The sequence below is a fragment of the Peromyscus eremicus genome, chromosome 3 (genome assembly GCF_949786415.1).
Source record: "Peromyscus eremicus chromosome 3, PerEre_H2_v1, whole genome shotgun sequence".
In the NCBI taxonomy this organism is placed as follows: Eukaryota; Metazoa; Chordata; class Mammalia; order Rodentia; family Cricetidae; genus Peromyscus; species Peromyscus eremicus.
The window spans coordinates 28328565-28472743 of NC_081418.1; the positions used below are offsets into that span (position 1 = coordinate 28328565).

At 39.1% G+C, this 144179-nt stretch overlaps 1 protein-coding gene across 1 annotated transcript; it reads left to right on the forward strand.

Annotated features, from left to right (window-relative positions):
• Nucleotides 1-13051: 13051 nt before the first annotated feature.
• On the forward strand, nucleotides 13052-96336 carry Mdfic (MyoD family inhibitor domain containing; the record flags this gene model as incomplete). The annotated part of the gene is made up of 6 exons (XM_059256461.1): nucleotides 13052-13361; nucleotides 13435-13472; nucleotides 13587-13809; nucleotides 33459-33581; nucleotides 65243-65521; nucleotides 93796-96336. Coding segments are annotated over 6 exons (1221 nt in total), but the record flags the coding sequence as incomplete, so codon positions are not given.
• Nucleotides 96337-144179: the final 47843 nt, after the last annotated feature.

Genomic DNA, 144179 nt, shown 5'->3' on the forward strand with positions numbered 1-144179 from the left:
CGAGGCCATATTTGTGTGATACTGATGGTACAGCACATGTGGTATTTATGAGAGTGGCCTAAGCTGCTTCCCTTCCACTTCTTTTCCTTCTTTTCTCCCTTCTTTTTTTCAAGTCAGGGATAAGATAGGCTTTTCCTGACATCAAATGGCTACTAGAATCTTTGGGCATATTTCAAATGGGTTGTTATCCTGGTAAAACTGAATAAAAGATCATATTGTTAGAGTGAGGAAAAATTGGTACAGGAAGTCCACTAATAGTTCTGAGATAACTGAAGCATTTGAAATGTATCAATGAGGCATACATGTTGTGAGACACACCATGGAATGGGCCTGGAGTTTGGAGTTTCCTTGTAGCTGGGGTTATCTCTTTGTCCTGCCTGGCTGACGGTCAGGACAAATCTCTCTCACTTGCCAGTCCCACAGCCAAGTAAACACACAGAGACACTTATATTATTTAAACTGTTTGGCCTAATGGCTCAGGCTTTTTGCTATCTAGCTCTTTTTTGTTATTTTGTCTTTTTTTTTTTTTTTTTTTTTTTCAGAGCTGAGGACCGAACCTAGGGCCTTGTACTTGATAGGCAAGCATTCTACCACTGAGCTAAATCCCCAACCCCTGCTATCTAGTTCTTATATCTTAAATCAACCCATTTCTATTAATCTATACCTTGCCACATGGCTCATGGCTTACCGGTACTTTACATCCTGATCCTCATGGCAGCAGCTGGTAGCATCTCCTGACTCAGCCTTCTTCCACCCAGCATTCTCCTCTCTCCTTGTCCTGCCTACAGTATCCTTCCTGCCTGGCTACTGGCCAATCAGTGTTTATTTATCAATCAATCATAGCAACATATATTCACAGCATACAGGACATCCCACAGCATTTCCCAATGAGCTTTCTCCCACTGTCACCTGAGCCTGGCACTAGTTGATCACTTTGTCCTTTCTCTCCTTGTCCCCATGGTTAACTACCTCTTATCCAGGACATTGATTTTCTCAAATTGATTTCCATGCTTCATCTTCTATCCTGCCATAGGGCTTAACTCCTATTTCCTTGGATAGATCCTATTACATTTCAATTGTCTATTCATTGGCCTTTTCCTATACTTTATTTCAAAGATCTTTTAGAGTGGTGACTTTGTCTATGATTATACGCTTACACTACACACTCACATCATTATATCATTTTTCATCATGAATTATTATTTATACTTACATATGCTTATGTGTGTTTATTTTCTTATTGTTTATTTGTGTAAACACTAAATGTTACAAGGACAATACTCATTTTCTTAGTTTTTCATTTTATTTCAGTGTTTACCAAATCACCTGACATCTTATACTTGAAACATAAATTCTATATTTCCGGGAACTTACATGAGTTCTTGCTGTGGAATAATGCTTTTGTACACTGACTTAATAAAACAGTGATTGACCAGTAGCCAGGCAGGAAGTATAAGTGGGAAAAGCAGACAAAGAGAATTCTGGGAAGAGGAAGGCTGAGTCAGGAGATGCCAGCCCGTTGTCCAGGGAGCAGCATGTAATGGCACACAGGTAAAGCCATGGAACACATGGCGACATATAGGTTAACAGAATGGGCTGAGTTTAAGTGTAAGAGCTAGTCAGTAGTTAGCCTGAGATAAAGTTTTAATTAATATAAGCCTCTGTGTATTTACTTAGGGGATGCAAGAGGGAGAGATTTTTCCTGACTGCTGGTTGGCCAGTGGGACACAGAAAAACTTGTGACTACAAGTTCTGATGTTTCGCATATTCTCAATAAGTATCTGAAGAATAATTAAGTACTAATTTTATATAAAACCCAAGTTTTTGAACTTCTAGAATATGTATAACAATAAATTAATACCTACTATACAGTGATCTCAGTGGTAAAACTGAAATGTGAGTAGAACAAAACATGTGTATTTTAAAGTACTTTGTGCATATCATTATAACTAATGTTCAGAGCTCCCAAGTTGGTTCATGGCAGGCTGGGAAAAGGGTCGTCCTGGAAAAGTTTGAGTCCCTTCATAAATTTAGTTTATTGTTTTCATTTTTAATGATAAGAGAATAGCAAATTTTAAATAATTCAATTCAAATAATTAAAATACACCAGCCCCAAATAGCCTCAATTTCATATTCTAAAGCAATTTTTATTCATTTCTTTGGCTACTAAAACAAATAATCCTCAAATTGGTTGATTAAAATAACGATGCTTTACTTATCGATTTTCAGGGCCAGAAGTCTAAAATGAAAGTATTGATAGGGCCACACTCCATCTAGGGATCTAGGGAAATCTGCCTCTGCCTCATCTAGCTTCTGATGGTGACCAGATTCCTTGGCTTGTATCCATTTAGTTTCATTCTGAATATCCATCTTCCCCATTTTCTCCTCTATGACCATCTTGTCCATGTGTCTATTACAAAGATCCTTGCCAATGGAAGTGTCTTTGCACATGTCTTATTTAGGGTTACTATGACTTTGCTGGAACACCATGACCAGAAGCAACTGTGGCGGAAAGGGCTTATTTGGCTAACACTTCACCTCACTGTTCATCATTGAAGAAAGTCAAGGCAGGAACTAAAACAGGGTGGGAATGTGGAGGCAGGAGCTGATGCAGAAGACATGGAGGATTGCTCCTTATGAAATGCTCAGACTGCTTTCTTTTTTTTTTTAATTTAATTTTATTTCATTTTACAATACAATTCAGTTCTACATATCAGCCATGGATTCCTTTGTTCTCCCCCTTTCCACTCCCCTCACCTTCCCGCCAGCCCACCCCCCATTCCCACCACCTCCAGGCCTCCCCAGAGGACTGAGATCAACCTGGTAGACTCAGTCCAGGCAGGTCCAGTCCCCTCCTCCCAGGCCAAGCCAAGCGACGCTGTATAAGCCCCAGGTTTCAAACAGCCAACTCATGCACTGAGCACAGGACCCGGTCCCACTGCCTGGATGCCTCCCAAACAGATCAAACCAATCGACTATCTCTCCCATTCAGAGGGCCTGATCCAGTTGGGGACCCCTCAGCCATTAGTTCATAGTTCATGTGTTTCCATTTGTTTGGCTATTTGTCCCTGTGCTTTATCCAATCTTGATCTCAACAATTCTTGCTCATATAAACCCTCCTCTTTCTCACTAATTGGACTCCTGGAGCTCTGCTTTCTTATAGCAAGGGCAGCACCACTCATAATGGGTTGGGCCCTCCCAACTTCATCACTAAGAAATGTTCTGCAGGCCAATGTTGGAAGCATTTTCTGAATTTAGGTTTCCTCCTCTCATGTGACTCTTCCTTGTATCAAGTTGACATAAAACTAGCCAGCACAATGTGGATAATAGAGGATGTTCTTTATATCTCAACATTTTTGACTTAGCTACACTTGCAAGGACTCTTCCTAAGTAAGATAACATTCACAGCTTTTAGCTATTAGGAGGCTGACATATCTTTCAAGGGGTAGCCATTCAGCTAACTACAATGTTCTGTATGGCTTGGATAAGGGGAAATATGCCCTTTTTATAGATTGGACAGTTCAGTTAGGATGCTGTCTGAGGGTTTCCTATTGCTGCGAAAAGATACCATGACCATGGCAACTCTTATAAGGGAAGACATTTAATTGAGGTTGGCTTACTGTTGGCAGTTTTAGTCCAGTACTGTCATGGTGAGTGGCACAGCAGCATGCAGGCAGACATGGTGCTTGGAGAAGGAGCTGAGAGTTCTACATCTTGACCTACAGTCAGCAGAAGCAACTGTGTACCACACTGAGTGTAGCTTGAGCATAGGAGACCTCAAAGCCCATCCAAGCAGTGACACACTTCCTCCAACGAGGCCATACCTACTCCAACAAAGCTACACCTTCTAATGGTGGCACTCCCTATGGGGGGCATTTTCTTCCAAACCATCACAGGTCTGCTATTTCTGGTATAAGAAGAAGAAAATTGTTGTGCTCATCTCCCTGACAATTATTGGGATGTATGTAAGGTACCTCCTCCTGTACTTATTCACAACATCTTCTTTCCTTTAGATAATTTTATTGGACTGCCTGAAGTTGAAGAAATGTTTTATTGTGGTTATTGTTATTAACAGTAGTATTAATATTAACATTGCAGTAAGTAACCTTATATGCCCCATTGGGAGCCCAAATACATTTTGGAGGGGCTCTGAGTACATGGGTAGAATTGTGTCCCCTGGGGTAAAGAGGACTGCAATTGCTTATACTTGCAATGAATGTGTGAAGTCAAATTCATTCTCTGTAAAGCTTGGCACATAATTGCTTAGGGTTTAGGGTTGAGACTATAGAGTAAGGAGCCTTTGTGTCAATCAGTTCTCTCTGTCTCTGTCTCTGTCTCTGTCTCTCTCTCTCTCTCTCTTTCATTTTCTATTAAACTTTAAGTTATTTTTCTCTCATATATCACATCACAACTGCAGTTTCTCCCCTCTCCTCTCCTCCTCCCCATTTCTGTTCAATCCTTCCTCCCCACCTCTCCTCTGCCTCCCCACCCAACCCACCATCCACTCTTCCTCCATTTCCCTTCAGAAAAGATCAGGCCTCCAGAGATTTCAATTAAACATGGCATATCAAGTTGCAATAAGACTAAGCACCTACCTTTGTATTAAGGTTGGATGAGGCAACCCAGTAGGGGGAATAGGTTCCCCAAAACAGGAAAGAGTCAGAGATAGCCCCATTCCCACCATTAGGAGTCCCACAAGAACACCAAGCTAATAAACTATAACTTCTCTTTTGTTGTAATAAAATGTCATAGCAAAATAATTTTAAAAGAAAAAAAGATTTGGCTCCTGGTTTCAGAGGCGTCAATCCAGTGTTTCCTGACACCTTAAATTTGAGGCATGAGATAATGCCTCATAGGGTAAGAAAGCATGGCAGAGCAACACTGTTCTCCTCATCATGGTCAGGAAGCAGAGAGAAAGGAATTTTCTTGGTTACTTTTACATTATCGTAATAAATCACCATGATAGAGGCAATTTATGAAAGTAAGTGTTTAATTTAGCTTTGATTTCAGAGTGCTAGAGGGAAGTGTGGAAAGAAGGTGTTGCAATGTGGTCCAAGAATGCTGTCCTGTAAGAAGAATTCTGAGTGCTTGTGCGAAAACTCCAAGAAAACAAGACTAGAGTCTTGTGACCTCAGTTTCTTCAAAAACACAGAATCATTCTTGGATTATGCTTTTGTGCCCCTCAGATGTCTCAGATAGAAGCGAATTTACTTCAGATCATTCATTACGGCTGGCCATTGTTATTTGTTTACATGCCTCTATGGGAAACCATGTGTTGCCATGTGCAGTTTGCCTGACAAGTGAGTCCTGCCCTTGTGACTGTACACTTGACTCAGGTGACTCCCCCTAACCCTCAGTGTCTAAATTGTTCAGTATTCTGAATAAAATCAGTGATTGCATGGGACTTTAGCCAGCCTCATGTATCTGTTCTGTTGTCCCAAGTCCCACTGCCTCTAGAGTAGTAAAGAGGAAGGAACAGCTGAGGGCTCACTTCTTTATCTGCAAACATTAGTCAGAAAGTGAGTGAGCACTGGGAATCACACAAATCTTAGGAAACTTCAAACCCCACCCCCAATGACACACCTCCTCCACCAAGGCCATACTTCCTAATCCTTTCCAAACTACTCCCTCAACTGGGGACCAAGTATTCAAACATATGAAACTATGGGGCCATTCTCATTCAAATCACCACAGAGATCAAAGCCAAGGGCATGTCTCCAAAGATCTACTTCCTCCAATATGCTTCATTTCCTACTTTCTACTTCTTCCTAAGAATGCCACCACATCACACATCTATCAACCAAGTCACCCACTGATCATTTAGCTCCCTCTTGATCCACTCACTTTCCCAAAGTCCTACTCCTGAACATTGTACCTGGGCCCAAACTTCCAACATATGAGCCTTTGGAGGAGATTTCCTGCCTATAAATAGGCTCCAAGCATCTGGGCCATAAGCAAAACCAGTCTCAGAAGAAGGTGAACCATATAGTTTAGCTACAATCCTATGAATTTTATTTACTGTCTATTTCTTAATTTAGAATTTTGAGAAATATTAGCAGGAGTTTAAACGTCAAGTATGAAATGTTTTCTCTTTCCCCAAGAATCTAAGTAAGTTCCGGGGTCTCCTTCTCCTGTGTCATTTACAATATGTTGTCATGAACGTCATGCTAAGGTTATCACAGTCGACTTAGCAGGCTAGCTGCCCCGCTGTTATTTTCCGGGATTCTCAGCTTGCCCACATACCCACCAGTCTCCCCCTGGGATCTCTGGCTCACTTTCTATGTGTGAATCAAAGATCTGTGTACTGTTCACTGCCTCGACGAAGCCCTTTGTCATTTGATCTTCAGTCACGCTGTCCTTATGTGACAAGTACCGCCATAGGCTTCCTGTCTCTCCACGGAGAACACAAGTGGGAATGTGAAGCAAGGAAAGACCATGGAGGCCAGTGCCCCAGGCCAGAGAAGTCAGCCAGCCAAAGGAGACTCTACCTGAGAGCTTCGAGGTGAAGGACAAGTCCAGCTAACTAAAGTACAGAAGATTTTATACATAGTCTCTGTCCGCATATTCTCAACAACAACAACAACAACAAAACCTTTGGAACTCCTCACTAAAACATCGATGAGTCCTTGCTTCACTATCATTTGGAAATGGTGGATTCATTTGCCTGTATTTTATGAGAACTGGAGGGAGCCCACATGGAGAGAAACTGGACCTCTAGTACTAGTTCTGATGTCAAAATGCCTCTGCTAAGTCATTTAACTTCTCTGGGGTTTCCACATGTCTGTGCTTTTGCAGCTGACTTCTCTCTGGAATTCCCTGACCTCTTCGATGGGCTCATTTTACTCATCAGAAGCACCAGGTTTGGTGTCTTTTCCCCTCAGAAACATCGCCTGAGTCCTCCACACCCACGTATGGGCATTTACATGCCACTCTCTGTGTCTTCCTGCAGTACCTTAGTGACATGAATGTACTCTCCTGCTCTGTTGTCTTTCTGTGCCCCTCCTCTGCCTAGAGGTTGCCAGAAACATTTTTTAAAATGTATTTCCTCTACACATTTGCATCTGCCATGTGCTTTGCTTGTTGAACTGAAAGGAGAAAGTGTACTTCTTTTATTTCTCCACATGGGAGGAGAAGGAATTATCAGCATTGGTGGTTTCAATCTTTTAAAATCTGGGAAAGCTGGTTTAAAAAAAAAAAATCACCTTGTCGTGTGTGTGAGTGTGTGTGTGTGTGTGTGTGTGTGTGTGTGTGTGTGTGACCATACAGAGACCAAGGGTCGTCTCTTGCTCTTCACTCTAATTTTTGAGAGAGAGTCTCTCAATGAACCTAGGGCTTACATTTCAGTTAGATCTGTTGGCCAGCTGTTCCGCATGATTAGCATGTCTCTGCCTGCTTCCTGCAATCTTGCAGTTACAAAAATGCCTGGGCCTGCCTTCTCATGGGATCTGAACACAGGTCCTCAGGATGGTGCGCCAAACACTTTTTCCACTGAGCTATCTTTCTAGTCCCATGAGGTAAAAACCTAGAACCCAACGCATTACAGAGAGTAGGAATACAGGACTTTATTTGCAGAATGGAATGCCATACACCTGTTCATTGACCTTTCCTTCTGAGATCAGGACACTGCCAGTCACAGCAACAGAGAGAAAACACTGTGGCCCCAAACCAAGGTGGTTAATTTCCCTTGCAGCTACAAAATCATTACTGAATGGATTTCACAGCTGTCAGTAAAAATACTTTTTTTTTCATTTAAACTTTTTTTTTAAATTTTTTAATGGAATATTTCCTCAAATGTAAAAACACTGACCTGCTTCCCTGAAAACCAGAAGAGAGCACTCCCATCAGCGGCTTCCTTCTTAATGACTCTGGCCCTCATTAGGAGCACTGCCTCCACTGTGCTGAATCCACAAAGGCGTTGTTATGACATGTTTATTTCCCCGTCTTTCCTGTCAGTCAGCTGCCATTCCTTCTGCTGTCATTTCACTGACCTAATAGCTCCCTTAGCTTCTCCTTCCTCCTCCTCAAAGCCCCCTGTACCCGGCCTCCCTCCTCCAAGACACCAGGAGTGAGGAAGGCAGAAAACAGTGTGTTCAGTTCGTCTGTCCTCACCAAAGAACAAGTACAACTTGAGAATGTATGTGGCTCGGGCTGGTATTTTGTGAAGGAAGTGTAAAGTATTAGTATCATTTCTAGTTCCTTGGGATTGGAGGTGTCTCAAGTCATGTCTCTACATAAACCTGATATATATGTTCTCTAGGAAAGCCACACAGTTTAATCTGGAAATAACCCACTGAATGCTCCTGAAAACGTATCTATAATAATAATAATAATATATTATTATTATTATTATTATTATTATTATTATTATAAAAAAGAGCAGGCTCCACACACATGCCAGGTAGAGGTAAGATACAACTTTCAGGAGTCAATTCTCTCCCTCCACTTTGAATCCTAGACTCAAGTCATTAGTGCTACCTGGTAGATGTTTTGACCTGCTGAGCCATCTTACTGGCCCAAATCCACTTGCTTTTAAAAAGCAACTGATGAAATATTTGGGTATGAACCTTCAGTGTATCTTCATTTATAAATTATACACAAGTGCTTATAGTATGTTTTGTATCCTATAATACTAAATACATAATGATGTGAAAACAAGCATACACGCTCATTTTAATATTTTCTGCTTGTATTGCACTCCCTTGGCATACATACACAAGTAAAATACCCTATTTATAGAACTCTGGTTTAGATAGCTTTGTGTGGGAGTTAACTTTGATGTTAGGTGGGCAGACAAAAACTCTGCACAGGCAAAAGATGATTTTCAAACATCAAATTTATTTTCAAAGACTAACATATAACCTAGGTGCTTGAGAAATGTCTCATGAATACGTAATGAATAAATGATGAGGATTAAGTAGTCCACAGGATGTTTCATAATGTCATTGTCCTAACCCAAGAATGCCTTTTCACCTGTGTACTTATATCATTATAATTTTTGCATCACACATGAAGAATGGTTACAGGGCACACTGGGATGTCCATGGCAGGGGGCTTTGAACTAGGATTAAGGTGTTCTTTTCTACTGGAAGGCTGGCCTCCCCAGAATGTTTCTACCCATTTAGCTTACTGTGTGGTACAACATGGAAGACTCAGGCCTGAGGATCAACCAGAGATATTTAGAGTAGCAGGTGGGGCACTGTACTGGTGGTGCCAGCTGCTTGTGATTTTCTAAGCCAGGAAATAGGAAGGGAGTGGTGAAACAGACAAGCCAGCAGGGACATATCTGAATTGAGAGCATAGCTAAGTAGGCCCTCTGGCATGAGTCTGCATACTAACCGTGAGCACTCTTGTAACCACCCAGCCAGTAAAGCACCAGCAGTGTGCTAGTATTCCAGATGCACATCCAGCAGCCTGGTGCAAGGTTCTCCCTGAATGCCTGGTAGGGCCAATGTCATTCACATGGTTAACAAAGTCTGTTTCTCTGGATGGTTTTATCACTGTAGGTGTTGTGTTGCTTACAACCCCTTAGACACAGAAACGTTTATTCCTCTGGTCTTCATCTTCACCTCCAATTCTTTGGCTCCATTCTTATTGCCGATATTATTTCTGATCTCATAATTGAGCATGCCAGTGCTTCCAAATTATTTTATACAGCACACCTGGGTGGTTTTTAAAAACAATTTAAGGCCAGTGAGATGGCTCAGGAGCTAAAAGGTGTTGCCACTGAGCCTGACACCTGAATGTCATTCTGTGATCCCACTGGGTGGAAGGAGGTCTGTGACCTCCACCTTGCTTTTCTGGCATGTGAATGCACACCCCCTACATCCCCACATACACATACGTATTAAAATCATAATTTCCATAGTGCAAGCCCATGGTGTGGTCTGAATGTCTGTGTTCTCCCCAGTTTCTTCTGCTGAATACTAATCATCTAGGCACTAGAAAGGGAGGCTCTGGATGTGCTTATGTACTGCTATGAGAAAACAAACTACTAATGCCATGACCTAATTACTTCTGCTAATACCGTCACACTAGGAATTAGGATGTCAACATATGTATTGGGAGGGAGACAAACACCCTGTGACATGGAATGAGAGACTGAGACATGGGCACTGGCTTGCTCACCAGGAGCCAAGCAAAGTGGTCCGAATCAGCTAATGCAGCAAGAAGAGAGGAGAGGGAAACTTGGGGAATGGTCAGGAACACACACTTAATTCCCGAGACAGCAGACACTGGGTTCATGGCATGAGGCCCAGAGAGAAGCCAGGTGTTCACAAACCTGAGCTTGGACCCCAGCAAGGCTAGTGTAAGAATTCATTGATATAACATGTGTAAAGTACATGACTTAATTGCATTGAGTGTGTAGGTGTATGGAAAACAGAGTTCAGAGGCCACATCTGCTATTTTTACCCCTGGTTTTGAGCCAGGGTCGCTCCCTGGCCTGGATCTCCTGTAATTAGGCCCTGTACCCTTTCCATAGCACTGGGATTATAAGTGCATGCTGTCACGCCTGGCTTTTTAACTTGAATTCTGGTGATTGAACTCACCAACTGAGCCTCAGACTATCACCCATTATTTTAATGTGGCCCTGGTGATAGTCAATACCTCACGCTCCATTTTTTTTCAGGAAAATGAATGCTTTTGCTGCACCACAGAGGTGCATTAATATTGAAACTGTTTGTTTTTAATTAATGCATAGTAGTTGTGCATTTATCATTCCTTTATTTTGTAAAATCCTCTGTATGTGTTATTTTAAGTATAAAAGTAATTGTTGTCAACTCTATTTAGTGTGATATATAGTTTTTAAAATTATTACCCCTGTATAGACATATTCCTATACCCACTAGCTACCCTTTCTCCATTTCCTTCCTCACTCACCCTCTGCTACTGATTATTCTACTCTCTTCTATGATAACAATAGTTAATCATTTTAACCATTTGCCATATACCAGGCATTTTCCCAACTGGGATAGGGATATAATACACCTTACTGAGTCTTCATGAAGAAACTTAAAATACTTTTTTATTTTCTCCCTTTATGAGGCAACCAGAGCATAGAGTGTATGACTTGACACACTCAAAGTCACACAAGACCAAGATGCAGTCTTTGCCCAACTTGGTGACACTAAAACATTTGTCCATTTGTTCCTAATATTTTTATTTGAACTTTATTTCTTCTCCACAAGAGTTAAGCTGCTTATATTTAGTTCAAGGAGTGGTGAAGGGTGATCAAGATTTCAAATGCTCATCTTACTAGTTAGCTATTGTATGCCCTGTGTAAAAAATGAAATATGGTGTGCAATTCAATAAAGAAATATGTGTTGCAGAGATGGTTCTGTGGGAGAATGGCTTGTGTGCAAGTGGGAAGGGCTGAGGATGGTGACTGAGATGTGTAGCCTGCAATTCTGGCGTTCCTGCAGGAAGAAGGTCGTTAAAGATGTTAAAATAGCTGGGAGTTTAAGGGTCAGCTAGCCTGGTGTATGTATGCAGCCAGTTTCATACAAGGTGGAAGAAAAGATCAGAAACCCTGGGCCATCCTCTGACCTCCACAGGGGCACCATGGCACACATGATTGCTCAACCAAAGACAAAAGAAAGAAAGAAAGGAAGGAAGGAAGGAAGGAAGGAAGGAAGGAAGGAAGGAAGGAAGGAAGAAATAAATCATAACTTTGTATAAGCAAGCTTTAACTTCTCCAAAACTGAACAAGGAGATAAACAGTAAGAGGATAAAGAAGAACTTTCTAGAACTTTCTCACTAACTCTAGTAATTAAAGATTATACTGTGGAGAGTTCAAGTTCCCCATATGTTCTTTAATGCTGATGTTTGCTTGCTCCCAACTGACCTGCTCCCAACAAATAGATTCCACATAGTCTAGACCCTTGATACACTCTCAAGAGAGTTAAGGCACCTTTTACAGTACCATCTATGAATCTCCAAACTGAATTAAAGGGGGGGGGGGCATTCCTGTTAGCTATAGGTCATTGAGTAAAATGCCGTTTATCTTTCTGGGAGCATAATCCAAATATGTGTCTTCAGAACCTCTGAAGGCTGATTTCTCAGGGTAATTGAATGCAACTTTGAACACACTGGTTCTTTGCAGGTGAGAAACAGATCTTTTCAGTCCATTGAAAAGTCCTTAAGTTGTCATTTTTTTTAAGACAACATTCCTGGTGTCTTAGTAATGACAGGGCTAGAGAGAAGGTGAAGTGCCTTCAGTTTTGGTAACACTGAGGACTCCTCTTGCCCTAGCCAGGCCATCCATAGGTGTGCTCTTTTGAGAGTTGCTCAACTGAATTCTGCATTTCACTCAAGGAAAAAAACAAACATTAGCCAGGTTTATTAAAGTGCTTTAATTACCCTTCTTGTTGGCCCTTTAGAGTGTGCTACAATCAGAACATTTCATTTCTACACCCACAGCTGATGAGCTCCTTACTGGTGACCACAGTCTAACTTTTCACAGAGGACGCAGGTTCAAGGAAGCATTCCGCCAGGAGTAGGCCAGGCAGTCCTCAGGTATGTTAACCTTGCACACCTGAGTGCTGTCAGTGGCTATGCATAACCGAAACTGGTTTTACCAGATCAGGAATCCTGTTTGACGAAGCAAAGAAGCCTTGTTCCCTGGGAACAAGGTTTTAAATACATATGTTTTCATATTATTAGGAATGTCAGAACATGTGTGCAAGCACACACACATACACACGCACGCACACTCTCTCTCACACACACACACACCCTCCCTTGGTTTTAAAGGTTGTTTCCCTGGGGCATTCCTTTAGATTTAATAGTTCTTTGGTGGGCAGGGTTGAAAATGGGGGAACTTTCCCCCACATTGTCTGGGGACTTCAGAACTGCCAAGGCCAGCTCCCTCCCTGTTTTCCCAAACCACTTTGGGCCTGGAGTGGAGAGCCTGCCTCAGGCCTGTCCAGCTTTGGCCTCCTGACCCAGACAGCTCCCTCCACAAGGGAGAGCAGGGCCAAACCCAGGTCGAGCCGCCCCCAGCCGCGGGGCTGTCTGCCAAGAGTTCGAGGCCACCCCAATCCGGATATGATGAAAGGGAGCCACAGAGAGAGAAGTGTTTGAAGATTGTAGGAGTGGCAGCTTGAGGGTGAAAGAGAGGCACAAGTGGATCCTGAAGTCCTCCCAGAGTGGGGCTGGCCCGAGTGAGCTGGCTGGAGGGAGGGGGCGGAGTGCGCAGTCAGCGCCGGCGGCTGCCACTGTCGCGGCCACTGGGACGTCTGGCTTGAGCCCGGGGCGGCGGGAAGTCGTCAGGCCGCCCGGACGCGATGGGGCCGCTGCCCTAGGCTCGCTGACGGCTGGCGGCGGGAGGAAGGGGCTCAGATCGGCCTGGACGGGGGGGCGATGCTGAGGTAGGTGGGGGTTGCGCGTCGGGGGAGGGGGTTCGGGTCCCCTCCCTCGGGTCGCTCTGCCTCCAAGGTCCCCGCGCGTCCCCTCCCGCCCCGCGCGTCCCGCTCGCACCTTCCCCTTAGCTGCTTTCAAATCCTAACTTCCCCGGGGTGGAGTTGGAGGAGGGACACGGAGGGGGAGGGAATGGCCCGGCGCGGCAGCGTGCTGCTCTCTAAAAACAGTTCGTCCGGCTGTCCCTTTTGCTTTTCCCGCCAGAAGCAGTCGGTTTTCTGCACCCAACACCTAAGCAGCCGGGGTCCGTGCGCCCCGCGGGCGGCTGCAGACGGCGGCGCGGCGCGGGCTCGGAGCCCATGTCCGGGGCGGGCGAAGCCCTCGCTCCCGGGCCCGCGGGGCAGCAGTGCGCGGCCGAGGCGGGCGGCGGCCGGCTGGGCTCCCCGGCCCTCGGTGAGTGAGCGCTCGCAAATTGCGAGCTTCTGGGCTGTGTGGTTGCACACCTAGGGACGGGGTGGTGGCGGTAGTGGTGGTGCTCTGAAGATGGGGTCCAGCCTCGTAGTTGTGAACTTTTGCACACTCCATGTTACTTAAACGAGTTTGCCCAAGGATCCCTGCCCCAGATCAACAACCGGATAGGAGGGCGGGGTCCCTGGGCCCTCCACTCCCCCTTCCTCGTGAGAAACAAGATGACTAGATGACTTCTACCTTCTGTCTCTGTATTTCTTAGGCTGATTCTTGGGGTGGGGGTAGGGAGGTGGGAGTAGGGGTGAGGTCTCGAACCCTTGTTTAGTTCTTTTAAGTTCTTATGTCATTTTCTCATGCAGGGTTGTGTCTGCTCTCTGAACAAGCATGAGTTCTTCTGATCTTTCTGGTTCTTGTGGGGTATACTCTGCCACCAGATTAACCATCCAGGTTTCTGGGACCACTTTGCTTTTGGAATGGCTCCTGCATATGTTTTCAATAACTTTTGTTTTGAAATAAACATGTTTTAGAAGAATCGTGTTCCAGGGATGAATTAGCTCTTCTGTGTTCTTGCAAAGGGAAAACAATATTTTTGCTCCTGGGGAACTTCCACAACATTTTAAAACTCTGTGTCTTCTTTGAAGGTTATAGACTTCAGTTGCTCACTGGTGGCAGAACCAGACTCATTTCTCTTACCTCTTCCTGTAAGGACAATTCAAATGAGGAGAGCTCTGGCTGGCATGCACCAGCTAACGTCCCAGGTCTCCAAAACTGTATCCTCTGGATTTTAAGCATATCTAAAATCTGCCCCTCCCCCCAGGACTCCAATATATATTGTCTTAAGTTTTCTGTTGTTTTGTTTTTCAGAAAATTAAAAGAATGGAAAAGAAGTTGCTGTTCTAACCATAGTAGATAAAAGCAGAAAACCTCCATGCTTAAATTGAAATGTTCTGGCACCCGGGGCTGTTAAATTGAGTTATGTTTATCATTTTGTTTTAGAAGAATGACTCATTTCTTTTCCTAAACAGAGAGAATTCAAATGATTAGCTGCAGAAAAGCAAGGAACTAAAAATGATAAACATATGTTTTCTCAGAAGCAGCCCATTTTACACACATTGTATTGTCAACACAGTCATTTTGCTGTCGTTAGGCATGCCCTCAGTAGTCACAGGGACTCACTGATAGGCCATTTATACTCCCACTTGAGCCGTTAATCACTATTGTTAAACAATGCTCATACCAAAAGTCAACATGAAACACCCAAAAGAAAACAATTTCATTTGGAAATAGTTAATATGCACAGTTTTCAGTGTTAGTGCTACGGATTTCTTAAATCAGTTAGAAGAACTTGCCATGATAACCTAGTATACCTGTGCAGTACAAAGCCGCTCAGCATCACGTGATCTGAGTACAAGAAGCAAGGCATCTAAAAGGGCCTGAGGTTAAATGCTGATTATATACAGCATGCACATTCTCTCTATGGAAAATCAGTGTCCTGTTGTATCTGAAAATGAACCTTCTCCCAATTTTCCTACCTTCTTCCCCATCATTGGGTTCTTCGTTATCCTTTCTAAAGAACAAAACATGGCGTCTAAGCATAGTAGGACGTTGTTTAGTTAATTGAAACTTTGTCTTCAAATTCTGTACATTGAATTTAGTGAGAAAAATATAATACTTTAGGGACATACACAGAAGATAATTTTGTAAAAAAGAAAATACTAACATGTCTTCTGCAGAGTTAAGCATACATATTATATGCACTGTGGTCATATATGGAACACCAGTGTGTTGCAATGAACTATCCATTAAGTTAATTCAAGGAATAACTCTTAAAAGTTGGAAGTAATTTTAGGGCTTTTTATCTGGCTTAAACCCCCAATCATATTTTGGAATCAGTTTTATGTCCTTTAAGATGGTGTTTGGAAATTTAACAGAGTAACCCACTGTACTTTTCAACATAGAGCTAGAAAGGTTGTCTTTACTGAGAGAACAGACCCTAACTTTTACTTTTCTGCTGTGCTTCTGAGAACTTTTCTATTGCTTTGAAAGCGTTATAGATATCAGAACTCTTCCTGGTATGTGCTAAAAGGTGGTACAGAGTAAGGGACGTGCATGCTGTAAGTGGGAACCAGGACAGGTGGCAGACCAGGTGGCAGTGGGATTCAGGGACTAGGAGAGCTCGTGGGCTTGGGGATAACCTTGTTTAGTTCCAACTAAGGACTGCTATGTGGGTTCCTATCTTCTGATGTCCCCAGGGCTACTGGAAATCTAGATGCTCATGTGTATTGTTTCATTATTTTACAGGAACTAATTGAGTGGTTTCGTTTATTTGGTTGTGATAAAGTAACAACTGTACCTGGAGACTGGATATGGCCTCTGATTTTGAAAACAGAAAGTTAATGTGTTTTAAAATGATTTTCCTGTTTATGGCTAGCTTTTGAAATCTTGAGTTGTGTTCCCATGCAAAATTCCTGTATAAACGCCTTAGTAGGTGAAAGGCAATTTGGGCCAGACTTGTTCGTGTTTTAAGAGAAAATGGGTTTGTATGTATGATTCCACTCACTGCTGTTTCGTTTTCTTTTTGATTAAGCATCTAGATGCTTTCTGTTATCATGCAGTATTGTAACTGAAAGAACCTTTTAATTTAAAGTGCTTCATTCATAAGTTTGTGATTTATACCTAACAGAATCTTTAGGAATAATTTATTCCAGTCTGTTTATTTATAGGTGAGGGAAAGGTCTTCCAAAGCATCTAAGGGGCTTGCTCCGTACAGCAGTTGTCCCACATACAGAGTTGAACAAGAAATCAGATGGAGCACAAATTGTAAAATGTATGCCATTGTGATAAATGTGGTTGAAGTTGAGAATCAATACAACCTTTTCACATGGGGCAGATGCACAGAAGTTAATAGGCTCTGGATATTGTGAATCACTTGAGTCTGCTTCCACCCCAGCCCCCACCCCACTGCACTTGCCAAGACGTAGACCATTGGACTCAATGCTGGTATATACTTTAATGTGATAATGTGTGATTTAATGTACTCTCCTCTCTAGGGAGAGTCCTCTGAGACTATTAGGCGGACTTTTCATAGCAGGATGCAAAATGCCAGTGAAGTTAATTAAAAATAATCTAAAATAGAAGCGAGGGAGAGGCTCTTCAAGTTGAAACTGCGTAAGGAGAGCTCCGACTTAGAAGCTTAGCTGAGTTGTCAGGAGTTTATAAAGCTAATCAGATTTCCTTTGGAGGAAGCCTGTTTATTTCAATTTATATAATGGAAGCTTGTACATATCTGAATTTCTCTACTTCTTTCGTGTTGTTTTATCTCTTACAAATGGCATTTCTCAAAATGTGTTATCTTTGGACAGCTTCTGTCACTGCTCTCAACCAGGGAGATGATTTTGCCCCCAGGGAGACATTTGACTATATCTGGAGACATGTTAGGTGGTCCTAATGTGGCAGTGGATGTTACCAACATCTGGTGCGCAGAGAGAGGCCAGGGGTAGGATCCTGCTCAGCATCCTACAGGGCACTGGAAATCACATTCCCACGATAATGAATGACCTGGCTCCAGGTCAGTAATGGCTTAGACAGAAAATCTTCTGTCCTTGTTCCTTGGGCGCCAGCAGGAATTTTGTCTTGACTCTGGTGCATAATCAGATTCTGTGGGCAGAAAACCAATGGACCTGCACCTACGCACGTTCTAGGTGCTACTTGATTCTGTCTAAGGCTAAGGCTTATTAATTTAGAGCCTTTACCTACAAAAGGACACATTAAAATGACTTTTAAGAAGTCTTTTCTTAAGCCGGGTGGTGGTAGCACACACCTTTAATCCCAGCACTCGGGAAGCAGAGGCAGGCGGATCTCTGTGAGTTCGAGGCCAGCCTGGGCTACAGAGTGAGTTCCAGGAAAGGCTCCAAAGCTACACAGAGAAACTCTGTCTCAAAAAACAAACAAACAAAAACAACAACAACAAAAAAAACAAAAAACAAAACAAAAAACCAAAAGAAGATGAAGAAGAAGTCTTTTCTTTTATAATCAGGGGTGAAGGGGGTGGGGGAGGGGGAGGTAGAACAGAGACTCTTCTAAAAGCTATAAAACCAAGTCCAAAATTTAAATTTTGTTACTCTATGCAAACTCTCTACTGATATTCTCGCAAATTTTGGTTCACTTTCAAGGTACTTCTGAGCTTCAAAATCATATATTCTAAAATAAAGGAAGTCTTAAGTATTATCAAAAGAGATAGAAGAGGAAAATTAAAAGCATTCCACAGTGAACAGGATCCTGACGCTCCCTTTGCCACCTAGGTAGATATCTCTATCCTGCATCCTTTCATAGCTTCTCGGAGAAACTACTCCATAACAAGACACAGAAGACAGCCCTCAGCTTTCACATGAGTTCTGTTCGTTTGTATGCTGGACCCTTGGAACCTGGATTATGTTTTTTCCTAGAAATAGTGGTAAATTATAATTAGCTCCCTAATAAATCTCCAAAAATTGTTGGCAATAAATTTTATTAAAACTTTCGTGCTTTTTATGATAAATCCCAGACAGCATAGTATGACAACATTAGCAACCACAGACAAATAGTGAATAATAAAAGTAAACCCATTATCTCTTACAACACTTCTCATGTATATGCTTGAAGAAGGACAGAGAAAAGGAGGGATATAGATGGGGACTTGTCTGGATTTAAAGGGGGATGTGGAGACATTTTTAAGCACCTTGAAACCCAAAGTCCTAATTCTTTCATATGTATGAAGGGAGTAATGTTCATTTTATAACTTTAGCTCTAGGAGGGCAAGGCATGTCAGCATTTCATTGTCTTCCCTTTGCTAAATGAGCCAAAGAATGCAAAGTGGAAAAAATTCCAAGAACAAAGGGACGGAGGAAAGGGAAGGAAGGAAAGAAGAAGGAAGGAGTGAATTTACAGTGATAGACCTATGTGTCGACTAAAGTATTTGGAGAGTTTGCATTGCCTGAATTGAACAGTAGGAAAACAACATATTTTATGATTTAGGCTGGTATGAACTGGGCAAATGGCTAGCGGAAAAAAAAAAATAGGTACCATTATAGAGGCACAAAGAATGTTTAGCGATAGAAATTGGAAGACACAAAGCATCTCTAATTGGGGATTTGGCAAACTCTTTGAGAAAGTTTAATGTAACTTGGGCTTGGAAGCATGGTGATAGGACTCAGTGCTGAGATGGTAGGACTCATGCCTCACTTGGGAAACGCTGGAGGCTCCAGACAGATAATTACATGGGCTTTGTGAAGGAACAGAAAATGACAGTACAAACAGCAATACAGACTGGGTACAGTCTCTGTCAGGAGACTTGATTGTTCTGATGAGGAACATGTATATTTTTCTTGTTAGTATTAGTGAGCCATTGAAGGTTCTTTAGAAGAGGAAAGCAGAAGACATAACTCGTGTTTTTAGGAGAACAAGCCTGATGACAGTTGAAAGGGTGATTTTGGAGATGGGGCAGGAGCAGAGGTGGCAACTGTCTAGAAGGTCACTGTGATAGCCTGGAAAAGAGTAGAAGATCTAGGACAGCACCAGTGAGGGAGCCACTGCAGAAACAGATTTAAGCACACTAGTGGAAACAGGATGACACTTGCCTACCTTCCAGAGCTCCTTGGCTTTTACTTACCTTTGATTACTTTGCATTCAAGTGCATTTTTCACACATGTTAATGAAATAAATGGGGATTATTGTGTTTATGTTACATGTAGTATGGAAGCTGTTGAAAAGGTAGAAATTTAAGGCAGTCTTTAGATTTGCTCTGTCACTAGCATGGCAGCATGTAGGAGCCCTGAAGTCTTGTTTTGATTCTGTTGGGTTCAGGGAACTTAGCATTAGTCATAGTCACCAATAAGTAGCTGGAAACTAGCTTTGTAACTAGCTGGAGGTGACTGTCAGAGTCATAGATGAAGAATTCCCTATCAGGGAGGTAGTGGATGGCATGACACCTTACTGGGAAGAAAGCTCAGGACAGAGGGATCAACATGGGTTGGTTTTGGTATGTGTTGTGGTGAGCACTTGGAGCTGAAAGAGTCAAATTCTGGAAAGGCTTTAGAGAGTTGGAAATGTTTTCCTTTGAAATGTGTGGGAAAAAAGGATTAAGCTATAATCAGGAGAAAATTTGATATAAAGAGACTATGGAAGGCCTAGGTCTTCTCATTAAAGTAGACGATACCATTTGTAAAGAGCAAGGGCGAGGATGATGAGTCAAGACATTTGAGATTTGTGGGAAATTTTGAAGGAGGAAAGTATTCAAGAGGGAATCAGCCTGATGCAAAGCCCAGGCTGCTCTGTTAGGCTGAGGGCTTAGCTAAGAATGATTGGCATGAGTTCTCCTGGACGTGGATCAGCATGGTTGGTTGCCCTTCTCGGAAAGAAACATGTGGGGCCTTGGGAACAGAAGCCTAGAGAATGGATTTGGGAATTGGCATAGGGTCAGACGTCGTCAAGGTTTCATAAGCAATGGGAGAAAGAGGGACAAAGGACAAATATCTCGAAAATAAATGTGTGAGGAGTGGGTTTGTGCTCATTGATCTCCATTCCAGGCTGGTAGAGGAGAAACACAGAGAGGGAGGAGAGAATGACAGCCACAGAGAGCTCCAGAGCTAGCAAAAATCGCCACAGGCAGGTGGAGATGCCAGCCGAGGGACGGCTGCTTTGTTTGGTCCGTCTGCATTCAAGGATTTGATATATATGATCCAGTGACCTTTACAGAGATGTGAGGGAAGCTGTGGAATTTTGGGGCGTGTTAGGACTTTTCCTGTTTCTTTCAACCTTATTTCCTGGATCTGGTTGAGATGATTTCATGGAAAGAAAGCCAAATAACAGTGCACTTTACCAGTATTATATTTTTATAGTAATAAAAGGCTAGGTTAAAAAAAATAAGGAAACATAAATTGACATAGTCTAAAGTTATGTCATTTGAAAATGGAAAATTGTTTAGTACAATAACAAACAACAGGGGAAAAATTCCATCTAACTGCATGAGATAATGTCACTATCCTCTTGTATGAAGGCAGAAGCTAAGTCAAGTGAGTTCTGTTTCAGTCCCCAAATATTTTTGTGTTCAGCTTTTGTTAAAAGACCACTGTTTGTGGACTGCCTGGTTCTAGACTTTGGGACATTTTTAAAAGTTGGTGATTCATTGGGGACAGACTGAAGAGGTTGTAGCCCTGCTATTCCAGTCAGATACTGGATATGTGAAGCAGAATTTTAGATCTGTCTCACTCCTTTTTCCTTCCCTCTCCCTTCCCACTCTGTCCCTCTTGCCAGTAACAGGTAACAGTAGCTCCTTAGGAAGGGATTTAAAGGGCCAGCTCTTCTTTTCACCTTAGCATGTACATCCTGAAGGAGAAAAGCTCTTCAACCTTAAGCTTCTGAAGTAGTTATGAGTTCTAGTTTATAGATTCTGTTTCTAACTACTCAACATCCAGTAGGCAGGAACTACTACGAAAAGAGTTATTTTAACTCTACTTTAATTTTACTTGTGGTTTCTACTTGCAATCTACTTCTGTTTTTCAGATTCATGTCCACATGATCTGAAGAAAGATGATTCATGTACATGTGCCTTTCTGCTCAGTCTTTTTGTAGTCTCAGGAATGAAGCTGTAAATGAGTTTTGTGCTAGCACTTATATTTTAGTATTGACATTTGAAAGGGAAACCCCTGTCCCCAAGTGTCTTATATGCCTGCTATGTACAAGGTCCCACAAAAATTAAGAATGCTTATGTGCATGGCTGTACCCATAAGGCATATGTAAACTGGGGAAGGAGTGTGATATATCTGCTGAAAGGAACTGCAGTCCTCATTTACATATCATTTAAAAATTACAACAAGAACACATGACAGATTAGTTGTCACATGAGTGGTCTAATTTTGGAAGTTATCTTTTTGCAATTGGGAGAGACTCTCAGGATAACAAGAAGGGTTTGTTTGGTTTTATTGTGGTAGTGTTGCTAGTGACCTCAGCTGGAGAATGTGCAACAGAGACCTTGAGATTTATTTATTTACTCATTTATTTTGGTTTGAATGTGAAGAGCTGACACTCAAAATAAGACACCTTGTGGTGGAGCAGGTGTCAGGCACTCTGAGGTGTCAGGCACTCTGAGGCAGGTAATGACGTGCCCAGGAGCCAGCTTGCCTCTTCTTTCTCTACCCAAAATGTAGCTTTCCTGTTCCTTCTCATGATGGAGCAATGTCTGACCTTTAGAGCATTTATGAACATAGACCCGCATCTAGTTTTATTATCCAAGCTATAAGTTTTGTTCTGAAAGGTTTCACATCATTTCTCAATAAGAAGTAAGATACGTTATCAAGCATGAGAAAGCAGCATAGGATTTGATAACATTGAAGTAGGCAAGATGTTAACATAACTCTCTGGTCCTGGTCAATATGAAGGATGGAAAGTGTGGGAGCCCGTTTTCGAGTTCCTCGTGGCTTTACCCAGCAGGTCCGCATAGAGGATGATTAGGACCACGGGCCTGAGTGCAGGTGTCTGAGATGGTCTGCACTTGGCTGTGCTGGAGGAGGAGGTCTTTTGCTCCACCCCTTGGCGTCTCTATAAAAACCCTGGGGCAGAGACAGTCGGGGCCTGTTGGAATAGGTTCCAGGCCCTCTCAAAGCTATCCTTTATTTTCTATCAGTTTATCTCCCCAAGATTCTCTGCAATAAATTCTTCTATCTAATATCTCCTGCTGCTCTCACTCAAGAAAACTCTGGGGAACTCTGGGGGTGGTGGGTAAACACCCCACAGGAAAGCAATTCTTTTTGTTGTGGTTGTTGTTTGTTTGTTTAGCAAACAAATGCTTAACATAATTTTCATATAAGACATATAAAAACAAATAGCATAATTTGAGAACAGAAAATACAGTTTCTGTGCAATTCTTGATTAAGGAATAGTGTGTGTCAAGTTTTTTCTGAGAGGAAAGTACTTCTGGTTGGGAATGAAAGAGATAGATGCCCTGGCAGTGCATGTAGATTTGTGAGAAGTTGGGGAATCATATCTAGCAGGAATGGCAACTGATCAATGATTAAGGCATGAGAAAAACTGGAAAATAAAACGTGGCTGATGATTCTGTTCCTGCCATTGCCCAAGATTGCAGACTTCAGTAGGCAAACAGGCAGGAAGAGTTGAAGGTGCTGAAGGATTTAGGAAAACTGTTTTGAGTCTCCATTGCTAAGGAGAATAGGCCCACATGCATCTAGGATAAGAGAACCACACAGTGCCATCCTGTAGCTGCTGAAAGTGTGAAAGGTAGAGAGATGATAAAGATTGCAGAGCCAGATAAAAATGGGTTGGTGGCCTTAATGGAAAATTCAACAAATGTAGATACCAAGTTAGGGCTAAGAGGGTCCCAAAAGGGGGTTAGTGAACTTTTTGAAAGGCTTCTGGTTTAGATGTTTATGAGAATTAGCAGAGGCTCTACCTCCTGAAGTTAAGTCAGATCCCTATCGATTATTCTGAAGTGTGAGAAATCAATTTCAATATACTTTTAATTCATGCATCATTATTTTATTTGCGTCTTTACCACACTTGAAATGGCCCACTCTGTCACTCTGTCTTCTCTTACTTGTTTACTTCAAAGTCAGACTCCTTAGCTTTGAAATGCTGTTACAGATTAAACAACCCCTTTGGCTCATTGTTGAGTTCCAGTGGCCTTCATTCTTGTGAAAGTGCCAAATAAGGGTTCATTGCTTGACCAAGAGCCAGAAAAGGAATGTGGTCCTGATCAAATAACCTGGAGTTAACAGAAGTGTTTAAAACTGAGACCACTGAAAGAGTGATTCTAAAGTACGCTATGTGCACGAGTAAAAATGTCACAAAGAAACCCATCACTTTGTACAAGTAGTCCACAGTAATAGTAATTTGAAAAGGAGAAACAAAGAAAAGAAAGGTGATCTTGCCAAGATTAAAGATGAGTGTGTATCATCATGTTGACATGGGAAGATGGCAGAGTTTGGTTTCATGCTACACGGTGCTCATAGACTGTTACGTAAGGAACAGCATGGCTGTGGACTTCAGCAGTTGGTTACTCGGGGAGCTTCTTTAACAGGAGGTCTTCTAGGTAAGGTTAATACTGCTGTGCCCATAAAGACAACTTGAAGGTAAAGCTGGTAAATGAACTGGGGTATTTATCATAGCAGAGAGAGAGAGAGAGAGAGAGAGAGAGAGAGAGAGAGAGAGAGGAGGGAGGGAGGGAGGGAGGGAGAGAGAGAGAGAGAGAGAGAGAGAGAGAGAGAGAGAGAGAGAGAGAGAGAGAGAGAAAGCAGGACACAATTTTAAAAATACAGCAGTCACATAAGGCCTAGGTAAAAGTTCACTTAGTTTTGTTTATTAGTCAATTTTGTGAACAACACAATATAGCAAACCAGTGAAAGTTATAAGGGAGGTGACATTAACTGGACACGGAGGAGGTCTTTGAGGAAAATGATTCCCAGCTGTAGAGTGCTGCTTCTGCTTTGCCTAGTTCCTTTCTCCTGAATGACCAATGTCTGCATCCTTTGGCAGTTTTTGGGGGATGCTGGGCATTGAATGTTTTCATCTGAATTTGTGCTATGAGTCATTCTGGAGATCTCTAAGACAGTAATGCTACATTCCATGAACCTTTGAATGTTTGGCTATGGTGTGAGTGTTCTTGGTCTTGTAAACATCTTTAAACTTGAGAATTTGGGAAAGTAGGAGCTTCTGTGCCTCAGGGTCAGATGTGTTACAAGTGCCTCCATTAGATTAGGAGTGAAAAGGTACTGAAGACTAAGATGACAGAGGAAGCGTATTCTCTTCCCCTTATCAAATTTCTTTCTAACCTACCCTCCTTTAAGAGTGGACAGTATGGTATCCCTCCCTCTGCCCCTCATTTACTGAGATGTATTTTAAACTAGTGACACATTTTATACTTTCTTTTAATGTTCATATTCAATCACTCTTCCTATTTTTTGTGTAAATATTTTCCATTTCACTTATGCATACCTCCTTTGGCCACATCAGTAGGTAAGCTGGTGTGGGTTGATGTCATTTAAAGTTGTTTTATTTATTTTTTTGCTTTGTTTTTTCCATTTTGATCGTAACCACATGTTAAGCTTCTGAATCCCTAAGAAGCCTTTTGAAGGAATGCATTTTAGATATTGCTGAAACAATGGTAATGATGAATTCCTTGAATTGACTTAAGCATTCAGTTCAGTCCATAAACACTCATAATTTATCTGTGATTACATGTTTCTTTGTGTTTACAAAGTAATGGAAGTATACTTATATGCTTGTTTGTGTGTTAAGATGTATATGTGATCTTAACGTGGTTTTTGGATAAGGAGATTGCAATCCCTTGAGAAAACCGGACAAAGGAAGTTGGATTTGCATTGTTCTGTAAAGGTCCTTAGGTTTGAGGGTTGCTTTTTTTTTTCTTTTGGATCAGTGAAGAAGTGAAATTCCAGGCCCCAGGTCTTCCTGAGAACTGCCTTATCTTTGTTTTTTGTTTTTAAAGGTTACATGCCTCTGGGAAAAATACAGCCACAGAATTTTTCACTTTTCTTAGAGATTTTTGTATCAGATTTCTTATGATTTTTGTCAACTAAAATATACATAAATTATCTGAATTTTGAATGGAAAATAAAATGGAGTTGTACATGAAAAGTGTTATAGATAAAGAACATATGGAAATAGGTTTGTAAATTATAGTAACATAGATATTTTGGAAATTGTATCTGTTATAGATTATCAAGTACTTAATTGAAGTATATGAGGCCTAACGTGTAAAAGTCCCTAAATTTAAGCACAAAAGTTTGTAGTCTCCTTTCTGTAAAATATAAGTACCTTGAATACTTATTAAGGTCTAGAGGGGTTTGTAAAGATAGTTTCCAAGCTCTATCATTATTTAGATTTTCACTTACAAAGCAAATAGCATACAGATAACAAGAGAAAACGTATTGGATGGTTGCTTTGTGAGTTTACACATACCTTTGCCTAGTTTGGCAGAATAGTTGAGATGACATGATAGTAGAATTGAAGAAAAGATTAAAACAGAATAATAGAAAAGGCCAAGAAAGACCCAACTGTGTGGCTACAGACTGCTAAATCTGATACACCTATCTAAATTTGTCCATGAAACTGACTTGAAAAATTTTCCCTCCTCTTAGAACTGCCTTGTCCACAAAAGGGGGAAAAATAACACTTCTCACAGGAATGCACTTTTCCTTACTCAATCTACAGACAAGTAGCTTATGGTGTTTCAGAAAGGGATTACAAAGTGGATATTGTACTCAACAGCTTCCCTACAATATTTTCATAGCAGGACTTTGAAAGATGGTTATGTAAAAATAAAAAGAACAAAACAAAAACAAAACAAAAACCAGTAATAGCTACTGTGAATGAGCCCTTATTATAAACAAGACTCTGATTTCTAGACATGATTCTGTTTAGTTTGATATCACCTTATGTTCTAGGTACCATTATTGTTCTCATTTTAAAGACAAAGAATATTAACAAAGAATAACTTTCATAGAATCCACACAATTAGTGGTGGTCCCAGTGGCATAGCACACTGATTTCAAGCCTGTGCTCCTGAGTATTTTTCTAGTGCAGAGTACAAATTTGGGGTATTGTCTATCCTAGAGACCCTAAAATTAATCTTTGTTCTTGACAGGGAAGGATGCACATATCTAGGATTGAAAACGATGGAGTTACTCTTACTTGTTAGAAGGCTGTGTATGTTCAGAACTTTAGAGTGTCGTAAGGTTTAACCAAACACCCTTGTACAATAACTTTGCTAAGCCTAGTTGATTGTGAAGCAACATTCTGTATTCTTTTGTTATCATTGTTTGTTGAAAACATTCAGTTATTAGGGCTGCAGAGATGGCTTGGTGGGCAAAGTGCTTGCTGTACAAGCACGAGGACCCGAGGTTTGCTGCTCAGAACCCACAGTAAAGCTAGGCATGGGGACACCTTTGTGAATCCTGGACACAAGAGGGTTCCTGGTATCACTGGCCAGCCACTGTCACCAAAACAGTGAGCTTTCAGATTCAGTGAGGGACCCTGTCTCCAATGATAATAAATAAATAAATAATAAATAAATAAATAAATAGTGGAGGAATGATATAGGAAAAATGGCATCTTCCTGTGCCTACATCCCCACACATTCAAGTACACACACACACACACACAGGAAAGTTCAGTTACTGAAATAATATATTTGCTTGCATATAAACTGGTGGAAAATCCCTGTTTAGTAGTTTAGATAATTGTCTAATAGAAGGGTGTTGAGCTCACTAGTTCTGTCTACAAAAGACAGAACTAAAACTAGATAAAGATTACTTGATGCCATTTTTGTATTCAAAATAAAGAGCCGCTAACTGACATCCCAGACTACAAACAGACCGTGTCCTTTGTGCTGTCACTCCATCCATTCTGGGAGAAGGGCTGAGTGAGCAATGATCTTTCTTTGACTAAATCAGCTGACTACGAGATCCTCTCCACCTCTGTCATCATCATCCTGTTTGATTTCAATATCTGACTCCAAGACATGCTGTTCTCTCATTAGTAAAACTGAACTGATGTTTTCTTCCTATTTATACCACTGATGGTTCTGAAAAATCAACTAAACATTATGTATTAAAGTCTGTTGGATTCCCAGGACAGTACTGCAATTGCAAAAATTCATTAACTTTTTTCTTTCAACAAAGCAAAGCATTTTTATCTTTCTTTAAAAAAAATGCCAGACAACCACATATCAAGTAAATGGCTATTTTATGACATATATAAATTTTACCTGAATTATTATCCAATTCATTCAATATCCTTAGATTTTTCTTTCTTGTTATTAACTTTTCTTTCTCATTACTAAATAATTATTTGATTTCCCCAACTGTGTGAGATAAGTAACACTATCAAGATTTGAAATTTGGATAATGCAAGCTATGTAAAATATTATACAATTTTAAATTAAATAGAAATTCTATTTTCTTGAATTTTTCCCATTCTCCCTCAGCAGAAACAATCAAGACTGGAAGAGGCTGCCTATCACTATTCATGCTGAACTTTAGAAAAGAAACAAAAACATGAAAGGGCATCGATCATGTTAGATAGATAGTCATTTTGGAGGAGGAAATAGTGTATGTAAATCGATCATTTAGAACTTTAATTTTCCCCTTTTGATCCTTTCTTTAACTTAATTCATGCTTGTCACTTTCTCTAAGAATTAACTCAAATCCAGTGTCTACAAAGTCTTCTTTGTCCTTTCTTCCAGTCTGAACATCCTTTAGCACGGATGGGATATTTGGACTCTATTGTTCACCCTTATACAGAGTCAGCGTCACACAGTCTGAGTGTGAGCAGGCCTTGGCAGCACAGCACCGACATTTCCCCACACAGAGGAGGAGGAGGAGACGAGGGCCTTGCCCTGCTCACACAGCTGTCAGCCTTGGAGCCCGAAGTCTGACCCTGGACAGTTTCCATCACCTTCTGTTTTGTTGGGGCTTGATTGTTTCATGCGAGTGTATTTGGTCTCCTGGCTGAGAGATTTGTTGTCAGGACATGGTCTCCTTGCTTATCCAAAGATTGTTTTTCATTTCTCTATGCAGGGGAGGCACACTAAAAAGCTGGGCACACCCAGAAGTATACTGCAATCCTTTGGCTCATGGTAGTTTTAAAAGGCTTTCAATTTATGTTATCTAAAATATATTTATTTTATCCCATATATCAATAGAACTGATTAATATTATAAATCATTCAAATTTCATATTTTCATACTTGACCTGACAAGGAAGTATAACTAAATACAGATGTATTAATTAGATAATTAGATAAACTTTGATTTTTTTGATTCCTTGGAATCCTGTGATGAGGAGATGAGTAGTAAGATGTGGATCTTCTTATCTGCCCAGCTTGGGCACATTTCATTTTGATAACACTCTTCCATCCACCAAAATCACCTCGACTAAATACTTTAAGTTTGGGGGTCTGGGCATCTGTATGTGGCCAGAGTTCTCCATATGGTTCTGACTCAGTACCAAAACTGAGAACCATAGCTTAGAAGAATAATCCACTACACAGAGGAGAGGACTCCATTAACTATACTTGTTAAATCTTACAGCTAGGTACAAACTGATGTCCTATGCTAGAGAAATCACTTGGTGCTGATGGTCTACATACTAGGCCCCCACATAGTAGCTGAACTGCACCACAAATCTTCATATGTCCAGGATACAATGGATTGAACCCTTGGCTTTTCAACGCAGGAGTGGCACAGCACTCCGACACTGATAATACTCATCTGTTATTAGATATTTTTATCATCTTAAGGAGGAGTGGTTGACACAGCCATTTGAAAAGTGTTTGAAGGTTGAGTCTGTTTAAATGTTGTTCTTCCCAACAGTGAATCCCTTTTTCTCTCATCCTTCCACTGCTTCAGTGATACCTGTAAATACCCACTATTTATGAGGTAGATATCTAGTATTCCGCTAAGCTTAGGAAATGTAAAATAATACAGGTAAATGGTGTGCATGCCTTAGGTGGGCCTAGAGCAGACAAGTGATCACAGAAGTTTAGTTTATCCAAGTAAAGAATTAGCTGAAGACAATGTAAGTTTTTACTGGGAACCTTTACTAGGCCTTGCCTTGGGCTGGGTGCAGTGGATCATCACAGGACTCACTAGGAACCAGCTCTCATGTCAAGACTTTAGTTTTCAAAGGAGGCAAAGTTGGATATATATGCTGGTGATTGTGATGTCATAGGAACTGCTCAGAATTTATTACCCGTATCATGAGACACAGAGTAGTAGTTCTTCTTTTCCTTTTTTGATTTCGGGACATTAGGGATCATCTAATTCTAGAATTTCTAGATAAGAAAACTCCTTAAAAAATGATAAACTGTCTCTTAATAAGAATTTTGGGGTAGGAAGAACTCTGTCTCCCCTTCTCCCCCTCCCTGACTCCAGAGTAGGTCACATCATTGTAAATCCATGTGTATATGGACCACGTGGAATTGTCATTTATTCAGTGAGGAGTCGAGAGGGTCTGTGCTTAGCACTTGAATATTGGACATGATTCAAATATGCGTCAAGTGTGTCTAGAGGCTTTATTCATACCTATTTTCTTTTAGTCAGCAATGCTTCATAATGCCTTGGTTTCATGAATTAATTTTAATGGAATTAAACTTGAACAGCTCAAAATTATATAATTAATTTCATTCAGCTTCAATTAAAGTTACTAATTGAATCAAGCCTGCTAGCATGACACCTGGCGGCAGCCAGCTACGTAACAGTATGAGTATGTAGGACTGCCGATAAGCCAGTTCATGTATACTAGTGAGACTGCAGAAACCTTTTTTACTGATAATCTCAGAAAGGCCTGAGTTGACTACAGCGGTAAAGAATTCTGGAGTTGTTTAAGAAAGTTAAGATTTTAATTGAAACTAACACATCTTGTGAAGATTACATTTTCCCTGTGATAATGCTGAGTAAATGTTACATAAATCTAGAACATATTGGTTTAACATGCTTTTAATTTATATTTTACTGGTGTTTGACTATGGTTTTGCAGTCTAAAAATGCTTATCATTGAAGGCCCGTATTTTTTTCTGTAGCAATCTTAGCCTCTGATTTTAGTTCTGAGTTTATAGTCATCAATATTTCATGTGTTAAAATGTGCTTTGTGGCAGAATTGTTAATTTGTTGTGAAATTTCTATGATACATGAGATATTTTTTTTTTTTTTGCATGGGCAGAAATTTTTCCCTTTTACTGGAAATGTTAAAAAGACTGGCTGACAACTTCTGCCTGGGTCTCTTTGCATCTTTGCCTCCATAGCTCAACATTATGTAGTTTCTCTGACTGTTTCCTAATGCTACAGACTCTTTTAAATAGATTTTTCTCTTCTGACAAGCTCAGTGATTGGGAATGCTTCAGCAGTGGAACTTTAAGAAGATGCCTAGTGTGTGTCCAGCAGGCTCCAGGGATTGACCGACTAGGGCAGCAAGGGAATGAAGTAAAGTCAAAACACAGAACAGCTGGGATCGGGTGCGCTGGGCTCTCTGATGAAGAAGCCACAGCACCCTGATGCTCCTGTTTATTATATGTAGTTGAGCATGGAGGCCGAGTTTATGGGTACGGTTGAATCACAGAGGGTTTATGGATACAGCTGAATCAAGGAGGCAGATTTAGTTAACCTCACTAGAAGCCTTCTTTATAGGAGAACAGTCTTCAGGTTGTAAAGGGGAAGGTTATGGCACATATTTCTGCAGACACTATGAACATTCACTCTTGGGCCAGAGGAAGGCTTCACAATCTCTCTGAGCCTCACCCGGTGTGGAGGTGTGGAATGTGCCAAATCTCCATGGGTCTGAGGCTTTGGTCCTTGACACAGCTGGCTCATGTCCTGCAATACACATTTATTCAGGACTTCACCCACTTCCTACAGACTAGCTATACCTTTCTTTCTGGTTTGCACATTCAGAGAGTCAGTATTGAACTCATCACCTAAACTATGAACTACATGAAGGCTGGGTAATGTGTTATCTTTCAAGGTATGAACATCACCCAATGAAATGAATGAACATTTGAATCCACCACATGTGTTCTATGTACATAATGAATAAGTTACTCTCCCACTCTTCCAATCTTTTATCATCAAATCTGGCTTAAAAATTCGGTCCTTCCACCCTGTCTCGAAAAACCAAAGACCAAACCAAACTGAAACAAACAAACAAACAAACAAACAGGCCTGTTTATTTATCTGTGCAAACCTTCCTTAGTTTCTACATCTGCTTCCTTTCCTCTTATGCCATTCAGTTAAACTCTCATCAGTGTCTATTTGAACTTCACCAAGTCTCCGTTTCAGTGCCCGCATGCTTTTCTGTAGCTGTGATAAAAATACCCTGATAAAAACATCTTAAGGGAGGAAAGGTTTATTTTGGAGAAATACAGTCCCACATGGCATAGAAGACATGGTAGCAGGCAGAGACAGCACTGTGGCAGAAACAGGAAGCTGCCTAGTTACGTTTCATCTGTGCTCAGGAAGCAGAAGGAATGGTGGGTGGGGCATGCTACAAAGCCTCAAGGCCTACCCCAAGTTACCATTTCCTCCATTGAGACTAGACCTCAGAACATTTCATAAGGTTTCCAGAGCCTTTTCAAGTAGCTCCATCAGCTCACATCTTCATACATGTGAACCTATGAGGGCAGTTAGCATTCAGATTCAACAGTCTCAGTCTCTGTCTCTGCCTGTCTGTCTATCTGTCACTCCCACCCCTTTTCTCCCTCTCCTCTTTATCATCCTCTTCTTATCGCACACATCAGATATCAAGTGAACATTTAAAGGACATAGGGACAGTGGAGCACCCTGAGAATAGCTCTGTATCCCTTAAATGAAATAGAATTATTCATTGTGGCCTAGGAATCTGCTTTTTCAAAATGTTCTCCAGCCAATTAGGATTGAGAAGCACAGATGTACCTGTTTATTACTCTCCTTAATATATAGCTTTGCTTAGGCATTTCACAAAGCCTCAATGCTCACTGTGATTTATTCATCTTGTTTTTGAATTAAGTCTAAATTTCCCATGTTGGCATTCAAATATCCACATTATGGCTTCATGAGAACTTTACAGCCTCGCTTCTTGTCCCTCTGAAACCACTTCATAGCCTGGATTTGGGACCTTTGCCCAAGTGTCTGCTTTGGAGTTTTCCCATGCTGTTCTTCCACCTTTTTCCCATGTGACTTTTGAAGTTCTTCTTATCTTTTAGAAACCATCCAATGTGCTCCTTTCTCTAAAGTGTCTTTCTTGATCTCTGAATCCTGATGAGATTTTTTTCCCCTTCCTTTTGAACCCTTTTAGTACTCTGGACCTTTCATAGCATGCATTCTGCCTTGTGTTATAGGTTGTGTGTTGCTTGACTTATGCTCCCAACAAGACATTCCATTTCCTTACATGTTATCTTTCCACCTGAGAGCTCGTGATCCTACATATCAACCTCTCATCCTAAATACTTCCATCTCTGAGGACGCATTGTGCGCTCTTTGACTTTTTCCTTCCATTTCTACAGAGAGAACTCTGTACTTGTTTCCTAGATCCTGACTGCCCAGTCACTCCTCATTCAGCTGTGGTCTGGCTTTTATCTCCATCAATCATTTGTAGTCTCTTCTTTGATGCTTTTTCGGTCTCACCTGCTCCCTATCTGTATGGACTCACTCACCCTCATCCTTGATGTAACCTTTCTACATTTCTCTATGATGACAGATCACTTACCATGCTAATATTTATTTACTACAGTCTTGACAGATTATATTTTATTGTGAGCTTGTTTCTTTAAGGATGAAAAGATAGTAGGTGTTCAACAAATGTTACTGAGCCAAAAACATATGCAACAGTCAATAATGGTATAATTCTATCTTCTTAAGCTATGGCAGACTTGGAAGTAGTACAAAAAATTCAGCTATATTTGATGCTACACACTCATGGTACCCAGCAGTTGCGGGGTAGTGGTAGGAATGTCAGGAGCTTTAAGTTATCATCAACTACATCATGAGTTCCAGGCCTGTGTTCTATGAGATACTATCTCAAACAAACAAACAAAACTGAAAACAAAAAATACATGTAGCATTCATCAATTGGTAATAAATGTTTAATCTTTTTCAGAGAAATGTAATGAGGACAGTGCTGAGAAAGATATAAGTCAAGCTACCAGTTGCCACTCCATGTATGGACTGATGAGGGACCAGTCCATTTGGGGAAATCCTCCCGATGGTGAACTAGTCAGAAGTAAGTATTTTTTAAGAGAAAATGTGAGTGACTCAGGGATATGACTTTGATATTATACCTTCAGTTACCTTCCCAAGTTATTTTGCTACACATTTATAAATCTGAAAGTGTTTTTGTTTGTACTAAAGCATCAGAGTTAAAAATCAGAGCTAAAACTAGTATGTAAATACTCTATATGCTTCCATACTTTCTTTAGAATGGAAGAATTGCCCTGTAAATGTTATACCCTACAGTTAGATTTAGTCAAAGTTAGCTCTTTCTTCAGTGAGGACTCAGTAGAAATCAGGCATCTTTAAGGACATGTTGGACTGTGATACTAAGAAAACAAAATCAGATCTAAAGGACAGTGCTCATGTGGTCTCTATTCATTTGGCAAGTGCTACCAAATCTGTTTTTATATTACTATCTATGTCTTTTTTATACTTCTCCCCTCCTCCCCCTGGTTAATTCATAGAGCATTTATACAGCATTAGTGTATTTATTTCACCCTGAGAATGTTCTAAAATGCTGGTATCTTTTGGGTGGTGTTCAGAACATGAATTTTATATGAGGTTCTGCCTTAGATCCTCTGGAACTTATGTCCAGTTCCTGAGTCCTACTAGACTTTAAACTGAATTTGCCATGAAAAGAATTTAGCAAAGGAGTGAATGTAAAGGTACACACCCAAAAAAGCATAGAAGAAAATCTTTTGAATTCTTGCTCATGGTTTATTGCATCTCAGTATTAGTATGATAGAGTGGACAGAGAATACATTTCTCAGATTCAAGTGTTGTACTATAATTTAAATTTGATACATCATTCCAGACAATTCATAATATAGATTCCTTCTTGTTTTACTCTTTTTTTTTTCAAGACTCTTGACATTCCTTTCTTCTCTAGAATGCTCAGTTCCCAGCCCTCACTGAATACTAGAAAAAGATCAACTTGGCAGGAAATTAACAATAATATTAAAAATATTGTTGAAGGATGTTTATAGTTTGCTGTTTTATAGAAGCTCTTAAAATTAGTTTTTGTTCTTTAACTTTAGATTTGAGATACTTTTGTCTTGGTGAGGCAATAGGAAGGAAGGAAATGTAACTCAGAAATTAGTGACGAACAGGATTAATATAGCCTTTTCCAAAAAATCAAATAAACAGTATTTCAAGTAAATAGTTATCCCTCAACATATATTGGCCATCTTTTATCAAAATATTGACTCTACAATTGGGAAACATAAAGTTTGGTGAGATGCTGTCACATTTTGCCTGTGATTTCCTAGCAACTAGACTTTACACTAAGATACATAGGAAAGAATTTAAACTCCACTTATTGGGGACATATATAGTTCCCTTCTCCCCACCCCCTCCTCCCTCCCCCCTGCCAACGTTTCTTTGTGTAGAAAACAGAATTGTAAGTGTTCCATGTAATTGATTTATTTCTCTAATCTTCTTTCTCAAAGCCCACACAACAAAAGGTAAATAAGATCACTTAAGACAAAATCCCAAATACTGTGTTGCATAAGGATTTGGAGAATTGAATTAATGTGTTAAAGTTGTTTGCAACTTGGCAGAGCTCACTTTAGACACAGAATTCATACTGTTAAAAAGGCAGGATTTAAAGTGAATTACTCTTTCCATTGTCTTTACTAGTTAAGTGGACATATTGCAGGAAATAGTTTCCTTACTGAGATAATGATGCAGTGTGTGCCGTGGGACACTGGAGCATCTTGGAACAAATGTTTAGGTTGCTACTAATGTCCCCAGAAAGACTGTAGAGATCTAGAGATCTATCACCTCCTATGAGAGTGCTGCTGAGACCTTTGGCAGATAAATAGATATGTGAAAATAATGCCCATAGCCTGCAATGCCGCTGGAAACCTGAGCTGGCAAGCATTTCCAAATACTTGGGGTGAACATCTGACTCTGAGTGAGGATTAAAAATTCCGAAACCTCTTATTGCTGCTATTTTCCCAGTCACACTTTTCTAGACAACGACTGTCTTGTTGGATGTATAAGAAATGTTTTAAGTGGAACAATGTATAGCATTTTAAACATGACTCCATTCTGGACCACATGGAGAAGTTTGTGATTGTGGTAGTATCTGCTAGTCCATGCTGATTTTGAACTCCATGTAGCTGTCTGTCTGCCTTTCCATCTTGGCCTTTCCCAACAGAGTCCTCAGCCATTTCTGCCTCATTCAAAATTTGCCTCCCATATTAGGTGAGAAGGCTGTTTTCTTCTTGCTTTACTGTTCAGCACATTTTGGAGGCTCAGCAGATCTTTTGTAATAACAATAGGCCTTGGAAAGGGAGACTGTGCCTCAGAACTCCATGGGGCTGGAAGGGAACATCTGCAGTGAGTCAGCCCTGGCTCAGTCCTGTTCCAGGAGTCCTGTGTGGCTCCCTGAGCACCGTGGAAGAACAGGACAGCTGGCTCCTGCAGAACTGATGTGAGAGATCCCACTACAGTGCTGGGGTGGCTGAGATGGAGAGGTCATCAAAAAAAAAAAAGAGAGAACGATTGGAGTGTGGGAACTGTTTCAAAACCACAACCCACTCGTTTTTCCAACCTTCCATGGGATAGCTCAGCTACAAAAGTCAAAAGTGCAGAGAGTAACTATTGAATCTGAGTTTTCTTTATCTGTTCTTGAGGGTAGTTTCTGAAGGCTGGAGGCTCACGTGTTGTCTTTGCTGCCCAGCATGCCTGCTGCCTTCTTTATTGGATGTGTAAGGCATAATTTATAATGGACTGTTATCTGGCAATGTGAAGAGGCTGTTTTTACTTTTCTTTACTGAGAATGAAACGTAGTCCTGGAAAGTCAAGGGAGTGGCTGCTTTGGAAATTGCATTCTAATTAGAGGGTGCATTCTCAAGCTTCATAAATGAGATCCAAGCTGAGAACCGTTTCTAAGCTATTCCATGAACTTTAACCTTGACCTCTGTGGACCACCTGCTTGTGGCTCACACGGCATTGGCTCCTGTGCCACATGGAAGTTTGAGCTTTTCTGGTACTTCTAGAAGATATGTGGCAGGTGGCAGATGTGGGACTGTGATTTGAAAGCTTGCAATTCAAATCTGTTGCCCCTGAGTTGCTAACTTACTAGAGAAAATCCTTTCTGGAAGTAATAAATAAAAGAGAAGAAATCCATATGGAATGAAGCATTTCCAATAAATAGGCCACACAGAGTCTAGTGAGGGAATGTGCCTTGTGAATCTCTTTCTTATGAAATTTAAATGAAAAAAAAAAAGACAACTCTAGCCACTTACATTTGTTAAAAAGAATCTTAAATCAAATTAGCAAATAATTAAAAGCACAATAGAGGTTTTCTGAGGAAATTTTATAATTGGAAAGTTTCTACTTTATGTTTTTTTTTTAAGAGATCCTTTAAAATGCTTAAAAAGCATTTATATTCTGAGAAAATATTTTGGTATATAATTTAGTTTCTGGAATATATTTTAAATTTCAGACTTTATAACAATTTGTCTTTGTTTTTGAGAGCTCAGGCTGAGAATTCGGCTTTTCCTCTCGGAAGAGCGTGTTTGGTGTGGGGTATAGTTTGGAGCTCTACCTTTTACAGTGCTTTGTTTTAATAATCACCCTCTTCCTGACTTGATGAAATACACATTGCAGTGAAGTGACATGTCAGTTAATATTAATTTTTCTATTCAATCCATAATACACACAGATCCATAACAGGTAATGGGCAACAATGTATGCTTTAATTATCCTAAAAGAGGAATGATCTTGGGGTGATTTCTAAGGTAGGAAGGGGTGTGTGTGTGTGTGTATATGTAGATGCCCATGTGTGTGCATGTGTACATTTGTGTATACATGTGTATATGCACTTATATGTGAATATAAATGTACATACTTGTATTCTTCTACTGACAGGCAGGCAGCATGTGTAAGTAATGTTTTGGTTTAATTTAGGTCAAATTCTACTATCCTAGTTATTTCCTATGAAGAGCTTACATTTTTCTTTGTTCGTCTTTATAAAGTGCCTGAGGTCTGTATTGGAGATTTTTCTAGGTCTTTCTGAACATTCCTATTACTTAACTTTATCCATGGACATTGCTCTGTACACAAATGCCTCTAATTCTAAATGTCATTACTTAACTCCAGAAATTTTCCTCAGCTTCTCTTTTAAAATAAATTTCCCATTAAATTAAACTGTTTGGTTCAGCTAATTCTCTCCTTTGTGATTTTGTAGAATTCCCATGATCTGAAGCAAAGTTAGAATGCTCTACTTAAATGGTAATCCCCATTCTGTTTAACCCATTTATTCATTTTGAAGAGTTTTTCTGCTCTCATAATAGTAAGCACTTAATTGGCAGGAGAATGCAAGTCGCTCTCTAATTCACACTCACCAGCCCTACGGAGCTGTGCAGCAGCTCCTTGCCTTTCCACTCACCCTCCTACTTGAAGTCTTCCTCTTGGCATCATCCGAATCTCCTCTCCATATCAACAGGCTCTGCTGTTAGGAACTCTATTATTTCTTTTCTGAGCCTCTGCCAGCTTAGAGCTGATCACCCTTAATGAACACCATTCCATCACCCCAGGGGATTCTGCCTGTGTGTAAAACACCGCAAGAAAGGCAGGTACTCGGGCATACTGTCACATACTTAGAACACTTCTTATTTCCATGGTAAAGAGAGAGCATGAAGAGGTTTTGATTCAAGTGTGTTCTGCAGCTCTCTTGTTTGAATGCACATTTCAACAACTATTATTTGGCTTTCTTTAGAGTTCAGTTTATATGAAACTAAAAATTATCCTTCATTAATGTAGCACCTAGCAAGGACTGGTAGATGTAGCTTTTTAAAAGTTTTGTTGATACGCATGGGAAACCTGCCCTTTCCTAAACAGAAACAGAGGAGGAGTGGATTGGGGGGTGTGGGAACAGAGCGGGAGGGGGTTGAGGGAGGGGTTGGGAGGAGAGGAGGGAGGGGAAACTTTGGCCAGGATGTACAATAAATAAATAATTAAGCTTATTTAAAAGAATAAAAAATAATGCTCCTTAGCATTCCAGGCATTGCCTAGCACTTCGTGCTCTGTCGTGTCTTTGAGAAGTACTGGGCTCAAGTCATTCTGACTTTGGAGTTGCTCCTTGTCCCTCCCCCTCCATTCAGCTCTCAGCAGGCAAATTCTTTGTTTTTCACTATCCTGACCAAGTGTTTGCACCAATTATCACAGTTGCTTTTCTTATTTTCCTAGAGCAAAACATTTAATCAACTTTTACAAAATCAAGCTGGTGGTTTGGTTTCCAGGTTAGGTGTGTAGTGGTGATCATTTTTTTGATGTTCTACTATATTTCCTCTTCTGTTAATAGCAGTCATCTAGACTACTGTTCTAGAGCGGAGCTGAGGTTTTCTGACAATTCACTTTCATGGTGGGTTGTTCCATTTTCAACCTGGGTTCTTCCCTTGAATGGGAGCGAAATATTTTCTATCTTTTCTGTTGAACGTCTTAATATTAGGTGTGGGGAGGCCAGTAGAAATGAACTGCCAGGGACAGGGTCCTGATCCTGTGGTTGATAATCATGCTGAGTAGGTTATGTAACACCTGTAGACTCTAATTTTTCATTTCCCAAATGCAGCTGCTAGTACTGGGAGCCTCACTGTGTCATTTTGGATTAGATCAGAGAATATGTGTTCCACTTCAGGGTTAATTAGCACACAGCTAAGTGAGGAGCTGATGGTGTGAGTCATCAGTGTGCATCAGTTTTATCTGTCCTTGAACTGAGCTATGAAGTTTAAGATGGTTCTCTTATTCGTCATGATTCCATTGAGCTAAATGCTTGGAAGTGCTAAGGTACAAACAAGATACTAAGTTCTGAGAACCCTCATATCAATGGCCACAGTTGGCTGCACTCATTTGGTTATGGATTTTCATGTGTTATATAATGACGAGGTGTTTATAAACCATTACACAAAGTGTAAAAAAGATTGTGTTGCACTTATGGAAATAGATATTTGTGTATATGTCTCTTTATCTTTCCCCAAACCACATTATTTTTTCTTTTTCTAGACCAGTGGTTCTCAACCCGGGGGTCACAAGCCATTTGGGGGCTCAAGCCTTTCACTGGAGTCGAATATCAGATATCTTGCATATCAGATATTTACATTATAGTTCATAACAGTAGTAAAATTACAGTTATGAAGTCTCAACAAAATAATTTTATGGTTGGGGGTCAACACTGCATGGAGAACTGTATTAAAGGGTCTTAGAATTAGGAAGATTGAGAACCACTGATTTAGGTAATTCCAGAATAAGAACTCATGGTTGTTTCTGTGAAGACTGTCTGGCTATACTTTAAAGTTCCTTGTGTTATGCAAAATACAACAAATGCCATTGCTCTCATGCTGCTACTTTTGGTCTAATTTATTTATATATGATCCTCATCATATAGTAAGGCACTTGGCTTTTAATCCACATTATACTTTTTTTTGGGGGGGGGGTTAGGGAGACTTTATTTGACTCTGTTTCAGGTTAGAGTACAGCATTGTGGGGAAGCCAAGGTGGCAGGAAATTGGAGCAGCTGGCCACATATATAGTCAGGAGCAGACGACATGAATTAATGTCTGTGTCCTAGTTCTTCAATCACTTTCCCCACTCTTACACAACCCAAGATACCTTGCCTAGAGAATGATGCTGCCCTTAATGAGTAGGTCTTACCATCTCAATTAAAGTAATCAAGACAACCCCAATCCAGACTCATCTACAGGCCAACCTATTATAGACAATCTCTCATTGAGACTACCTTCCCAGGTGATTCTAGACTGTGTCAAGTTGTCAATCACAACTGACCATCACAGGGGTCTTGGTTATCAGAATGAAAAGAATGTGTGAAGATTCTTGTTACTAACATTGAATGTTCTCCTTGGATGTTGCTATGAATAAAGTTTGACATCAACCATGTGAGAAGGTGAAGTATAGCAACAAACTGGAAACCCTTTGGTTAAATCCAATTTGTGGTCGTGTTCTTTCTGCCTAATATACATTCTATTAAGAAATATAAAATTCTTGATTTTCCTTAAAAGTTAAAATTCTGCCAACCTCTCTAGTTTGACAGACACATAATACTTTGGTCAGTCAGAAGTTTTCAAGTTCTTACTGATGTTCCCAAAGTCTTTTGATCCTTTTGGCCCTAGATGAGGTTGAGCTGGAGGGCAGGTAAGGGATAAGGGCTTACCAAGGGCACTAGATTTAGTTCCTTCTCATTTGTAAATTTTTCAAGCCTCTAAGAGAACTGAGGCCTGGGAATTATCATAGAGATCATCTCAAAAATGTTAACCTCTGAAGAAATAAGTAACATTTAATTATCTAGACCACAGATGCTGTGGTCTAGATAATTTTAGTTCCCCAACCTCAAACTTCCTGGATCTGAACATTCTGAGAACTTGTACAGAAATTATTTAGGTTTTTTTTTTTTTTTTTTTTTTTTTTTTTTTTTTGTAGACTGTGTTTTTATATTAGACTTTTGCAATAAAATAAAACTTAGAAAACTGAGCAAAGAATGAATTATGACTGAGTTATAGTTTACTACTGGGTTATATTGGGGATTAAGTCGTGGTCAACACAGGTATGGCTTCTGCAGGTGAAAGTTATGGTCTTATGGAGAGGCAGACAGTTTCTCCTGGGATGATTGCTTGTATTAGCAGTGCCCCGGGAAAAGTGCAGGGCTACTGTATGTTCACATGGGAGAACCCCAAGTCCTCACGTGGGGAGGACATCAGAGAAAGCTTTCCAGAGGAAGCCATGTGTGTGATTCTACTGAAACTGAAGCAGGATGTCTCTCTCTCTTTCTTCCTCCCGCCCCCTGCTGTGTGTGCATGCATATGTGTGTGTGTGTGTGTGTGTGTGTGTGTGCGCGCACGTGCGCGTGTGTGTGTGTGTGTGTGTGTGTGTGTGTGTGTGTGTGTGTGTGAAGCCCAAAGCATAGGACATCTTTGGACCTAGAAATAAGAGAGGGAATGGTTGAATGGAGTTGAAGTGAAGTGTTTGATTCAGAGTGGAGAGAGATGAGAGAGAGGGAAAGAGTCTGTCGAGGGAAGGCTGACAATGTTGGAGTTGTGACCTGATCAGGTTTATGCCTTTTTAATATGGATTTATTTTGGACTGATTGTTTTTTAATACTTTGGAAAATAAATAGAAATGGGAAGGACTGAGGTCATAATAGACTAATGATAAGACTGCTGTGTTAAGCAAGACAAAAAAGCATAGTGTTTGGTCCAGATTATGTTGGGTAGGATTGTATGAAGGAAGAAGGAAGAAGTGGATTTCTCTCCTTTTCCCTCTCCCTCTCCCATCTCTCAATAGGGTTTCACTCTAGGCAAAACTGGTTTGGAATTCACTATGTAGCCCAGGCTAGCTTCAAACTGATGGCAACCCTCCTGTCTCAGCCTCTTGAGTTCTAAGATTGAAGATGGGAACCACTTGACATTATCGACTAGATTTATTTTGTGAGGTGCAATCAGCCAGATGGATGGGATGAAACCAGTGCTGGGAATGATGCCAAGGGTTTGGGTTTGAACAAAAGTCAGTTGTTATGCAAGGACAATGGGACTAAACATTTAAGGACCTGTCAGCAGAGTTTAAAGTGATGACCTGTGGGTACAGGGGAAAGAAGACATGAAGAGGTTCAACTAGAGGAACAAAGGCTAATAGTCCAGAAAGTCTTCTACTCTTGAAGAATCAAGAGAGGACTAGCTGTTGTAGAAGAATAGGAAATGGGGGAAGGTAAGGTTGAATATAATAGAAAATATGGATTTAAGCTGTGTAGGTGGAGCCATCTTAGCTGAGATCAGAGCCTGAGTATGGCCATGAAGATGAACAAATGAAATGGTCCATGTCAAACTCAGAGGGATAGCTTGAAAAAAGGCTTTGGAGGCTTTTTACAAATTGCCATGTTACCTAGTGGGGAAGCAGAGATACAGGTGTTTGTTCCTGGCAGCACACCCAGGAAAGGGCAAAGCTGGGCTTTAGCTGCCTGTAGATTCCATCTGGGTTCCCTATTGAATATTTCTGCAGCACTGCACATACTCAATAGATCATATCTGGTGTTTGCTGCTATGTGCTATATCTGCCTGTGTATAGACAGTAGCTTGGGATCCCCTAAAATACAGCCTCTGAAACGGTGGGAAATATACAGATCATTTACAGCGGTTGTCCTTCATTATCATAAGACTCTAAGGAGGTTTTTCCATCTAGTATAGTTAACACACAATTGGAAATGGAAAAATATATATATATATATATATATATATATATATATATATATATATATATATATATCATGATGAGTATTGCCTTCGTGATTTAGATATTTATGTCTACCTGTATCTGTATATATAACATTACAAATATATTTCCTTACTACAAGGTATGTGGTCACCGTTTTAGAGTAGTTCCCCTGGAGAGTACTGGGAAATTGATTGGAGACATATAGGTGAAGAGGGTGTCCACCTAATATTCTGTGTACTTTAGTTTGCATTTCTGCCTCCTTAAGTGAATTATCTTACTACATTAAACACAATGTAACTATATTTAAAGAAAGAAAGTACTTCCACATAGCAAAAATAGAGTAAACCAAGCTTCCTGAGACATCAGAGAGCCCACCCAAACATGTGCAGGCCAGTCTTAAGTTTGTAAGTAGGCAGGAAATTTAAATTCTTTCAGGGTCTTTGAAAGGCAGGAACTCTCACACAATTTGGGGGATGGAGAGCAAGTGCAAAACGGGGTGGGGTGGGGGAGGGGATGAGACTGACTCTTATTTAAAAAAAAAAAAAAAAAACTGAGTTCAAGAAAACAGAGGCAGAGCACTAAACCCAGAGTTGGACCGTTTTAAGAACTGGGCTTTCTGAAGATATCCACAGAGGTCAGAGGTCAGTAAAGCTGGGTGTAGATGGAGTGAGTGGTAGGCACGAAGGAGCAGCGATCTGGTTTTGCTAAGCGTGAAACACCACTGTATCCTAACTTTATAATTTGCTTCTCATTGAGTTCTTGCCATCGAAGGAGAAGGAGTTTTTCTGAGTTTAGTTAGAACACCGAGGAGAGCTGCTCTAGCGGAGGGAGCGAGGACTGTGATAGTCTCCGCACAGCCATGCTTCTCCACCTGCACCAGCCACAGCCTACAGCAGGGTGAGACTTGCTTTCAGTTCAGTCCACGGCTCAGAACAGATGGTGAGGGTGTAGAGAATGCGAGAGGTTGTGGAAACCTCTTTTAATCCCTTTCAGGAGCTCTGTTGCCTTTTTGCCCCAGCAGAGTGAAGAATCAATGCTATAACTTGTCCTCTTTCTTTCAACTAGTCCTCGGGAGTCAGTAGCAAATCTTTGCTACACAGTTCTCCGCTAAAAGCTGAACTCTTCCCAAGTTTCTTGGGTTCAGCAGCAAGATACACAAAAACCAGGGGGGCTCGCCTTTAAAGCACTCAAATGGTGCTGTTAGGGAGTGAAAATTACATTAAGTGAAACATAGACGGGAGCGGATACAGAAATGTGTTCTGCTTTGGAACATTATTTAATTAAATACATTTGCCATGGCTCTTGAGAACTTGTGAGAACTTGTCCTGGAAAATTTAAGAAATGGAGATTCCCACCATCTCGAATCATCATGAATAATTGATTCATGCCAGTGTAACCAGAAAATGGCCGTTCAGCTCATCTCTGGATGCTGCCTGCCATTCCTTGTCTGCAGCCCCACTTTGTGTCTTCGCAGGTTAGCCTCTCACCCTTCCTTGGACGTTATGGAGCTGCTGCCGTAGTCACAGAGAGGGGCGAGAGCAATAACACATCCCACTTTTTTATGAGGTGAAATCATTCTATAGATAATAATCTATTATTGGAAACTAAGGTCAATCAATTTTCCCCTATATTCAGGTTTTCAATACTTAAGCTAAGCTGGCTGATATTTGTTCAATTTCTTTTAAAGATTTATACTTTTTACTTACATTCATACAACTGACATGTTAAATAACCTGGCTAATTTTTAAATGCTTTAAGTTTTAAGGCTTCTGACCCAATGAAACAAAAATATGTATAATCGCTAAAAATATCCTTTTTAAAGATGACTTTTATAATATTGACTTTTCTCTAAGTTCTAAGTTTGTTTGAAATTATTAAAGACTGATTGAGTAAAATCTCATTTTTGCATGCTTTTAAATGTGATAACGGTTGTGTATCTAGGCCCTATACACTTAACGTGAGAGATTTCCAGGTAACAGTAGAAGCCAGATGGCCAAAGCTTAGAGAGTCAGAATGTGCTGTGACCATGACTCTTTTCTCAGTGTGCATACTGCTGGCCTAACCTGTAGGTCACATATGAACTCTTGACTAGCATCTTGACTTCTGAGTCATGACTCCACAGGGTTTGGCTGACCCGAGGCTTCTTTTAATGTCACTGAAATGACATAGATCTTCGCTTCTATGAGATGTTCACTTCTGCTTATCTTGCAAATGTGGACATAACTTGGTCTTTCTTAGCACCAAAATCTGTGCCACCAAATGTTATTTGGAAATCAGAAATTCATTCTCTTCTTTCTTCCAGAACTTGGCCTTAGAAGTAAATATGCCTTATCTGTTGTGTGTTTTTCTCCCTTCATTGTTCCTCTTCTCTTCTGTGGTTTTCATGCCCAGATGGAACTTGTGATATCTCATAGTACCCATAAATTCCCCAGCCCCATGCCACAGCTTCCAGACTCACACAGACACCACAGCGACCACCATGCCTTCAGTCTTCTCACATTGGTTTTCAGGGCTGTGATGACAGAAGAAGAGTATTATATCTTGGAAGAATTGGTTCTTGTAAAAAATATGCTCTCTATTTCAATCAATATACTCCTGCTTCTCAGTTCCCAGTTCCACTTTAGAACTATTCCAGCCCTTTTTCTTTCTAACACCTACTGTTCTTAAAGGACTCAGATTATGATGTTCATCACTGGGATACTTTAGGTTTTAGCTAAATACCCTACAGCTACTGGTATTCAAACCCATTTCTGGACCATATGGCTGATGGCTTAACCCATTTTGGTCTTTGTCCTACAAGGGTTGAAGAGTGACTACTCAAAGTTCTTTTGTGCTTGATGATCCTTTTCCAGTAGACTAATTTCCTTCCTTGTTCTTTTTGTAGTATTTGATGGGACACAAATCCTGAAGGACATTTCCTCCCTTTCTGCCTCTAGTTCTGCGGTGGTCTGCTTCTATTGTGAGCCTGGCTTTCCCTTGTCTCGGGTGCCTGTGAGTGCCTTAACTGATGTGAGGCTTTACATACCATGCCTTTTACATTGTCAGTTCTGAAGCCTTCCCAGATAGTCCCATGCTTCTTCACTCTGTGCTCTTTCCCTTTTTAGCCCTTACCACAATTGGTGACTTTGATCAAGTCCATGCCTACTGTCTCCTGGCTCTAAGTCATGGGAATTATCGCAATTCCAGAACCACAGGAACCTTCCAGGGAATGATTCTGGATGATTGAATCTAGAACTAAAACCAGTACTGCTTTTGATCTCACCACTTCCTTTCATGCACAGGTTCCTCCTTCGGGCTGGGCTTCCTTTGCATTTCTTCCGTATGTTCAGCTAGCCAGCACGGGACTGTGCCTTTTTCTCTCATCATGATAGGGCTTATCTGCCTCTATCCAGAAGAGCTCACTGGTTTTGACGTTGCAGTCTACTTGTGTGTGACACTCTTATCCACTGGGAGGCTGAGGATTCCTTAGAGCATAGTTGACATCTCAATGAATTGTGTTGTACAGGGCAGGGCCACGCTGAGTTTGTTTGATCACTTCTGTGTTGATTGCTGAATAAATGAAAGTTTTTTCTTGTTGTCAGAGAAAGGGGTAGGGAGGGATTCTATGGTGTTTAGGGTCCTCAAGAGCTCACCTTAAAACTATCAGGGTGAGGAAGGCAGTTTTTCTCAAGTGTTAAGTATTTCAAGCCCAAATTTTAGTCTTTGTCCTTAGTTGAAAGTTCCTGCTGCTTTACCATCATTACCCATGAATCTGTAGCCTGCCTTTGTGTTGGTTTGGAGGAAAAAGTTGGAACAATTGCGATATACTATACACCTTCCGTATGTCACATTTGTTTTAATAAATTCAAGACAATTTCTGGGTTTAACATAAACTTGTCATCTGAGAAAAGAAAGTGCTTTGGTTTTCAAAACTTAGAGCTTGGTCTTATTTCAAGGGAGAGATAAGAACCTTGGCTTGTGGTGTTCTTTTTTAAAATGACTTTCCATTTTCAGTAAGAGGAAATCATGGAAGGCTGAGGCTAAAGACACAGGTGGGACAGGGACGAGATTCGGTGGTCACATCCCTCTGTGGGGGGCAGTGGCTCCCACTCTTCCTGTTAGCTTAACAGACAGCTTTCCAGGTCCTTCCCAAACCAATTAACTTGGAATCCTGTGGGAGTGGAACTCAGGCATCCATGAGTTCCCAGGATAATTTCAACCTGCAGAGGTATGCACTTGAGCATGCTGCCCCAGAACAGATACATTTGAAGAATAATCTGAGCATTTGTTATCAGTGTCAACATTTGCCTTAAAAAAATAAAAAAGCAGTTTCTTGTTATTGATAAAACCACTAAAACCCCACCCATATGGCTGTTGGGTAGAGACGGTACTGGCTTCTTTTTTTTAATCCCATAGTCCTTTGGGGAAGTTGTTTTCTCGAACACTGTTCAGATTTGTTTCTTACTTTTAGTTTCACTATGCATGGCTTGCCAGTCTTATCATATTGGAAAAGAACTATTTAGTTTGCACATGTAGCCTTGTTAAATGGCACAATGAAAGGACTTCAGAGTCTTTTAGATGTAATCTAAAGGAATTATTTGATTGTCTTAGTGTCCTTGATACATTAAATAAAAATCAAAGTTTACCTTATATGAGTGAAATTTTGAAGATGAAAATCATTTTGTCTAATTTTCTGAAGAATTACACACACCTGCCTCTTTCATCTTCCTTTGATTCTGTGTCTTAAATTGGAGTAAGCGTTCGCTTTCAGTTAAAAACGCCTGGAATACGCACTCTCTAATCAAGTGTTTGTAGATAAATTGAAAAGAATATCTTCTTAACTATTACATCTAGAGCTTGTTCTCATAGGAAAGTGAGGTCTTTCGTAATAGAGATACAGTTTACCTAAGAGTCACATTAATAAGAGAAAAACCAGCTTTTTGAATAATATATGAATCCATATGGTATCAGTGGTATCTAGGCATTTGGGACAATACATAATTAGTTTCAGTTCCCTTTGAGAGGGAGATGTGGATGTTAAAACAAATTGCTGATGGAGCATATACTTTGGAGAACAGTGTATTTCAAAATTTTGTGCAATATCAGCTATTTCTTTCAATGGTATGGAAATACAGTGGGCAACTGAGAAGATTTATTAGGCACAATTTTCAACCATTCTTATGATATAAAGGTTCATAGTTTGCTTATTTAAGACAGTGACTAAAACAAGGATTGTAGGCAGTGTTTGTAGAGCATCTGGGAAAACACTGCTTCTATTCAATGTCTGGTGCCATTGTTTCTAGTCAGTGAACCAATAATCATTTGCTTGTATGTGAGTTATGGTATGACAATGTTTAGCACTAAATTGGCTATTTAAATTATGATAGGCTTTTTTATGATAATGAACAATGGATTAGTGTGGAAAGGTCAGCATCCAGAGAATAAGAAAACTGAGAATCATGGAATGAACAGTAGGGAAGAAAGGGGAGAGTAGAGGTTGTGATATGCTGAGTGTCTTAAGTGAAAGGGAAGGAAGGGCTTCTCTGGAAGGAACTGTTTTGTTGCAGGAAATACATAGTCTCAAGTAGAATTTGCTTGTCTGGTAGGATTTCTAGTCATTTTCATGTGGAGAAGAGTCTGTGAACATTGAACATTCACTGTAGCCAGTGAGGCTACAGTATATATAACACAGAGGACTACATGCATGCATAGTTTTTCATTTGCTCCCCCTCTTAAGGCTCCCAAACAGAATATCATATCTTCTCACCTTTGCTACAACTTTTACTATATGCATTCAAAGTAGCACCCTTAACAACTGACTAAAATTTAAAATGACTCAAAAGCACATTAGGGAAGATTGGATAAATAAATCATGACATAGTCATGACTGATATATAATAATAAATATCATATAGCAAAGAAATAAGTAATATATAACATATTGTCAGGTATAGTCACATATTTCTGGATTTTACATAGAAATAATAAAAATCCACAAAAATGAATTCTTTATATTTTATTTCCCTCTTCAGACAGGGTCTCAGTATGTAGCCCTGACTGGCCTGGACCGGGCTATGTAGACCAGGCTGGCCTGGACCTCATGGAGGTCAGCTTGTCTCTACCTCCTAAGTGCTGTGATTAAAGGTGTATGCCACTATGTTGAGCCTTAGTGCTATGACTTTTTGAAATTTATACTCTGAAGCTGGTGAGCGTTATCATCATGATCTTTTATTAAAGATCATTTATTCAATCACAGCCTTTTTGAAAAGTGGGGCCCATAACGTTGCTCTACCCATCACTCCTTAGTTTTCATTTTTCTCAGGTTTACTTGTTTTGGTAAGCCTTGAGGTCATGATCATTTCTTTCTCCTCACTAAGCTTAAAGAAAACAGGGGCTTAATATAGCACAGCCTGGGAAGAAGTCTTTAATAACTTATTTCCTTCATGAAATCCACTGTGTTAAGGTAAAAACATTTGAATGGTCTTGTTCACAGAGCATATATTTAATGAGCAAAGCCCACGTGAGAGTGCTCATTTTCTGCAGTTATGTTTTTTTTTTTTAAAAAAAAAAAAAAAACTAAACTAAAAACAAAGGCTAACCACACCACATTTTGAGCCTAAACATCTAAGCTCTCAGCGTCAGAATCTAGAGCTTTGGCAGGACTGAATGAGAATGATTACAGGCTGGTCAGTAATAATGACAGATGTTAGTGTCCATTTTAGTGTGCAAAACACTAAATTACAGTGAATTGAAAAATGGCAGTTTGTAGTTTTAGAATAGCATTCCTTGGGGTTGGGGGCATCCTTTGAGGATAGCTTTCTTCTCCTCCCTCTTAACTGACACTGTCATTTTTTACTTCTTTGCACATGAATAAGAAAAGTGACACTATGTGTGGACAGTATCTTTGGAAGATCAGCTTTTTACCATATGTATCCCCACCCTAAACACATCTCTGTGATAGCCTTTTGGCATAGCGCATTAAAACTCGGTCCTTTGGAAAGTGTCACAATGATGGTTCCTTATTCACAGGCCCTACTCTTATAAATCTTCCTGGAGAGCTGTTTCACCTCAGGTAGTTCCCGTCTATTCAGGCTGCTACAGTCCACCGGATGAGTGTGCTGAAAGTGCCCATACTCTAAGGATAATGTGAAGACTTTTCAAAGAATTGTGGGAGCCACCATAGATAAGTGCAGCACAGTATTTATATAAAAAGAGAAAATACACATGCCATTAGCCAATTAGCTTGAAAATGAAGTAATGGCCTGAAATTGAATTTGCTAATAACAAGCTCTATTTTTGACAGGATTTAGACACAGCAGAGGTGTAGGTGGTGTACAACAGCAAGATGCAGAGAGAGATTTTTATGTACATAGAAAAGGTGGGACTTAGGGAAGGGTAGAGTCATGTGACTTAGATTCTATTTCTAAATGAGGTTCACTTATTATGGGACAGTGGACAAGTCACTCTATCTTTCAGCCTTAAGTTCTGCCAACTTTGATATATACTTGGAGACATATATTCTCTCCTCATCATACAACTGGTAAAGAAAATCTAGATACTCTCTTCACCATCCCAATCCTCAGTGATGGGGTGTTCCATAACAGGGCTAGAGGAAGAAGTGTGCCATGGTGTAAGTTATGCCATTATAGAAATACTGCCTTTTCTGGCCTATGTGGAGATTTGGAGTGAAATCAAGGGAGAAAAGCAGAGCAGGACTCCACATCTCACTGGTTACTCAGCACTCTGGAAGAAGTGACCAGAAGAGCTAGTGTGGCTTCTATTACATGATCTTAAAATACTCAAAAATGTATCTGAGCAGATTACCTGCATGGTGTGGGTGCACTTAGCAGAGCCTACTTAATGTTAACTTTGAGTTGTCAATCATGACATACTTTTATCAGATGGAAAAGGGGGGGCACAAGCACCAATGTATTATGTATTGCCACTCATATTTAATGTGGGTTAGTATTTCATAATATTACATGAACTTAAAAAAACAAACACCAACAACAAAAACTTAGCCAGGTGGTGGTGGCTCATTCCTCGAATCCCAGCACCCAGGAGGCAGAGGCAGGTTGATCTCTGAGTTTGAGGGCAGCCTAGTCTACAGAGCAAGTTCTGGGACAGTCAGAACTACACAGAGAAACCTTGTCTCGAAAAACCAAACCAAACCAAACCAAACCAAACAAACAAACTAAGTAGCTGGCTATGAAGGCACGGGCATTTAATTCTAGTACTTGGGAGATGAAACCAGGTAGATCTCTATGAGTTTCAAGGCTAGCCTGGTATCTTTATCTGTATCTGAGTAGCCAGCCAGGCAGGGGTAAATAGTGGGACCCTGTTGCAAAAAAAAAAAAAAAAAAAAAAAAAAAAAAGAAAGAAAGAAATAAACTCCCTCCCTTGTTTTCTCTGACACATATGCTGTTTTACCCCTCTCTCTCTCTTACCCATTTATTCTCATAGACCAGATGGTGTGAATCAGATACAGAAAACGTTTATTTTCATATTTTTTTTTCTTCAGTGCTTTTTCATTTCTTTTCCATTTGGAAGAACAACAACAATAAGAAGCACAGAGGTGTAATCTTGCCTCCTGCTGATGGCTGTTATCACTGTAGCAGCCTTGAGAGCAAGGGACATGGCCGCATTTGTTCAGTTAATATTTGTTGTTGTAAGAATTTAGGAAAGTACCCAATAGCTTCTGTTACCCCTGCAGATTGATTTTGCTCCCAAACACATTTTCTAGACAAATTATTACCCCTTACACCCTTTTGCACTTGTTTCTCTAGGAAAAGCTATACAATGTCATGGACAGATATTATTTTTTTTTTTAGCTTTATTTATTATTTTACATGTATGAGTGTTTTGCTTCCATTTATGTGTGTACCACATCCTGCTGGTATCCCAGGAGGTCAGAAGAGGGCATTGGATCCCCTAGGACTGGAATTACAGATTGTTGGGAGCTGCCATGTGTGTGCTGGGAATCAAACCCTGGTTCTTGGCAAAAGCAACAAGTGTTTTAACTGCTGAGCCAACTCTCCCAACAAGATAGATATTATTTAGATGACATAGTTTTCAAAATTACAAGTCTCTAGAGAAATGAGTCTTCACACTGTTTCTTCTTTTTTTTTTTTTTTAACTAGATTTCTGGATATTAAGGCATATGCACATTATGTGCTTACCTCTTGACAATGAACTTCAGACCTATGCTTTTGGAATATTACGGAACAGGGTGATGCCATTGGAATTGATATGTTTAACCTGTGTTTCCAAGTTGACAAGTAGAGGTTGAATGAAAGAGGTAAAGAATTGCACAAGGATGTCTGGAATGGGGGGCTGTCTGTAATTTTTGATGATGAGCTTTGTTTATGGATAAGAATATGTAGTAACCACTTGCAATTTGAAATCCACATGTGGGATTTTAAAAGCTATATTAATAGGAAACAATTATTAGAGGCAAATAGGAAATTTATGAAGCCCCACATAGACAAACTTATCAAATTGCCTGTATATTTTCTGGGAGTTTGACTTTTTGAGGAAGTGTTCATGGTCAGCAGTCTAACTATCTATGGTCCTGTCTTCTGTTTGTCCTTCTGGAGCACAGTGCTCTGGAAGAGATGAGATAGTTCCTGAGAAGGGTAAATAAGTTGTTGAGCTCTCTGGAGTTGGACAAAGTTTGAGAACAATTACCAGAGACTGGTGCCCCTTAACTGATAAAGGAACTTGGTTTAGAAAAATAGAAGATTTAAAAAAAAAAAAAACAAAAAAAAACCAAAACCCAGAGTAATAGTCTCACTCCTAAAATCTGAGAAAAACAAGACAATACAGTATAAACAAACAAACCAACCCAGCAGTTTAATTCTCTTAAACCTTTTCACTGTTGAAAAAGCATCATACCATTCATGCTCTTCTGTGGAGCTTGAGACCAAATTTCCCCAAATTGAGGCATTAATTGGTTAGTCCATTTCAGAGGCATGGATGTATGTCTTTTGTTCTTGGAAGGTAATTAAAGTGTAAGATTTCTGTAAATGTTCCCTAATAATCCAAGTTGTGGCTTCATGTTACATTTGTATATAGTTGATGACAGTGTTCGGTAACTTCCTAAGAGCCCTTTTGTTGGGAGTGTCTTGAATCAAATCAAAGTATTTATGCCAACTTCTGATCAGTGGAAATTGAGTGGTCTTATAAATGAATAATTTATTGTAGCAATGGACTTATGGTAAAGAAGCACAATATCCAGAAAAATAATACCAGGAACAGTTATAGAGGCACAACCCGTGTTTTTTTTTTTTTTTTTCCCAGCATATTCACTAATGTTAATAGTTATAATTAGGTGATAAATAGACTGTCCAAAGGGCAGCATGTGAATTCCCTAACCACCTCGGCTTCCTGTCAGGTCAGCAAAAACCCTGAAGTCCTTTGTGCCTCTAGGCTTTGCTAGCTTTAGCCTGGCCAGATTCCCAGGCCTCCTCGTTATGTGGCCCCTTTTCCTTTCAGTTGTTTGTTGAGATGCCCTTTGTAGCTTTCCAAAATGAAGTTCTTCTTGTTATCGGGAAAACACTGTCTCAGTAGTGGTTTTCACTTTGTAACGGTTACCATGGTTTTCAGGTGGGCACTGTTTTTGTTTCTCACCACTGTTTCACTAGCCTTTGCACTGTGTCCGATACTTAAAACATATTCAATGAGCACTTGGTAAAAGAACACAGAGCATCAAAAACAAAACAAACAGAAACAATTCCCCAAATCTCAGTTCTCTGTAAACAGCTAGTTCTAGCAACTGTGTAGCTGGAGTGCTAAATTTTTTTGTTTCCGTTATCTCTAATTATTTTTGATTTCTTGTCCACTGTTGGACTACATGGTAATATTAATCTAATGTGAAATTAATATGAAGTTCATGGTAATACAGAATTTTGACAGTTTTTTTTCCCAAAATTCGTTTGAATAAGAAATAATGATAGACCTAATGAATTACAGGCTATGCTGGGTGGTTGGGGGTTTAGAGGATTCAGATACGTTCTAAACTTCACTAACAGATGGAAGAAGCAGCCAGATTCTGTTAGGGAGCATAGGGAAAGGCAACTTTCCCCAGACTTTCCATGAGAGCACTGTGTACTTACTAGGGCTTTATTTAAAGAATTAAAATTGGGGGCTGCAGAATAACGCTATTTCTTCTGCCTTGTCATTGTGTCATTTTTTCTGGTGTCCCTTGTTCTAGGTGCTGGATCAGATACTCTGCACAGCTTTGTAGGCACATGACACACACATATCCTGCTAAACAGAGGCTTGCTGAGTGACATTATGGAATCACAAATTGACATGATGTTTGTTGTGGAGGAACACAGCATTTTGGTGGAGATGGCAGACATTCAAATAAAGTTTTCTCTTGACTCCAAGAGGAGGGACTCACCTATATCTCAGGACTGTTTAACAACGAAGGAGAGTAGATGGCATGTGATGTAGGTTTGAAGTAAGAGACAGTGGAGCATCCCAAGACAGTGGATAGAAAAGAATCACACAGTGGCCTGGAAAGACTGATGCGCTTCTTTGAGCAGCAGGACAAGTTCCGTATAGCTGGGATCCAGGAAAATGGCGGGGTAGGAGAAGGAGGCATTATTGGGAAGGTTTTAGTAAAATACTGATTTTATCCTAAAGATCATTAAACATGGAATTTCTCATTGGGACAGTAAGGCAAACAGATTCTGGGTTGGTTCTGGTTTGTCAGTGATATGAAAGTAGGCCAGAGCTAGAGAGCTCTGATTAGGAGGCTTTGATGACTTAGGTTAGAAATGACAACAATTTTAACTGCTGGCTGCCAAGGCAGAAGGAGGAATGCTAAGCACAGGTGTTGTGTGCAAGACTCATCTCTGGGGCAAGTGGTCCAGATCCTCAGGGAAGCCTGTTTGTGTGATTGTGATGCCTTGCAGACATGCTGGTCTCGTCCCTCAAGCTCACTTTCATCACTCTGTTTTTCTCTCTCTCATCCTCTTTCATCTCCCATCCTCTTGTATTGTCCTTTATTGTTTCGCTTTTCTGCTATTTTATCCTTGTTTTCTGACATTGTATCGCAGTTTTGTCTTTGTTTTTCCTTTTCAAGAACACCATGATTTAAACATATTACATGCAAATAAAATAATGCGTGTCTGGCGCAGTGTGCTTCTGAAGTGTGTTTATACACACACTTGCAAAAGATGCCATCTCCCAGGAGAATGTGCCAAATTGTATATCTGAAAGTGTTCTTTTGATTTTTGTTTCCTTCCCATAACAAAAGCAAACTCAACTTGCTGTACAAGTGAAGCTAATGTGTCCTTGAGCACAGGACAGTAGAAATGTAGGTAAAGTGACCATTGAACGAATTGCAGTTAGCTAGAGGGTACCGCCCATTGTTCACCCTGATGTCTGGCAGATGGGAAAGCTGTGATGTCATTTTGTTCGTTATTTTCCCTACATTTGAATACTTGCCTCTAATGACATTAAGATGTGAAATTAACACTACTAGGGATGTCCTCTGAATTTATTGTTACTTGAGGTCATAAATATCCATAAGCTCTACATTGAATGAGTTCTTTGTAAATTTGTTCCCTGTAAGGTCCCTTGTCCCTAGAATAGTACATAACAAATATTTTATAATGACTTATTTCAGCCATTTTGCAGCCAAAGTGACCTTGACAGATTTAGTATATTTTAATGGAGAAATTAGGAGAGGAACAATTTATGTAAATGGTCTTAATCTGTGACTCTTCAAGCATGGTTAATGGTTTTGTCCCTCTATACGTTGATGTCCCACTTGTTGATGCTTATGCTTTAAGTAATATTTTATTCTGTCCAGTAATATTGCAATTTGATGGATACAATAATCTAAATCAGGATCCAAAAAGTGAAAGCAACCTTATAATAGAGGAATTAAGATTTTAACCTTGGAGATGAGAATGAGAAAACAGTATTTTGTTTCCTTATTCATTTGCATAATTATTTTTCCTATTATGTATCTGCTAGAATCTGCTCTATAACTACACATACTTAATTGTGCATATGAGAATGGACTTGCGCAACCTGGAAAAACTTCTTTGTATCATTATTTTGAATATCATTGGCAGTTCTATAGGATAGCAGGTTATGCAGTAGTTTCTTATACAGGAATGTTGCCAGGGTCCTCTGTAGGAGTCTGACATGATCATTAGGACCTGGTTGATCTTTGAGCCAATTCTTAGAACTTTGCTCTCAGTCTTGAATTTTCAAATTATTTCAGCAGAAGCATCATTCATAACAAGTGCACAGAGGATTCCTAGTCTCAGGCCACATTTTAAGGGAATCCTTAAAGTTCTTGCCATTGTTCACCAGTGAACTTGGGGATTATGAGCTTCATTAAAGCTGGTGTTTCTTTTCAGATTTGTTTTTCTTTTGGTTTCTTCATGTAAGCCATTAAGGAATTTGTTTTCCTTCTTAAATATTGAATTGCTTAGCATCTTAGGTTCTTCTACCTAACTAGGTATCTTCTAGCTGTGACTTTATTTGTACTTCCATCGCTCTGTGCTTTATTTGCAGACTAAGTTGAGTTTGCTTTTATTATGGAAAGGATCTTTCAGATATATAATTTGGCAGTGACTTTTTTAATGCACTTTTCAGAAATGTTACTTTGTGAGCATTTTTGATGCATTTCCCCACACACCCTATGATATCTGTAACTGAATCTTTAATTCCCTTGTTATAACAGAGAGAGTTTCTTGAATTCTTGCTACAGTTCTACCATCCTTATATTATGCTTTTACAGCAATTCCCTAGGCTCAGGAAGGTGAAGGATGAAGTTTATAATGGTACTGAATACCAAACTGTTGCTTGATTTATTCAGGAAGGTTATTATATTCCGGGATCAAGTGACAGCTTAAAAGCTAGTCTAATTCATCATCATCAGTTAATTTTCACTGGGTGTCCACTGGGTGCTGAACATCATACAAGGCTCTTTGTCAGCATGTATGTGCCTGATAAGGTTGATGGAATTCAAGGAATATGGGATCTTGTCCTTAAGGAACGCTCTGCTGTCAATGCGAGTCAGTGAAGATCCAGGATTGTCAAGTTCTGTGTACAGATGCCGGGAACTAAAAACACTGCACGGTGGCAGAAGTTACTGCAATATCAGTACATTTAGGTCCCATTCTCATTATTATCTATATTGTCGCCAGGACAGCAGTGGTGATGCCCAACAGACAAACACAGATGTCTGCTATGGTGACCTTAGCTCAGCAGCCTACAGTTATGCTTGGGTCTACAGGCAGATCCTTTTTGTTCTGTTCACGTAATTTCATATTGTTTTTACTTAATGAGACCCAATTGCCCCTTCTCCTAAACATCCATGCACTTCATCTTTCCTCATGAGAAGTTAGACCTGCAGATGGTACATCTAGACCCAGTGCACAGTCTTCTTTAGACCTCTGGGTGATGCGTATCCCTCCTCTGAAGTGATTTGGAAGACCACCCTAGATCAAATTTGATAGAACTTGTTTTGATCCTGTATGTGGATTAAGACACAGTGATCAAGGGGAGCCCGTGTACAGATAAAGAACAGGGCAGCTCTATGGAATGCAGGGTGGTCTGAACAGAGCTATACCCAGCATTCTGCTGTAGTTTCTTCCCTGACTTAGGCCTATGTTCTGTGTGCAGTGAGTTTGTTTACTGGAAGACTCTGCTAAGATTTCCTTGTTTGGTATCCGTCATAGCCATTTCAGAGAAGATTCCTTTGGAGGAGGCTTCGAAGTTCTTTTCCAGTTGCTAACAAATATTTAGATTCAGGGATTACTTCAGAGCCTAAAAGTCCCAAGGGTTTTTTTTTTTTTTTTTTGTAGCAGTCTAATTCTCATTCTCTCTGTCTCTGTCTCTGTCTCTGTCTCTGTCTCTCTGTCTCTGTCTCTCTCTCTCTCTTCTCCCTCCCTCCCTCTTCTTTCTTTTCTTTTCCTTGTGCAGGATCTCATTTCTATGGTACCTTGTCATATTTGTTTTTGAGACGTGGCCTACTCTGATCTGTAGGTACCATTTAACAGCTTCTTGTCACCAGGCTTACCTCTGGTAGTAGTGAGACTTGCTCCCTGCCCCTATACCTCAGTCTGTCTACACTGGAGAATCTCCATCTCTGTAGTACTCCTAGGCAGGGAACATGAGGTATTTGCCCTGGTCTGACACTTCTGGCTTCCACTGCTGTTCCACAGTATTTGAATTAGAACACTAGATAGAAACAACAACAAATAATTTGCCTATTGCAACTTTGCTAGCACATATGCTTCTCTGAACCTCAGTGGGTGTAGATCACTGGCTATCCAGGCCGTTCCTTGCAATCTTATATCTAGGGATGGCCAAAAGGTACATGGAGGTTGAACACCAACCTTTCATTTACTCACCCAGGCTTGACGTCTGGGTCAGTGGCTGTTTGAAATTTGTCTGTATAGAGGGGCACACCATTTTAGATTTATGTAGTGGCCAATTTATTTACATATTGCTAGCAATGGCCGTATCACTTACAAGAAAATCATCTTTTAGTAAAGCTGCCTGCTATTTCTGGTAGGCATTCATATCACCAGATCATTTCAGTTTTTAACTACGGAAGGCCCAGAGTCCAGATGCCGGTATCCATTATGTTCTGTACTACTGCCTCTGTCCAGAAGAAGTTTCATAACGAATGTCATAATACTCCAGCCTTAACCATTCTAAGCCTTGCATCCCAAGAGCTGATGGAAACTTGTGCAACTTACCCTTCATTAATATGTATTACTGACTGCTTAGTTTTAGCAAGGATGAGTGGGTTCCTTTTCCCCGGGCTTACCTCTACTTAGCTAGCTTCATCTGTCAACAAGTCAATCTGACCCCTCATGCAAGTGTTTACTCTGGATCAGAACTCTTAGTTTAAAGCTTTTGGATTTTCGTTCACTCCTTCTCTACATGTCTGCAAGACACAAAAAAGGCTAAATGACCCAGAGACAGAGCTTGGGTCTAGGGCCTGTAAGACAGATCAGTTCTGCATCTGCCAAATCTTTGTGTGTCTGTTAGGATGAAGCCTGGAGTGCTTTAGACTTCTTTTATATGCTTTGTGGTCCCTGGATGTTTTCGTTAGTGTGGAGAGACTCTAGGTGAATTCTGAGGTTTTAGTTAGTTGGGTTTGTGCCTTATGATCACCCACTAATTATCATTATTATTCACTCTAATTTCACTGTAGCACGCATTACATGTTTGTAGACGTGAAACTTGGCTAAGTGATGTGGTTCCAAAGAGTTAATTTAAGAAGACTATATTGAAAAATATTCTATTTCTTATTCTATGCCTTGTATAGAAACCATATACAAGGTCTATACAAGGCACCTTGTATAGACCACAAGATGCCTTTCAAATGATCATATTTAAAAAAAAAAAAAAAACCCTTCAAATAATAATTTAAAAAACATTTCTCTGAACCCTTTGTGGAGAAAGATGAACAAAAGTGAAGAAATGCTTGATTTATAATCGTGGTCAAAGTGCTAAGTAGTAGTCTTCCTGTAGTTACTACCTTGCTGTTGTTTTGAGATTTCTTAGTCAAGATTCTGTCTGGTGAAACAGAACGCAAGCAACAGCAGGGCTTTTCACACTTCTAGCTGCCCATTAATTGATTCTTTTTAAAACATAAAAGAAATGTGTCTTACACCTGAAGAACATCACAGGTATATTGATCCCGAATGTGCCCATTATTGCCTCTTAGAAAACTCAGGGATGTCTACTTCAGAGAAGTGAATACATTGCTCCTCATAAAGCTGTCTGTCATCTTATTCAACTTTCAGTGTTTAAAAATGCCTTTTAGAAAGTTCATATCTCTATGGTAATTGTTTTATTGCGTTATTGTTTTGATACTATAAAGCAGTATTTGTATAATTCCTTTTCTGCAGGTGATGTATAAATGCATGTGCATTTATTTTCTTAGGTATATCCACAATATAATTATTAATAATATATAATAATTATAGGTAGCAGTCAATCTTATCATTGACTCAGTGACAGAAGTATCTATTAGGTCAGAAAGCAAAAGAGATACCATAGCAAATACCATAATGCTATGAGATTATCCAGGAAGAGTAATAGTTTAAACGCACTCATAAAGCTTGTAATTGACACCCTATAACCAAACCTGGCAATTTAAACTTTTCAAATTCACAAATGGGAGACTCTTTCCACAGACAAGTTAACTAGAAACTATGAGGCATAATAAGATAAAAGGCCAAACTTGCCATTCATTTGAGTATAAAATCAAGTAGTAGATATGAAACTATGCCTAGAGAGAAAAAAGTAGTGGGATTTTGTTCTTCATTGATTTATGGTTTGAGGACCAAATATATAATATATACACACATAAGTGTGTATATGTGTGTGTGTGTGTGTGTATACATCTTAAGTGAAAATGTGCTTTATGGTTCTTAAAATTCTTATTTTGAATTTATTGCATTTTTATCTAGAAAACACAAGATCATGCTTGCATAGTTATTTGATACAGGTTTTTCAATGGTTATTAGGAAAAGAAATAATTATTAGCACTTTCACAGAATTTCAAAATGAAGGCAAGCAGAACAGTTTTAAAATGTGGGGAAACTGTGTAGGTGAGGTAATGGGAAGGAACAAACACAGGCAGAGACTGGGAAGTCAGTTTTCCCTGATTCCATGAAGATTCCCAGGGCTTGGTTCCTTCAAAATCCCTGAAGTGTGCTCCTCAGCTGTGACCAAAGCTTGGTAGGTGCCAGCTACATTAAAAAGTGGGCACACCCAGCCCCTCAGGGCCAGGCCTGGAAGGAGCATGCAGAAACAAGCCCATCTCTGAGAATGCTGAATCTACCTGCAAGGGAAGGTTGGAACACAGGAGTAAATATCTGCCTTGGACAACAAAGACGTGGATTTTCAGGAAGCTATCGGTCTCCTCTGGGGGTTAAATATGTTGAATTATATTCTAAATGTTCTTTATGAAACGCAATAGCAATAGATCAGTTGCTTTCCCAAACAACTTTTAACATTTTGTCTTTTTTCAAATTTTGAATAGTAGTACTTCCCATTGTCATCTAATAATTTATTTCACAATAATTACAATTTGAATTAATTTTTTAAAATAAAATACAGTGTGCCAGAATAGTCTCCATGTTGTAAACTCACATCGGGAGAACCACAGTGGCTGACTGGGATTGCAAATTCATGAATGTTCAAAAAAATAAAAATAACAATTTCAATATACAATTTCATATGATAAATATGTACGTTAGATTCAGTGAAGATAGAAAATAGGATATGTGACCAAAAGAGTCTAGAAACTCAAGAAGTAAATAAGGCATTTCCAAAAGCCTTTGAGGAGGATGACGAAAAACAGTATAGAGTATACCAGGAGTCTCCAGCTGGGCAGGATTTAGGGGCATGTGCACCCAGACTTTGCACAAAGAGAAAGTCTTGGCACTGGATGATAAAAAAAGAGAAGACTTTCACCTTGATTCTAAGTGATTTTACCTAAATTCACACTATGCAGCCAATAAAAAAAAATATACATTTATCATGAGTCATATTGAAAAACATCTCATCTGCCATTTAAGGACACTCTTGTATATAAAGTGTCAAGATCACAGATATCTTTTAATAACATTTAATTTGCTAAATTGTTCATATATTCATATTCATATGCAGTTGTGTGTGTGTGTGTGTGTGTGTCCTATAGTGACCATGTGGTACTGCATACCCAGTAAGAACCTTATAATTGTTTTTTAAAAAAGAACCTTATAATTATCCCTGTGAAAAGTAACAGGATTTAGTGTGATTTTTATGTGTACATCAACCATTTAAATTAACTACATGCATGAGAATTCTTGTAATTTTATTGAATATGATTTGTGTGGTCACCAGCCATGCAGATGATCTGCTCCCACTAATAGATTATATGCTGGGGTAAAACGTGGCTTTCTGTGGCTATGCCAGCAGCTGCAGTTTCACATGTACTTATTACTAGTTACAGTATCACCTGTTTTTTTTTTTAATTATCAAAAGAAGTTCATGCCATTGACTCATTTGTTCCCATGTTTATTATTCCCATTGAAAACTGTTAGACCTAATCCTCCCTGATTGAAAACATTTGAACCTAGAAAGAACAGTATTTCTTAAGACATTTGTAACTATTCATCATGGATATTAAAATTACAATCATGCTGCATTGTGTGAGCTGTGGTTTAAAAAAAAAAGTCTCTACACATATGCTGATCAGGTGACCAATGCTATCCAGGTTTGAAGATGCTGAATGTCCTAATATCTGGTATTTGAAATTTTGACAAGTATTGCATTCATTCTTGAATATTGAGAATACATTTTTCGCTCATAGAGAGTAAATTTAAAATGGGGTCTTTTGTAGCAGCCCCCGTCCTGTTTGGAGTGATATAGCAGATGCTGAATGTTCACATATCAAACAAAATGCCAGGCTCCTGTAGAAAAGAGGTGTCAAAAAGTTTCTTTGTACCTTTAACGCATGTGATTATGTAGTACAAAATGCAGAGTTTGTAAAAATTTCTTGAATATACAGGCAAAAAAATGAATAATTCAAAACAACCCTTAAGTTCTACATTCTATTGTCCCTTTATACCACAGGCAGAAGATAGCAGTGCACTCCCAATAGAGCTGAACTTGCACAAGTTCCACCTCGGAAAATGCCAGATGGTCTATGGTCTACTTTTGAGAGCTGTCACATATGTAAAGATTGGAGAAAAGAAAGACAGCTGAATGAGAACAGTGCATCATTAAAGCAGGAGTGAGGGTCCCCAGGCGTTGCCTGTGTTTTAAGAAGCATTGTGTCACCCCCATATTAGCATGCTTCTTTAGAGCTATCCGTGATTTGTACACAATAAGAAGAAATCTTTTTGAAACCAAATAGTTGCGGTTTAATCAGGCAGGCGGTTTCGTTCTTCATTTGAAAATAAAATCATGTTTCCTGTTTAGTTTTAATTGCAACTTGACCATAAGATTAAAATCATACCCTTGAGAAATGATCAATGAAGCTACATTTCCTGTCTATTGAGATGACTAAGATAAAGCTTATCCAGTTTTGATTTGATGTACTGCACACATACAGCAAAATCATTCAACTAAAAAATGTTTTAGTGTTTTAAACAAAACTGAAGTGCAGAGGCAATATTTGGTTGCTTAACTGTAATTCAAAAACCTCAGAAAAATAATTGGTGACAGTGAAATAAAATATAAAAGTGCTATCATTTAACTGCCCCAGAAATAGATATGGTTTGAAGACTGAAATGTAGATAAATCGTTAAGGATGTATTAAACTAAAACTCCAGCTGTAACTCATAAGTTGTAGATTCAGTTCTGTTAGTAGAAAGAAAAAAAAAAAGGTCAAATCTATCATTGTTTAGAATTTGGAGACAGGACACACTCCTCTTTTGCCACTTGAATTTTTTATTTAATGAGACTGTTTAACTATTACATTACATTACTATTACAATTCTTGGGTTACCTTGGACTGGAGTATGAGAAGTCATTTTTGACTGATTGATGAGGAGTTGCCCTGCATTGGTCAATGACATTTCAACTTAACCAAGCTCTCAGATTGCTTGAATTATTAGTTTTAGAGAGGAAGTTGCTCAAACATTCCATTTATTTGGAGAGATTGCTAGAAAGTGCTCTGTAAAGAACACTAAATTTGGCATCTTTTGAAATGCATATGAATAACTAGCTGTGGGTTCAATGGCAGTCATTAGGATGTCATTCTGGTTGGTCTCTAAATCAAATGATTGCATGTTCCTAAGAAACCAATCTCCTGTATAAGATACTGGGTTGTAGATATTTGTCTTGAGGTCATAAGGAGCTGTTGGGTAATTCTGGTCAACACAAATTGTCATGATTCACTCAATTGTTCAATGATGCAGTGCCCAAAGAATTAAATTCATTAGCCTTCTCAGTATCATGCTATTAAAATAGTCTCTCTTTCCACTTTAAACTAAAAAAAAGTGTTTCTTTTCATACATAGACATGTGGATGGTCTTATTTATATGTCATAGACATGTGTATGTCTGTGCATGCATCTACATGCCTGGGAGTCTGCTGTTCCACTGGTTTTTGTCTATGTATGGCCAAATGGCACAGTGCTAGAGCTATTGGAATTTGATGGTGCAATTTCACATCTAATTAAAGTTCTACCAACCCTCAATTTTCTTCCCTAAAATTTCTTTGGTAGTATGTGTTCCTCTTCCTTATTTTGGGATCCGCTTCTATGTATCATTTAAAAAAAAAAAAAAGCCCAAAAGAAATGTTAGTGGGAACTACACTAACTAAAATATGAAAGAATTACCAAACTAATAGAATGAACATGCTTATGCCCACAATTTGGACACCTCCATGCTTTTCAATAATGTTTTGTCATTTTGTTGATCCCTGTAACCGTGTCTACCCATTCCTGTTGCTTTGATTCTGTATCTTTATTAGTGTTTTCAAGGGGTGGGTTTGGGATTTTGTTTTTCTCCCTATGATGAAAAGCTAATTCTTCTCTTGTCTGCTTGTGAATTGGTTACCACTGGCATTGCATATTGGAATACTATTTATTTTGTACAGTTTATTCTAAAGACATTTTTCTGAATTCTTAACCTTTCAGAGCTTAGATTATTCATTCATTTGTAAGTGTGCAGCATTCCACAAGTTTGTGTTTCTCCTTTCTAAAACTCTGACGTTCTTTTCCTCACTCACGTCTTCTGTTAGGACTTCTGGTGTAGCGTTGACTAGGAGGAATGAAGGTGGCTCCTTTGCTTGGTCCAGACTCAGATGTTAGTTCTCCTGAAGTCCTTACATTTGCTTTCGGCAGCTGTACTGTACCAGATGGAACCTTTTTTTTTTTCTTTAAAATGAAGTTAAAGGAATAAGCACAGAAGAGACTTCCATCCAGATTTAGAATTGCTTGGAAGAAAACTATGTTTGGTTATTTTCCAGCTTTGAATGTCTGAATTCATTGTTCCCTTCACTCCAAAATGTAATTGGTGAGTTTAGTACTGAGATCATGGTATTGTGTGTGTAGTGCTCAGGAGACCAACCAGCAAGAGCAGCCTTCACTGAACCAGTCTTGAATTACCTTTTCTTTAAACAGACCTTTTAATTTAAGTATTATTTTAAATTAACAAAAAAAATCCTCTAATTTTTTTGTCTTTGTATAGTGATGTTTTGAACCTACTTTTATTTTACTTTCTAGACCCTCCCTCCTTCCCTCCATTTCTTCCTCCCTTCCTTCCTTCTAGAACATTCCTCTTCTTCCTTTTTCACCTTTTCCTTCTTCCTTTCTTCTATAACTCTCCGTCTCTTCAGTTTTATTATCATGGGTTAGACCTCTAGTCTCTATTTTTGAATTTGTTTCAAAATTGAATTTCATTATTGTAAAATAATAGCTTCTCATGCTTAACTAGATGAACTTCTTTTTTGTTTGTTTTGTTTTGTTTTTTAACTCAGCCCAACCTCAGCGCCTGCCTCGGCTGCAGACATCAACACAGGAGCCCAGCAAGGAGGAAACAGGCAAGATAAAGAATGGGGGCCACAAGAGTCTGAGCAATGGGAATGGAATTCCTCATGGAGCTAAACAAGCACCCACAGATAATCACAAAATTTCAGCTCCTGTTTCTCAGAAAATGCATAGAAAACTTCAGTCCAGCTTATCTGTAAACAATGATATCCATAAGAAGAGTAAAGTACACGCTGTCTTTTCCCAAAAGACTGCTTCCTCACCAGAAGGTAAGTGTGAGATAGATGTGCATTTTTTTTAACCTCATGTAAAATTATTCAGTAGTAGTAAATTGATCCAGAAAACATGAGTAACATTCTCGCCTTTCCATCAGACAATCATAAATTTTGGTAAAATCCACTTAACTTCCTCCAATAAAAGTCCAAGATAAGAAAGGAAGATCTGGCAGCCAGCATTCTGCTTTTAGATTACCATCCTAGAGTGACTAGTCATTACTTTAAATATAACAGGTGCGCTTTTAAAAAAAAAAATGCCACAGTTAAAAATATGAATATAACATTTTGGGGCATATCAGAGTGCCTGTATTCTTTCCCTCCTTGGTGCAATGTGTTATGCTGTGCAGTCGAGATAAGATTACCTGCTTGCATTTTTGTCTTGCAAATTCATTCTTAATATGCAAAGCTGAAATAGGAAAAAGATCATGTAATTTCCCTGGTCTTGCTGGAGAATGGACCAGGCGAGGGGTGTCTCCTCTGTGAGCCATCTTCGAGCTCCCTTGCTGCCTTCACTAGCACACTAGCCCCGCCCAGCCCTTTTGCTCCTCTCTGATACACTTGCCAAGGCTCTCTGACCTCTGGGCAGCTAGTTATTATTTCTTTTTCAGTGCTACCTCATCTACACCTTGCCGAGTTAAAGTCGGGTTAGAGACTATGAATCCAGAGCAGTTTTTCTTTATTACAAAATAAACCCAACGTGATGACAACCTGCAGAGTCTCCTTATGTGGTTCGTTGTGCCATATTAAAGGAAACAAAAACCCAATCTGTGTAGTTCATGTTGTAAATTCCTCCCAGCCTGTGCATGGCCTTCGTTCTTCCTCCTTTTCCCATCTGCAATTCTTTATCTCAAATCCTGAACCTGCTGTATATATTTGGTTCTAATAAAACTATAATGCATATATATGTATATAGTCGCAATCTGTGTATATTCTTTTACCTTTTTGCTTTAACTGCCCTGAAACCTTCAGGAAGATTCTGTGGAATGCCTCTGTAAAGTTGGTCATGCGTACTCACAGTGATAAATTGAGCTGTAAATAGGGAATTGTATTGAGAGTTACCAGTAATGAGTAGGAGAAAGGATATTACATTTTGGCTACAGGTGTCTTAAACTCAACTGAGGCAAAGTGTTAGGTTGATCAAATGATATGATAATAAATGGTCTGCATAGTTCCAGGTCAGTGACACTACTTTCCAAACTAATTAGATTGAAAAGGACATGATTGACATTTGAAAATGAGTTTGACATGTAAGCTGCATGGTCATCTCTGAAGTGTAGGTAGGCTGTTAACTAAACTGGCTCTCCAAGGAGTTGGGAAGGCAATGCAATTTTCTTTAGAGGATCTTCTGTTCGAGGTGATTGGCTGAAATAATTGAATGCAACTGAAATCTACTTGTTTTATACACATGAATTTACTTATTATGTTCTTCAGCTTTTGTTTTCCATTTGATATTTACTTACTTTAATATTAAAAAGTGGTAACACTGGCATATCAGCCTAACTTGAAATAGCTTGTGGAGGTTTTCAAATAGTTCTTGCTTTTAATTGTGTTTGAATGTATTTTCAATGTAAGATTGCAGCTTTGGAAGAAGTAACATGGAGGAGAAAAGGAAGCAGTGTGTACATGAAACATATTGCCTCTCTCCTGTCTTTTTCTCCTCCGTTTCTTTATTTTGTCTTCATCTTCTCTGCCCCCCAAACTCTACTTAGGACTGACCACAAATATTTGGATACAGGGAGTCCCCTGTAGGCTACAGTTATCACAAAATAGCCCTTAAGATCAACTTGGGTGCATGAAGAGTATGAAACACAAAGAAAAGCATCAAAGCACGTCGCAGAGTCCTGTGCATATCTTCACTTTTAGCTTCTAGAATTAAGGCAGTTGCATACTTTACAATCTTTATTCGGAATCTAGATTAAAATTTCATTGTCCTATTTTGTACATTCTCAAAGTTACATATCTCCATGAAATTCGCTCTTGTTTAAGGTTGTTCCTTTAATGTTTGCCTCAGGATTACAGAATGTGCCTCCTCCTTTGACCTCCAAGAACTTTAAAAAGGCAAATCGCATATAGTAGTCAAGCTGTGGATATGGGACATCTGTTTTGGAAGTTCAGTTTTACCTTGAACCTGTTGACTGTGGTGGCTTCTCTGAACTCCTCTGTACCTGTTTCCTCATTTACATTTTGATAATTGCATGCAATTCACAGAACAGTAGTGTGGCTGGACAAAATAGGAGCCGCCATGAACAAAGCAGGTGGACAGTTTCTGGTACATAGGAGGCACTCGTTACCTAGACGAGACGACACAGCCCAAAGAGTCTGATGAAGTGGCTTCCATTGGCAGTCAGCCCTGTCTCAGCATTCCACACACCCAGCCCTGCTGAAGTCCAGTCCTCCCCTGAGAACAGACAACACCTCCCAACTCTGAAAGTATTTCCCGTATTTGGTCAGTGGAGGCCCTTCATCTTCATGATGAGTCACCATGAATTAACTAAAGATTAGTTTTGTCAGTTGAGCCAGAAAGATGTCTCTCAAGTTGTCAATATTATTTATCTTCAAGGTTCAATATAAAAATCACATCCAAAAAGGGAGCACATGGACATGGATAGCTTTTGTGAAGGCTTCAGATAATATTATCTTGTACTTTGTTCTTAGTTTGCTGCATGTAAAGTAATCATACATGATGAAGGCTTAAGAAAATAAGAAACAGAAACAAAAGATTGCACACCTGTAATGTACACAAGCATCACAAATCTGATGTCAAATGCATCCACAAAGCCAATTTTGGACAAGCCAGGGCTACATGGTAATAAGGCCTTGTCTGCCAAAATAAAAAAAAACAAATATCTCCAAACAAAGAAGCAGAAGCAGTTTTTTAAAGTCTGTCCATTAAAACATTCCATTGCAATTGCTTAAAAAAACAAATTCCATCCATGTTTATTCACACAACACACCAAATCAGTTCAAGACCCACTGGTCCAGCATGTAATATAGGCCTTCTGCAGCCAGGGGCAATTCTAGCAGAGAAAAACCATTTCCACTGTGGCCCTATTCCTCTGGGAATACCTTAGTTTTCTCCACATTTCACGAAGAAAGGACTGTCCTGAGTGTGAGGTAACTTAGCTATAAAAAAGGAATCCAAATCTTAAAGGCAAATCTTCTTTTAAAATGATCTAATCAAGGGGCAGGAGAGGTGGTTCGATAGTTAAGAGCATTGAGTGTTTTCAACAGTGCCCTGTAGCCTTACAGTTAAGTATGCATACATGATGTGTTGATTTATGTCATACCATGATGTCCCACTCTTCCTTGAGACTAACACAGCTCATATATTCTTCTAAAATGTTCATTTTTGCAGCACAGGGAAAAATACTTATGTGGGAAGATAGCACATTTTACTTAAAGGTTATTAAATTAGTAGATTTCTTCCTGTTTTGTATAATTAAATATTTTCATACATACTTAAATTTTCTGATTGCATCACCTAGGTGGAGAGTTTTAAGACTAAATGTGTAAGATTCTTGACCTTTGAAATAATTATAGTATAATTTAGTATCATCTAATATTCAAATTGCCAAGGGTTTTCATTAGTTTTGAAGACACTTTTCTTAACATAGGGATGGTAAATGCTAATATGTCTTAGGTGTGCCAGTTATAGCTATATTTTTTTTATAAAAATTAGGTTTCAACAAAAATATTGTTAAAGAGGTTTTTCTTTTCTTTTCAGGGATGTTTGCTAATTTATTTGTATTCCATACTTGATACTATAGAGTCAGTATTTGTAAGAGGAACACATTGAATTTCAGCATCTCATTGAACGTGGCTTCTTGGAAAGACAGTGTTAAAGTATTGGATATACAGCAGTAACTGGGTGAATCTGAATTTTAATCATACAGATGTGGTGTGGCCCAATGTTTAGAACACAGGTTATGGAGCTCCTCTACCTGGATTTGCTCATCAGCTCTACCCTTGATTTGACTGTGATATGTCTGTCTGGGGGTGAGTTATTAGCCTGTTTGTGTTGCAGTATCTTTTCTAAAAAATGCATATGTTATTTTTGTTTGTTTGTTTTGTTTTTTCTCTTTCATTTTAACATTTCTTTATCTTATTTTACTTAATTACCATTTTTTTCATTTATTTTACATACTGACCACAGTTATCCCTCCTTCTTCTCCTGTTCCCTCCTCCCAACTCAGACTCCCATCTAACTCTCTTCCAGTTCACTCCTCCCCAGTCTCCATTCAGGAGCAGGCCTCCCATGGGCTTGAACAAAGAAAGCATGGCACATCAAGCGAGGTAGGACAGAGCTCATCCCCTGCATCAAGACTGGGCTAGGTAATCTAGCATGGGGAACAGGTCCCCAAAGCCAGCTAAGCCCCAGCGACATGTCTTGATCTCACTGCTAGGAGCTTTCCGAACAGAAAAAGCTACACAACTGTCACACACATGCAGAGGGCCTAGGTTGGTCCCAGGCAGGCTTCTTAACTGTTGGTCCAGAGTCCATGTGCTCCCATGGAACTCAGGCCTGCTGTCTCTGTGGGGTTTTCCATCATGACCTTGACCTTCCTTGCTGGTACAATCCCTCCTCTCTTTCTTTAGGCAGACTTCCAGAGCTCGGCCTAGTGCTTGGCTGTGGATCTCTGCATCTGCTTCCATCAGTTACTGAGTAAAGGCTCTTTGCTGACAGTTACGGTAGTCATCGATCCAATTACATTAGATGGCCAATGCAGGCATCTACTAGGAGTCTTAGCTGGGGTCATCCTTGTGGATTCCTGGGAGTTTCCCTAGGAATCTGGTTTCTGCCTATCCCTGAAATGCCCCCCAACCCATTATCACACCTCTTTTTTCACTCTCCCCCTCCATCCCACCCCAAAACCACCTCTGGTGCCCAGCCTGCCCAGCCTGCCCAGCCTGCTTCCCCACACCCCATACTCCCCTCCTGTCCCCAATTTACCCAGGAGAGGTCTTCTGTTTCCCCTTCCCAGGGAAATCCATGCATCCTCTTTGAGCCCTCTTTGTTATCTAGCCTTACTGGGGCTGTGGATTGTAGGTTGGTTATCCTGTATTTTACTCCTTATATCCACTTATGAGTGAGTACATACCATGTTTGCCTTTATGGCTCTGGGTTACCTCACTCAGAATGATTTTTTCTGGTTCCATCCATTTGCCTGCAAATTTCATGAGATCTTTTTTTTTTTTTTTTTTTTTTTTTTTTTTTTTTTAACAGCTGAGTAATACTGTGTAAATGTACCAGATTTTCCTTATCCATTCTCCTGTTGAGGGGCATCTAGGTTGTTTTCCAGTTTCTTAATTTTACAAATAATACTGCTATGAACAATGTTGAGCAAGTGTCCTTGTGGTATGATTGAGCATTCTTTCAGTATATGCCCAAGATTGGTATAGTTGGGTCTTGAGGTAGATTGATTCCCATTTTTCTGAGAAACCACCATATTGATTTCCAAAGTGGCTGTACAAGTTTGCACTTCCACCAACAGTGAAGGAGTGTTGCCTTTACATCCTCTCCAGCGTAAGCTGTCGTCAGTATTTTTGATCTTAATCATTCTGACAGGTGTAAGATGGTATCTCAGAGTCATTTTGATTTGCATTTCTCTGATGACTAAGGATGTTGAACAATTCTTTAAGTGTATTTTGGCCATTCAGGATTCTTCTGTTGGGAATTCTTTGTTTAGGTATGTACCGAAAATTCGTATATTATACATACCTACGTCATAGGATTGTTATAAGTACTTAATAAACCTTAGCTGCTTTGTTGTCATCATTACTTAGGTGTATGGGGGTGGGAGGCAGGAAGATATGCTTCCTGGCAAGGGTGCTAGATAGGGACTAGAAAGATAAGGTAGAGTTGAGTTAGAGAGTTGACAGTAGACTGTCTGTTGATGTGATAAAATACCCTGACAAAATGCAATATAGGGGGGAAAGGCTTTAGTTTAGCTCACAATTTCAACGAGAGTCCATCATAGCAAGGACGTCAAGGCAACCAGAACTTTAAAAAAGTCACATCACATCAACAGTCAGTGCCAAAGAGAAATGAATGTAAGCATGCAGGCACACATGCTCACTGCTCAGTCTGCTTTCTCTACAACTGTATGATTTAGAATGCAAACCCAGGGTATGTGGTTGCCATGATTACATCTACTAATGTATTCAAGACTATCTCCAACAAATGTTCCTACTGGCCAATCTGATCTAAACATTTCCTCATTAAGACTCTCTTCTCAGGTGATTTTGTACTGTGTCAAGCTAAGAATTAAAACTATCCATTAATAGAAGGATCTAAAGGTGCAAGAAGTTTATGAATTGACATTGTGGTCATGTTGCCTCAACAATTTGATCTTGTGGATGTAGCAGAGATGTTGCTGAAGTGAATAGGAAAGGGTCATTGCACTGGCAGCCAAGATGTCTGTTCTGAAGATGTAACCCCATGCTGTATGACTTGCTGAAAGGCATCATTGTGTAGGCTACATTGTTTCATGTTGTATTTTCATTCCATCATTTAGAACTCCCTTGGTTATACTTGTATAGGCCTGGAGCACACACTGCAGTATGTGCGGTGGTCTTCACTTTGATTCTCTTACAGCCCTCCTGTGCTTTAGTGATGACCCATTACTGTAAGTCAAATAATAAGTGGTTTGAGACTTGTGGAATTTCAGAAGCTAACATGTTCCAGTGGAGGTGTCTGGACCGGTGGGTGGATTGAAGCCCAATCTCTGTGGTTTTGGCTTCTTCTGCCCTTCTTTATACTGTTCTCTGAGATTCTGACTCTAGGATCTTGTTTTTGCTTCTTTTTAGGCTTCTTCTCTTCCTTCTTTTTTGTGCATTTCTCTGGACATTCATATTGTGACAGGTTTTCATAATATACTAGAATGTTGGACATCCTCTTGCTGATAGCAAGTCCTCCAGGAAACTGCTGCCAACCTCATCAGTTATTATTATTATTATTATAGTCCATATAGTTTTACACAACTTACACCTTCCAAAGTTTTAAAACCTGGAGGAAAGTGTCCAAATTTAGGTTAAGTTACTCATTCTGAGTTTTGTAACACTTTAAAATCTTTGCTTTTCCCCATACAAAAGGCATTACCTATAATTGTAGAAGTAGCAGACCAGTATTTTAGTGTGGATGGATAATAATAAAGGTTTTATGGTATCAGCACAGTGCTATAGTCAGAGTGTCCAGAGAAAGAACCGTTGTGACTTGGAAAAGATACGTCATGGCATCCTCAAAGTACTTGATTTGCCTGGATGATGTTTTGTTGGTTGTGTTCTGTTTTCTAGTGCATGTCAGAGCAACACTCAGGGTGAAGGGTTTAGGATTGTGTTTTCCAGTGCAGTATTTGCTGGCTTTGGAGAATAGGAGTTCAACCAGTTTCACTGCTCATTCAGTACACTAAGTGGAACAAGTTCTCTCTCTCTCTCTCTCTCTCTCTCTCTCTCTCTCTCTCTCTCTCTCTCTCTCTCTCTCTGTGTGTGTGTGTGTGTGTATAAGGCAAGTCATTATTTTTTTATTTACTTGAAATATTTAAATGTTTAAGAAATTATAACATTTATCAGAAACTTTACAAGAAGTATTACTGTACAGCCAAAATAAATATCTAAATAACTTTATTTAGAGTTTAGGAAAAATGGAAAAGATTATACAATGTTCTGTAACTTCAAAGCACACCACACACACACACACACACACACACACCAACACAAAGATATTGAAAATAAGCCAGGCAACAGTGGTGCACACCTTTAATCCCGGCACTCGGGAGTCAGAGACAGGTGGATCTCTGTGAGTTCCAGGCCAGCCTAGGCTACAGAGTGAGTTCCAGGAATGGTGTCAAAGCTACACAGAGAAACTTTGTCTCAAAAAAAAAAAAAAAACAAAAAGAAAAAAAAAGATATTGAAAATATGCCTCAATTCTCAGAGTTCCCCCACCCATCCTTTGTTATAATAATCAACATCTTTGCAGGCTATCTGGAATAGTGTTAAAAGCTGCCAGCTGTGCATGAACGCCATCATTGGAATTTCTGGCTTTTGGTTTTGTAGTCAATTTCTCTCAGGCAACTGATCTAACCATTGAAATTAGCTCAGCATCCACTCAGGAGATGGGTGGGGAGGAAATCAAACAATGGAGATACAGATAGATCAGCCAGGAAGCTTTAGGGGGTGGGGTATTTGGGAGTGGAGAGCATTCAGAGCCAAGTGAAATGGAAAGAGCTGAGGAAACCTATGGCCTCATTTGCACACCACACTTTTTAGTGTAATTTTTAGTACAATGTAAAAATGCTAGTTTTTTGCTTTTTGCTTTCTTTTGTTTTGAGACAAATTTCTACTCTACAAGCATAGTAGGCAAGTATAGGGGAAGATTTGTTCTCAGACCCAAGTTGTGCCATGTGTGGACAATAGAAGCCCTGAAGGTCATCGCATGGGTTCTAGATAGATGGACAGGTCTTGGTCCAGGGGTAATTCTAAGTAGAAAAGCAACAGAAGTAACATGCTCATTCCAAGCAGGACTGCCATTACTTTCCTAGTTCCAATCATTGGGGAAATGACTAGAAATTACAAAGTCAAGAGGAATAGCTGAATGTAGTTGGCAGCTGATTGTGGCTGGTCTTATATCTGGTCAATCTGAAATAATTCAAGTGGAAAGTTCCAAAGCACATTTGGAAACATACTCATGAGGCTTGAGAGAAAGTTTAGAATGCTTATCATTATATTTGTTCTCACAGAGCAGTTATTTGAAACTGTGAAAAGTCTGTTCTTAAGTAGAGATTTCCAAGTGAAGGTCAGGAGCCTGAGATTAGAATATGTTAGATCCCTGGAGGCTGGCCATTTTGGTGCACAGGAGTGCTGGAGCCGTGGAGACAAACACACAGCAATGTTTTCTCTAGAAACAAAAATCAGATGGAAAGCAAGTCTGAGTAATGCCATACTGACAGGGCAACCTGGAAGAATTCAGAGTCAGAGAATTGGAGGACCACTTGGTTGGGAGGAAATAAGAAAGGTGAGAAGACAGATGAACTAGATAGCCTATTATCCAAAGTACAAGGAACAAAGGCTCTAAGAACATGAAGGGGACCATACCCAATTATACCAAGTTTTGTTGGCAGGTGAAGTAAGATTAGCTCTGAAATAATCCTATTGGGTTTAATAGCTTGTATATTATTTGATGGTCATCTAAGAACCATTTTCATGTAGCAGCCAGAATGTTGTGGATCAATGGTATGAGGAAACACATCAGTAGAATCCTTGTTAAAAAAATAAAATAAAATAAAATAAAAAAACAAAAAACAAAGTCCTGGCCTGAAGTATAGAACCAGGGACTGGTTTTCTCAGGTTTGTATTCTTTTGTATTGTTTACCATTCAAGATGGTAAATATTTGAGTATGTTCACATTTGAATAGAAAAGATCCATGGGAGAGAAAAAGATTGAAGATACAAGAAGGTAATTAGCATGCCTTTTTCACAAGCCAGCACATAGTTTCCTTGGAGTTTAGATCTTAAGTTTAGTACACTAGACTAAATGAATGTACAAACAGTATCAAAGCAAGAGAATTAAGCAACTATAGAAGCATTTGATGAGTCACTGACCTCAGGAGCTCTGCTCTGTATGTGATGTATGCTTGGTTAATCTTAGAAGACTCTGAGTAACTTCTATGGAATGACATGGTATGAAGCTTTGCTGATTAAAACATCCCTCTTCTCAAGGCCCCATTCTGATTCTATTGTAAGAGTACCAATCCCATTTGAATGGAAGGAATTAAGAGAGTCATGATCCTGAATCTCATGTTTCTGATTTTTGTGTCTTGGTCCACAACTTCCTGGGACTTGATAGCTTCTTATAACTGATGTTCACAAGGCCCTGAGTAGAATTTAATCAGTTTTTACACAAAGAATAGCAATAAAACAAGACATAAAGTGGTGAACAAATGTTTGCAGCATTAGGACATGTGTTTAGGAAAGATGAGTCAGGAAACCACTGGCAATTCAGACAAATATAAGACAAAATGTTGATGGTAACATATGTAAAGATGCTATATGACACTATGCCTGGGGAGATGTGAACAAATGTTAACTCACACCAGATTACAAATCAATGGCAAACCAAAGTATGCATACCACCAAAGTCCAACTTAGCGAACCAGTACGTTTCATTGAGGTTACTTATAGGTATATGTGTGAAGGGTTACTTATAGGAGCAGAAATACTTCAAAAGCAGCTGTGTCACCAAAGCCCATCCCAGCAACGGTGACAGCTCACAAAGATGGAAGCTTAGAGAAAATGTCATAATGCACAAACAGCTCAACAGGTCAGAATGTCCTTTCTCGGCAGCTCAGTTGGGTCTTTGCCTTTTCCACTTGGCTCGGCTTCTTCCAGGCGGCTCAGCTTGTCTTGAGAGTGTTCTCAGCAATCCCTACAGCTTATATAGGTTTGGGAAGGAGGGCCCTAGTGAATCTGGTCGGTTTTAGAGACTTCCTGCAGCTATTGAGTTCTGTATTTCCTGAGTTTTAGAATCTTCCTTGAAGTGTGGGTGTTTTACTTTTGGAGAAACAGTTATACAATAAAAGCAAGGTGTGCTTTAGTATGGTCTACTCTTCATTAAATTAGTATCATAGCAGAGACTTGAAACAATTGATTTTTTTTTTGTTTGTTTGTTTTTGGTTTTTTGAGACAGGGTTTCTCTGTGTAGTTTTGCACCTTTCCTGGAACTCACTTTGGAGACCAGGCTGGCCTCGAACTCACAGAGATCTGCCTGGCTCTGCCTCCCAAGTGCTGGGATTAAATGCATGGGCCACCACCGCCTGGTCGAAACAATTGATATTTAAACTGTAATTGTGAACTGTGAATAATTTTGATTGTGTCTCACACAGTAACTGACCATGTTCGGTTTAATGGATTAATTTGAGAATCTGATAAAATTTATTCTTTTTCTTCTAAGATTTAAAGACAGATAATAAAATCTTGTTAGCTCTGTGGTATTCTTGGGCTAAATAAAGAGATTAGATATATGCAGATATCTTATTTAAAAATCGAATGTTTCTAAGAACTGAACTGATGATGGGACTTAATGAACCATGGTGGCAGGTTTTAATTTTGAGACAGAATCCCTGCTGCAGGTATTGAGCAAACTGTGCTGACATGATCTGATTTAGTGATTTTAAACATTACCTTATTTGCTGAGAGTAGGTTACCAGTACAGAACAGCCAAAGAAAGGCTCTTTGTAAGAGCTCTTGCCTTGATTCAGAGGTTAAGTGGTGGGTTAGCATCAGTGTGGCATTGCTGGAGGCCATGAAATGTTGTTACTATGGATATGCACTCATTGTGAAATACACTTTGGTAAAGAACATGCTTTCAGCACAAGAGATGGAAGGATTAAGGATGACTCCCAGCATTTTGGCCAGAGGAAGAATGGAGTTGCCACTAACTAATATGTGACACTAGAGATAGAAGAAACTTGGTCCTTGGGTTAAAGGCAAGTTTGATTTTGTTGGATATGATGTGCTGTAGTTTATATGACTGTTGGTTTGCAATGTGTGGAAGGATGGGGAGCTGGAGCCTGCAGTATGAGATATTTTCTATGGGACACTGGAGTGTGGTATATATATAATGGCTGAGTCATCATAGTCCAGGACAAGGGGAACAGGAAATAAAGTCTAAGTGTGGGTTTTGCTATGATTCATTGGGAATAGAGTGTGTCCAAGGAACCGACATCCTTTGGACACTTTCCATATAATTCTAATACGGATTCAGGGTTAAGAACTATGGCCAAGAAAGTGCAGAAATGTCTCAAGAATGGAGCCCTGAGCCACTACTTCATTGTGTAGAAGACAACAAATGGAAAAACTGGGGAAACATACAGGTTGATAGATGTTCATCAAAAAGGAATAGAGAGCCATCTGGGAAACCAAATGAAGAAAGCATTTTAAAATAGAATGAGTGTTTACATGTCACATGCAACTAAAAGTTCAATAAGATAAATGAGATTTACTCATGGAGATCTTTGACGGGCAGTTGTTATCAGTTGCTCTTCTTATTGCTAAGACAAAATACACGATGAAAGCAATTAAGGAAGTGTTTATTTTGGCTCACAGTTCAAGGGTGTAGCGTCTATGATGATGCATAACGATGAGGCTGAGTGAGTGAGAGGCGAGGAAATTCATGACACAGTACTGTGTTGCATTCTTGTGTGTGTGTGTGTGTGTGTGTGTGTGTGTGTGTGTGTGTGTGTGCTAATACCTATCAGATTTTGGATCATTGCAATAGAATAGTTATTTTTTTTAGGACAGAAATATGATGACAGGAATCTGTGGTAGTGGGCACATTGCATCTTCAATCTGCAAGCGAAGGGATTCATGCCTGTGTTCAGCTAGGCTTCTCCTTGTATTCAGCCCACTGTCTCCATTCACTGTCAGTCTTTTGTCTTCAGTCAAACCTTTCTGGAAACATCCTTCTAGGCACAATCAGTAGTGTGTTTTCTTAATTATTGTAAATGCACTCAAGTTTTCATTTTGGACTACAGTTGTAGAAATCATGAATACTGCTTATTTTAATTACTCCAGAATTACAGTAGCTGATTGCTATCAGATTTCCTAGTATATGTACAAAGAAACACATATTTATTTTACCTTAACTTTTAATAGTATAAGTGATTTGACATCATTGATTGTCTCTAAAATTCTGTGTATTTTAATTCACATATTTAAAATTTTACCCATGGCACATTAAAAACAAAAAGCAAACCAAGAAACAATATAGAGATACTTGCTCTTGCTCCCTTAATGGCCTAACCATTCCTTGTAATGAAATAATTTGTTTTATAACATGCATGTATTGTAAATTTGTATGAACTTTATTTTTTCACACTGCAGGAAAAAAAAAAAAGACTTTTCAAATAGCTTTTGAGAGGATTCCCAGTAAATTGAAGTGTTACTAAAGGACATATGCAGATGGTTACCTTAAAAATATCTATAGTAGTGGGCCTTTAATCCCAGCACATGCCTTTATTCCCAGCACTCGGGAAGCAGAGGCAGATGAATCTCTGAGGCCAGCCTGGTCAACACAGCAAGTTCCAGGACAGCCTGAGCCACACCACAGAAAAACCATGTAAACACACACACGCACACACAAAAAAACCAAAAACCAAAAAACAAAAAAACAAACAAAACAAAACAAAGCAAAACTCTACAGTTCTAAGTGTTATTTTAATGCTTATTCCAAGCCATATTTTTACTAACACATACTCAGCAATGACATATTATAGCAGAATGGAGAAACTGAGTATGAGACTTTTATATGACATACTTTGAGTTATTGTTATTTAAATCTCTAGATAAGTACAAGAGAAAACAGAAGAAAAACTTCTAGTCAACCACAACCTGGCGACACATTTATTTTGGGCCTTTTAGGCAAATCTTCACATATGATTTCCAACTGAAGTGTAGTGAGTGTGGCCTCAGGTCCCTGCAGAGCACGGGAGAGTTGGTATTGGTGTCCTTTCCTCTCCTAGAGTTCACTGAAGGGACATAGAGAAGGTGATCAGCAGCAGCCGATCAAGTGGGCATGGGAGGCAATCGGAGGCGCGAGGTAGAATAATTAGAAAACGGTGTGCTTGGGGGAGTTAATCCTGCTCCACATTTGGAAGGAGAAGAAAAAGAGACAAGTAAATAGTAGTTGCTGCTTAGAAGACTGAAAACTCAAGGGTTTGGGGAAATATGAAGATAATTGAAAGAAAAGAATAAAATGGATTAATACACAGTTTTCCAGAGACATATTAAGCCTGCCTAAGTTTCTTTTGTGACTTCTCTGGGGAAATCAATCTAGAGCAAGTGGACCTCCTGGGGAATAATATCCCCATAGCATAGCATCATTTAAACTTGACACAAGAAGTTGAAGTTTATTTTTTTTTCTAATAATTATGCTCAGTGAGTGATGCGGAAATTGCATTTTGGAGTGACAAAAGAGTGGTTATTTTAGAAAGAACATGTCACTGTCTGAGGTAGATAACCCCCGTGGGCAGGTGTTTGTGAATCGTCAAGAGTTGTTCCACTGACACTACAAGCCATCTTCACTGTAGGCCACTCAGGTGACTGGCATAGAGTCACCGGTACTTACCAAAGGTCAGCCTGTGTGCCAGACTGGAGGGAAAGTCCCCAATCTGTTTCTTTAATCAAGTGCTTTTAGAAATACATCTGAGGGCAGGAGGAATGGTTCAGTGATTAAGAACACTTCCTAGCTGGGCGGTGGTGGCACACACCTTTAATCCCAACACTCGGGAAGCAGATGCAGGCAGATCTTTCTGAGTTTGAGGCCAGCCTGGTCTACAAAGCCAGTTCCAGGACAGCCAGGACTGTTACACTTATAAATTCTGTCTCAAACAAAACAAAGAAACAAAAAAAAGGACACTCTTACACTCCTTGTTCTTGCAGAGGACAGGAATTCAAATGCCATTACTCATGTAGGGTAGTATTCAACCATCTGTAACTCCAGCTCAAGGGTATCTGACACCTTCCGGTTTCCAAGGGCATCCTTGCATACCTGCATGCACTAGTACAAAGACACACATATACACTTAAATAAAAATAAAAATAAGAACTAAATCCTAAACATATAAATCTGAAGCTTGGCTCTTGAAGCACAATTATCTATGAAAATAAAAATCTATCACCTATTTGTCCAGCATCTAGCATCATTATCTGGGTATCTAATATCATCCATCATCCATATACCTGTCATCCTGTCTGTCTGTCATCATCATTTCTGTCATCTCTCACCTACCTATCAATCATACACTGACCTGGCCACCTACCTACCTAACACTGTTCTCCTACATGCTTTGTGTTCCTTGTTCACATTGTCTGTCTTGTGAAATTCCAATCTTACGTGTGACCCTGACAGACATTACCTGGTATACCTACTTTCTGAACCAGAAATCCATATTGTGCTTTCAACTTCTGACTATTCCAGGAAGTAACACTACTGAAGAAATCTTGACGACCTTAAAATTCGTCTCATTGTACTCATGTGGTCTTCAGTCTGAACAGGATTCTTAGAGTCTCTTGGCAGAGGGTGTGTGCCCCAAACTCATCTAACACATCATTTTTCAGTACTTGTTCTTTGGAGTCCAGTGTTCCTAACAGTGAACTAGGAAGACAAACAGACCTGTCTGCTCCCATTTCGCACAGTGGCTATCTCATTCTGTCACTTTTTAAGGACAGAAAAGGCCACCAGCTTTTCCTCAAGGTCTCTCTACTCCCATCCCCTTCAGGCTCACCTAAACCTCAGTCTCAGCTTATTACCTCTACTTCAAAGGAGGAGTTGCCTGGCTTCCTGTGGCAGTTTACTTCTTGTCAGTACAGGGTTTTCTGTACACGTCTTTGCCTAGAAGTGTGTGTGTGTGTGTGTCTGTGTGTGTGTGTGTGTGTGTGTGTGTGTGTGTGTGTGTCTCTGTGTGTGTGTGTGCATTTGAGCATGTGTGTTGTGTGTTATATGTGTGTGCATCCATGTGAGCATGGGTGTGTTTATGATCTTTTCTGGGCTACTCATTCTTGTGCATTTCTGGTTCTCTAGGTAGATAGATTTCTTACCTTTGTGGCCTCTTTGTCCCTTTTCAGTCACTCCCTAGCTCTCAGCTATTCACCTACATTCCTACCGTATCCCTGGAATTTCTCCAGCCAGAGTACCTGACATACCTCTTCAAACATTTTTTTTTTCTTCCTCTTCCTTTCATGGTTCCTCCCTTCCCCAGGTTTTCATTCTTTGTTAACTCCTATTGTGTGAGTTTTCCTGGGGAGACTTAAACAAATGTCTGTTCATTGCAGATAGGGCACCATGACAGATCAAAGGCATGATTCCATTCAAGTTGCCTTGGTGAACAGTGAGTTTCGTTGGGGCTGCTTACGGGACCACCAGGGAGGATTATGGGCAGCTTATAGGTGGCTACATCTAGGAAGAGCCCTCTCCCAAATATTAACTGTTTGTGGCCCTGCCAGAGCTGTCTCATTCAGCTCCTTTCAGCAAGGGAATGTTAGTGGGCTTAGTCTTGTGAGGGTTTCACATGGGTAATCATGGCTGCTCGGATTTTAAGTCGTGAACAGCCATGCCAACATGAGTGGACAGCATTTCACAGCCACTCCCCATCTCTGCTAGCTCAGCTCTTCCTCTGCTCTCCTCTCCAACTCTTTTGCTGTCTTCCATCTCTTCTCTTGTCACCCTGTACTTTTTCCTGGGAAACTGTGCAAAGCCATTCCCTGTAAAATCATAGCACCTTCCACACTCTAAAGATCTTTCAGCTCCCCGGGCTCAAGATCAGGCATCATCTCCTCTTGAATGTTCCCATTTGAGTATCTTCAGACTTAACGTGTCTCATGTCTATGACATGTCATACTGCAAATCAATTTTATACCAAATCTAGATTTCTTCCTTGGTGAATGGCTCCAGAGGCCAGAAAATGACATATGACTATTCTCTTTTCATTGTTTCCTCAACCAGTGTCACGGCAAGTTCTATCATTCTAATGCCTTATATCTCTTAAAAGTCAACTGTTGGACCCCACTGATCCTATGATTGTGACAGTGTGTCCTCTGTGAGTTCTTGCTTCTGACATAGAAAATTGAAGGGTTTCTTCCTGATTAACCCAGCTCCAACCAAATTGAGCCATCATGTTATTTGCAAACAGCATACCCTTGTTGTATTCCTTTGAATAACTTTCCCACTAGATGGAACCTTTCCTTATTTTTGTCTCAACTAGCATGCTCTTCTTCAAAGCACAGCTCATGCATCCCTCCGATTTCCCCCGTCAACCCCATACTCACTGCTCTCATCCTTCACAGCTCTGTCTTACAAATCTGAATTGACAGTGAATCTCCTACTCATTTCTCTTTTAAGGATAATCATAACAACTATCTTATACAATTTTGTGTTTAATGAAGATGCATTTGTAAACCCCTTCTAGCAGTGCCTGGAAAATATGAAGCATGGTGTGTCGGCAGCGTGGCCTCCTGCTTTGTCAGTACATCCATAGCGCGATGGCTCTATCTGGACTTAAAGTTGTCATTCTACATTGCCACTATGCCCTCTTTAACATGGAGTTGCTGAGGTGTGTCTGTGTACTTAGAGCGGTGTCTGTCTCATAATCCAGGGCTCAGTAGGTTTTTGTTGAATTTGACCATGAAGGCCTTGTTTCTGGATTCCTCTGCTGAGAAAGAATTACGACAACATTGTGTCATTCATTTTTCTCCCCATTTCCTTCTATCTTGCCAGTTTCAGAAGTCTTCTCTGGCTAATATTATCTGATGTGTATGTCCTCTATGGACAAGAAAATATAGTTTGTATGTTGACCATTGCCCAACATTTTTATGAAGCCTACATCCTCTGCCTGAAGTCTCTGGTACGTCACGGTGCATGCACACACATGCACGGTGTGGCTATTCAGTCCTCAGGCTGATTCGGAGTTTAGTCTGCTTTTATTCAGCATTAATTAACTTTCCATTGAGCTTTACCTAGGTCAGTAAGAGCAGGGACAGAGATTAGTGGGTAAGAGTCTGGGAACATGGATCAGTGCTTGCTGGACAAACGTGAGACTTGAGCTTGAGTCACTAGCACGCATATAAAATCTGAGTGTGGTGAATGCATATACCTGTAACACCAGCACTTTAGGTGTTGGGATAAGAGGCTCAACAGCACTTTCTGAGCAGCCTGACCAGCTCAAAAACTCAAGTTCAGTGAGAGATTCTGTCTTGAGGGTGTAAAGTGGAGAGCAGAGTTGTAGGACACCTGATGTCCCTCCCACTCTGGCTTCTGCATGCACTCATGGGCACCCACAGCTACACATTTGTATACATACACACAGGACACCTACAGCTGCACATTTGTGTACACACACACACACAGACACAGACACACACACACACACACACACACACACACACACACACACACACACACACAGAATATTGGAGACTGGATGGAGACATAGCTCAGAGGTTCAGAATACTTTCTCCTCCAGAGGAACTGAGTTTAGTTCTGAGCATCCCCATCAGGGGCCTCTCAACCATCTGTAAGTCTAGCCCTGGGGAATCTGGCACTTTCGTGAACTTCTGGAGTACTTACACACTTGTGGCATATTCTCTCTCTCTCTCATAAATAAAAATAAATCCTTTTTAAAAAAGAGAATTGAATATTGCAATAAGCATAATAATATCGCTAAAGACCCCAAGCTCCATTTACAAACCTGTTCTTGTAGAAAACGTGGTGCTGGGATCTCAGCACTGCAGAAGAGCTTGGCAGTTGTCGTCCTCCACTGTATGCCTATTGACAGAGTCAAGCTGCTTGCTCAAGAGGTCTTAAACCATTAGTGAGAGAGCTAGACAGGAAAGCCAGTCTTAGCTCCCTAACATCACAGTCCTCCTAAATAGCATGACATTTCCTAACTGTGCCACTTGGTGAGGGCAGAAGGATGATTACTCACTGGCATCCTTTTGTCTCTGTGCCCCCAAGTATTTTTTTTTTTTTTTTCCTGTTGTGCTAAAAGTCTTGTTCAAACAAACACAAACAGCCCTCACCACCTGGAAACTTGCAGCATTTCCTTTTGTTGTGTGAATGGCAGTAGCAAGTAATGAGCTGTGACTGAGGGAAGGCTCTGTTGGGGGGTGGTGGGGATTGAGTGTGGAGGGGACTGGGAAGCAGCTCACTGAGAGCTTTTTTATTTTTATCTTCTCTTCCACAATTTAAAGTAATCGACACGCCTACAATATGTCTTGTTTAGCAGGCCAGGTCCCAAGGCTTCTACCACATTTAGGACACTTGCAAACATGTCTGTAGGTTATTTTGGCTTCAGAATTCTCAGGGTACTAAATTCAGATGGAGATATGTATACCTTATAATTTTTGTGTCATGCTGTCTTGTTCATCAGAGGCTGGTGATCGTGCCTTTGAAAAAACATCACATCACATTAATAGATGAGACAGAGTGGTGCGGAAAGACTAGCAACCATGCTTGATTCACAAATTAATTCCATAAATAATAGGATTTACCTCCTGTGCACCGCTTTGAATTATGCTTTGGTGTCTTTTCCCATGGTAACTTCTCACTCTGCCTGCCTCTTCATCTTGCCTGGTGTGTGTGTTAGACTGCTGTGACTCTTTGGTTGGGGCTTGTCCCTTCAGTCAAGGCTAGGGAACACATGATGGGCCCTCCCTAGACCAGACATTGCCTGCCTGTAGGACATAGTGCCTCCTGCTGGACAAGGTGTCCTGCCTCTACAAGAGAGGGCCAGGCTGCAGCAACAGCCTTGTTTGGGATGTTCATGCAATGTGGATGGCAAAGGTGCCCTTTGTATTCCTGCTGAGCCCTGGGCAGGCAAGTGCCCAGAGAAGTGTGTCTGATCCCTGCCCTGTGGAATCCTTAGTCTAAGTGACTCCAGCCTTCTCTCATCCTGTTTGTGCACTTCCCTCTGCCATGGAGAGTTTGGATATAGGCAACCTGGCCAAACCCATGGGTCTCTGTAGTAGACTGATTTCACTGCCTGGTGTTAATTTACTTATTCTCATCATTACTTCACAGTTACGGTGTAATGGGCACATGGGCGTGAGCCTTTTGCCATTTAAAAAAAAAATGGTTTCTTTCAAAATGTGCCTTGCAGAATTTTTAAAGCAAAGATGTAAGTGACAAGAAGCAAGCCAAAATTTTAGCTATGAAATAAATACAGTTTGGAAAATAAAATTGAGGAAAATATGCATCTGGAAAGAACTTTTCCATCCTCTTTATTCAAATACTTATTTTCATTAAAGCTAGGGGACTCACTTTCATTTGTTATGTCTTATCCATAAAAGGCATTAATTATTACCACTTTGAGAAGACTGCTGGACGCTGCGCCTTCAAGAAAAGCAATGCTTTCTTAATAATTACTATACTTACGTTTATGTGTGTGTGTGTGTGTGTGTGTGTGTGTGTGTATGCCCGCGAACACTCCTATTATGACATGCAGAGTGTAGGTCAGAGGACAACTTAGGAGAATCAGTCCTGTCTGGGGTCCTGGGAGTCACACTTAGGTCAGCCACCTTGGTGGCAAGGACCTTTTACCTTCGGAACCATTTAGCCAGCCTTCAAACTGCTTTTTGTGATTAAAGAAAGTATTATAGATTTTCTTATCCAAAAATTATACTCAGTCTTCCATTAGATATATTTCAACTGGCCAACTTAAAAATAGCACTGAATGCATTCAAGCACAGCATACTATTACCCTTTTCTCCCTGCTTTCTAGCTTCTGAAGAAAATAGATAATGATTGAAATATGGAAAACTAGACTATTATTTTTAAATCTTCTGCTGAAGCCAGACACAGATTACTAATTTTTTGGCTAGGTTTCTGTTTCACTCTTCTGTGGTGTCTGTCTCTTAGAATTACTTTTCGGTGCTTTCTCCGCCTCTGGGTCGAAACTATGAGCAAAGTTTTCCCCAAGCCTTCTTGGATTTCAGGAGCATGGGCCCACGTTGGTATAGTACTGAGGCTGGCTGGACATGGGGAAAGTTGTAGTCTTCCTAGCGTCAGGATTCTGACGCCACCGCCACTGCCACCACCACCACCGCCACCGCAATGGCTGCCATCATCAAAGCTGTCACACTGCTAGTGCTTACCAAGTGCCCGCCTGTTAATTCAGTAAACACGTGCTACCATTTCCATCATTTAACCACGCTGCACTCAGATCCTGGCTTAACTTTATATGTAAAATGTGCTAGACAGGTACCTCTGACCCAGCAAGACGGCTCAGGAGGTAAAGGTGGTTGCCTCCAAGCCTGGTGACGCGAGTTTAATACCCCAGGACCCTCATGGTAAAAGGAGAGAATGATTGCAGTAAGTTGTCCTCTGACCCCCATATATGATCTGGCAAACAAGAGCCTGCACTCACATAGACATTATATATAGATACATATAATAAATGAATAATAAAAATGCAATTTTTGTTGTTGTTGTTGTTTTGAGATAGGATTTCTCTGTGTAATAGCTCTGACTATCCTGGAACTCACTTTGTAGCCCAGGCTGGCCTCAAATTCACAGAGATCTGCCTGCCTCTGCCTCCTGAGTGCTGGGATTAAAGGTGTGCTCCACCACTGCCTGGAGAAAATGTAATAATTCTTAAATACTCATGTCTAATACCCAAAGCTCCATTCCTCTTCAGAGTTCTGTGTTAAACTTCTGAGAAACAATAATTCCTCCAATACGAATATTATCTTCCTGACTATAAAACGACGCTGTAGACAGACTTCTTGGACTAGTGCTATAGTGGAGACCAAGTTCTGGATCAAATCTCAGAGAGTTTGGAATGCTTAGTGCATTAGCTGTGTACAATGCTGGCAGAAGAATAAAGGACAGAGAGACAAAAAAACTACAGAGCCAGGCCATGTGCCTGTACCCCATGGTAACCTCTCCCTTAGACTGGGTGTATTCCGGTATTTGGATGTCGATAGGGACACTTTGGAGGAGTGTCTTGGTGGGGTGCAGGAGGACAGGCTGGTTTTTCTCTAATATTCTTCTGAATTTGTTTAGGAGAAAGATGATAATAAAGACCATTGTTCATTTCCCCAAAGTGGACTCTGCATGGAAAATAAAACTCTTCCCTGACTTTCTTTTTAAAAACCTCTTGACCTAGCTCACTTTCCTCTCCATTAGGAAAATGTTGCCTCTGTGTTCTAGCCATGGCCCAGAGCCCTAGGGACTGCCATGTGCCAGAGGGCTGTGTGTAGGCGGTGCACTCCAGGCCTGTTTACTCAGGCAGGTGGTCAGCCTAGGGCTGGGGGCCAGGTATACTGCCCAGCCCTGGTCTTGAGTCAAGCATTTGCTTACAGCTGAGCTACTGTGCAGAACTGGTAAATACGCCCCACCCACACATACCACACACACTTGAAAAACAGAACTCCCTGGAGATGCTTGTGTCTGTGCCCTACCAGCTGGGTTTTTGCAAAGGCTAGACACTCAGCCATCGTGACTGTGACATGGGATAATCCGAGCCTGTTTCCAGCCTGCTTTTTCATTCTCTATGAAGAAACAACAAACATAGGGATGTAATATCTGGGAAGAGTGATGCAATATCCAGGAACGGTGATGCAATATCTGGGACCAGGAATGCCCTCAGTCAGTCAGGACCCAGCCCCTGTGCGGTTTGCACCACCACTCAGCAGACAGATGGGGAACAATTCAGGGTGCTCTGTTCCTTAGATGGCAAAACTCGGGTCAGGCCTGATCTCAAACAGGCAGTTTTCTCAATCACTAATGACGTATCACTCTGAAGGTTCTGATCCAGCATTGCCTCCTTGGCTTGCAGAATGCTGATCCACCTCTTGTTTCTGGGCATCTGGCTTACGTGTCAGTTACCCAGAAAGGAAAATACTTTCAAGCACTTTAAGTCACAGGAAACTTTGTTACAGATTAATCAAGATAAGACACATAGAAATCTTCCTTCGCTCAAAAATGGGTTGTGGGTGATTCTGAGAATTCTCAGCTTTCTTCTAGCCCCTGTATTCTACTTCCGCTGCTGGGTGTCTTTGTTCCAAGAAATTAAGAGTACCTGTCATACCACATCTTATGTGGAAGAAATGAAAAAGAAAGGAAGAAAGAAAGAAATAAAGAGAGAAAGAAAGACTTGTCTATAGACCCAAGTTTACCATCCTTCTCATCCAAATTGATTTTTGATGGCTCTTGATCAACTGTTTGCTCTAACAAACTGCCTCCCTGATATCCATATTTCCTAGTGTATTTGGCCAAATATGGTCAGATAAATCAATCTGTAATACTTTCATTATGAACTGGCTGTTCTCCCGAGCAGCGTCTCCAGTTTCCTTTTCAACAAAACAGAGCTCCTGAGATCAGTCACAGACAATTTCCCCCAGTAGCGAAGGGGCTGTTTATGGTTTTGGTTGTTACCTTAAGGGTGGTGTGGGGCTGGAAGCCCTGCAGATGGGCAGCTGCACAGGCTTACCAGGGGTGACCTTGGCTTGGGACTGTGACAGCAGTAATTCATAACAGTGTGTTTTTGTTTTATTTGCTGATGCTTTTTAAGTCAAAAGTCCTGCTAAAGATCTCCTTTTATGCTTTCTTCTCGGTGCCTTGGCTGCTGCTGGGTTCCTTTGTTTTTGCTAAATTTACAGTAGCTGTCAGTCTTGTGCTGAGTCCTCCTCTCAGTACACTGAATTGTGCAATTCTTGCTTGGCCCAGTTCCGGATAGGCAAACTTCCCAGAACCCAGTTGGCTTCTCAAAGGTTAAACAGTTTTTGGCAAAAACTGCAAATCATGACTGAATAAAACCATAAAAACTGAAAACCTCAAGGACCCAGGCAGGGAAAAGGAATTTTTTTTTTTTTTGACAGTGAATCACATGTAGGCAGAAACCCCATCTTTTTTAAACTTTGTTTCTCTACTCATCTTCCTGAATTTGATTTATTTGTCTATTTTGGTTTTTTTTAGATAGAGCCTCTCTATGTAGCCCAGGCTGGCCTCAAATTCATGATACCCCTACCTTGGCATTATAATGTCCGCTACCTCACCTGACGTTTTCTTCTTCTTTTGCTGTCAGTTTTGTTTGTTGTTTTGAAGCACTGTTCTCCTCAAGCCACGGTGGCTCTGGAACTCCGGATCTTTCCTCCCAGACATGGTGCTTTCTGGTGTGCTCTACCACACTGCAATGATAATTCTCACCACCCATTTTTTGCTCCATCATTCCCCACCATGTTAATGTCTTGTGTGGCCTTTGACTCCTCCAGCCATTCAAAACTGATACAACGGTTGGTGCTCAGTTTCTGTGAGCTTTTTCATTATGCTGAATCATAATTCTGGAAAAACAAAAACTCTTTTGTCAAGTAATAAATAGGACTGTGTAGTTGATGTGATGGAATTTAGGGATCCATTCTTTTATTTCTCTATGGAATGTAGAAGATGAATGCACTTATGTGGATATCTTACCTGATATCACTGCAATCATTACAAGTTTTGGTTTGTGGCTTCCTTACGTGCTTGTTAGTGCACTGGTTTTCTTTGTGCTTTAGAGGTATTCAAAGTGCTTAGGGGTATTTGGGTTTTAGTTTGTTTTCTTAGTTCTGATGGCTGTCTTGTAAACTATGTAGGATCCATGTCTTTTAGATGATGATGAGTTCTTGTGAATTTGAATTTTCCTGTAAAGAACTTCATCTTCTGAGGTGCCTGTCTTTGTCAGTTCTTTCCTAACGCCTCTGCTCTTCTTTATAGAAGTGGACATGAATTTCAATGCTTTTGGATTTGCAGATTCATTTCTTTAAGTGAGGCATCATCTCTAGGATGCCCACTCTTACATTTGTTTCAATGATGTGGCTAGCAGTTTATCAGTCCTCCAGCTCACTGTGACTTGAAGGTTCACTGTGGTGGTATTGTGTTCCCCAAAATATTGGGTACTTTAATAAACTTACCTGGGGTCAGAGAACAGAAAAGCCACAAGATACTTAGGCTAGAAAATGTTAGCACACGCCTTTAATCCTAGCATTCCAGAGACAGAAATCCCTCTGGATCTCTGTGAGTTCAAGGTCACATTGGAAACAGCCAGGGATGGTGACTCATGCCTTTAATCCCAGAAAGCAGCCTTTAATCCCAGGGAGTGGTGGTAGAAAGCAGAAAGGTTTATAAGGCGTGAGGACCAGAAACTAGAAGCATTTGGCTGGTTAGGAGGCATTTGGCTGGTTAAGCTTTTAGGTTTTGAGCACAGTTCAGCTGAGATTCATTCTGGATGAGGACACAGAAGCTTCCAGTCTGAGGAAACAGGACCAACTGAGGAACTGGCAAGATGAGATAGCTGTGGCTTGTTCTATCTCTCTGATCTTCCAGTATCACCTCAATAACTGGCCTCAGATTTGTTTTTATTAATAAGAACTTTTAAGATTCATGCTACAGTTCACCTTGACTGTCAGCTCTTTTTTTTTCAACATAATATTTTTGAGTATTTAGAAATTTCACATCATTCACCCTGATCATACTCATTTCACTGTCCTCCCAGGTCTGTCCCCACACTTGTGATCCCCCCAAAAAGAAGGAGAAAACAAAAAACAAAAACACGAGTCCATTTTGTGTTGCCCATGTACTCACTGGGGCTTTAGTAAAGCAGAAACACTGAAACTTATCATTTCATTCTTCTAACACATCTTGGTAATGATTCCTATTCATCTGTTCATTCTTTATTTTCCCATTTTGTCAGATGTACTTCACCACCATGACCATATAATCCTGTATCTCTAGCTACTCTGGGATTTGATTGACATTTGCTCTCAGCACCTCAAACTCTCACAGTCTAGAGATTAGGTCAGCTCTCCATTTTGTTGCTTTATTTTAAACAAAGCATGTCATACACTGAGCGGTTAATACCATTTTACAATGGACTTGTAGACTGAATGTATAAAACATGTATACTCACCAATGAGGAAAAAAAAAGTGCAAAAGTGAGGAGTAGCATGAACCTGTTGAAAATGCATTTCCATGAAGAAGAAACTTGAATAGCCAACAGAAATGAAAACCGTCTATATTCCTTAGCAAAAGCAAAATAATTTTCTTTGGGGGAGCTATATCAAACTCAACCACTTGTCATATGGTAAACTGAGATAGTTTCAACAATTGATGAAAATGTGGATGATCTCTTGCTTTGTTAGTGGGAATAAACAATGGAGCAGTTGCTTAGAGGAAAAATTGTTCCGTTCCATTTCCCAATATTATTGAATATATATAATCCCATAACCCCAATATTCTCCAGCTACTTATTTAGTATGTGTGTTCTGAAGAACTTGCAGGCAGTTTTCTCCAAAAGCAATGTTTAGTTGAGCAGAGCTATAGGAGCAAAGAAAATAGTTACAGATTTCCAAAGGTAAATCAGATGTGTTTTCATAAATAAGATGCTGCACAGCAGGAAAAGAAGCCATATGAATCAAGGTGGATAAGTTTCAAATGCTCTGAAAAAAACAGGCTGCTCTTTGGAGATCATACAGGATGACATCAATTCTAATAGAATGTGTCCAGGTTGATATCATGACCCTTGATTGTTTCAGGGGGGTCAGTGGTTTTCTTTTGTTTCATTTTGCCTTCTATTTGAGAATGGGCCTCATTTTGTAGCCCATGCTGGCCTGGAACTCATTGCCATCCGCCTACTTCAGTCTTCTACCTACTAGGATTGCGGGTATGAGCCCCATCATGTTTGACATAACCCTCTAGTTATAATGTACAATGGGACAAAGATTCTTTCCCTCCTTATATTTGATAGATTTATCATACACAAATATGTGTGACATATTTTATGATTCATATATAAGGAATCTACATGCCCAAGCAGTGTTCTAGTATTTACGAATATTCAGTGAAATGTATCCTGTTTATAAATTTCCTTTCTCATTGTGATGATAATATCTTCCCTGAGAAAAATACAAAAGGACAAAGAACTATGAAATGGAAACTGGGATGGAGATGTAGAAGAAGTATTGGCAGAAGAACCTACTCAAAGACACTCTATAAACCAGGAGCTTTATAAGGCCAGGAACTTCAGACTCACGTAGTTGAATCACTCACATTGAGTTCTTTTCTTCAAAGGTTTTGTAACAACAAATTTTTTTTGAAATGTTTAGATATTACAAAAAATTCTGTATGTTATGGAAAGATGGAGGAGATCTAAATTCTCACCACTCTAGTCTATTTTCAGTTTCTGCATGAACATTGTGTGTGAGTGGGTTTGGCATTTTAAAAGTTGAAAAAGGAAAGAGATGTGTTGTTAGTCTTTAGTGCCATAGACAGCTCTGGAGTTGACCTTCTGAGTGTTCTGACCCCTTCCCCTTTATGATTTTCGGTGCATGGAAAAGGACTTTGTGTTTCAACCTTTATTTCAGGTGCCCTCCAAGTTCTCCACTGCAGAGAAACTGACATGTTCTAGGGTCTGGGAAACTGGTGATGGGAGGAGAGTGATAGGTTTGGGAAGCGAAGTGTTCCTGTTTGCTCTTCCTCAGCAGAGACACTTGTGACAGTAGTGATGGGAAGGTTCTGTCAGGTCAGAGCTCCCTGCAGAGTAACACCATTGCAGAGCATCAGTGCTTTTGTCTAAGACAACAAGACCAACTGTTCAGCACCCTCTTTGTATCTGGAGGTTCCCTCTGTCCTTGGGTTTTCACACCATTGGCTGAAATGCTGCTGAAGGGTTTTGGTGTAGCTCAGTGGTAGAGCACTTACGCAGCAATCATGAAGTTGTGGGTTTGAACCCCAGTACAGTACAACTTACATTGTACAAAATATGTATACAAACTAACAAGCCCAAAATTCATAAAGTAACCCAAAATGTATATGTAAAAAGTATGAATATCCCTGACCTTGGGCAAATGTCTCAAATATTAGTCATATTGTTCTATTACATGTGTTAAATAATAGATAAATAAGCATTTCCACCAGTTAACCCTCCCATTTGTCCCAAATTTAAAAGAAAGCATTTTGCAGTATGCATAATAAATGTATTAGATGGCTAGGTTTTTTTTTTTTCTATCAGTTTGTGAAACATGGTGTTATTTAGGAAGGCGTCAAGAAATGGTAGAGATTGAGCTGCTTTGCCACCAGAGAAAGTGGTAAAGCCACTTTGTCATTTTTGGTATTTGCTATCCCCTTTGTCAGAAGGACATGAACTAGTTATTATAGTTGGACTCAACTAGAAAGTCACACTGTTTCTCTTAAGATGTTTTTGTAACAAAAAAAAAAATGAAAGTGAGTTAATTGGAAAAGAAAACATGTAGATCATGGTTTAATGCATGCTACTTTAAGGTCTGAATTAATGATTAATATGTCTAATATTTCCTATTTTTCTTTCCAATTTTGAAGCCTATGTGTGGAACAAGTGAATAAACTTTCTATTTAATAAATTTATTTCAGCTCAATGTTACTGAGAGCAGTAGGCTGTAGGAACAATGGGTAAGACACACAAGAAAGTGGTACCTGGGATCAAGAGCTATGACACAGTGGGTTACAGTAATAATCCAACACACATGCACAGTCATGCACACAACCACAGATCACTTTTCCAGTCCAGTATCTGCATCTAGAGGTCACTCATCTAGAATTTAGCCCAAGCTCCTTTTTGGACATCTGGCTCACAATCAACAACAGAAGTCTAGGGCTGGGTATCATTTGAGCTGTAACTTGGACCAGTTTTTACCTATTCTCTGGATGACATGTATTTTTTGTCCCCTTTTTCTCCACTATGTGGTCTCCTCTGGCCTGTGAATGAAGACTGTTGTGTCCACTGTATCCTGGCGTGCTTGTTCTGTGAATTCCTGACCCTCTGCAATATTGTCCTGGGACAAGCTTCATGTGGCATCTGCACCTCCGAAGCCTGCTGCTGCTGCTGTGGTGACGAGATGGGTGATGACTGCAACTGCCCTTGTGACATGGACTGTGGCATCATGGATGCCTGTTGTGAATCCTCAGACTGTTTAGAAATCTGTATGGAGTGCTGTGGCATCTGTTTTCCATCATAAAGATTTATCTTTTGTTTGTATTAAAACTGGAGATATTTTACAATATTTCTTGTAGGGGAAAGAAAAGCACATGGTAAGATTCTCATGAAGCAACTCAGTGTTTGCACTGTTAACTCATTATGCTTAAGTAATCTCTGAAATTCTTTTTCTTTCACTAAATCTATATGGTTTAATATGTGAAGTTTTGACTAACTGGTTTTTGAAGCTTCTTTGTAGACGTTAATAATTGGAAGACATTTTGATACACACACACACACCCAAAAATGTTGTCTGTCTTCTTTCTGTTGACATATGTGTTTCTCCTAATAATTCTCAGCAGCTCATGGCTCTAAACACAACATTGCTCAATAGGTATTTAAACCAGATCATTTATCTTTGATGTTTATCTATTAGAGGTTAAAAGTGAACATTCATTATTCTAAGTAAGCACACATACTGGGCAGAGCCGCAGACAGATGTGGGACTCTCCATGTTGGTCTGCTCTGTGTGCTCTCACCTCCAATGTTCTACCCAGAGGGCACTGAGGAATATCATGCTGCTGTCATTCAGAGCAGTGTGCAATGTAGTGGAGGAGGGCAGGGTGGGAGCCGTAGAGAATGAACCAGATCCCAAGGCATGCTGGTGTCAGGACTGGAAAGGAAAGAGGGCATAGGAAGACACAGAAGCAAAAAACAGGTTATTGAGGAATGCTTGAAGGAGAATGTGGCATTTCGGATGCCTTAGGATGAGCTATTTAAATTTAGGAAAAAGTTTAAGGTGGGTGGCCTGAACTGTCTGTGTTCTGAACAAGTGAAAAAAATGTGCCTCCACTGCACATTTCAACAACACAGCTTTCTTAAGACTATAAAATCAGAACTAATGCAAATATGCACTTTCCTACACATAATTTAAGTGTTATAAATTTTAATGAAAACATAATACCTTGTTAACATAACTATATTTTACCAAAAATGTAGAACACGTTTTAACAACTTTCATTTAAATGAGTTTTTTTTTTCAAGATTAAAAAAACCCTAGTGTTCTGATTTTGGGGTTTTTCCAAAGCTCACTTATATTTGAAAGATTTGGTTTTTTATGTGGGGCTGTTGGGGGGGGGTCTATTTATTTTGGTTGGCTTGTAGCCAGTCTTGTATTTCACAAGCACATGTGTCTTGCATCCACTACAGGAGGAGCTCAGATGTCTAACACCATCACCAGATAACAGCATTCCAATTGTATGTTAAATTATGCCAATGTGCCAGGTTATAAAGATACTAAAAGTATAACGATATATGTCTGTGACAAGACTATATAGTGATGGAGTCGGCTCTTATGAAAGGGAGCGTTTGGTTTTACACACATCCTCCCACATGATTTTTTTTTTTTTCTCTTCAGATTTAAAATTTGGTTGCATTGACTAATTCTTTGCAGGCTCTTGAAAGTATATTTGGTAATTTAGTGGTTCTTTACAGTTGCAGATGAATATCAGATTTTTTTAAAAAAATGCATTTTAGGAAGCCTTTAGCCAAACTAGATTTTAGGAGACCTGAGTGATTTTTTTTTGTTTGTTTTTGTTTTTTTACATGAAGAATGAGAATGTCTCCAATGTTTTTTCTTTGAGAGTAAGCCTATCTTATAATTAAATTATTATTTTAAATATTATTTGATAAAGAAAAGCAAGTGAATCTCCCTTCTAATGCAATTTATGCATGCATACACTTTAAAATGTTGGCTTAAATACAACGCTAATGTACAACTGCCTTCTTCATTTGTTATGTCAAATATAATGGGAACCTTAATATTTCCATATACCCAACGTTAACTTGTGCTTATGTCATAGGATGGAGAAGAGCATCCGTTTATTGATAAGCCTCTTTATGATTGTTGGGATATTTGACTCAATATCCTGTAAGACTGTTTAACCAATAGGTTTGTCTGATGCTCGAATATATCCCGCTATGATTTGTAATGAAAATGATAGTGCATTTGAAATGTTTTTCTGTAATAGAGAACATTAGTGAATACCAGAAGTTAATTTCCATACTTGTACATGTAGGACTTTTCTTCAGCTCTGTACTCCAGGCAAGCCATTCCTTAAGGCATCTTGTATAATTCAAAAGAAAAATAGGCAAATGTGAAAACAGTTTCAATATATTTTAGAATATTGATATGTAGTGTGTTGTTGAATCCTATGGCTGTCAGGATTAATTGCTATGGTTTACAGTTAGACATTCAGTCTCTTCTTAAATGTGCCATATTTTCAAACTGGAGCTGTATTATCCTGGATATTTTAAAATTAAAAAAATGAACTCTTTATTGTGCTTTAAGATCCTTTTATATCTAATTAATATATTAGTGGCTCTATATTTAAATTATTTTGATGATAATGTAAAACCTGAAGGATTTCTTTACCCTTTTATACCTCTTCCTGAAAAATTTCCTAGTCTCCCTTTCCCAGTCTTTCTATGTAGATGACAAGCCTCGTGACAACTAATGAACAGAGAAATATTTGGAATATTTTATCTACAAGCCATTGCTGCCCTATGTTATCAAAATACAGTGTTCTTTTGAATATTCACAGCATGGAAAAGATAAGCTTCCTTTTTCCTGCTCTTCCTTCCTTCATTCCTCCCACCCTCCCTCTCCCTTCCTTATCATCTCCCTTCTTTCTTTCCCCCTACTCCTTTCCTCTCTTCCTCTTCCCATCCTTCCCTCTCTGTTTTCTTCTTTCTTTCTTTTTAAAGATAAGATTTCATACAGTAACCAGGGCTAGCTTGCACTTCACTATATAGTATTGGTGAAATTATTAAGGCCACTCCACGTAGTTAAAAGGGAGGTTTATTTAGTAGCGTAACTTACAAATGAAGGGATAGGTAGGTTGCAGGGTCTGGGAGAGATGTAGCTCAGTCCATCGGTGTTCTCTGGAGAACTCTGCTTGTTCTACCTCCAGCGTCCAGGGTCCCAGAACCAAGAGAGTCAGTGCATCCGGATCTCCGGTCTTCAGGGTCCTCTCTTGGCCCCGCCTTGTAGGCGTGACAGTTACCAAAACCTCAATGGGGGTTGGAACTTCCAGATCAAAACTGGAATGGCTACCCACTACAATATAGCCCATGGTAACTTTAGCCTCACACCGGTCCCCCTCCTCAGCCTCCCAAGTGCTGGAATTCGTCATGAACAATCCACTACTATTCACATTTTCCGTAGATTGATTTCACTTGTTTACCTAAGGAATTTGTTTTAATTTACAAAACTAAAGAAATTATTTTATATATGCTGACACTGAATAGCAAGCACAAGTATTCCAAGTTGTAAAATTGGGTATCACCTTTAATGAATTTTACATAAAACTCCATTGTCAGAAGTCTTTCTATCTAATACAGCTAAGACAAATATTTGAAGATGTTTTGGAGTTGGGATTTAACAAAAACAGTAGTAGAACTATTCATGAGAAGTCTTGTTTTGTTTTTACATTTTTTTATTCTTCTCTCATACAATACTTCTGGACAACAATCTCCTCACCCTCCCCTCCTATCAATACTCTCCCCCAAAATAACTTTGTGTCTCCACAGTGGGTTACTGTAGCCATTTTCCTCACTGGAACAGTAGGTGTTGTCTGAACAGACCAAAGAGTAGCCAAGACAGCCTGTGTAATAATTTGCCATTCTCTATCCATAAAAACGCCATGCTCTAGATTCTAAAGTTCTGTACACCAGACATCACTGCCTAACAAACAAGGCTCCCGCCAAGGAACTGCCTAGCTTGCCTTATGCAGTACTATTTAATGCTTAGGTTTATTCATATTCCTAATCAATCATTTACTAATATTACTAATATAAAATTAGTATTTAGCAGTATATTAATCCCACTGTTAAGATTATTGATTATTTTTAATTTAACACTATTTAAAACCTTCCTCCCTTTCAATTACTTGTGATTTATAGTTCCATAGGACTGCTTCATCTAATCTGAGAAACAATAAGATTTCATCAAATGCTATTTTTCTCCTCCTCTTACACTAACGCAGTAGCATACCACCTTTTTTGAAAGAACGTTAATTTATTGCTAGGGTTTCCTCTGCATCTACTTACATTTTTGACCAAGTGTTTCTTATTGCAGGGGACTAGTTACAGTGTTCATCTCTGTGATTGTTTTCTATGTGCTTGATGAGATACTAGGTACCCTAAGGAAATGACATGATGCTCAGGAAGTTTCAACCCAAGGAAGAAGATTGACATCTCTAAGGAAGACATTGTTAACTCCACCACTGAGGATTCCATTGTTGCTTAACTATCTAAGACTATTATTAGAGGTTTGGTTTAAAATAGAAAAAAAAAGTTATGGAAACAATGGCATTGTGGTACAGCCCTAATATGGAAATTGGTTTAGCAAAAAAGTCACTTCCCATTGCAAAATTCCCAGAGAATAGTGTCAGCACCTTTTACTTTAAAAATCTGTGTCTCTGGGACTGGAGAAATGGCTTAATGCTAACAGCAGTTACTGCTTTTTCAGAGCACCCATGTTCAAAAGGATCTAGGTTTGGTTACTGGCGCCCATATCAGGGTACTTAGAACTACCTTTATAACTCCAGTTTCAGGGAATATGACATTCTCTTCTGGCCTCCCTTGGTATCTGCATGTACATAGTGCATGGAAACTTATGTAGCCTCTCACCCTCATATACACATATAAATAGTAAATAAATGAATAAATAAATAATAATCTTTAAAAACAAAGGATGATGTCTCAGAATACTACTTATAAGATCAAATTTTAATGATATCAGCTAATCTGGAGATGAAGCTCAAAGTCGAGCAGATCCTAGCTAAAAACCAGAATCCTTCATGGGGGAGACCTGTCCCGCACTATTTTTACTATACTGGGACAGAGCATATTTTCCACAAAGGCCACAGCTAAAGCTCAGAAGCAGCCAATTGTCAAATAAGTAGTCCCGTGTCTCCCAGTTGGGCAGTAACTCGCATTTCTGTTGTTTGTGCATTATTTCTGTCTGGGATGCTCCCCTTATTTTGTTTAATAAATACAAGACCAGAATCATTTATCTGGCTGTGGAGAAACCATTTTAGGAAACTCATCCTTTGATACATTAGCCATCTGGAGCTAAAGATACATCTGTTGAAGACAAAGACAAAACATAGCTCTACAATTAGGTATTTACTTCCAGGCAACCTCTTTGGTAAAATTTAGTTGAGAAAGTAATCATTCTTTAAAAAAAAAAAAAAGCAAAAACCAAATTCAAACAAAAAAATTCCAAGTTTAACTTGAAAAATCAAAATGGTTCTTAAGTTCTGTCTGATGCATAAAAGGGTAGAAGCAAAGGAATTACATTCCAAAGCCAAGAAAGAGGGTGGACAAAAGCACCTGAGCCACTTGACATAGTTCATAGCCTTTTCCAAAGGAATAAAAGTCTGTTGAGCAGGGAACCAAAAGATCTCATTATAGGATGAAGCCAAGCCATATTAAAGCTTGTGCACTAGTAACTATGTCTAAAAACAGCCTGCTGTTTTATATTGAACCAATACATTTCTTAACTTGGTAGGTTGCAGTGTAAAGATGTACAGAGCCTGTCTGCTGGATGCTATGCCAATTACAGATGTGGCTGAGTAGTGTCAAACACCTACAAACAGTACTGAAGGCAATCTTAGAGTAAAACAAAGGAGGTTTTGAAATGTCACCTCAAAACCTAGAAAGCACAGTTCATCATGTGTCTGACTCTTAGAGTTTTAAAATCTCCTTTGTTATATAATTTAATGTGGCCGTCATATAATCCCTCAATCAGAGTGCACAGTTCTTTCAAGGACATGAATAGTGCCCGAGAGATACAGAGAATATCTTAGAAGTAACACTTTCAGGTGACAAGTCATCTCTGATCAGCTCTGCAGAAAGTGTGTTTTATCAGCATCAGGGTAAGGGACAAGTGAAATATCCCAGAATACTCACTACATTAGATTTCGTTAGATCATCAGAAAGAATAATTGGGCATATTTACACAATTACCTTTTAGTAAACTGTTATGTGAGTTTAACTATAGGATATATATTCTGGTAAAAGTACATTAAATTGCAATCCAAAAGCAATTTAGCTGCTGAGGATGTTATTTCTTTTTATCTAATTATTCACAAATTAATGAATAAAATTAAATTCCAATCACTGAAGAAAATGAAGCAATGGGGAGAAACAGAAACACAGATTAGTTAAAGCAAAGATATGCAATACATTTCTTTTATTCAAACTTGGTGCTTAAAAAAGAACAAATCCATCATCTTGGAATTTGACTTGTAGCTTGACATTCAAAATAATCTGAGTAGAATTTTCAGTGAGGTAAGCACAAAACTAGTTCAAGATGTGTCACTCTCGATTACTGCACTCAGGTGGTGTACCCATTAAAATTCCCACTTGTGGGTTCCGCTCACTATGCAAATGGGGTCATTACCTGGAGAATTTAATTGGTTATGACACTGGGAGTAGGACTTTTCCTTTCAAAATAAACCCACTTACACATATTTTCACTAGAAATCTGATTGCGATATAGACTTGAGGTTATTTTGCTTATAAATATTTACTAAAGTTAGCCCCTTCTTATTTATTTATTAAGAATAATTCAAGACTGATCTAAGTTACTTTGATGTAGTTTTATTTGTTGGTCTACAAGGTGGACTGAAAAGAATCTTCATAACTAGTTGCTTATCAAAGCATTATTTGTATCTTTCAGTTCACCAATTATATATGGGTATGTTTCAGTACAGATATTTTCATCATGCAATTACAACATTCTCTGATAATGATTTAATATATTTCATTTGAAAGGCTCATTTTTCTATGTGACACTTTAAAAGAGTGTACAGTTGAATATTAACTTGTCGTCTTAGCTGAATTTATAAACACACAAACATACTCACAGTATTGCTGAGGCCAGATGTCTGTAGCATTTATAGGATCTTTATATTTACTGATAGAACATAATGAGGACATTAAGTTATTTGTCACAGTCAGTCTTGGAGATACTTCCATTATAAGCTGAAAGACTCCTGAATACAGAGTGAATAAACAACAAATTGCTATAAAAGGCACGAGGCTCTGTGCACACCAAGGGGTTTTCATTGATTCAAGAGATTCCTCCCAGAGAAATCTCACTAACAAGAATATTGATAATGCCTGCATTTGCAATGAACCCTGAAATCACAGTGTAGTCTAGTTAGGGAGGCACTAACAGTTCCTCGAGACAAGGCCTATGTGGTCTAAATTTGTATTATTAGACCAAGTTTTAAGTTTATTAGACATCAGCCAAAATCCTATCATCCCCCCCTCTCAAATATATATATATTTATATGAGAGAGAGAGAGAGAGAGAGAGAGAGAGAGAGAGAGAGAGAGAGAGAGAGAGAGAATAAGTTTCCTTTATTGTAAGAAGAACATTCTAAAACCATAGAAAAAAATTTCTCCAAGGATATAAAAGGGTGAATACTACAAATTCATAGCTGGACTGTTGGGCAGGATTTTTAACATCTGTAACGATGGGAAATTTCCCATAGAATATCAAATATGGATCCAAGTCTCTAACACTCATTTTCTAGGATATTTCTAATTGTGCCCAGAGGATAAGAAGGAGTCGGCGCATCCAATAAATATAATCATTTACATGCACGGAGCTCCCTTTGAAGTTAATAGAACCTATGGAAAGAGGAGTTATGCATGGCAGAAACGAAGTTCAACGTGAATCTCATTCTTTCTTTTTAACATGCAGTGGTATTGCCAACACATTTGGATTTTCTCACTGATTATCTTTCCTTTGTGTGTGATGTTTCAGTTGGAGTTGAGTGAAGTGCTCCATGTGTTAAGCAAAGATAGTCCAAAGACAGGACGTGATGATTGGCAAGCACATACCTAAGGACCAGCTTTGTGAGATAGCATCCAGAAGTGATAGGGCCTGACATTTGTAGGGCTTGTTAAGCTTTTCAAAAGGAAACCAAATCCATTTTCTTATTTGATCTTCTCAACACTACAGTTCTTCCAGGATATACATTTTTACCTCCATTTTACAGATGAAAAAACTGGGACATATAACTAGACTTTTCTTCCCAAAGTAACACTTACTTTACTTATAAACCTAGGAAACTTAATTTGTATTCCTGGATCATGTCTTTATATGTCTTATGAAATCTCACACGTTGTTTAGTAGAATAAACAGATTTGATCACCACTGTTCTGTCTCAACCTGGAATGAAGACATGAAATCTTACCTGTCGTGTTTCTTATCTCCCATCTCTCCTAACTTGAATGATGAAACTGCTTAGATGCTCGACAACATATAAAATCAGCCATTTAGAGTACTTAACTGTCATTGCATGTACTCACCCTTAGCTGAGTCAGTCAGCCTGACAGAGATTACTGACTGGTGCTTATTATCGATATCTTTTATCTTAGTCAAGTGTCACTCACGTCATTCATCTTCTATTTACCCTTCTGGACCTCTTTAACACCTCTGCCTCTTTGATGTGCTTCGTGGGCATCTGTGGATGCTTGACACTGGTAGAAAGGGGACAAAAAGGCATTGTTATTAACTCCCATCCTGCATTTTGGCTCCTTTCTGATAGGCAGTGAATTGACCTCCCCCATACATAAGCCTTCTGCCCAGGCCTTCTCCTTCTGTGGACTCCTGATACCTCATCCTCCCTCTCCAGGCCTTGGAACAAATAATTTCTGATTGGTTGGTTTCTAACAATCTGGTCCCCTTGCTCATGTTCTTACAACTGATTGTTCTTCTGCAAACATTCTTTTACAAAACTCCCTTTGCTGAAGCCCTCTGAGTGAGCCATCTATTTCCCGCCAGGGTCCTGACTAATGAGGTTGTAAGTTTGTGTGTGTGCAAAAGCACATGTCTGAATCCAGTCATTTTATCGTGTATTTCTAAATTTCTTTCAAAACATAAATACTGAGAATCCCTTGGGTGTTTGTGTGTCCTTTATCATGGACAGCTAGTCAAATATTCTAGAACAAGTGTGGCACTGGACAGATAGCTCCTCAACAATGTTGTTTTAATCATAATCCATCTTTCACACTATCACTTGACACTATTAAAATTTGTTAAGAAAAACAAAAAAGAGAACATCACTACTCAGAATGTCCCAGTTTACATCTGTGTTTACAAAGAAAGTTGTAAGATCCCAAGTTTGGAGTTTTACTTTCCCCTGCAATCTGAAATCATTCTGCATCAGCACATGTAAGCAAATTTATAGCAGAAATTCTAGTCTAGAAATGAATCATACCAGAAGTATACTTTTGAGAGTATTTAAATAAACTTACCAATGATAATAAAACAATTTATATGTGTTTACCTTCGGTGATTATATCACTTTTGAACTAAAAAAACTAAATAGGTCCAGTATCAGGCTTAGGTATCAGTTCACTCCTAGACAGGTAAACTTAACAGGTTGATTGCCATCTCAATTATTAAAAAAGTTAGTGTGATCATCTTTGTAAGTCCCTTTGAAGCAAAAAGTGACATGATGGCACCAAACATTTGTGCTGGGGAGGCAGAGGCAGGTGACTCCCTGAGTCATTGCCTACCAAATCTAGCCTATTTGTCAAGTTCTATGCCAATAAGAGACCCTGTCTCAAAAACACTGTGGATTGGGCTTGAGAAATGATAGAAGAGTTTGTCCTCTGCCTCCATACACAAATGCACACACAACCCTGTGATTATGATGTTTGTCAACAAGTTCTGAGTTTAGAGGTAGTGAATGAACATTAATATAGAGATGGGCAGAATGTCCAGGAGAGCAGAGGGATGAGAGTGATAAGCTCCTTCTGATAACCTAGATCTTTTGCCAAAGTGGAGATAATTCTTTGAAGATTTGGAGAAAGTTCACAGTCATCAGTGCATTCTGAAATTGTAATGGTCAGGATGGAGAAGGAGTAGAGGTGAGAAACAGAGCTGCGCCACACTAGACAATACTGGGAATGCTGTTTGGAAATGTATAGATTCCTTCCTCCAGGGCATATGAAGCTTCTGAGGGTAAAAAATGAGGCCAAGATGAGATCCAATTCATATTTTGCTGTATTATATCAAGGAAGCAATATGGGCAGTGCACTGGAGGTGATGAAGCATAACTTGGAAAGCTTTGTGCATTGCTTCACTTATCCAAATGATAGTGCAGACATGTACCAAGACTTTGTAGTGATGTGTGCAAGACATAGGGACTTTAATTAAGCCCATTTGAAAATCATGATAACTGAAAGCATGACCTAGGTAAGTGGATTTAAGTATGTCCTGTATTCTCATATGAACTGTATGAATATGAAATAAAGTCAAGTTCATCAAAGTTTGGAAGAACATTTATGTTTCAAGACATGAAAACAAGACATGTTTCCCTCAACACGATGTTGGATTTGAAGTTGCTTAAAGCAGCCTCACCAATATTAGGAACTTTTACCAAAATTCCTATAGGTTTGAATGGTAACCATGGCTGTATAAGTGGTGGTCTGGTGGTTGATCTTAAGAGACAAATTGGAATGAAATGTCCCAATTCTCTTGTCTAGTATGTTCCCTGTAAGACAAAATGCAGGGGTGGGGGAGTTTAGGGATAGGGTGAATTCTGGGTGAGATGCGTAGAGATGGGGTGAATGTGAGAGAAATGAAAGGCAGAAAATGAGCAGATGACATGGACTAAGACATCCAGAGGGCCTGCCGGAGAAGAGATGCTCAAGTATCTGCTCTTGGTGTTTAGGCGTACACTGTGGAAACTTAAATGTTCAAAATCAGACACAGACTAAGCAACAAGAGGGATGCATATTAACAGAACAGATCTCTACTGCATTATTCACACTTCTAGCCTGACCTTTGAAAACTAAATTAGCCAGTCACTAACCATTCATTTACTGGTAACTGATCAGTTGACTAAGTGAAAAATTCTGTAACTAGTGCATTGAGTAGGTCCAGTCCCAGGGACCAGTCTTAGACTCGATGACTCAAATCTCTGCTTGGCCTCCAGCAGCAGTAAAATTAGTGAGTAAAGTTTCGGAAGCTATATTCTTGCCAATTTTGTCTTTTTACACCACCTGACTCCAATTCCCAATTGGAGATGTTCCAATTTTGTGTTGTTCTGAGGGGCTGTTTACTGCCCTGGAGAGGTTACCTAGCTTGCCTTGAGTTCTAGGTGTCATATCTTATTTTTCCATAATTCTAATGAAATGACCAAACCTGTCTTATCTATTCAATTTTCACACTAAAGAATAAAAGAGGCATTGACTGAATCGCTGTGCTTTCTTTTTAATAATTAACTTCCAATGTAAATATCTAAATTTGAGTTGCAAATATCTAAGAACTTCCAAGGAAGTCTTTGAAGAACACAAATAATGAGGGCAAAAGACAGAGAGATACCAGAGCAAGAGAATGCCACTTGGAGTCTTTGAGGGAGGAGCGTGTCAAGAGTTGTTTCTACTGAGAGAGACAGATACTTAAAGAGAGTCAGAATGCAGATCCCCTGGCAGAAACTCAATTTATCTCTGGCACCTGGGTCATCAAATAGGAGCTGGTAGCTTATCTGTTCATGCAAATACATATTTTGAAATATTTTTGGAAAGTATAGGCAGCAGGGCAACAGGAGTTGTTGCTATTTGAAAACTGTAACATGGAAAGCTATATGTGGCAGACACTTAAAAGGTTTTGTGTTTTGATCCTGTGAGTGCTTTTGTTTTGAGAAAATATGCCATAGACCAGAAGTCACATGCAGAGCTTTTGAATTTATTAGGAAGTCAAAAGGGTACCATTCATTTGGATGACAACTTCTTTCAAACAAAATATGTTTTAGGTGCTTGGAGCAAAAATGCGATCAATTATGTTAAAGTATGTAGATGGTGTCCGTATTTAGGTTATTGCAAAAACTATCCACTTTTAAGAGTTCACTGCTTACTGTTGGCATTTTAATCACTCCTTCTCTAAAGAAGAGCATTCTTCTGGGACAAATGACTTTTTCCATGGAGAGCAGAAGTTAATTTTTAATAAGAGAAAACATTTCACTTTTATGCTTTCTTAAATTTCAGCAGGCATGTGATTTTGAAATGTATCAAAATGCCTGAATATCTTTGAAATGTAAAGGTTACAGTTTCTTTCCGCCCTATATCCATTTAAAAATTTTTCCTTGTTTGTAAGTTGGCACGCTGTCTGCAAAAAGTTTTCTAAATGAAAAAACATGTTGGGATAATGCATTGTGTAATTGCATTCCAGGTTTGCATTAATAAAGTATTATACTTGTAAGTTTTACAACTAAAGGTAGCACTCTGGTTGTCATATATTACAGTATACTCAATTTGATTGTTACAGGGTAGACATCTGCCAGAAACATTTCAGTTTAGCATGATGAATTTACCTTACCCTGTCAAGAATCACATTACAATGCCAAAGTGTTGCTTTGAATATATGTTGAAAAACAGAAATAAATTTGTTGAGGTAGGGTTTCAAATCCCCTCAGGATCTTGTCATTACTGGCATTGTGGCGTGGCACATGTAAGCTCGAGTTACTCTGAGGGGGATTTACCAACATTGAATGTCACTCATTGAATCAGGACAGCTAAAGAAAAGATATTGTTGAGTGGGAGTGCTACAAGAGTTTATCAGCATTGCAGCAAGGAATCTGGCATGCTCATTTCACATAAAAGCATAAGGATATTTGAGCATGATCTCTTTCCAAGCCACTCAAGCATTCACGAGAGAAGTTTGCTTATCAGCAGAGCCTTTTTCATAGAAAGTTACTGCTGCTAACAGTTGCCATGTTTACCTCAAAATTTGAATGACAGCCTTTACTCACCACAAGCAAATTCACACATGGATATGTGAAGTATGAAGGTATAAAATGGACGGCAAGCCAGACACGCAACAGGTAGAGTGGCAAACTCACTATAGCATGCCTTGGAAATGCCAGGACATTTTACTGCGATCTCTTGAAAGGCCTGTGAATTCTATTAAGAATTTGCTGCACACATTTTCCGGTACAGACATGGCCACATGATAGGCTTCCTATATCCATAGCAACTTTGAAAGTCTAAGATGAAGAATAAAGACGACGCCCTTAATAATACCATAGGGGCACAACCATAGAGGCAAGATTGTGAGCCAGTTCACAGTTTAACTACCATAAAAATTAGCTGCCACTTTCATTTGAGAAACATGGCAGATAAAAGTGGTTTCAATATTCCACCATTGCATTAATGTAGATATCACACAGATATATTAAAATTTTCCCTCTCAACACCATGTGTTAAGAAAGTAGTAAAAGTATTATGTTTGCATGCAACAGATTTGACGGGTAGTCTGGGAAATATATGAAATGTTATATTTTTAAAGGAGTTGGCTTATGAAAAGTCATATTTGAGGGAGTGTGGAATCAATTCTCAGGGATAGTTTATGGTTCAGGAATTCCTACAAGGTAATGGGAGAAACTTGTATATGTGTGAGCATATACATATAAATATGAAATATTAATATCTTACACTAAACTTCATCAAGAGAGAAGAATAAAAAGCATGCTATCCAAGTTTATGTTTGCAATATGTCAATATTATTCACATGCTTTAAAAGTTATGCTTCTAACATTTTCTAACTTGAATTTTGAATCTTCTTTCCGTGTAAGTAGGCAAAATTCCCTCACTCTCAGGTGAGCTAACAGTGTATGTGTACACATCTATGTGTATATCTTTGTTTCATTGTAATCACCTATATCACCCAGGACCCTCCTTGGATAACAGATATGAAGAAAGTTTGCTGATATTTCCGTTGAAATATGTGAGTATAATATTGGCATGAGAAATCTTGTTCTTTCTTCTCAAGCCATGAAATCTATGTTAAAACAGCTCAGTTATACATAGAACATGAACAGATGAAAAATAAATTAAAAATGTTTATACTGTGCTCAGCAAGCATAGTTAGAGGCCATTGGTAGTGTATTAGGGGAAAAGAAATACACAGAACAACAAATTGTAACAATATACTAGCAAGTACTGTGAGGCAACAGCGAAAATACACTACACTCAGGAGAAAAACAGACTCTTATTAATTAGAGTCTTAACAGATCCCTTTTCTTAGGAATTCATAAACCCATAACAATCTTCTATCTTTCCAACATATCCTCTTTATTAAGATGAGGAAGGAATTCAATTCATCTCCTTTTGCCTACTACTGTCTGGCAAAAGGAATTAGCAGTTTAAATCAAAACTGTTCCCTCTGAAGATGCCTGAGTGAGGGAGCATGTTGATTTTCTTATTTGTGAAAGGTTCCAAGACTTTTGTCAGCTTAATACCACTACTCATGGAATTCTGGCTTTCCAATCAGGTAAAATATGAGAGGCTAAAAATCCCAATGCTCAACAGCTTTCTTGAGTAACAAACCCAGAGCACCAAGGTTCTCCAAGAGGAGTGACAGTTCATAAAACATTTCTAAAAGAGAGTGACATGTAAGTTACCTGACATTCATAGGTACTTGTTACTTTTATGTGTTCAATAATTCTGAGAGAATAGATTAGAATGGTGAACTAAATTAATTTTGAAAATACAATGGTCTAACCATGTTGGTTCTTGGGAAATTTAGCACCAGTCGCTCATGGGACATTTTGTCTTTTCACTCTAGTGACATGTCTGAACTTGGCCCTGTGTCTTCTGGGCTAGCTCTTCCTTTTCATTCTGTCCATGGACATTTTTCTTTCATAACCTCTGGCTTTTCTTCTTTCTTAAAGACATATTTTCACAAATCTCTTTTTACTTCTCCAAAATTACCTAAATATGATCTCCTCACTCCATTGCTGCCTTTTCTACATTTGTGTCCAGCATCTACTACCTGGACATCCTCAGGACACCTCAATTCAGTTTGACACACATCTTTTAAGAGGCTATTACCTTCAAGTCATTTGGGAGACAAGAAAAGTTACACTTGGCTCTGGCACTTAAGACACTGTAGACTGAAGAAAATAAATGGTGAATAAATCTTTTTGAAGTTTGCATTAGATTTATTCATTTTATTTCATATGCATATTTTGACCATATGTGTGCTTGGTGCCCACAAAAGTCTGAAGAGGACATCAGATCCTCTAATCAGAGTTATGGGTGGCTGTCAACCACCAGGTGGGTACTGGGAATTCAACGGGTCTTCTGCAAGAACAGCAAGTGTTCTTTTTTTTTCCTCTTAGAGATTCTTATCTTAATTTTATTCTTTATGAAATAGTGTTTTACAGTTTAACATACTTAATTTCAAGTGATTAACAATAAAGAAATTCCATGTTGAGTCTCTTTTCCTAGCTATATCTGACACATCTTCTTTAAGGGATTACCTGGGTAAGTTCACATGACCCTCCCCTCCTTACACCCTCCCCATATTCAAGATCTACCTACAAACTCCAGGCTTGGATCAGCACTCACATCCAGAATGGGAGACCAGTGTCCATGTCCGACTGGTTTTATTTTAGCTAAGCCATATCTAACCTATAGGCTATACCCCACCCACTCAACCTGTGTTGTGCTTCAGCCTTCTCTGTTCATATCAAACAAGGAACTAACAAATGGAATCCACATGCCAAGATCTTATCGCAGGTGAAATTTTGGTGCATTTATTTTTTTATATTCACCAATAATATTCACCTTATTTTATTGAGACAGGTTACTCCCTCATATCTGGCAAGCAAGTAAACATATTTATACATTCTATGTAACATTAGATATTGATAAGGTTACAACAAGTATTCTTAACCTCTGAGCCATCTCTCCAGCACACATGAATACATCTTTAAGAGATTTGGTGAGATTACTTGGAGGAACTTGAAAACTGTTTATGACTGCAGCAAGCTGAGGGTTGGATAAAACAAAAATTGGGATGGATATGCCATCTAAGTGAGTCTTCAAATGATTTGAGATGAAACAAGAGAGGAAAGACTGTCGTTCAGACAGAAGTAATGGCATTTACAAATCTGTGACATGGCAGAGATCACAGGATGTCGTAAGACCAGAGAATGCTGGATGTGCCCTGTCTGAGAAACAGCTGTACAAGAGTGGCGGGATGGAAGGAAAGAATGAAAACACAAATTAGGCTTAGATAGGCCAGTGTTTCCTTTTGCTTGTATTTTGTTGTTGTTTTTAATGACACATAATTCAGATTTTATTCTAAGTGTGATAATTTAGAGCAGGAAGTGAGGGTAGAGGGGTCATTTATGCAACTGGGGTGGAAGATACTAAAAAAGAGGAAGAGATTAGGGAGACAGTTAAGGCTGTAACTATAGCAAGGGAAGTGAGTGTCTAGCACCAGAGGTTAACAAGGCTGTGACAATGAATGGGGTTAGAGGGAAGTGACTGTGGGGTAGGAGGAGACAAACCCTAGGTAAGTTATGGTCTAAGGGAAGGGACTTGATAAGAGAAACTGAAAGAGTCAAAAGTGTACCCAAGTTGATTTTTGTTTCTTGTTATTTTTATCTTAGAGATCTCCCTTATGACAATGGTATCAGACAAGACAAGGAACATCAGTAAAATAAACAGTACTAGGAATGACCAGCTGCATAGGGCTGGAAGAGATGGTTGAGTGGGTAAAGTGCTTGCCTCATATGCATGAGGCTCAACGTTGAAATTCCTAGCATCCATAAAAATATCTAGGTGCAGTGTGGATCCCCAGAGCTCAGTGAGCAGGCAGCCTGGGCAACTGGTGAACCCTACATTCATTGAAAGATCCCATCTGAAAAGACAGACAGAGAAAGAGGAAGACATCCAAAGTTGACCTCTAGCTACTACAGGCACATAACAGCCTAAACACATGCAAGAATGGCCACTTTAGTACTACTTTGATATGCAGTATGAGCTTGTTGTGGGGTGGGGAGTAAGTGAAAGACCAGAGCTAGAAAATCAAATTTTAAATATTTGAGGATTATTTTAGCATCGGGTAATGCTGCTATCAAAGAAGAGTGTTAAACAAGAACTTGCATTTAGTTTATATGACAGGGATACTGTAATGAACTGAGGAAGTAGGGAACAGGAGACAGTGTCACACGGTGGTATGGCATGAGTATAAAATAGGAAATGTGCAAACCATCCAATAAATGCTCAATAAATGAAGATTTGTTAGAGAAATACATTATACCCAAGAAGCAGCAGCTCAATAGATTCCAAGGTAAAAGAACTGTAGACAGAATCGAATGACAGTTCTAATTAACAGATACTCAGGATATATTGAAGGAGTTATTAAAATTGTACTACTATTAAGAAAAATCAGGATGCAATATTTGGCTAGATGCTCCCAAATATGGACTTTGAAAGTGACTTTGCAAAAGAAGAGCATAGACTGTAAAATATCTCCATTTAGACCAAGGAATGTTCAATAATTGATACTGCACTCTTCAAAGAACAATTCCTCACAAACACATAAATCTCAGATCTATTTAGAATAATGAATCCTTTCACATGGGAATAATTCCGCTAAGGGAATTCTGTGCATAAGGTCCCTTTCTCCCAGCAAGTTCATTGATGTGGAAATCCATTTGGCAAAGAGATTTGACCAACTTACTTATGTTATTTACTGTTTACTTATATTTACCTGGGTGGTTTCATCCAGAGTCTGAGCAAACCTCAGTCCAACTGCAGGAATTCTTTCCCTTCCCTATTCATTGCTCCCCAACCACTAGCCCACTTGTTTAGTCACCTTCTTTTCAAAGAGTTTAGAATTCTCTACAATTGTTTGGTGTATAACCTCCCATAACTTTCTTTGAACATATATGTGGTTATTTGTATATATTGGCTTCAAAATGGGTCTATACTTTGTGTACATTCATAAATATACATGTGAATGTATATAAACATGTAGTGTCTTGTGTGTTATTCATACATACATATGTAGTTTTGAGGCGTTCTTCTCATAATAATATTTATAAGAGGTTTATCCACATAATTCTTATAATTCACCTTCAATGTTTTTACAGTGTCAACTGTGAAGGATGTAAGAGCATATTTTCAATTAAATGTTACTCGTGGAAACTACCAGAAGACAAAAGTCTCAGAGTTATAGACAAAAAGAGTTACTACTAACAATAGTAGGACTGTTTAGAGCAGTGGTTCTCAAACCTGTGGCCCTCAACCCCTGTAGGGGACAAACAACTCTGTCACAGGTGTCACCTAAAACAGTAGCAAAATTACAGCTATGAAGTAACAACAAAAATAATTTTATGGTTGGGGGTCACCACAACATGAGGAAACCATATTAAAGGATATCAGTATTAGGAAAGCTGAGAACCACTGGTCTAGAGTATGAGAATTTCTACCAGTTCCCTAACCTCAGATTTCATACAAAGACAAACAAGCAATTCCTGTATGCTAAGTGTTGAGTTGTCTATGGCTGCAATTCACTTCTGTGCTGACTGGAGACAATTGACGTATTGGAGAATAAACAAGCATGGTCTGTGATCCAGAAGGAGATGTCATCTCTCCCCAGTAATGCTCATTATGCAAACATTCTTGTATACCATGAAGTCTAGGAAAGTCAATGACTGGATAAGATTTGTTCTTGGCTACCTTCTACCTCTCAAAGTATGTGTCTTTGAACCAATTGTGGTCCCAAGTGCACAGTTGGAGCAGAGCATATTTAAAAAATCCAGAAATTTGTGTTAAGAACCAAGGAGGTTCTGGTAAGAACTCTACATTATGTGGAATCTTCTTTTTATAAATGTAAATGAAGTTTCTGCTCTGCTTGCCTGCATCAGAAGAATGTGAACCTACAACCTCACATTCATTTTCAGTGTGGTATACTCATTCCATTTTCTTCTGCAGAGTCACTTAGCTTGGTTTTTGTTATTGTTGCTCTGATTTAATTTGTTTGGCTTCAGATTTTCTGAGACAAAGTCTTACTGGCTTGGAACTCACTACGCAACCCAGGCTGGCCTCAAATTCACAACCTTCCTACTTCAGCTTTGTAAATGACTTTCCTCATCGCTTTCTCTGTTCTTTTCTACCTGCACCCTCCTTCTCCCTCTATTTATGGTTTTCCACATTGCTATGTGTTTGGAGTAGAGGAATAATTAGCTTAAGAGACTAGATTAAGAATATGCGGTCGGGCGGTGGTGGCGCACTCCTTTAATCCCAGCACTCGGGAGGCAGAGGCAGGCGGATTTCTGTGAGTTCGAGGCCAGCCTGGGCTACCAAATGAGTCCCAGGAAAGGCGCAAAGCTACACAGAGAAACCCTGTCTCGAAAGAATATGCACGGGCTTCATAATAAAAGCAAACTTAAATATAAGCATGGAAATTATATGGAATATGATTCATCTACAAGGCTATACAAGACACCTAAATTTTGAAATTCATTCTGAGATCTTCACTTCTGTTCAGATAGCAAATTTATTGATTTTATGACACTATTGGTTATATAGCCAACCTCAGAACTTTCTTTCATGCCCCAATAATTCAGTGAATATTCTCGCCATGTATCAAATATTGTTGTCTGATATATAGGTCATAATTACCCAAAATCCAAACTTCTCTAGAGCAGGAGACAAGAGGGGGTTCAGGAAAGGGGAGGATTGACACATTAGAGGCAGGAGGGATAGGCAGTCAGAAAGCTTAGTTTTAAAGTACTTCAGCTCTTTCAATACTAAAAGTAAAATATTATTTCTATTTGAGATAACCAAAGTCATCTAAGACATAGTACTTTTAAAAGGTAAGAAATAATACAGGTAGAATCCAATAAACATTCTTTTATCATTGATAACATTGTAAGCATTATAAGAAAATTTTCTTTTAAGAAGAGAGTGCAGTAACTCAAAATACAACATATAGCCTTTAATTTTCTATTGTTATTTGTAAATGATGTAAAGCAGAATTTTTAAAAAGGTTTCAAAGTTTGAATGAATTGTTAAGCACAATTAGTGAAGGACAATGCAATCAGACCTTGAAGGACTTTCTTTTCTAATACTGTGTGCTTTTCTCCCAGATTGTCACTTATTTGTAATGTGAATTATAATAAGCTATATATATTAGACCTACATAGAAAGTTAGGGATAATTAGAAAAACATCAAAAATACATCATTCAACAAACTTTTCCCCCAAGTAAAAAGCCAAGAATCTCTTCCCAGAGCATTCTGGTGGTGTACATCATGCACATAAAAACAGCACCCTTATGAAGATGAGGTCAGTGGACAGGTTCTATTCAACCTGAGATTCTTGACAAAAGGTAATGGGAATATAAGATTTTCTAAGACCTACCACTCAAGCTGCTCTTTTATTTCAATAAATCTCATGTTAGTGGTTGTAATCTTTGAAAGGCATTCCTATTCTGATAACTTATTTTTCTAGAACTGTCTATGGTTCAGATATTAAAGATTCTACTTTTAGATTTCTCAGACCAGCAGTCCTAGAAACATTTTCAAAATTTATTTTTAAATTATTTATTTTTGCCGGGTGGTGGTGGCGTACGCCTTTAATCCCAGCACTCAGGAGGCAGAGGCAGGCGGATCTCTGTGAGTTCGAGGCCAGCCTGGGCTACAGAGTGAGTTCCAGGACAGGCTCAAAAGCTACACAGAGAAACCTTGACTCGAAAAACCAAATTAATTGGATCTCATGTAAAATTGTCACTTTTAACAAATATACTGTGTACTTTCACTACTTTTACCCTCCTCCACACAATAATTTTGAAGATACACAGTATTTTCAAACTATTTTGTAAAATTCTATTATTCAAAAACCTTGCAAATAAAATAGACATCACACACAAAAATTAATCGGATTCACATTCTATAAGTATCAGTGACCTTCTATACAGTTAAAATAGTCATTTTAAAGCTGTGGAGCTCCACATTGGTTGTTACACTTACATTATTACATATTTCTGTATGCACTTATCCACCACCCAAAATTAAAACTCCATGACAGTTCCAAGTACAAAAACAATTGGCTTTATGCCCTCTTTCACAACTCATGTCCATTGCCTGCATAAGTCCTTCCACATCCCATAATAGTTGTCCTTTCTTGTTATATTTTCTATGTATTATATTGTGTCCACATGTGCCATTGTTTACAAATATTTATATATTATTGGTAGATTCATCATTTAAGAGAGAACATGCAGTATTTTTCTTTCTGAGATTGTGTGACCTCAACTAATATTTTACATTCTAAGTCTATTTTTCTTCTTCGGAAAAAAATACAGCTTTCACAATCCTGCTTATTTTAATAAATATCAAATAACAAAAAATATTGTTTGAAGAATTGCTTGTGATCCTTACGTGTCCCAACGAAGGTACAATAGGTATAATCTACCACAACTAATGTCTTCATTAGGATTTTTAACATACATAAAAATTTTACAAAAGATATAATGTTATGATAAAATACTTTCAATCAAAGTCTGTTGCTAGAGGATTATACTCCAGGAGAAAGAAACAATGCACATGTAGACATATTAGCATGTGATGGCAAATATGTAAAAAAAATAACAACAACCACAAAAGTCAGTCCAACAATGAAAACAAAAAGGCATAATCAACAAAAACAAGGACTCAGCTGAAGGGATGGCTCTGCAGTTAAGAGCGTATACAACTCTTGTAGAGAACTGGGGTTCAGTTCCTAGTGTTCAAGACAGACAGTTCACAGCCACCTATAACTCCAGCTGCAGAAGATCCAGCACCCTGTTCTGGCATCTGAGGGCACTTGCAATAACATGTTCATACTCCTATACAGGCACACATAAATGCACATAATTAATATTTTTAATTAAGCATAATGAATGGAATAAAGACTGCTATAGTGGAACAGATTGTGATTACCTTTTTTTTCTTTTTTTTAAAGATGTATTTATTAATTATGAATACAGTGATCTGCCTACACATATGCTTGCAGGTCAGAAGAGGGCACCAGATCTCATTATGGATGGTTTTGAGCCACCATGGGGTTGCTGGGAATTGAACTCAGGACCTCTGGAAGAGCAGCCAGTGCTCTTAACCGCTGAGCCATCTCTCCAGCCCGTGATTACCTTTCTTTCTTCCTTCCTTCCTTCCTTTCTTTCTTTCTTTCTTTCTTTCTTTCTTTCTTTCTTTCTTTCTTTCTTTCTTTTCAGAATAGTCAAAGAAGGCATTTCTGGTGGGGTAAACCTGAAAGAAGTGAGGGAAAGATGCATTCTACTGACTAGGAGGAAAATTTTCCTTCCTTAGGGAAAGCAAAAGCAAAGACCTGGAAACAGACAAATGGTTAAGATGGTTCAAAAATAGTGTAAATCCTTAAATGGCTTCAGCAAAGTAAACCAGGGCAAAAATATTTTTGATGGTTATAACTTTCCATAGTTTCCCCATTAGATATTTACAACAGATTTTGAAAATCTAGTTAATTGACTCATGCCAAAATAGCAACAAATTCCTAAGAAATCTTATTATTTGATCACAAGCAATATATCCTAAACAAAACACTTCAAAAAAGATTTCACTGCAAATCAAAATGACTCTGAGATACCATCTTATACCTGTCAGTATGACTAAAATCAAAAACACTGATGACAACTTATGTTAGATGGGATGTGGAGTAAGGGGAACACTCCTCCACTGTTGGTGGGAGTGCAAACTTGTACAGCCACTTTGGAGATCAGTATGGCAGTTTCTCAGAAAATTGGGAGTTGATCTACCTCAGAACCCAGAAATACCACTCTTGGGTATATACCTAAGGAATGCTCAATCATACCACAAGGATACATGCTCAACTATGTTCATAGCAGCATTGTTCATAATAGTCAGAACCTGGAAACAATGTAGATGCCTCTCAATCAAAGAATGGATAAAGAAAATGTGGTACATATACACAATGAAGTACTACTCAGCAGAAAAAAAAAACAATGGCATCATAAAATTTGCAGGCAAATGAATGGAACTAGAAAAATATCATACTGAGTGAGGTAACCCAGACTCAGAAAAACAAACATAGTGTGTACTCACTCATAATTAGATACTAGATGTAAAGCAAAGGATAACCAGACTACAACCCACAGCTCCAGAAAAGGTAACTAACAAGGAGGACCCTAGAAGGAACACATGAATTACCCTGGGAAGGGGAAATAGATGAGTAAACTGGGTGTGAGGAAGAGCAATAGAGCGTAGGGGATGGGGGATGAGAACATAAGGGAACAGGATGGTCAAGCTGGAACAGGTATGTAGTGGGAGAGCAATGAAAGAGATAACTTAATAGAGGGAGACGTTATGGGGATAGGGAGAAAACTGGTGCTAGGGTAGTTCCCAGGAATCCACAAGGATGACCTCAGCTTAGACTACTAGGAATAGTGGTGAGGGTGCCTGAGCTGGCTTACCCGAGCAATCAGATCAGTGAATATCCTAACTGTCATTATAGAGCCTTCATCCAGTAACTGATAGAAGCAGATGCAGAAACCCACAGCCAAACACCAGGCTGAGCTCCAGGAGTCCAGCACAAAGAGAGGGAAGAGGGATTCTATGAGCAAAGGGCATCAAGATTATGATGGGGAAACCTGCAGAGACAACCAAACTAAGCTAGTGGGAACTCATTAACTTTAGACCAACAGTTGTGGAGCCTCCATGGGACTGGACTAGCCTCTCTGCATAAATGAGACAGTTGTGTAGCTTGATCTGCTTAAGGGATCCCCTGGCAATAGGATCAGGATCCATCCCTGGTGTGTGAGCTGGCTTTTTGGAGCTCATTACCTGTGGTGGACACCTTGCCCAGCCTTGATGCAGGGGGAGGGACTTGGACCTGCTTCAACTGAATGTACCAGACTCTGCTGACTTCCTATGGGAGGCCTTACCTTTTCAGGGGGAGGGAATGTGGAGTGGGTTGGGGGACAAGGCTAGAGGGCCAGGAAGAGGGAAGAGAGGGAGATCTGTGATTGGTATGTAAAATGAGTAAAAAATTCCTTAATAAGAAAAGAAAGATTTCACTGTTTTATAGTTTCACAAAACTGTCTAGATCAATAGAGGAGTCAGTCTAATGTCTGCCTATGGTTTAAATTTGTTGCAACATGGTGTTTTAGTTGGAGTGTAGAAGGAAAAAATGCAGCTTCATGTGTTTATTTATGGAAAATGAAGGAACTTTATAATAGCTTTTTGAATTGATGATGAGGTCAGTATAGATGTCTCAGTGGTGAAAAGCAGTTGCTGTACTTCCAGTTCAGCTGCCAGCATTCATACCGTGAATTTAATTTGAGTGGAAAATTTTTAGTGGAGAAGTTGGCAAAATCCAAACAGAGTCTAGAATATGATGAACAACAACGTACCAATGTTGGTTCTTTGGTTTTGATGAATTCAAAGAAATTGTAAGAAGTTAACTTTGAAGGCATTTGTATAAAACTCACAGAAACATTGTTTTTGTAATCTTTCAGCTTATTAAAAGCTATGCTGTGTAAAAAATTCTAAGATTTTTGGAGTTCTTAATAATTTTACAGAATAAAGAAAATTTGAAGTTAAATACTTAAGAATTATTACTTCAAAGATCACATCTACACAGAACTGTGCCTTCGATATAAATCATTACTGATATTTTAGGTTTAAACACAATGGAAGTAATCATTAAGAAAAAATAATTTATATTCTCAAAAACTTTAACAGCTGAATGCAAAACACACAAAACCCACTAAATTATTGAGAAAATGGCTAACTGGAAATATGTTACAATAAGTATTATGAACCAAAATGTGTCCATATAAGAAATAATTGCTTTTTATAAAAAAGGTTAATATCCATTTTCATAAAATATTTCTTCTTAACTAGAGATTGTTTCCATAGTCATCCCCTGTCTCTCTGTTTCTCTCTCTCTCTGTCCCTGTCTCTCTCTCCTCTGACTTGCTCTCTCATTCCTTGTTTCTTTTTCCCAAAAACATATTAATACGAAAGTGTGTTTTTTATCCAATTGGTGAGTATAGGATACTGTTGGTGCTTTTTTTTCTGTATTTCTAGTTTCTATATTTTGTGTCAGGAAAAGCTTGCCAAAATGTTTATAGGCCAAATATGTTTAAAGTTTTAAATTAATATGGTCAAATTAACTGTAAATGTCTTTGATACTTCCTCCAAGCACTTAACACTTTTTTCACACTTCAAGTATATTTTATATAACATTTAGAAACACACAGTAATGGCTGTTAGCATATTTATAGGTGTCTGTGCTTATCAAAACTTAATTTTTTAAATAAGAATTATTTGATAAGTGAAAAAATGAAAAGCATTGATTTAAATAGATTTGGGTAATTCATATTGATTTAAGTTATTCTTGCCACCCTAGTCCTCTATTATTAAGACAAATAAAGAATTATTAATTTCTGATTGCACACAATTTGCAGGATTGGCCTGATAATTAGAATCACAGAAGAATTTGAGTTCAATTTTCTAATTATGTTCATTTTTATTTCAGTGCAAGACACTAAATGAGAAGGTAATATTTAATTTTTAGATTCTACAGGAGGACAGAATTTACACCCAGGCATTTCATCGTGTCTTTAATTTCCGATGTTCAAAATTTTAATATATAAGTTTTGAAGGAAAAATAAGGCATTTTATAAAAAAAAAAAATTCATTGCATAAAACTCTAGAGCAACATCTTTTCCCTGCATGCCACCAAACCCATCTGCAAAACAAAGTGGCAGATTGAAAATGCTGGTCTATTCATGGTTTACATTTTTTATGAGCTTTCCTTAGGAGATAATAAGGAACCATTCTCACCCAAATTTCAGTAACTTTGTGCTCCCCTCTCACTTGCAGCTGTTTAAGAAGATCTTGGGTGAATGTTTTTGTTGGACATTGTTCTATGCCTCCTCAAAACATTCTGACACACTGATAAATTAAATGGAGAGTCTAGTACCAGTGCCCTAAATTTTGGATTTCTCTTACCAAAGGAGTTGAGCTGAGAAATCTAAGAAAGTGATGTACTGCTGGTGGTTGTGCCTCTGTCTCCAGTTGTTTTTAGACTTGTTTTTTGTTTTTTGTTTTTTTTCATCAGAGACCTAAGGGGACTCTGTCTAAGATGGTCCGCTCTACAACAGTTATATTGGCTTTGTTTAAACATTGGACAGTAAGTAGCGTCTCCGTATTTTTCATTCATACTGGACAGCAAGTAATTCTGGTTTTATCGGCACTGTCTACAGGTATGTGTGAGAAGAAATTCCTCCCCGTCAGAACTTCTCTTCTTCGTGCTGAAATCTGGCCCCAATTTCTTTGCTGTTCTTCCCATTGTTCTTCGTTCTCTTGCCTGCTCTTTGGTGGCTTCCACTTGGCTTTCCCCAGTATTCATCTCTTGATCTGAGAAGGCTGCCTCAAAATAGATTGCATTTAGGTCAGAAGTCACAGACTTCCTTCAAGTCAAGTTTGCCTTTCAGCTTTCTTACTAAGCCCATTGAACAGATGCTCCTGTTTGCTGTCGAGCAAGTTTGGGAACACTACAGAAAAGAATTATGCAGAGGCTCTTGGATACTTGATGGTACTCTCCTAAAACTGAATAACACAGAGGCACTTGAAGGGAAGTTGTTTCCTTTTTACTCCCTGACTGGTTTGATCATTCTGTCCACCTTTGTGGAGATGGTAAAGAGGTCCCGTTCCCGTGTTTATGTCTTCCAAATGAAATAAAACTTTGTGGGTGACTTCCTTCAACTTTATGCCTACATACATTTTTATTTTAATCAAAAGCTTTTCTTGGAGTAAGTGAAGGCCACCTACAGAGCTAGTTTATGTCTTTAAACGCTTTGTTTATCACCCAGAGTAAGAGCCTATCACAGGAGATTCATTTTGGTTCAAGGACATATTATTGTCTTGATTGGGCTTATACATCAAAGACAAGAATGAAAGGGGTCTGATGAAGACTTTCCCCCGACACACAGGTGGCTGAAAGTATGTCCAATCCTTTCTTGGGTCCTTTTGTCACCTTTCTTAGCTTTCTTGTTTTGAAACATGATAATAGTAGTATTTGAGTTTTCTGGGGATTTTTGTTCTATATTGCATGCTGTGAAAGGATTTTTCTAGGTTCTGCTTCTGGGCTCCCTCTGATCTTGTGATGTTAACCACGCCGCTGTCTTCCCTCGGTATTACTCTCATCATTTTCTTCTCCACTTGTTCGGCTTCTGTCCTGTGTATGTGGGAGGGGGCTGTATAGAAGATGTGAGAGGAAATTTAGTAGAATGGCAGAGTGGGGGGATGTCAGGGAATCACACTGCTGAAAAAAAGGCCTCTACAACTTCTAAAGAAAAAAGGACTGTCTGCCCAGGTCTTTGCATTTTTTTTTTCAACATAACTACAAAAGTTAACTTTTTCCAATGAAGCTTTAAAAAAGAGAAATATTGCCACTTATGTTTGAATTTTGAGACCATCTGTTCCCTAGAATTATGCCCCGAATTTGTGAAAATTCATGGTTTGTTTTCTAAAGAGTGAGAAATGATTGATGTAACTCAAATCCCACGTTTTTTTTGTAAGACTAATGTCATTTTGTGTGAATTGTAATGAAAATAAAGATTGCAATAAAGCATGACATCATATCTTGATTCATTTTACATTGTGTGTATATAAGGAAATACTAGAACTTCCTTCTGATAGCTTTAATACCTTGGGAAACATGTTGACTTTTGCTTTCTGCCTTGCTCTAGGGTCATATTTTGAAATTCTTCTCAGTATTAGAACCAGATTTAATCAACAACAACAAAGAAAAATAATGTTGAATTTTTTTTGCACTTGATATCACTTTTGTCCTTAGGCCAGTCATTTTAGTGAGAAATGTAAATTCAGATAAACATCAAGAAAAGCAAAATATTGATAAAAAATATTGAAAAATAATTTGATACAGATCAAGTATCTTGCAGAGCGCATTCTTCTTTCACTTTCTGACTTCCAGAGCTATGGTTTAAACTTTCGTGGTTTAACTTAACATCATTGAAATGATCCTCATGTGCTAACACATATTTGATTGTTCTAGACATCAGGACTAAATTCAGCAGGACCATGATAAGCTTTGATGGTAAACAACCAGACATTAAGAAAGTCATATACTTCATACCCATCAGAAAGAGTTTATGCTTATTAAAGAACTGAACACAATCTCTGACATACACATTTAAAAGAAAAAGACATGATTTTGTCACAAGAATAAATTAAGGACTATACCAAGAAAATTAACTACAAACTATTTTCTGTTTTTATAGATTTTGGTTTTATGAGGAAACAATGCTTAAAAATAAACATGAAGTAGACAGATAGACATAAATACTGAGCAAATCAGAGCTGGCAAAAGTCCCTACTGCCCCTGCTCCTTACTGTAACCTGAGCACATTATGGAAAACACTAAGGATGCCACTGACATGCCCACTTTTGACAACCAGTGTTTCTGTTGGGTAACCTGCTTCACAGAAACTGTGTTAGCTTTGTATATAAAACAACAGAGAGAGGTTCACAATTGCTCTTATTAATGTAGTCTAATGCTAGTGGGATTCTCTCTCTCTCTCTCTCTCTCTCTCTCTCTCTCTCTCTCTCTCTCTCTCTCAGTCTCAGTCTCTCTTTCTTTTTCCCATCACTAAGCTCATATTGTAATTATTTTAAATTTCGTGTTTCTTTCATTCACACATTCCATTCTCCTCCTTTTCCAATCAATCATCTTCACATGAATTCTGCTAAATGAATCCTAATGAAGTTTTGCATGTATGGCATTGTCTACTATATTACCTATGTGTGTTTTTCTGATCTGATCAAATTTTGAAGATCTATTGATGTTGCGCCTGTACAGTTAGTATTTCCTACTGAAATACTAATTATCGGTAAAACAAAAATAATGAAATTATTTAAACTAAGGCTCAGATTCTTAATCTGTTAAAAAGTCAGTGATGTTTTCACCTTATAAAAATCATACAAAAATGAAAAGAACACATGCATCACAAGTATCTGGCACATAAACTATTAATGAACAGGAATTCCTAAATACAAGAAGTTTATTATGACTTCTCCAAGAGGATAAAATATAGTGAAAAGAGGAAAGTAGTGATATGTAAGATGAAATCAAAGAAATGGAAACACCATGGCATGAGAAAAGTTTTAAAACATGACCAAGTAACTTCTGCTTTTAATTTAAGGCACAGATACCATGGCAATCACCTAAAATTAAAAATTCTCATTCTTTGATTATGCCCCCGAATATTTGACCTATCCAACTGGTTTAAGTGTATTGTTTCTAGGTGATGGGAGTTAGATATGCTGAGCATTGAGCGGTCCTCTCAACCTACTTCAAGTCTCATGGTGCCCTCTTTTTCAGTCTACCTCTTTGTAAGAATAAAGAAGAAATATCACCATCTCTTCAAACCAGTTCAATGCCTGTAATAAAGAGCTTGTCAATTGAGTGGGCTCTTGCTATTTTAAATGAACACACAAAATAAAACCCTGGTGTTGATAGTTTTAACTATCAGGTGCTCTTTGGGTTTGTTTGAGAAACCCAAAGAGACCAAAAAAGACTCAAGAACTATGATTGCTAATACTGAGCTGCTGCCGTGTACTGCTGCTTAAGCTGAAATTTGTTAAAATTAATATAGTCAACACTCCAGTTTCTTCACTTAAATATACACGGTATATGTTCCTAAACATTACAAGGATCTAGTTGTCAGAATATTAGACCTTCCCATTATCAAAAAGAGTACCATTTTTTTTTTTTTTTTTTTTTTTTTTTTTTTTTTTTTTTTTTTTTTTTTTTTTTTTTTTACCATTCATCAGATGACCATTTAGGAGCAAGACCTGAGCCCACTTAGGAAATTTTAGAAGTCAAGGAACAGTGTCAAGAAGCAGATAATGGTCACCATTATCAAGTTCTGTTAAGTAACTTTGTGAGTCAGAAACTAAAACTAGTTCACAGGGCTTGAAATTTGGCTCAGTGGTTATGAGCATCTGTCACGATTGCAAAGATCCTGATTTGATTCCCAGTGCCTACAAGGTTTCTCACAGCTGTCTGTAATTCCAGTCACAGGTGATATCCTGAACTTCAGGGACACCAGACACACACGGTTCAAAGACATACATATAGACATACATGAAGCCAAAACACCCATGCACATAAAATAGTAAAATAAATACTTCTAAATTATATATTAAATTTTTAATAAATAAATAAAAATAGTTCATTTGCAAGACCTAATATCACATATCTTTAACTCTAGCCTTTGAGAGAGTGGGGCACGAAGGGTACAAGTTGAAGCACTGGTTATATAGAGTTCCACTTAAGCTTGGGCTATGAGACCCTGTGAAAATAAAAAATCAACAGCAAAGTAAACAAAATAAACAAAGCAAAAGGCAAACAAGCAATCCATTGTCTATCAAACATTATTGGTTACCTGTCAGAGGAGTGCCAGTGTTATGGTAGAGATCTAAAGAAAATTTGAGAGGCAGCTTTGAGAATTAAAACAGGAAACATGGGTTTGTTTATTTATTTATTTATTTATTTATTTATTTATTTATTTATTTATTTATTTAAGGAACATAGGTTTTAAAGGACTTGGCTGCTAATGGGTCAAGAGAAAGAAGTCAATGGAAGGGAATACAGAGCTGCAGTAAGTTTTATTTAATTACAGGTGACAATCACATTTACAGATCAGGAAAGGGGATCAGGAAACAGGGAAGAGAGATTTGATAGGTAGACAGTGTGATGACTTTCAGGATTTAGTGGCAAAGAGATAAAGACAATGGAATTTGTTTTTGTGTACAAATTGGGATTCACTGAGAAAATAAAACAAAAGCTAAAAATGAATCAAAATGACTTCAATCCAAAAACATCACTCAAAAAAAAATCTCAGAAGCATATTTGACAAATGTTTTTAAGTATGTACCACATTTCCATCAGGTTTCAAGTGACACTTCAGAGAACAATTTGGGGGTATTTTGTCATTACCAAGCATCTACATTTGCCATCTCATTGGTAGGGCCAGACACTACATTCCAAACCTCAATGGTTAGCACTTGGTTGAATTTCATGGTATAAGCTGTGTTATAGAACTTCAGATGAGGGGATGCTGTGCTGATCTAAGGAAGCTTTGAAGTTAAAACTCTTCATTTTGAAGGATGGCTGGGCATCTATGAAAGGAAAGTCATGTAAAAGAAAACCAGCAAGAGAAAACCAGAAGCAAAAACACACAAGTGAAAATCTGATTTATCAACTTGGGAAATATTAACATTAAAAGTCATGGAAAGAGGTTCAGATGGATATAACAGCAAAATTAGAGTCACTAAAATAGTTCTGCTTCTTTTCCTGATCTTTATGGTCATTGCTGAGATTCAGAAGATATGAAATACTATATGAAAAAAGTATGTTTCATTCAAACCTATGGATTAGGTACTGATATCTATCCTTTGAATAGTTTTGTATGTATAAAAGTGAGTATATATGTAAACAATTTGAAATATATTATGGTAGATAAGATAATGGGCCCCCAAATACATCCACATCATAATCCCTAAAACCTATGAATACATTGTGATATATGTTACTAAGTTACATATTACATGCTAAGAGGAAATGGGATACAGGCACCATTGCTAATTAGTTAATCTGGAAATAATAAGGTTTCTGTTCTGGAATCCTGGAATAATTTTGTATTCTTGGGGGAATAAAAAGACCAATCAAATGTGGGGAATAAAGGGTCAAAAGAGTGAGTACATGGATAGAAAATGTTACTAAGACTATACAGGCCATTGTTGCCTTTGAAGATGGAAGGAATGCATGAGCTAAATGAATAGGTGTCACAGGGAGCTGGAAAAGGACCATATTCTTCCTTCAGTGGGTCCAAAACAGGATGTGGTCTTATTATCATTTAAATTTTGTCCCAAAGAAAATCACTTCAAACTTCTGACCCATATAAAAATTGGGTAATTGTCATTCTTCTGGCTTGTCAATATTTTTATACATCTACATTTTCTAAAACCGTAATTTCAGTTTTCACCAAATCAAAAGTATTGATAATATTCTCTGATACTTTTAAATATTTGCAAACTTTTGATTTCTTCCCTCTAAATGACAGCTTATATTGTGTACATTGAAATATTTTATATGTCAACAAAAATGTTGTTTATTAGCTTTAGTTAGGATGGAACAACATGGGTGTGGTAACTGTTGGGAAGTTCCCTCAGCAGCACATGAGTGAGATGTGTTGTAGGTGGTAGATACCGAAAAACAGAAGATATAATTCATACAAGAGATGCTTCGGAGTAATTATTAAAACCGTTCAAAGACAGCCAAGGTAGATGAGATAAAGGGCTATGACTCAAAGAGGCTTCTGATTTCAGACCAGAGCAGCTGACAGACTTGTGGACTCTTTGACTGAGACAATTAAATTGAGTGTTGACAGGTTAAATATAGGAAACACTAATTTGAGGAAATAACATATGACCAAGTGGAAACTGGCAGGTATTTTGAAGCAAGGAATTATAGCCCAGGTTAGAATAAAGTAATATTGATATGGCTTTAAATTCAGAGAGGAAAACAAGAGCCTGAATTTAAAGAACAATTAAAAAATACCGTGATTCTTAGAAAGAGATACTTCAAGAGAGTGGAAGTCAATCTCTGAGTTTGGATAACTGTTTTTTCCTCTTCCAAAAGATGTACCATATTTTATGTGCTCTTGGACACACATTAACCTGGGGTGGGGGGAATATAAGAAACATACCACAGAACCCCTCCCCCACTTCAGATGTAGTAAGCTCAGATCACATTCTGTGACGATTGTGTTTATATCATAGCGGTGCTACTTTCTCTTCCTGCAGTATATACAGCCTCCTAGAAGATTAGCCTTTTAAATTTCCAGTCTATTTTTTTAATTTATTTTTTTATTTTAATTATATGTATATGCGGGAGGAGGATATGGGCAGGTGTGAGTGCAGGTACCTGAGGAGCCCAGAAAGGGGCAACAGATTTCTGGAACTGTAAGTAATAAGCAGCTGTGAGCTGTCTGATATGGGTACTGGGAACCCAATTCCACTCCTCTACAAGAGCAACATAAGCTCTTAATCCATGAGTGTTTCTCCAGCCACTCTGGACTATTTTTAACACAGAAGTTTGGGCTGCTTTGTGGCAATAATGTAATTTCTTTACCATGAGAGGCAAAGGTGAAGTCTTCAAGATGGCTTCTAGTCCTGATTTGATCATGTGACTTGTTTACATCTACGCCATATTCTGATCTTCATGGTTGACTTACATTATTCTACTCAGTGCTTCTTAGTCCTTCCTCTACAGCACATTCCTTGCCATTCCCAGGGAACCACTCATTCTGACTTTGCACAACTTTGGCCCTCTTGCCCTCTCTGCCTCTCCATGTTCCCTGGACAGATGCCCTCCGATTTTCCCAGTCTTGGTTCACACCTCACATTTAGATAAGGCTTATCCTGACTATTCTATTTTATCCTCTCAATAAACCTAAAACCTTAGACTCTTTATTTCTCCATTTTCCATCACATATTCCTTTTCAACACAGTACAGTGTTTTCCTTTTTTGTTTTAAGATGTAAGTTCCATCAAAGAAAATTGGGGCTCAAATAATTTATTTCCCACAAGTCAAATGACTGGAGTTTTTCTTACTGTTTCTGATAATTTTGCAATTTTTTAAAAACCAGACCTCAGTATCATAACTTTAACAATCTAGGTTTTTTTTTTTAATCTATTTGTTCCCTAAAAAGGGTTCTTAAGCCCCCTAATGGCTCATGACACAGGGATTTTATTATTTGCACTTACATCTTACACAGTCTCCCCACTTGCTTGTCTAAATGACAGGTGTCTGTGAAATGGTGCTCACCGGCCACTCAGACTTGTCTTGCTGATGTGTGATAGCTTGCCTTATTTTGTCAGGTTCACTTCATAATTCCTTAAGAAATCTGGCAGAATCTGTCCCAGTGGCAAGAGGTGCTGGCTGTGGGCTCGTTCTTACTGTGACTGTTTCTCTGGTATTATAGCATCAGAGGAGCTTAAGATAAAAGGCTGAATCACTCTCATTCCTGCTGGCCTTTATTGCTGTACTTCATCAAGCCAATCTTGCCTAATCATTCATTCATTTTACTCACATGCGTACACAGCCACTGTGGAATAGATATCTGAAAAATAAAATGCCAAAAAGAAAGTACCACTTTTTGTATTGCATGCCTCACATTTGTGTGAAGCATACAACTTCTTTCGTAAATTCTCTTTAATAGTCTATCAAAGGAAAGTCTGCTCTCTAAATATGAAAATGGAAAAGCAGAGCTGATATGAGCTCACAGAGACTGAAGTGGCAAGCACAAGGCCTGTGTGGGTCTATACCGGGTCATCAGTGTGTATGCTATGGCTGTTAGCTTGGTGTTTTGGTGGGACTCCTAACAGTGGGAATAGGTGTGTCTCTGACTCTTTTGCCTGCTCTTGGGTCTCTTTTCCTCCTATTGGGTTACCTTGTCCCACCTCATATGAAGGCTTTCTTCTTGTCATACTATATCTTGTGTTTATCATGTTTAGTTGTTGTCTCTTGGAAGCCTGCTCTTTTCTGAAAGGAAACAGAAGGGAATGGATCTAGGGGAGAGGAGATGTAAAGGAGAGGTGGGAGGAGTGGAGGGAGGGGTAACTGTGGTTGGGATGTTTTATATAAGAGAAGAATCTATTCTCAATAAAAAGAAACAGAAAAAAAAAAGAAAATGGGAACAAAATCATATATATCAAAGAATACTCTAAAAATATTAGAGAAAGGGTTTAACCTGCCACCACAAGGTTCAGGGACTTTTATACAACTGTGGATGAAGAAAGACCCAAGGATAGTTTTATGATTTTTTGTTAAACCCAGACAGCAATCTTCTCAACTTGCTGGAAATTTAATATGTCGATTTTCTCTAATACTTTGTAATATATTCCTTCTTGAAAGTTTTATATTCCATGAGGACTCCTAGTAATGGGAGATATGTAGTCTCAACTGGTCATTTCTTGTAGCCAGGCAAGGCTTCTGGTGGCAGAACTGGATTGCATTCAGTTGAGTTGTTGGCCAAGGGAGTTCTGGGGAAATTCCCAAACATCCCAGGCTGATGCTAAGACAAAGGGTTGCTCTTCCCAAAATGACAGCAATGTTCAGACAATTCATTGAACATGGAGAAGCCAAGCTGGTGCCTACATGTAGCCTTCACCAGTACTATGTTCTAATCTCTTCAGTGCATGAAGGTACTCTGCATGCTACTGAAAGAGAAAAGTGGATAACAGCCTAGCCACAAAACATTGGGCCTAAATCCATCCTGCCTGCAAAATACGCTAGGGCAATGGTGATACAGAACTTGTGGGAAGAGCCAATCAGTGTCTCATTTGACATAAGGCTCACTCCACAAGAAGGAACTCATATCTGACAGTGCTTGGGTAACCAAGAACCAGAGACTGAGTAGCCCAGAGACCTTGGGTAAAACCAAACACAACTGTTTTTTTTTTAAATTAATAAAATGATTCCTAATTATAGTCTGCTCTACTTATAGATCAGCACTTTCTCAAGTCATTATAAGAGGGGCTTCATCTGGAAGCAGATGTAGAGACCCACAGCCAGATATTAGAGAGAGAGAGAGAGAGAGAGAGAGAGAGAGAGAGAGAGAGGAGTCTAAAGTGGAAATCTCAATCAAATTCCTCCCTTCAGAGCTCAGGAAATTCTGCAGAAGAGGATGCAGAACGATTGTAAGAATCAGAGGGGATGGAGGACACCAGGAGAACAAAGCCTTCTGAGTCAACTAATGAGGGAGATATGAGCTCACAGAGATTGACACAGCAATCACAGGGCCTACAGGGGTCTACATCAGGTCCTCTTTTTATATAGTATAGCTGTAGCTATTAGCTTAGTATTTTTATTAGACTCCTGACTATGGGGAACAAGTGAGTCTATGACTCTTTTGCCTGTTCTCTGGACTCCTTTCCTCCTTTTGTGTTGCCGAGTTTAACTTTGATATAAAAGTTTTTGCTTCATCTTATTATGTTTTTCTTTGTCATGTTTGGTGTTATATCTTAGAAATCCATGCTTTCTAAGGAGAGACAGAATGGGAGTGGACATGAGGGGAGGGGAAGGAGGGAGGAGTAAAGGGAGGGAAACCATAATCAAGGTACATTGTTTGAGGGGAAAAAATTATTTCCAGTTTTAAAAAGAGGAAAAAGTAAAATCACAGCAGTTCAAGTGAACAGAAAAAAAACAAACAAACAAACATAATATGGGAAAGTATTTGATTCAGACTACTTTTTTCTAATTTTTATTTTTTTCATATAATTTTATTATATTCTTTCCCCAAACCCAAATTCTCCTAGATCTTCTCCACCTTCCTACCCATCTACTTTCATGCACTCTCTCTCAAAAAAATCACAAAAAGAAAACACATAAAAAAAGAAGATTAAAACAGATAAACCAAAGAAAACAAAAAAATCAATAGGACAAAAATAATGTGAAAATAAAATGACACAAATGGTACACAAAATAGTTATGTTGCCTAACTCCTTCTAGGTCATAGAGCTTGCCTACCAAGTGTGCTTGATATACTAAGTGACAGTCCATTGGAGAAAACTGCTTTTCTCGTTCCTAGCAGGTATCAGTGGCAAATAGCTTCTTGATTGTGGATGGGACACTGTGTCCACTTCCACTTTTCAGTGCTGGGATTTCGTCTGTTTTGAAGCTCTATGGGTCTTGTGAGTGGGGCCAGTTTCTGTGAGCTCAGATATGCATCCGTGCTGTTGTATCTGAAAGATGCTCTTTCCTTGGAGTCAACTCACAGCTTGACCCCCATTGACCACCATTTATGGAGCTGGAAGGTACTTTGCATGTTGTAGGAGGAAAAAAGTGATCCCAATTTCATGGAGCTACAGAACCTGTGACAACAGAGACCTGCCTGCAAGATCCATTGGTGCAACAGTGGCACTGGTGTTACGGGAGTAACCAGCCACTTATTGATTAGATTTAAGGCCCACTTGGTGAGATTGAACCCGTACACGACATTGCCAAAGTGACTAAGAACCTGAAACTAGATAGGTAATAGGCCTAGGGGAAAAATTTATTGTTATTCTGCTAAAGGATCATAGCAACAAAATGACTCCTAATGACTGATATATATCCTGCTATACCTGTATTTCAGTATATCACCCATTCCTTATCAGAGAAGCTTTTTATTGCAGTATATAGTAATTAGTAAAGAGACACACACCTGAACAATGTGCAAAGGTAAAACTTTGTAGTACTCAACCTTAAGTGGGATGCCTTCATCAGACTATTGCTGTCATATGTATAAAGCATTTCATTTGATTTATAGATAAGGCAACTGAGACCAAGAGACTCGCTGAAACCCCTAATGTTACAATTAAATTGCTCTAAAAATCATGCTGCTTGATTCCTCAAGCCCTTCAGATCATAATTACATAAACAAAACTACTTAACATTAAGTATAATTGAAACACATCTCAATTAATCTGCTACTCAAATGAATTGTTATTTTATTTATAAATATTTAAAGAAAGTGTTGTCACTGGTAAGAGTTTAAAGTTGGGATTTCATATTTTGGAACAATGTCTATTCTTCAAAATGTTGGGACTATAATTTTTGGTGGCTCATGAAATATTTATTAATTCTAATGCCAATAAAATAATGCCATGGTGATTATACTCTGCAGTCATTAATGCCCTGAAAGAAGTAATTTGCAAATTGGTACACTGTCATTCAAAGTGTTAATTTACCACATGTGGGCAACAAATTACTCCCAGAATTGGGCTAGGCACAATTGTGAAGGCTCTGGAATTTTTCTCCCCTGTAGCCTTCACATACAGTGTTTCCAAGTCTTGTAGAACTGTTTCCAGAAGCTTCTCAGATAGTCTCCATGTTCCCCGAATAGTGTGACTGCTGCCACCTGCATCTGGGTCTCTATCCTCTCTTATTTCATAAACTATACAAGCCACCAACCAATCCACTGTTGACTTTCTACGCATAAAACCACCCTATTGCAAATCAGCCTTCTAAAATGTGGCCTGATTTTTCACTTACTCCTAACTGAAGCTCAAATTCTGGACCTTCTCTTCCATACCTGTATTTCACATATGTATGAACAGACATGTACAGAAGTTCTCAATTTTGTGCACTTTAGAATATGTTAGATAATTTGAAGTAGACTGATTCTGAATAATTGATGAAGCATGTGACCTGGGTATTGGGGCTTCATAACCTTTCTCAGGTAGTGCTAATGTGCACTTAAGGCTGAGAACCACATTTTTAACGTACTAAAAGAATCAAATTGTCATACAAGGGAAGTAACAACTCCTAAGAGTGAGGAGGCTAAGTACTCAATTTTTTTTTTTTTGCCATTAAACAAAAGCATTGTCTTCACTACATCAAATAACATAACTAAACCACATTTCCTCATCTGTAAACGCAACATGATGGAAATGGCTAGGTTAATTTTTAAATCAACAGCACTTAGTATAAACTTAAATCCTCTATTTGAAGCTGAACATTTAATTTATGAGCTCTAATTTAAGAACATTAAAAGCCAGGAGAGAATAAATGTTAACAAAAAGATTACAAATGACAAAAGAAATCTGTGGACAAATAATTGATGCAACATGAAAAAACCTTACAGTGGGTAGAAAGAAGTTCAGTAATTTCCCCTTACCTTTGGTTTCCCCCGTTTCTCCACTTATCTACATTTACTGCCTTGTATTGTATCACATCTCAAATACAGAAGTGTGAATACATTACAGTAAAATGGTATGAGATGGAGACCACATTAATGTAATGTACATTAATGTAATGTTTATTATAACATATTGTTGTAATAATTATGTTTTACTATTAATTGTGGCTATTAACTTCTTTCCGTTCCTAATATATAAATTAAACTTTACTTGTATACACGTGTTCAGGGCTGACCATTTGGTATTAGATAACCAACTGGTGTGCTTTTCCCTGGGGAAAATTGTTTCTCCTACTCTCAGCCTTCCTTAGTTACTTGTAGTTCTTTGTCTAGTGTTGAGGCCTCATGAGCTTCTCCCCTTGTATGTTAGCATGCTCATTGGTTGTCATTTTTGTTCAGGGTTAGGCAGCCATGTTGGTGAGTCTTCGAAGGTCTAGCTTCTGACATTTCTAGAAGACACAGTTCCACAGGAAATTTCCATTCCTTCGGTTAATAAAACACACACAAAACAAAACAAAACAAAAACATTTTACTGTAAGCTTGTACATATACAGAAAAGCATCATATTTATATACTCATGGTCTCAAGCCCCTAGTAGTGGTCTGTGCATGTATCCCCTGCCAATAAGGCTGCTACCTTAATTTAGAAGTTATTATTTCATGTTAGTTGATTCTGGTCTCATTTTATAACAATAAAAAATGTAGGACATATCTTTAGAGAATAGCATATATAACTGAAGAGTCTGTTACTGATTTATTGGTATGCGTTATCTCGAGGACTATGAGGTAATGGTAAAGTATTCTGTTATTTTAGTGTGTGTGTGTGTGTGTGTGTGTGTGTGTGTGTGTGTGCATGTGTATGTTTCCCACTTTATGAACCCAAATTCTGGTGAAGTTGTTATAAATAATACATTTTCAGAACTCTTTGAGAACAGTAAACACTGATAAGACTCAAACAAACCCTTGTCCTAATGGACAATGGGATGCTAACTGAAATACCAAACCTGCTGTACAGAGAATTGATAACAGTAGGCTCCATTGTTTCCAGAGTATGGTCTCTGAGTCAGTAAAGATATCACCAACTTTATAATTGTCCAGATGTTGATGATCCTTGCTTCAATGTTTGCAGTATCCGCATGGAGATCCCACTGTACTTTCCTACAGCTATCTTTTCTGGATAACAATAGACTTCTAAGGACCACTTGGGACTTTAAGAGGCAATGCTAGAGATAATTCACAGGGTTAAGGTAGTGTATGCTTTAGAAACTATTCCTGAAATGGACACTTGGAATACCTGTTAGAGTCCAAATGGAATAAACTGAGAAGTGTGGGTCAAGATTCTGTGCCAAGTCGGTCTGGAAATATGAAAGACTGCCAATGAGGAATTCCTTCAGCCAAAGCGGAAGCAGACAATCAAAGAAAAAGGAGGACGGAATCTGAGAAACTCAGGAAAGACCAGCTGGTGACATTTTTACTTTTCAAACATATAAGCCAACTTTGCTGAAGTTCTTTCATTCACTGCAAGAACTAACTGTGTATGTCAAGATTATATACATTCTTCTTAAGATTTAATTCTTCTAAGGCTGTTGGAAAATTCTCTGCAGAGAATTTCTTTTTCCTTCTAGAGCTCTTGAATCAGGATGATGATGATGACAAAGCAGCTGATTTCATTTACAGAACTTCATTCCTCACCGGCAATGTGCCAACCCTTTTAACCCCGTGGCTCCTTTGCTTGGTGTTTTTCTGAGTACTAACCTGGAACTATACTTTTAGGGTCCATTATAGTCCCTTGCTTTGGGGACAGAAATGTGTCTAGAGAGGATAGTTCGAAACTCCATGGCTCTCTTCCTGCTTATTTTCTTGGAAGAATCATCGATGTTACTGTCAGAGACTCACCAGTAGAAGTGTCTGATCATTGCTGTGGAATAATCCCTCTGTACACTGCAAACATGTATTGCTCTCATTGTTAATAAAAAGCTGATTGGTTGATAGCTAGACAGGATTTTGGGGGCAGAGAGGACGTTGAGAAGAAGAGAATCAAGAGCCAGACACAGAAGAAGTAACATTGGAAGTTCATAGATAAGGTAAACGCACATTAGGGCAGCACATAGATTAATAAAAATGGGTTAATTTAAGTTGTAAGAGCTGGTTAGAGACCAGCCTAAGCTATTGGCCTAGCATTTATAATTAACAATAAGTCTTTGTGTGGTTATTTGGGAACAAGCTGTCCCGACAAAAACTCCTCCTCCTACAGCCCATGACTGCATCTACATCAGGATTGCAATCCCAGGCAAATTGTTAAACACACTGCAAGAAAAAAGGCAAAGTTTTCCAGATTGGCTCTGTGACTTTGAAGCCAGAGTGCATTGCAGAGTCAAGGATGGGTAGCCATGAAAGAAAACAGCAGAGTGATGGGACTCAGCAATAAGCAACCAGAAGAAGCCAAGCCTCAGTACAGGTGTTCTGAGAGCCCCATAGATTTGTGCACCAGTCTGGTTTGGACCAGGAAGTTATGTTCACTCATACAATATGTTTGGTTACATGGGAATTTGGATTCACCAGGCCAGCAATGCAAGATTAAGAAGATCTGAACTGCTAGAGAATGAGAAAGCAATAAGCCACTGCCGGTTATTTCTGACATATTTCTCTGAAGACAAAGGGACAGCTCCATTCAGAGAAGCGCTGGTATCTATTTGCTGTTTTGGTTCAGACGTCCTTCAAGGGCTAGGATTCACTGTTCTAAACATCCAGACAATATGGGCTGTAGCTTAAGGGTCCAAAACAGTAATCTAAGGTAGAAGTCAAATGTGAGCAGCCCTACTATAAGTGAAACACTTGCAAGGCATGGGGGAGCACATAGAAATCTTGGCATTTCAGAAGCTGAGGCAGGAGAATTCAAATTTCTAGGTCACCTTGAGTTAAGCTTGAAGACTCCATTCAAGAAAAAAGGAAAGATAGAAAGATGGATAAGAAAAACAAATTCAAAAGCACGGTCCTTATTCTAGGACAGACATGTTTGATAGAGCATTATATAACCTAACTCATTCAACCTTCCTAATTTAAAGTTCCTGAGACCAAGAAGTAGGTTCTATGATATCCCATTCTACAAATGCAGAAAGTGATGTTCAGAAAGTTGAAGACACTACCCAAGATCACAGATTCACTTTACACGAGGGCCAGAACTTGAACCCAGAATGTCTGTTTCCATCAGATCTGTTCTTAATCGCCACACAGAACACGGGATGCAATTTCAGAATTTTACTCCACGTTTGCTTATGTATTGCTCTTCTAAGGTGCATGAGGCAACATGAGTCCTCATGTTTCCCAGTCTGCCACTTGGCCACAAGATTAATGTACTGAAGCATCATCAGGGTCAATGTCATGCTGTTTGGCAAATTAACCTCTTTTATGCTCTAGTCAGACTGTGTGGGGAAGTGAAAGGTTTTTCATCTTCGGTCTTCCTCATTTACTCATTGTCAATGCCAGCTGCGGCCAACAGCTTTTTTTTTTTTTTTTTCCTTCCTTGACTACAATGGAACAAACAGTTATAAGATTATTTACATTTAGTCAGAAGATTGCAATGTTGCCATTAAAAGCTTTTAGGATACAAAAGTCCAATTTTGATGATTTGATGACATTTGGCGATATAATTTAAAAAAATGATCAAAAAACTGCTCAGTGTGAACCACCTGAGAATTACTTAGAAAGCATCAGTAAGGCATTAGGCCTTTCCTGTTGCTATTCTCATGACAACACAAACTGTTCTGGCCAGACACAGAGGGCAGCATTGTTGATAGTTACATCAGTCGCTGCCTAAAGTAATGACCTCACTCCATTCTCCATTGTGGCTATCCTTAGCCAGAGGTGGCTACTTGGGGGGTTGTTTGTTGTTTTTTGTTGCTGTTATTTTTTCAAGACAGGGTTTCCCTATATAGCCCTGGCTGTCCTGGAACTCCTTTTGTAGACCAGGCTGGCCTTGAACTCACAGAGATTTGCCTGCTTCTGTCTCCTGAGTGCTAGGACTAAATGGTGTGCACCACCACTGCCCGACTTGGTAGCTATTCTTAATATTAAGGGATTTGTTCTTTTCTGTGGAGCAGCTACAGAGTGCTTAGCACCTCTTAATTAAAGACATATCATTACAGCACAAGACAAATGTAACAATCATATACTGGTTTATAAATTGAACATTAAATAACTCAATGTGTGTCTCTATAAATAATCTGCATTTTACTCATATGTCTTTTATTCGAGTAAAGAAACTGTGTATGCTGATTGCACCCACTAGTCTCACTCTCAAACTCTCTTCTATTGTGTAAACAAAACCCTTAAATTAGTGAATGTAAATGGGATCAAGTTCAGAGAATTTTAAAATGTCTTTTTATAAGGATGTCACTCACTCTTCTATCTTTTACAGGAAACTGTCATTCTTCTATTTGAGTTTGATGAAACTGTTCTTCATTGGTAAGTCTGTGTCACATAGCACTTGGAAACTGTTCAGCAACAGAGTTGGAATAAATAAGGCGCTAGATTTATCTAGGGATGGGTCATTGCAAAGCTGTTCTTACACCATCCCATTATTGCCTCTTGTTTTATCATGATTAAAAGAAAGATACAAACAGATAGGTAACTTACAACATTCAAGACAGAAAGCTAGACAGATGCAAACAAGTAAAAATGAAAGACAGATTGAAAGTATTATTAAAAAAAATAAATATGCAAATATAATAATAAAAAAAAGAGTGGAGGAGATGGTAGGGGTTGGAGGAAGGGTATCTGGGAGAAGCAGTGGGAGCAAAGGAGAGGAAAAAGTGATATACATTTATTTCCATGAAAAATATTTCGAAAAATTATAAAATCATCTTTTAAAATTATAATTCATTGAGTTTTAGTTTATCCACAAACTCGCACAGCCATAACCACTAACAACTTTTTGATGTTTTCATTATGTGGACATGAAACTTCATTTTTAAAAAACTTGAAATTTCTATTTTAAAGATTGTTATCCAAGTATAGGGGGAAAAAACCCTCCAATAACATAGAAAAACATGTCAATCTTCAAAATGAGGAAAAGCATACATGCAGAGACAATGTTATATTAGTTATGTGCAATAACTTTCTCAGTATCTGCAATCAGGGCCTCTGAATTTCACATGATGGCTTTTATTCATACTTTCATCAGTTTAAGGTCAGCCTGCCCCAATCTGAGAGAAGGAATATGTGACTTAGAGCTAAGCTAGTCAACCTCAACTACAGATGGGTAGTCTAAAGGCACATGTCCAAGCACTTCTAAGAAAAACACTCTGGATATTTGCAGGAGCAAAACCTTTTTTGCTAGAAATATATGGTCATGAAAGATTCTAGCTGCCAAGACAAAGAGAGGCAGTTGGTATGAATGGGTCTGGTTTTTCTATGGCAGATGTTTGTCCCCTATATTCAGAACCAATAACAATGGACTAAAACCATGAACTAAAATAAATCTTTCCTTCAGTAAATTGATTTGATCAGATATTTGTCACAGCAATTAAAATTAATCAACCTAATTACCATGGTAATGATAAATGCTAGGGAAAAAAAACTTAAATCTTTTGACATCATTTTCTTATTGTAACCTTAGGACATGTTTGAATACTGTCTTACTCACTCATCTATTGCTGTGAGGAGACACAAAGACCACGGCAATTCTTATAATAAAAAGCATTTCATTGGGGGCTTGCTTACAGTTTCAGAGGTTTAGTCCATTGTCATCACAGCAGGGAGCATGATGACAATCTTGGCTCTGGAGCAGTAGTTGAGAACTACATCCTGATCTACAGATCAAGAGAGAGACTGGACCTGGCATGCCTCCAGTCACATACTTTCTCTAACAAAGCCACACCTATGCCAACAAGGCTACCCTTCCTAATCCTTCTAATCCTTTCAAGCAGCTCCACTCCTTGGTCACTAGTCATTCAAATGTTTGAGCCTGTGGGGGCCATTGTCATTCAAACTACCACAAGTGCACTGACATTTAAGTAATTGTTTTATTTATCTTTCAAGTTTTTTTTCTCAGTAAATTCAGAATTATTTTGTAAGTATGTTAGATGATGAGTTTTAAAATTAATTATATAAAATTATATGTATATAAGATATACATTGCTATAACATTTATACAGAAAAATGAACAACTTTTACTGATAGGGTTAATAAAGAAGCTATACTTATTTTCTTACATTACATCTTATTCTTCAGAGTGTCATATTAATGTGTCTATAAATTTTAGTACACTGGAAAATAGAAACAAAAATTAGAAGAATAAGTAGTAGGCTGGGGAGTCAGCTCAGGGGTAAACTCAGGGGTCATATAAGTGACCACCCAAGTCTGCTCTCTGGAACCTGCACAAAATGCTGACTGTGCATTTGTCATCCCAGCACCAAGGAGGCAGACAGGAGGCTGTCCAAGGCTTGCTGACCTGCAGGCTAGCCCAACTGAGAGTTTGACTTCCAAAACAGAGACTGCCTCAAGTGAGGGAGATGGAGTTCAGAGGATGACATCCAAGGTTGTCCTTGTGAGACCAAAATGAGCCATCTTAGAAATAAGACCAAAATGCTTTCACCCTAAAACTAAGGCCTGAGCCGGGCGGTGGTGGCGCACGCCTTTAATCCCAGCACTCGGGAGGCAGAGGCTGGTGGATTTCTGTGAGTTCGAGGCCAGCCTGGGCTACCAAGTGAGTTCCAGGAAAGGCGCAAAGCTACACAGAGAAACCCTGTCTCGAAAAACCAAAAAAAAAAAAAAAAAAAAAAAAACTAAGGCCTGAGATTTCTCCTTTTAGGTACAGGCTATGAGTTACTAAAACCAGTCAGTTCAGATTCCAGAAACCAGGAAGTGTAAAAGTACAGAGTCACAAGGTAGTCACAAGGTAATGCCGGACTATGGAATGTTCTCTTCCTGGTTTCCAGGGTAACTGACCACAGAAATGTCCCCACCTGAGGACAGCCAATGAGAAATGGTGGCGGGTAACCACTCCCTTAGAAGTAAGATTAAGCCATGATTTCTAGAAAGCCCCTAGAAGCGAGCCAATCAGAATTGTACCCATACTAGCACCCCTAAATGATGTAACCTTGTGGTTTTTGCCTTTAAAAACTGAGCTTGCAAGAGGTGGGCACTTCCTCCAGCCTCCACTGCGTTGGATCTGTTGGACGAAGTCTCTGCCTAGGCTTGTATTTGGATATCCCAAATAAAATCTTGCTTTTGCATTCCTGCATGCTGGTCTTTGGTGGTCTCTCTGGGGGTCGAGATCTGGGCACAACACTCTCTCTCTACAGACACACACAAAACACACAATTAAAATTAAAGAAAGGAACATGGTGAAATGACTAATATTATTCAAGTGGGATACCTCCAACAATGGTATGAAATATGGCAGGACTGAATATGGGATAGTATGTATGCACTGACACCCCTGAGACACACACACACACACACACACACACACACACACACACACACACACACTTATTTGCTTGAATGTTCTCTTCTTGCCCTTCTGTTCTGCAGTGCTTTTCTAAGGTGTCACGTCTGCTAGTTTCTGGCTGGGTTCAAACCTAGAGAGATACTAGTAAGAGGAAAGGACAGGAGGGAAGAGCCACATGCCACATTTCCATCCTCACTCCTGCCCACTTGTGGGACAGTGGCTCTCACTTGTAGCCCTCTGTCTGTGTCCAGCTTTCTGGGGAAGCCTTGCTTTGGTTCTAGTTTCCACCAGCTGACACTGGCTTCTGAATTCTAAGCACATCTTCTGTTCCCTCTTTTCTTTGATTTTCATATCCGAGTGGACACAGTAAGAGTTCTTAAATGGGATTATAGTGAAAATTTTGTCTATTTTGTACTTAAAGTTCTTAGCACAGAATGTGACACACAAAAATTATTCAATGAGTGCTCTTATTATGTTAAACCATGGTAAAATCTCAAACGTCTTTGGAAATGGAAAATTACCAATAAGAAATTTAATGTTTGGAAAAAATGCACACAGCAGAAGTCCAATATAAATATGTTCCTGCCAAACTATTTTTTTAAATCAACATAAAAGGAAAATGGATAAACAGCATAAATAAAATTTCAAAAGTGGTTACAAGTAATGAAACAAAAGGAGTAATAAGAGAAATGTTGTTTTTAAGCTACAAAAGTCAGCATTATATACTGTTTTATATATGTGCTACAGAGTTTAAAGAACAATGATTTCAGATGTTGGTTGGGGTTTGTAGATACAAGCTCTCTCAAAGTGCGGCATAAACAAACATATGCAACTTTTCTGAAACGAAATGGAGGAAACTGGACCAAGACAAGAAAACAGCTAGTGTCCTGTGGAATTATCCTCCCAGTATATTCACAGGGGCATGTGAGGTTTACAGAGTATAAGGGGCACATCCCAGGATTAGTTGTATCTCTAATCAACGTGCAGCAGTGTAACAGTAAATCAACCACATTCTGTCGAACTTCATCATTAGTTGTTGAAATAGAAAACTATTTGTGGTAATTTGAATGAGAACGGCTTTCATGGGCTCATATATTTGATTGCTTGGTACCAAGTTGGTAGAATTCTTTTTAGAAGGATTATAAGGATGTGACCTTGGAGGAGGTGTGTCACTGGGGGGTAGCCTTTGAGAATTCCAAAGATTCCTAAGATCCCCACCCTACTCCATGAGCCTGTGGTTGTGAGATCAAGATGTGAGATCTCACCTGTTCCCCTGCTCCACCATCATGGATGCTAAACCTTTGATCTGTAAGCCAAATTAAACACTTTCTTTATATATCACCTTGGTCATTGTGTTTTGTCACAGTAATAGAAAAGTAACCAGTGCAATATTAGTAAGAACAATGTTTTAAAAATTTATCCAAGTCTCAATAAACACCAAACTGCAAAGAGTTTTGTTTTGTTTTTAAATAATAGAATGAAATAGAATTAAAGCATCAATTTCTCATGTTTTCTTTTACTTAGCATGAATTTTTTTCTACCAAGTTTGGGGTTTTATTTGTTTGTTTTTGAGACAGATTTTCACTGCCTAACCTGTGCTGACTTCAGACTGGCAATCCTTTTGTTTTGTCCTCCTGAGTGCTAGGACTGGAGGTATGCACCACCAAACCTGGCTACGTGGTTATTTTTAAAGCAAAAGAATACCTTAAATCTTAAGGTTCAGTGGCTACCTTACTCTTTTATTTTCCTGAATTTAAAAATTACACATAAAATAGAACTGTCTCTGTAAAATGTACCAACAGACATGTGAAAATCCTCTGTTAACACAGAGAAGCTCAGCTGTGTGCTCTGCAGCTCCCAGGATGTGGAGAGAGTGATTGCCAAAGCTGCCATTGTTGTGGAGTTGCTAATACCTCCCTAAAAGCACTCATTTGTCCTCAATCCTGTTTCAGTGGCTGTCACAGAGTTGGACAGCTCCCAAAATGAAAATAGTCTCTGTTTAGACAGTCACTGCTTCAGGTGAAATTTAACCGCGCCCATTTGTATTTTTTCTTTTTTGCTTCATTTCTTTCTTTCTTCACATGTCTGTATAAGACAAAAGAAGGGAAAAAAATCAAAAGCTCCAGGTTACAAGATTTATCTTTCTGAGTGAATAAAACTAGTGATTTTCCCAGTGATCTTACCTGGGAAGAATTCAGTGTGTATGTCTTGGAGAAGCCTGATGACGTCCACTGCTCTTGCTCGCCAGTGATCTTACGTGGGAAGAATTCAGTGTGTATTTCCTGGAGAAGCCTGATGATGTCCACTGCTCTCACTCTCCTGGTGTTCAGCCCCACTCCAACCACTTTTCCTGTCAGGTTTATCTCATGCTAGTCTGTAGTTACTTAGGAATATTCAAGGAATCCATGCAGATAAGCTGCTAGTGATTTACTTCCTCACTCACAGCTTCCCTGGCCTATTTCCTCCTATTAATTGCAGCTATGGACTTCCTTGCCATTTTTCCTCCTATGCTTTGTTCCATCCTCATTTTTTTTTCCTTTTTTTGTCTGTGTGAAGGTGTTGGATCCCCTGGATCTGGAGTTACAGACAGTTGTGAGCTGTAATGGGAGTGCTGGGAATTGAACCCAGATCCTTTGGAAAAGCAACCAGTGCTCTTAACTGCTGAGCCATTTCTCCAACCCCTGAGCCTCCCCCTCACTTTTAATGGAGGTATGTTGGTTCCAAGTCCCATGTCCATCTGATGCTAAACATACTACTTTGATCTTTAATCTTTAGTCAGGAAACTGTTAGCTGATGAATTTTTTTATGCAGAGCCTGTGGCAAATTGGTCACTTCATGTTCACAGGAGGAAGGTAAACATACGAAAGAGTCAAACATTAAAATGTCTCAGAGGGTGCTTGGCTTTTGATTTCTTGGGTCTCATTCAATAACTGGTTGGTACCTACCACACCCCAGACACTATCCTGCAAACTCCTTGAAATTAGCACTGTGGCTTGCTTGCCATGGCTGTGATGGGGCCCAGAATGGAGACTCGGTCTATTTTTGTGCATGAATACCTGGATGAGTGAACAACAGAAGACCCTCTGCAAGCCCTTGTGAGGCTTCCGCTCTTACTGCTCTCCATCTTCTCTCTGTCCACACATTGGTTCACATATACAACACTCTCCTGTGTTGAACTGTATTGGAAAAAACACACACAGTTATTGTGTGTGTGTGTGTGTGTGTGTGTGTGTGTGTGTGTGTGTGTGTGTGTGTGTGTCTGTGAAGAGTACATATGTGTAGGACTGATGTGGATCTACATGTACATGCATTGAAAGATCCAAGATTGGGGTGAATATCTTCTTCTATCACTCTCCTCTATCCCCTTATATATTGAATTAGGTCACTCATGTGAACCCAGAGTTTGCCAGGTTAGCTAGTCTAGCAGACCAGTACGTGCCACAAGTCCCCTTTTTGGCTGGAATTGTAGAAGGAGCACCATGCCCACCTGGTATTTACAAAAACGCTGGATCCAAACTCTGGTCACCATGTTTATGCAGCACACACTTTAACAACTGAGCTGTCTCCTCAGACTGTGTACATACTTTTAATAAAATATTGTAAGCTTTTTATTCCAGAAAATGCCAAACTACATTAACCTGCACTATGAGCCCTTGGACTAGAGCAAGAGTTCTGATAAGGCTTCTGGGCAGGGGTGGGGGACTTGGAGCTGAATCTGGACAGTGACAAGAGTTAACTAGTTGAACCATGAAAATGATTAGTGAATGAGAGTAATTAGCCATGTCATGTCCAAAGGACAGCAATTCATGGCATTCCTCCCCATTCTCTGGATCTTACAGGTAGTCCACCTTTTCTTCTTAAATATTCCCTAAGTCCTGGCAGTGGTGGAGTCAATACATATATCCCACTTAGAGATGAGCACTCAGTCTCTAATTCTCAGCACTTTGACCAGTCATGCATCTCTCCATTGACTTTTCCACTGCAAAAAGAAACTTCTATGGCCAAGGATGAGAGCAACCTACATCTGTGGGTACAAGCACTAATATTTTGAAGGCAATTTGACAGCATAACCACTTAGTAAAATAACA